The sequence below is a fragment of the Schistocerca nitens genome, chromosome 7 (genome assembly GCF_023898315.1).
Source record: "Schistocerca nitens isolate TAMUIC-IGC-003100 chromosome 7, iqSchNite1.1, whole genome shotgun sequence".
In the NCBI taxonomy this organism is placed as follows: domain Eukaryota; kingdom Metazoa; phylum Arthropoda; class Insecta; order Orthoptera; family Acrididae; genus Schistocerca; species Schistocerca nitens.
The window spans coordinates 359,604,276-359,748,454 of NC_064620.1; the positions used below are offsets into that span (position 1 = coordinate 359,604,276).

The window sequence follows — 144,179 nt, forward strand, 5'->3', positions numbered from 1 at the left end:
TAAATTATGCGTGACAGAATAAGGAAAAAGGGTTTTTGAGAAAAATATTTTGCATTGCATGTAACTGATGAAATTTGGTTATCTGCAGAGAGAACAACGTTACGAGAGATCTTAATTTTCGGGAACCAACACCCATTATGCTTGTGCGCTATATAGAAAGTCATTAGTTGTTCTGGCCATTGCGTTGCCAATAACTTTACACACCAGACAGAGATGGATACAGAAACAGTATCTGCTCAGTGGAGAGTGTCACGCGCTGAACATCTGCCAGGGATTAACCACTAACGACAGTGTCGTGCAGGAATACAGCACGCCAACTGTAATTTTAACATCTTTTATTCAAAGTACAATTTATGTGAATGTACGTATCACCTAAGTCGACCACTGGTCGATTGAATTCCGATGAAAGTACACTGAAAGAAATACGGGTCTCGGGTTATAAAGGAAAACGCAACGGTGCTGTGCGGTTCTGTTTTCTAATCCAACAAAACTCTCCGTGTGATCACAATGGATGAATTCAAAAATAATTAGTAATTTAACCATTGAAGACCAAGTGGTTTCTACCTCAAACCATTACTTTATTATTAGTATTTGTAGTGCCAGTGCCTTTCGCGTGAAATCACCCTTGCTACCGCAAGACACAGACTCCAAGTGGTGCCATGAGCCACTTCTACGAATGTAGTGCAATGGACCAGTCGCTTACAACATTCAAAGCAACAGCTAGCGCAAAGTGTTTTCTACGCAACTGTAGGAGACTGTGTTTACAAATTTTTGTTACATAATTTATTTGTCTTGTGGCTTTTACATATTGACCTTATTGGTAGATTATTGACACTGTAAGTAAGTTTGTCTAAAGTTATTGTAACGTACATTTGAGTTTGTAGTACAGCTTCTACGAGTAGTTCCGACAGGAAAGCAAAGGGGCTGTATACATTTTTATAATTACTTTTTTAATTGGATGGTAACTACATTTTAGATCAGTTTTAGCTTGTTATTTAGGATTGTAATTTGTTTTAGACATTATGTGTTCATAAAAATTTCGAGACATCAACTACTGTCTAAACGTCCTTTACGAGAAGAAATACCGAATGATTTGTATTCAAACACACCTAATTCAGAAAGTGATCCTGAGGATGCTTCTGTGAATGTTCTCCATCATTAGGGTGTACCAGGCACTTCAACTCATTTTCCAGGTCCTGAGCCACTCATTGTCGAAGACAACAGGAAAGATGAGCTTGTCATAAAAAACCGACAAATAGAATGGTTCACACCGTACAGATTAGTAGACATGCTTCACTCCTCTGAAGAGTTCAAACCAAATGGTGATGTAAGCTATGAATGTGGCATGGAAGTGTTTCTGTGATCGTTTCCACAGGAAATGGCGTGAGATTGATCACTGTATATCTCAGTTGTTCAAAAGTGAAACCATCTCCATAAATCAATCGATTGTTTACAATTTGACAATTTCGTCTTGTATTTATTGTTTATGATGACAATGTAGGTTACTTTTATGAAAAACTTTAAAATTGGATTTTTTCATATTATTTAGACTCGAAGGGTTAACAGAGAACTGATCAAATTATGACATAACTGAGAAATAAATGGGATTCAAATTTCAGATAGGAAGGTGGTTAAAATGTGAAAATAGTGTTCATTATAAAATGTAAATATAATTAGGACGTTCTTCTAAATCATTTAGGATTATTTTGTGTTATTCCCATAGAAACACTGAATCAATAAGTAAAATTAGTTGATTGATTCACCTACGATATCAGAAGTGGCCATGTAGAATATTTTTATTGTTTAGATTATAGGACTCACAACAGCTGCTCCTTTTAAGGATGCTCGTAGAATAGTACAATTAAAACTGATACGGCCATTATCCGCACTCACTGATACGTTCTCACTTTATCAGTAGTAAACTGATTCTTGTTCAGTAGAACTGTGTTTGCCAATCTCTGAATTATCATTTGAATCACGTCACATGATTTAGATGCAAGCGAGCTGCAATGTAGAAACTAGAAAGAGATAATGATGAGATAATATACTTGAAATGCTCTCGTTGATTGGGTGACTTAATACAGTCTGATATCAAGATCAAGAAGAACACACACATTTCATGTTTATATGCAACGTGAAGCTCATCAGTCATGTGGAAAGCAACATGTTACGCACTGCTATTTGTAAAAAGTGAAACACTCAGAAGCAACGGTCTCCAACACGTCACGATAAAAGAACGTGTAGAACAGTAGAACAATAACAAGTGATTTACATAACAGAGGGGTGCATAAGTCAGTGTTACGCAACGCTGTCGGTGCACAGTCGCCATACGAAGTAGAAACACGTATCCAAGTGCCAATTCGCCCCGCCAACATCCCAAGATAGAATATCGGCAGATCAATGCGTTCTAACGGGACAGAATTATTGGTCTTCGGAAGGTGGGTCTGTCGTTCCGTGACATTGCTGCCCGTACAGAGCACGCTGCTTCAACAGTGACACGTCTGCGGAACCAGTGGAGATAAGAGGGCCATACTTAGCGCTGATAGGATACTGAACGTAACAATGTGACCACAGCGTGAGATGATCACCATCTAGTACGCTTAGCCGTGACGAAGAGAACTGGTTCGTTCGCAGTATTGGCGTGACGTCAATGCAGTGTAGAGGGTGTGGACGTGTCTGCTTCGATGTTCTAAGTCAGCTCCTGGAAGCTAGACTGGTTGCCAGCATGCCATTGTGTTGGCTTCCACCAACCAGAACTCACCAACGTCGCAGATTGCAATGGACTCGCGAACACCGACACTGGCGTGCTGTGTGGGAAAGGTAGTTTTCAGATGAGTGTCGCTTCAACGCGTCCTACAGTGACGGCGACATACGCGTTCGTCGCCGACATGAAGAACGCAATCGGGCTGACTGTATTGGCGAGCGGCATAGCGGGCAAACACCAACAGTGATGGTTTGGGGAACCATTTTGTGTAACACATGATCTCGCCTCACACGCCTGGGAGCAATGTGAACAATACCGCTACGTCAGGAAGGTTTTAAAGCCCGAGTTACCGTCACTAAACAGGCTATTCCACATGCCATATCTCTTCATTACAGCGCTCGGCTACGTGTGACGAGGAGTGGGCAAGCCTTCTAGGAAAACGACAGGTACCACTGCTCCCTGGCCTGCACGTTCGCCTGACATGTCATATGTAACATGTCGGGGATTTGATCAATCCGCAGCTCGTTTGTTCAGATCCTCCTGCATTCACAGTTAATGTATTTTGGACGCGGCTGCAAACCACGTGGCAGTGTGTTCCCCAGCAAAATATTCAGGTGCTCATTGATTCCATGTCACGACATCTAGTGGCTCTGATTGCAGCACATGTTGGCGCTACACCACACTGAATTTCCACAATCACAGTGTGTGTACATTTCCGTAATCGGTAGAATAATTTCATTTTGATCACATCTCGCAGGGGCAACGGCCTTACCTCAGTGGATACACCGGTTACCGTCAGAGCTCCGAAGTTAAGCGCTGTCGGGTGTGGCCGGCACTTGGATGGGTGACCATCCGGACAGCCATGCTCGGTTTCCATTTTTCGGGGTGCGCTCAGCCTCGTGATCCCAATTGAGGAGCTACTCGACCGAACAGTAGCGGCTCCGGTCACAGAAAACCATCGTAACGACCGGGAGAGCGGCGTGCTGCCCACACGCCCCTCTTATCCGCATCCTCATCTGAGGATGACACGGCGGTGGGATGCTCCCGATGGGCCACTTGTGGCCTTAAGACTGAGTGCTGCTACATCTTGCAGCCTTGTAATTTCAGTTTTTCCAAACTGTATTGCATTTTGAAAATTTTGTACTTTAGCTATGTTTCCCCTAACATATGTTAATAGACACGAAAAATGTCGTGTTCTCGCTATGAATACGAAACTTACTATAATTTCCGGTTAACAGGTAGTTTAGACATTAGAAACCTTGTTTCTTAGAAAGGCCAAGTGACTCCGATCGCTTCTCCAAAGAAAATAGTTAAGTAAAGAATGACACAATTTGTTGCTAAGTTCGTAGGTATGTGAGGAGGAAGTCTTCAACATAGTTAAAGTAAATGTCCAAAATTTTTTACTAATTAGGTACATAATTTCTACAGAGACCGAATGTGAATATCGGCACATCATGGGCTCAGGATGCTACCTATGAGGCAAATCGATGTCTTTGCTTTTATCATAGAAGCACTAAAAGTGGAAATTGTATGGTGTCGGATGCGTAAGTGATAAAATTATCTGGTTGTTCTATGTAATCAATTTTATCAGGACACTGCACCAGTGTATAATGGCTAGAGGTATGCTTTAAATACGGTTTCATCTAACATCAAGACAAATAAACATAGTGGAATGCACTGTACTAAACAAAACAATTACACAATGTCATCGAGAGGAGGTGAGTTCATACAATGATATTTTGGTAACAGTAACAGCTAGAATGAATTAGAGTAAAAAAGAAACAAAAGACAAACTTTCATTACGTTACGTAATATTTTATTAGTTAAGGCTAAGGATGGTTGCTTCAGTAACAGTAGGGAGAAAATTAAACAGGCATTGCAGGTATTCTTTAAATGTTTGCATATTATGCAGTGTAGTTAATATAGTTAATAATGAAAATGCAATCATTCAAGACGTAATAGTAGACAATAGTGGTGGAAGTCATTCCATGTATGAAGGAAGGAAAGGCGTATGGAAATGATGGTACTTCAATAGAAAAAGGTAACACTGAAGGCAAGGCAATAGAAAAGGCACTGGAGAAATTATTTATAGAATCTCAGTGTAAGAAGAACTCAGAAACAAGAAAAATGCAGAAATTAAAAGTCACAAGAAAGGAAACATAAAAATTATACAGCTGGCCAAGTGGAGATACTTTTGCGTGAAGACAGAGTTGGTATTGGGAAGCCGTGAAGCGTCAAAGACACCTGGAAAAAAAATTATTACAATTCAGTCTTTTACTCCCAGTGGTCACAAGTCGTCCTTCTTCCGTAACAGCCTCAGCTATTATTAATTTCAGCAGTGTGTTGCATTTCAGCTGACGTCCGTCGGTTCAGGTCGGCGGCTGCACGCCCAGGAGAAGACGTCAGCGACCCTTTTCCACCATAGTGGACTGCCGACGAACAGGTGCGGCCGTTGCCCAGTGGAAAGGGTTTCTTTCTCACGCTGGCTGCTTTCAGACCCACTGCGAATTCTACGATGACTCTTGATGACCCATCCTTGATGTACCTGGTGTTTTAGTATTGTGACTGGCTGACCTCCTTCCTACTCCTGGTGGGTGTGGGCACCCAAAGGCGCCTGAGAGTTGAACAGGAATGTGAACCCAAAGAGGCCCTATTACTGGCTTCCGCATCGTAGTCCTGTTCTGGCAGTGCTCTGCGATGTGGTGTCGTTGGAAGGCAGTCAGTTCGTCCATCAGTACATGCTAGGAAGCGAGCAGTATGAGGTTCATCAGGTGAAGGCCTTGAGCTTGAGCACATCTAGTCCACAGACTGTGCTGGAGCATCTAGGACATAGACTCACTACAGTATCGTAATCATGGAATCTAGTGCTATTACTATGAATTACATCGATCACAACGATCAACTCACAACAAAAATTGGAGAGCTAGAGTATTTAAATGTTTATTTAAAAGGCTGTAACTACTGTTACATTACCTCGCTATGTGCTCTTGTGAAAAGCTCCTCGCAGTATATATTTAGAGCTAATTAATGTGCCTGTCTAGCTCCCTTCGGTTTCCTGTCACACTCTCCTTTCTGCTGAATGCGTAACCTGAGCCACTTGCGACATACTGGCTCGCTTCTTGCTTCCGCCTCGGTCGTAACTTGGGTTTCCTGTGGCAATGTGAATTATTTTAACAAAATTTTCTCATTTATACCGCTTTACTGTTCTGTGTCATAACAACTTTAAGCATAAGAGCCGCCTATCCCTAAGATAAATGATACTCTTCCAAAGTGTCAGCAATGTTGTTTGAAAGTGGTAATTGCTCGACGGATCATTTGTAAACGTCAACAAGATTCTGCAATGGACTAATGAGTGTGAATTAACCATTTTGTCTGAAACTCACAGATTTTGAGATCAGTAACAGCAGCAAAATTGCATTTAATCGGAGACAACAACATCAGTCTGAAAATAAGGAAACGAATCATGAAAGTTTTTGTTTGGAGTGTGGCCCTATACGGATGTGAAACTTGGACAGCTGGAAGAGAAGAGAGAAGACGGCTAGAGGCCCTGGAGATGTGATGCTACAGAAGGATGATGAAGATCAGCTGGAGAGACAAAGTACCAAATGAAGAGGTGCTTAGAAGAGTGCAGGAAACCAGATCTCTTTGGAGGCACATCCAAACAAGAAGAGACGAACTTGTAGCGCACATCCTACGACACAACGACACAACAACATCATTGGAACAATAGCAAGAGGAGCTATTGAGGGAAGGAATCAGTGAGGGCGACCAACACGCAACAGATCATGAATGACGTTGAATGTAACACACATGTAGAAATGAAGAGAGAGGCAGACAGAAGAGTGGAATGGCGCTCTGCTGCAAACCAACCTCAGGGTTGAACATTAAAAGAAAGAAGAAGAACAGTAGCTGAAACAAACCATTGACACATAAGTTCAAGATACGTTGAATATACAATGATGAGCGTTTCCGGACAAGTAACTTGATTCATTATACCAGGCGACACGTTTCCATTGATCCTTGACTCATTATCGCTGGTGCTGATCAACTATAAACATTATTGATGTCTTTAGGTCAACTTGGAGCACTTAGAGTCTGGCAAAGGCTTATTATCGTCTCTGGTAATGCTGAGGGAGTATATGTTACTAAGTTTCGAGGAAAAAAACTTCAGAGGACCAAATAATTTTCATACATAACACAAGACAAGATGTTACGCATGCGGTGCTAATGGCGCTCGGTAGTATATCTACAGCGCCTTGCGATGTAACAAGCTATTTTCGTGAACAGAGACGGCCAGGTCACTCCACTGTGAGGAGAGAAACACCCCCAGCAGCATAGTTAGCAAAGAGCCGCGCCATTAGATTTCATCTTACATATGTGCCTTTACACAAAATATTTTTACAACTGCCTCATCATTGACATCTATCTGTCTGTCTCTCTCTATGTTCTCTCTATCCACCTCTGCCCCGTCATTCAATTCCATCTCTTAAAAGGGGACACAAAATTTTTCCACATTTGCATCATCCCTATAATATATTTCACAGGGAATTGTTCCATAACCTCCGTCTAGAAGATGTGGATTATGAAGAACTCGTTTGGAAAATCGACGAGCTTTATGAAGCTACATCATGGAGATACATGCCGTTGCATGGAAATTTAAACTTTTTCGTCTTAAGCAGCATCCTAAACAGTTATTAAAACAGTGGATTGTTGAACTTAAAGGGCTAACAAGACGTTGCAGGTTGAAGTGTTTTACGGACAAAATTGTAGCGTTGTTATTCTGCGTGATTCAGTCACAGAAAGTAACAGATGCACGCATACCCGCTGCTGCCCTAAAATGGACAGTCCCGGATTTGGCAGCAATTATTTCAGTTGTAGTGTTTCAAAGTATTCTGAACACAACTGAAGTTGATTTAGAAGCTCAGTCTGTTTCTCTCGTTCGCATTGCATAAGGCAGTCAGTCAATACTTAATGTTGCAGTGAATAATTACAGAACTCAGAGTAAACGTAAAGTTAAAAACTTTGTCAAATTGTACACAAAGCGTACATTAGAATAAAGTGAGGAAGTCATGTCCACAATGTCTTTCTAGTCACGATAAGAATGCATGTCCTCATCCGGGAGTGAAGTGCTTTCTCATGTACTGTTGTAAGCAAGTACATACCAAGAATGTCTGTCAGCAATACACCAGGCAAGGCACCAGTCTAAAGAAATAGTGCAGAGTAGCTATCAGCATGTTAAGGTTGTAGTAGCTGAGACACTGTAGGAGGCACAAGTGAACTCTGGCTTTTAAAGTTTGCAGAAACCTTCTGCGACAGTCCAAAGACAGAACAACTTTTTTGTCCAATTAAGAATAGCTCACAAGACAGTCAAATTTCAATTGAATACATGTGCGTTTCTATTCCTAATCAATAAAGACACTTATGATACGATCCGTAGTCCGTGGCTACAAAAGCCTATTTCTCTCTTGCCTGCTTATAAGGGACAAAAAATATCACTATTAGGCGTGTGAAACTTGCCACAAACTTAACGTAATATTACGAAGTTTGTTCCAAACCGGTTTGGTTTACTCTTGTTTGATTTATGCATCCTGTGCATACAAGGCAATGTGTTACAAATCAGTGTTTCAGCATCTCATTCCAAGGTTTCTGACTTGTGTGACAAGTACAGTGAACTTTCGACCAGAGTTAGGAGGGGCCAAAGATCTTGAGGCATACGTTGCTGTTAAAGGATATGTGCAACCATGATTTTATATTGCTAGACTTGTCCCCCCCCCCCCCCCCCCCCGCCACTGCTATACGTTAGCAGGATATGAACAAATAAAAAGACAGTGTGGTGATACAACCCATTTCTGCAACCAGTGGACGTCCTCCCTAGTAATCCTTAAAAAGCTATATGAGGCTTGCGTCTGTGCGCTGATTTCAGATGCACGACATACACCGTTTTCCTCTCCCACAACTGGAGGAATTAAAAGACAGATTTGGACAGGTCAGATTCTTCTCAAAGACTTATGTGAGGCATATTATCAGATTCCTCTGGACTAGCAGTCCAAGCAATATTATGTGTTCAGTGTTCACATGCCACTGCTACAGTTTCAAAGTGCTTCAGCTTCTGCTATTTTACAACATTTCCCGGAATAATTAACAGAAAAAGTTCCTTCATTTAAGAACTGTTTGGATGGCATCATCATCAGGAGTCATAATTCTGCTGAACATTTGGCAAATTTAGAATAGTTATTTCAAGTACTCACCAAGGATTGCTTCAAGTGTGACAGGAAAAAGTGGCACTTTTTCAACAAGGAACTTTAATATTTAGGACATGTCATAAATGCACATATTCCTCTTGCTCATTCACACTTGTCTGCAATGAAATATTTGTCGGCGCCCTGTTAAGGTGTTTCGCGGCATAATGACGAAATTAACCTACTGCATTAAGGTTATTACTAATGGTGTGCAAATCACTGCCCCATTGAACCAGTTGTGGCGGAAAGGTGTTGTCTTTGTGTGCTCCCAAGAAAGTCAGGATGCACTTCAGCAGTTGAAGGACGCTTTGTTAAGGCATGGTTGTCTAATCCATTTTGATCCAGCTAAGACGTGTTAGCTGTGGAAGCATCTGATTAGGTTCATGGGAACGAAGTCACATCGTTCATCGTCTTTTGCATCTTGCCTTACTTTTATTTATTTATATAGCGTAGTACTCTGATTGACAGGTCATTCTTCAGATATTTTCTAGCTTCTAATTGGGTTTTATGGTTTGGGTGTGCATGCTATCAGTGTGTGACTTCATTTAGTATTTTAAAAATCTCTTTTGGCTTCCAGCCTTTTTGTCATTGTGTTATACACTCCAGGAAATGGAAAAAAGAACACATTGACACCGGTGTGTCAGACCCACCATAGTTGCTCCGGACACTGCGAGAGGGCTGTACAAGCAATGATCACACGCACGGCACAGCGGACACACCAGGAACCGCGGCGTTGGCCGTCGAATGGCGCTAGCTGCGCAGCATTTGTGCACCGCCGCCGTCAGTGTCAGCCAGTTTGCCGTGGCGTACGGAGCTCCATCGCAGTCTTTAACACTGGTAGCATGCCGCGACAGCGTGGCCGTGAACCGTATGTGCAGTTGACGGACTTTGAGCGAGGGCGTATAGTGGGCATGCGGGAGGCCGGGTGGACGTACCGCCGAATTGCTCAACACGTGGGGCGTGAGGTCTCCACAGTACATCGATGTTGTCGCCAGTGATCGGTGGAAGGTGCACGTGCCCGTCGACCTGGGACCGGACCGCAGCGACGCACGGATGCACGCCAAGACCGTAGGATCCTACGCAGTGCCGTAGGGGACCGCACCGGCACTTCCCAGCAAATTAGGGACACTGTTGCTCCTGGGGTATCGGCGAGGACCATTCGCAACCGTCTCCACGAAGCTGGGCTACGGTCCCGCACACCGTTAGGCCGTCTTCCGCTCGGTCCCCTAGAACTTAGAACTACTTAAACCTAACTAACCTAAGGACATCACACACATCCATGCCCGAGGCAGGATTCAAACCTGCGACCGTAGCGGCCGCGCGGTTCCAGACTGAAACGCCTAGAAACGCTCGGCCACACCGGCCGGCAAAAATCGTGTGTTCAAATCAGGTTCAACAGGTCTTCAATCCCAATTCCCGGTCCAGACAAGAACGAATACACAAGTGAGAAGACAGCAAGATTCAACAAGACCGGAAGATGCATTTGGGAGATAAAAGAGCCTGGACAAGAAGAGATAATAAACCTTTTCAAATCCCTTCCCATACAAGACCATTATTGCATTTACCTACCAACAGAGAATCCATTTTTAAAATTCCATTCTACTGTCGCTATGACTGCTGGTTCATTTAATCAGGGGTGAATCTTTGAATTGTGGTTCCTTAAAAAGTTGCGCTGGCATATCAGAGTCGCAGGCAGTAAGGTAATTAGAATTTAGCGTCCTCTTCTACGACTTATGTTAGAAGAAAGATTAAGGAAAGGCAAACCTACGTTTCTAGCATTTGCAGACTTAGAGAAAGCTTTTGACAATGTTGAGTGAAATACTCTCTTTCAAATTCTAAAGGTGGAAGGGGTAAAATACAGGGAGCGAAAGGCTATTTACAATTTTACAGAAACCAGATGGCTGTTATAAGAGTCGAGGTAAATGAAAGGGAAGCAGTGGTTGGGACGGGAGTGAGACAAGGTAGTAGCCTCTCCCCGATGTTATTCAATCTGTATATTGAGCAAGCAGTAAAGGAAACAAAAGAAAAATTCGAAGTAGGTATTAAAATCCATGGAGAAGAAATAAAAACTTTGAGGTTCGCCGATGACATTGTAATTCTGTCAGAGACAGCAAAGGACTTGGAAGAGCAGTTGAACGGAATGGACAGTATCTTGAAAGGAGGATATAAGATGAACATCAACAAAAGCAAAACGAGGATAATGGAATGTAGTCGAATTAAGGCGGGTGATGATGAGGGAATTAGATTAGGAAATGAACAGTTAAAGTAGTAAAGAAGTTTTGCTATTTGGGGAGCAAAATAACTGATGATGGTCGACGTAGAGAGGATATCAAATGTTGACTGGCATTGGCAAGGAAAGCGTTTCTAAAGAAGAGAAATTTGTGAACATCGAGTATAGATTTAATTGTTAGGAAGTCGTTTCTGAAAGTATTTGTATGGAGTGGAGCCACGTATGGAAGTGAAACATGGACGATAAAGAGTTTGGACAAGAAGAGAATAGAAGCTTTTGAAATTTGGTGCTACAGGAGAATGCTGAAGATTAGATGGGTAGATCACATAACTAATGAAGAGGTATTGAATAGAATTGGGGAGAAGAGGAGTTTGTGGCATAACTTGACAAGAAGAAGGGACCAGTTGGTAGGACATGTTCTGAGGCATCAAGGGATCGCAAATTTAGCATTGGAGGGCAGAGTGGAGGGTAAAAATCGTGGAGAGAGACCAAGAGATGAATACACTCAGCAGTTTCAGAAGGATGTAGGTTGCAGTAAGTACTGGGAGATGAAGAAGCTTGCACAAGATAGAGTTGCATGGAGAGCTGCATCAAACCAGTCTCAGGACTGAAGACCACAACAACAACAACTTGTGGCTTGTATGCTTGGTGCCACACATCGAAGAACAACAAGCGATGAAAGAGCGACCTTGACCACGGCGTGCTAGCAGGAGCTTAAAATACGCCTTCTCCAGGATAGCTGTAAACGAAATGCCTGGCGGCGTGTGCGGTAGACGAAAGTGCTCTCGGTACAGCATTTAGCATAGTATTCGTTAGGTGGAACACAGGCTCTTTAACACATCCGTAAATTAAATTTACGAAATCGTAAAACTAAGGGTTTTCAACTATCCAATGTACATCCCAAAAGTACATTGTGTTTTGGAATGCCTAAGCGATCGTAAGTACACCTCGTAGCCATATGATTAAGGCACCAAATTTTTTGAACCCACGTATGTACAAATCAATAATCTGTTCAATAGCAATCATGCCAATGGAAACAATGGAAACAGGAAACTTCTCAAAATCCTTTTTCTCTGGATACAACACAGTTAACAGCGATGTTCTGTGTGTTGGTTTGAAAAGGTGGCATCTCATGTAATTTGGAGATGTTCTTAATGATACTGTTTTTAAATACTTTAAGGATGTACATACTAGTTTTACATATACATAAGTCGGAGAGTTTTATGGAATCAGCGTAAACCCACTAGCTTTGTAGCATCAGCCCACTAATACCGAGTAGTTACTTGGAGGATACCTTCTCTAGATGCTTATGACGTAGCAACAGGTTAAAAGGTTTCACACAAAAAATATCAAACAAATGCAGCTGAACGAGGAAATAACAAATTAATTTGATCAACAAGGGTATAATTTCTAATAGTTTTGCTTATTAATCCAGTGAGGCCGCTTACGATGTGTCTGGAAAACAAATTTGACATTTGTATACAAATACCTCATTTTTACACTTTGTCTTCGAACATATTGCTACACAGATTTCTAAAATACGTGTATGATCATCGTGATGTTATTTTTATCTTACGTCCTGTGAAACGATCCACACTTACGAGGCCAAGTTCTAGCTCTTGTTTTGTTGGTATTTATTTTTGTTTCCTATAAGTTTAGATTTCTGTGCTACCAGACGTCCTCGAGTTTATTCCGAACGGAAGTTCGCCTAAGTTTTTAAGTGAGCTGCTTCCATTGGCTTTTATCTTTGACATTTTACAATAGATATCCAATTTCATTTGCAAGTGAACCCACTTTTCTGGATGATTCTGAACATTTACTGTGTTAATGTAGGTATCGTATCACATTCACCTACAATAATGGACGTACAATGAATTCGGAGCAGCATTGTTCAGAGTTTTTCTTTCTGAAACTATTTGATATTGAAACAGGTAGTTTAATGGCGTAGAAGTAGTTACTGCGAGAACCTTATGTATATGTGTATGTTTTCCAATTGTAATATCAATTAAGCGTTATCTATCTGTCGTGAAGTTGTCATTGAAATAAATTGTTTAAGACAACTTGTTTGCTATATAGTTTAAATCAACTTAAGAAGTGCTATGTGCGGAATAATAGACGTACACTCATTACATAATATCGACTAATTGCTCTGAGTGAACTCAGAATTTCAGAAGGAAGATATATTAGCACTTAAGTGTATACTATTCGATATATCTCCAAGTAATCTAAGTTCTCGAAACAAATAATAGAAAAATTGGGCATGCAGGTCATGTGAGACAGTGCTAAACGAGTTGTGTGTAGCAAGACCTCTTCGTTCGGCTTAATGACAAACTCGCACAACCAGATCGATTTCTCATTGTCCTCTCGATTATTTCCACAGCAGCAGATATCGCTTAATGGAAATGAACCCTTCTTGTCCACGCGACGCTGTTCAAAACGTTTTATTTCAGATTAATTCCTAAATATACACGTTAAATTTATGTAACCAGAAATACATGAAACAGAAAAGGAAACTGTAGACTATTGATACCTTCAGGAAACATAGAAAGCTAAATACGCTTCACGTACGACCTTATTCATCACTTACACAGTCTGCTGTACATATAGTTCAATATAATACGTTACAGAGAAGCTTCTCAAGCTCCATGCGCTGTGGACGTATCCCAGAAATCTCCCTCCACGTAACTTTCAATGCATGTTGAATAAAAACCGCTATAACTGTGATAACTTCTTTATTTAATACACGATATCATTCCTAATGAAAATTTCCGTTTTAATCGTCAAGCTGCCCTTATAATCCGATCCCAACGGTTTCTTTAAAATTTTGTCATTCCCATTATCTATGATTCCTATCTCCATAAATACGTCCAAATCAGGAATCTACTACTGTTTGTTGAACAATCTGTAGCGTACGGGGTACCTTCGTCATCTCAAAATAACTGTAGAAGGATGCAGGATAACTCGGATAAAATTTCCATTTGGTGTAATGACGGACAGTTTGCTGTATACGTAGAAAAATTTAAACTAACGAAGATGTGCAGAAAAAATAGTCCTGTAATATTCGATCACTGTATTAGTAGTGTGTTGCTTGAAACCACCATAACGATTAAGTACTTAGGTATAATTTTGAAAAGCGACATTGCATTGAACGAGTACTTGAGGTCCTTTGAAGGGAAGCTTTGTGGTCGACCTTTGTTGATTTGGAGAATTGTAGCTCCTTCATGACGGAGGTAGCAATTCGGTATCATGCTGGTAGATTAATTGCCAGTAGGCCGGATCAGAAGGCGAGTATTACCGATGTATTATCTGATCTCAAATGAGTATCCCCAGAGGGCAGCTAACGTTCTTTATGCGAAACATTATTGAGCAATTTTAGAGAAATAACGTTTACGGCATACTACAGAACGATCGTACTGACATTAACATACATCATGCGCAATGACGATAAATAAAATATCAGATAAATCTAGTCCATTTACAAGCGAAACAGGAAAGGGAATAACTGACAGTGGTTCGGGGTACCATCTAGCATGCACCACATGTTGGTTTGCGGAGTATGTATGTAAATGTAGGTGTAGATGTAGAAACTGCAGGTGGCGCGAAAATACTGTCGTTGCACATTGATCAACACGGCGTATGTATTTTGAAAATGTTTTGTCCTGTACTACACATATATGTTGAGCGGTACTATGGCGTTGGCATCAGATACACGTAAATTCGTCAGAGCAGTGTGACGGTTTGCTACAGTACTGGTTACAATCTCTGTCATGCTGTAGACAATGGTTTGAACAGTATAACTGTAGATGTAGATGTTAGCTTGATAGCTACGTAATGAGAGCAGTTTATATTGCAACTACTACATCAGAGAGAGTTTAGTGCGCTTTACTTTATAAAATTCTCGAAGCAACAACTGACAACTTGCTGACGGGCGGTGTTAGACAATGTGAAACATAGCCAACTAGACTCTCATTCCATTTCACGTCCTGTAGAGGCACTGAAGCACACAGTGTACTATATTCATATAGTAAGGGCTCACGTAAATTTCTGCAATTTTACCTGTTTTTTTATTGTCGTGTACCTGTTCACTGGTATGACGTTCACTCGAGTGTCATGTTCCGTCCACAGAATAGCAATTTTTTCAAACGTTAGTGGATTATAATTCGATTTGTTTTCAAACATCGCCACCAAGGACGGGCGTTGTATGTTTTAAGTCATACAAACATTGCAGATCGCTACTAGTTATGTATGTTGGTAATAATATTACCTGGAATGTATCAGAAATCAGGATCCAAAAATATACGTTATTTGTTGAAACAATGCATTTGGTAAAAAAAAACTAAGTAATAAAGGCCATGTTCCGATTAAAGGATGTTACATGAACTGTGTAGATATTTTTATGGCTGTATTTGCTTAGACTGCCTTTGATTTTTGGGTACATTGTTCTGAGGTCTGTTTAATGAAGTATTATTTTAGTACTATACTAATTTATGGTACTACATTACGTAAGTGGTGCTTTCAGGAAGATAATATATAGTTGTTTACAATAAAAATAAAACTTTCTCACTTATTCCGAATGCCAAATTCCTCTTTAACAGAATAAAGCGTGAGAATTGCGTTACAAACAGAAACGCGCTACTCCTCTTCATCCTTGAAATTTCGTAGAATTGCGAAGAATGAGTAAGACACGTTGACGACCTGTAAAAGAAGAAAATCGTGAATAACAGCTATTTCGTGAGAAATACCACAGGTTGAATTTTTATGCATCGCATGTCTGCAGTAGAATACCTGAAATAACCTCTTGTAACACATTAACAATTCTTAAGGCATTACGAAAATCCTAATCTAATGTTCCATTTCCGAATTGTTGCTGATATTAACATTTCAACAAACATAATAGATCTTGGCAATATGTTACTAAATTTATTGCATTTTCAGTCCGTGGGTTCAAAAACTAAATTGTTCAAGAAATTTAAAAAATCAGAAATGTAAGTTACTGAGGAATGAAATTATAAGAATCTAAGGCGAAATGACTGCAGAAAAAATGTGAAGAAATCTAAATAGAGCTTGTCGTTAGAAGGACACAACTGGCGTTTGCAAAACTCAAAACAACTTTCTGCCATATTTAAAACAAGTTCGCCAATCTTAAGAGTGCAGTGGGACTTCCACTTAAGCACAGACGAGAGAGAGAGAGAGAGAGAGGGAGGGAGGGAGAGAGAGAGAGAGAGAGAGAGAGAGAGAGAGAACAGGAAGGACACTTAAGGTCTCTATGAGGGGAAGTACTTGTCTTAAGACGTCACTGAGGAAGAAATGGGAGTCGATACGCAACACATATGAAATCCGTTATTGGAGTCAGCATGTAGCGGAGCTTTGGAGTCAAATAGTAGTAACTTTATTCATCCATAGATCTGTTTTTTCAAGGATAGCAGACATGTCAAAGTATTTACAAGTTTAGACCAATTTAGAATATACTAATTCATATACAGATACATTTAAAGACTTCTAGTTTCGAGATAATCATTAGATTTACTTCTGGTATACAATAACTTTTTTACAAATAACTTACTAAATAATGTAATGCCACACTGTCACACATATCTCTCTATCAGTCAGTGCACTCAGTATACACACATTGTTCCATAACACTTCACTCGCTACACATACAAACACGCACACATACACACACACACACACACACACACACACACACACACACACTGGTGATCTCTGGGCCATTTTCTGTACCGCAACATCCCATTTGCTATCCCGTAAAGCTGAGCCAGCATCCCTCTATAATGACTAAGATGTTGAGTTCAGAAAGAGGAAGAGGTGTTAGTATTGTGCAATGCATAGCTTGGGGGCAAGTTTTTCTAGAAAAGGAAAAAAAGAATGAAAAAATAGTATGAAGGTGTTATGTGGAATGCTGGATGTTGTATAATCATTACAATTATTTATTTTCATAACTTTTTTTTGCCAAAGCCCTACTCTGTTTTAGCTATGTAATCCTTCAATGTATAAAATGTATTATGTAACAGGTACTTTTTAGCTACCTTTTTAAATAAGTGTATTTTTGCAATTTCTTTTGCCTTTCATGGTAATTTATTGTACAATTTTATTCCTTGGTAGAAAACGCTGTTTTGAGTTTTATGTTTATTTTTTCTTGTCCAATGTAAGTTGAGTCTAACTCATGCTCCATGGCTATGGACAGAACTGTTTGTGCAGTACCAATTTTTGATGTGTACAGCTGACTGGTAAATGTGTTCACACAGAGCAGTTAAAAATCCACATTGTTTTCAACAGATCTTTACAATGAGCTCGAGTACCATTTTTGGTTATGATTCTTATGGCTCTTTTCTGGAGTTTGACAATTGTGTTACTGTTTTGTGCATTTGTTTCCCAAAACAGAATGCCATAGCTAAGAATTCAGTACACATATGAATAGTAGATAACTAAGAGACAATGCATGTTACACATTGATGATAGCATTCTAAGGACTTGACATGCTGATGATATTCCGTTTGCATGTACTTTTGTGTGTTCACACCACTTCAACTGAGAATCAATAATCATTCCTAGAAATGTTGCATTTGTTACACAATCTATAGAGGTGCCATCTACATTTATTTAACATTGTCATTTTCCTTCTTCAAACTGAAATTCATGATATTAGTTTTCTTTATATTCAATGTCACTTTATTGCTTATTGACGAATCGTTGATTTCTCTGCAAGGAGTTCTCTTGTTTTTTTCTGCGATTATAATATTGCTGCCATCAGCGAAGAGAATTTTTTCACCATGAGTAACACTACTTGGAAAGCCATTGATGTATATCAGGAATAGCGTTGGTCCTAATACGCTACCTGTCAGAACCTCTGTATTAATGTATTTAGGTTATGATAAGTATTTTACTAAATGTTTAGATATATTTGAGGCATGTGTTATCTCTATTCTTTGTACCCTATCTGCTAGGTATGATCGAAACCAGCCATTAGCTACCTCCCCTTATTCCTAATGCTTCTAATTTATTTAATAGAATCTTGTGGTCAACTGTGTCAAAGGCCTTAGAAAGATCAAAAAATAGGCATGTGACACACTCATCTTTGTCAATAGCATAAAGTACAACCTTTGTGAATTCCATTACGCCTGACTGTGTATTTTTGCCACTTTGGAAACCAAACTGTGATTTGCTTATAAGATTGTAATTATTCAAGTAATTAATTAATCTGTCTTTCATAATTGCTTCTATTATTTTTTAGAATCGTGACAGTAGGGAAATGGGCCAGTAATTTTCTATGTCTTCTGCATTACCTTTCCTAGCCAAAAGTACAACTATTGCCTGTTTTAACTGCTCTAGAAATGTCCCTGATGTGAAGGATTCATTTATTATATTTGCATTGTTTCAGTACACACATTGGTACTTCATTTAAGCCCATTGACTTTTTATTTTTTAATTTCTGAACAGTTTTATTAACTTCATTCTCTGTGGTTGGAAGTAACATCATTGTATGTAGTGCTACATTATTTACAGGTTATATATTTGTTTTGGGGAATTTTTGCTGTAACTTCTCTGCAGTACTTGATAATTGCTCATTTATGTAGTTTTCCAAGTATTGTGGATCATTTATTACCTTATCCCCCTCCGTTAGCAGTACGTTATTCTGCATTTCTTTGCCTCTCCCTGTTTTCTTTTTTATAGCTTCCAGTCTGCTTTGCTTCAATTCTCTGCATTATGTATTATTTTGTCATTAAACGACTTTTTTTGCAGCAATCAGCACCTTCATATAGATATATTTGTATCTATGATAGAAATTTAAGATTTCTGGATCATTGCGACTCTTTTTCATGAACCTGAGGTATTTAAGTATTTGGTAGGACTTCTTAATACCTGCTCCTATCCATCTGTTTTAGTGAGGTGTTGATACAGATATGGCATACTTTTGGAAATGCTCTTCCAAAGTTCAATTTAAATAATGTGGAGACTTTATTGAATTTCATATTCACATTGGTTTCCTTATACACTTCATCCCAGCTCTGTTTTGCTAGTTTCTGATAGATATCATTTTTAGGCTTGTAGTTTAGGGAATGATTCGATGCCTTATTGTACTGTCGTTATTTGACAGAGATGGTCTGATAGTCCGAGGTTTTTTTACAGCTACATCACATTTTTCCCTGTTCATATTTGTGGACACATGATTAATTAATGATGTAGTCATTGTAGTAACCCTTGTTACACTATTGACCATTAAGGGCATGCCAAAACCTTGAATGATATTTGTGAGGGTTCTGCTGGATTCATTTATGATATTAGTGTTGATGTTAATGTAGCCATACAGAATTATGTTGACCTTTGTACTGGAGACTTTCTCTAAAACTTGTGTTAATTTATTGAAAAAAGTGCCCACACTACCACTGGGAAATCTATATAGACATAAAATGATTAATATATCAAGCCTTTTTAATTCATTAGCTAATATTGCAAAGTGTTTGTCTTCACTTGCTGTACTGAGGTCATGTCTTGATTTGAACTGTGTTCCTTTTATGTTATAAATGCATGATCCTCCACCCCTTGAAGCAGTCCTGCAGTGAGAGTTTGCCCTTTCATACAATGATAGCACTACATGTTAAATTTCTGTCTGTCTTCACCAGTGCTCAGTACTACAGGCTACTGTTCAGATCAAAGATTTGAGTTCGACTTCTATTAGTTGTATTCTATTTTTTGTTGATTCCATGTTTTGATGGAGGATTGTTAAGTCTGTGAAATACCCCATGTTACAATTCCAATTGTTTGTTTTTCTTTGTGACATCTGGTATGTGTCACACTTGGAGAGTTAAAATATGTCTTGTGAATGATTGTTTCAGTATTTTTTTTAAAAAACGTTCAAATGTGTGTGAAATCTTATGGGACTTAACTGCTGAGCTCATCAGTCCCTAAGCTTACACACTACTTAACCTAAATTATCCTAGGGACAAACACACACATACCCATGCCCGAGGGAGGACTCGAACCTCTGCCTGGACCAGCCGCTCAGTCGATGACTGCAGCGCCTTAGACCGCTCGGCTAATCCCGCGAGGCATTTTTTAAAGTGCTGGAGATATTCTTTAGCCTGGGGAACCTGTTGTCTGGATTTATCCTAAGTAAGACTTACTTTTCCTACCCATGACAACAGGTATTTGAACCATATGTGACCCAAGATCCATCCCCTATACTTTCATGAATCAGATGTATCAATCTTCCCTTCCCAGTCCTGTTTTGGAGCAGGTCATGCCTAGTGAAACCCCATCTGTTGATCGTCCCTACTGGCACCTGAGAGACATGAGCCATTCCTAACCCCACAGCTCCATCAAGGTGCGGTCAACCATGATGCTGGAACAGCTCAACAAAGTGTACATTGGTGCCATGAGTCAGGGATGCAATCTTGTCCAGGCCGCCAACTATGTTATATTCCCCATCCCTATCCAAACTGTTTCCTGCCCAACCCACTATCACTACATGGTCCTCTTTTGTAAGGTCCTTACATACAGACCCTAAGTCCTCTATCACATGACTTAGCCCTACATTTGGCTTGAAGATACTGGTGGCCTGGTATGTTGCCCCTAACCTTTCCTGTAACTGAGAGCCTATACTTCGCCCATGGCTACTACCTAGCAGCAGCACTTCCTTCTTCCTAACACTGTGCATATTCCTAGGATTCTTGGCGTCGGTTGAAGTGTGCTGCACATTTCCTGCTCCTCGTTCTACCTGAGGCTCTTCTCCACTTATCTCTGGCAGTGGTAGATACCTGTTTTTGGTGCTGATGAAAACTGACAGATCCCGTTCTCTTTCGTCCTATCCTCCTACCAGCTGCCAGTTCCCAACCAACCGCCTCCCTACCTCCCTTGATCCTTATCGGTTCATTCTTTGCTTCCTCCAACTGTGCCTGAAGGGAGCAGACTTTCCTTTCCTGTTACCTAATCAAAATGTTCCTGCTGCATACTCTGCAGTTCCAGGAGAGCGCCTCTTCTGTTCTCCCACGATTCTGCCCACTGCATCGCCCACCCTCCCCCCTCCCCACCAGTGAAAATATTTCCTACAAGATTTTCAACAGATCCCTCTACTCACTACCCTATAACTGCTCCCACATTTCTCACTCCTGGTCAGTTTCGAAAGAATAATTAAGTTTAAAGAATGTTTTAAATCTGTCGAGGGCGCGAGATTAACTGTATGTAAACAAAAAACGATACGAAGGTTTTACGTACAGTTTTTGTTGTTTTGGTACTGATTTAGAGAGACAACGACAGAAGAATGAATTAGTAATTACTTTGCGTGTAGAGAATTTACGTATCAAGCGTGTTTGGTCAGGTTTTTAAATATTTATAACTTGGAAAATTTAGGCCTAGACCGTGTGTATCTAACTAGTAAACAATACGAAATGTGTTACTTAAATACGATTTAGAAATGTTTAATTACACTTCTATTGCGACAATAGACACTGATGAAACTAGTAACCGTCTTTTTTTAAAACGAATGTTGCACTATCAAGGAAACTAGAATTTTCTGTGTTTATGTCATGCAGAATTACGTGTTATGTCGCGATTATCGGTACTTCTGATAACACTAAGTTTTTTCAAGAACAAGCTAATACTCAGTTGTACGACAAGAACGGACCCTTCAGCAAGTATACGAAACAAAGAAGATTTAAATTTGACACTATTTCCTCTTCAATAAGTTCTTTTAGCGGACGAAGAAAATACCAGTGATCTCACTCGGCGGCCATCTTGAACTGCAGAACGCATAGATAACATATCTTCTGAACTTCTGAAACCATTTGGGGAAGAGGCAAAACGAGTGATTCTTCAAGCTGATGTGTAGGATCTATGAGACATAGCATCACACTTTCGTACTTTCGGAAAAACATCAGCCTCACTATCCCAAAGGCATTAACGGCATGTTGGGGCAAGAACTATCACACAATCAGTTTAACAGCTCATGCACCCAAGCTGGTGACATGAAGAGTATACAAAAAAAAAAAGGAGAAATAAAAGTGTGTACCTTTTAGATGACTGTCAGATTAAGTTGCGGAAAGCTTTAATGAGACAGTTCTGGTGCTATGATTGATAATGGATGAATGACTTAAGAAAATCAAGACACGTTCATACAATGTGTTCACCTGGAAAAAGCATTCGACAGTGTAAATGATGCAAGATGTTCGAAATTCTGCAAAAATAGAAGGAAAGACGGATAGCTGTAATCTGTACAAGAATAATGGGCGAATAGAAAGCAGACCATGAACGATGTCCTCGGATTGGTTCAAATGGCTCTGAGCACTATGGGACTCAACATCTTAGGTCATAAGTCCCCTAGAACTTAGAACTACTTAAACCTAACTAACCTAAGGACATCACACACACCCATGCCCGAGGCAGGATTCGAACCTGCGACCGTAGCAGTCCCGCGGTTCCGGACTGCAGCGCCAGAACCGCTAGACCACCGCGGCCGGCTGTCCTCGGATTGAAAAGGGTGTAAGACATGGATGTGGTCTATCGCCCCTAGTGTTAAATCTATACACTGAAGAAGCAATGACAGAAAGAAAAGTTCAAGCGTGGGATTAAAATTCAGAGTGCAAAGACATCAGAGATAAGATTCACTTTTGATATTGTTATCCTCAGTGAAAGTGAAGAAGAGTTACAGGACGTGTTGAAAGGGGTTACTAGTCTAATGAGTACAGAGTATGAATAGAGAGTAAAACAAAGACAGCCGAGAGAAAGCGGAACAAACACTGGTAGCAGTTACTTCTGTAAAATATCTGGGAGTATGCGTGCGGAACGATTTGAAGTGGAATGATCATATAAAATTAATTGTTGGTAAGGCGGGTACCAGGTTGAGATTCATTGGGAGAGTCCTTAGAAAATATAGTCCATCAACAAAGGAGGTGGCTTACGAAACACTCGTTCGACCTATACTTGAGTATTGCTCATCAGTGTGGGATCCGTACCAGATCGGGTTGACAGAGGAGATAGAGAAGATCCAAAGAAGAGCGGCGCATTTCGTCACAGGGTTATTTGGTAAACGTGATAGCGTTACGGAGATGTTTAGCAAACTCAAGTGGCAGACTCTGCAAGAGAGGAGCTCTGCATCGCGGTGTAGCTTGCACGCCAGGTTTCGAGAGGGTGCGTTTCTAGATGAGGTATCGAATATATTGCTTCCCTCTACTTATACCTCCTGAGGAGATCACGAATGTAAAATTAGAGAGATTCGAGCGCGCACGGAGGCTTTCAGACAGCCGTTCTTCGCGCGAACCATACGCGACTGGAACAGAAAAGGGAGGTAATGACAGTGGCACGTAAAGTGCCCTCCGCCACACACCGTTGGGTGGCTTGCGGAGTATAAATGGAGATGTAGATGAAAGAGGAAGTAGCATTAATGAGATTAGCGATAAAGTTAGCCGGCCAGGGTGGCCGAGCGGTTCTAGGCGCTACAGTCTGGAACCGCGCGACCGCTACGGTCGCAGGTTCGACTCCTGCTTCGGGCATGGATGTGTGTGATGTCCTTAGGTTAGTTAGGTTTAAGTAGTTCTAAGTTCTAGGGGACTGATGACCTCAGAAGTTAAGTCCCATAGTGCTCAGAGCCATTTTGATAAAGTTAACATGAAAATGGGGGCAACGAATTACATGAAGCTAAGGAATTCCGATACTTTGCAAGGACGGACGAAGCAAGGAGAACATAAAAAGCAGATTTGCACATGCAGAGAGGGCATTCGTGGGGAAGAGGAGTCTGTGAGTGTCAAACAGCGGCCATATTCTGAGGAAAAAAATTTCTGAAAACGTTCGTTTGTAGGAGAGCATTTTATGGTAGTGGGTCATGTGGTGTCGGGAAATAAGAAAAGAGAAGGATCGAAGTGTTTGAGATGTGGTGCTACGGGAGGATGTTGAAGGGATGAGTTAAGGAATGGCAAAGTTCTTATCAGAATCGATGAAGAAGAGTACATCTGAAAACAAGAAGGAATAAGATAATAAGCCGTGTCTTAAGACATCAGAGAATTATACTCATGGTACCAGACGAAGGTGTAGAGGGTGAAGACTGTAGAGAAGGCAGATACTGGACTACATTCAGCAAGTAATTGCAGACGTCGTAGGCAACAGCTACTCTGCAATGAGGTTGCCAGAACAGAGAAATTCGTGGCATGCTGAATCAAACCAGTCACCGTTGGGAGTCCCCCCCCCCCGACAAGAAAAGGTTATTTGTAAACCTGTAAAAATCTGAAAACGGGAGTTTAGGATTACAGATATGAGTGACCTGGGTGTCTCTGCGAAATGCAGGGTAGAAAGTGTTTTAGTTTATTCTACTGCTTATTACTGTAGAGGTTATGCTCATATTTGCCCTTTATATGGGGCATTTAGGGGCGTTATGAAGCTCTCAAGAATTTAACATTTTCGGATTTTGGTAAGACATATACTTAACAGACATATGAGTTTTGTTTCATTCGTCCTGATATGAGTACCACTAACTTGAGTGGCATTTGGGAATACGCAGTGCGAAGATTTTGTGCGTTGATTTTTTCGAAAAAGTACGATAAGCGAATTCATGTACCACACAGGGACACGAAACTTGGCGTATTGTTGCAACCTGCAGGCTCATACACTGTGGCTGTTTGCAGCATGGACAGGTAGGAAAAACTTCAAGGTTCGGTTTACGAAGATAATTATTATTTACTGCAGGTGTATTACCTTCTGGACAACACTTTCAACCAAAAAGTCGTGCTGCAACCTGTTTGGTGATGAAAGAAAAGTTATAGTTTTGGGTGAGTACATTACCATCAGAACTATACATAAGATGTACAAAAGGCAATGTACAGAAGTAATACCTATGAAAGTATGAGTTATGTCTACGCACTTGCTGCTGAGCGTTGATTACCAGAGGGTTCAGAAACACATGATAGCCTTCCTTACCGAGACAAATGACTCCCTGGAGAGGGGGAAGAACCCCCCGGCGGTGATTCGCAGCGGTCGCTGCGCGCGGTGCATCAGAAGCAGCAGCGATCTTTTCATGGACAGGGGGCACTCCTGCAGTGACGTCACCGCGTCATACGCTGCCAGGGCCACGTTTTCGCTCTGCAACAGTGTACCACTTTCAGAACGCAATTCACTGCGACTTTTTACGATAGTGTGGTTCATAATAGTCTAAACATAAAAATGTCATGTATTTTGTGAGTTAAAATAAAAAACTGTGCTAAATTAGGGTAAAAGCTTTAGAAGCTACTAAATCCTCTGTTCAGTACTGTAAGTATCGTGCTGGAAGCACGGCATTTTAGATATCTTACTGTTGTGTCCCTTCAGCCAGAAGACTTGTTTCATACAGCTCTTCATGCTATTCTAACCATTTTTATCTCCGAATAACTACTGTAATCTACATCCATTTGAACCTAGTTACGGTATTCATTTCTTGGTCTCCTTTTACAACTTTTGTCTCCCACATTTCTCTCCAATACTAAATTAACGATTCCTGTATGTCTCACAACGGGCCACATTAGTTGATCTCTACGTTTAGTTAAGTTTTGCCACAAATTTATTTTTTCCCTAATTCTGCTCAGTACCTTCTACTTAGTTACACGATCTATCCATCTAATCTTCAGCATAACTCTGCAGTACCACATTTACTTATTAGTCCATGATTATTACTCACAGCAGTGCAGCTCGTGATATAAAATGGGACATGCCGGTGGATTACAAATGACGGACGCAGGGTACAGTTATATGTATCTTATGAGACCCTGAGATGTATTTAGTTTTATGCGAAGCAAGGAATGAAAGGAGTTTAATTTTGAAATGTCACGAGTACTTCAGTATGCAACATTTACCCTCGAGCAGAGTGTAAACTAATATTACACTTCTAGAGCAAAAATGATTCTTAGCTGGGGGCTTGAATCTGCGCAATTCTTATTTCAGAGAGTACTCTAACGAATGAGTCGTCTGAACGTGTTTCACGGATTCAGTCTGTCAATATGGGACCACAGGAAATTGTGGATCTTAAACTATCTCCGGCTCAGTGTCGTAGTCGCTCAGGAAAATGACTGAATAAGGCAGTTAAATGATAACGAGTTGAAATAATAGACACCATTGAAACATAATCACAACATTTTGAGATGAGAACTCTTTCACGAAAAAAGGAATCAACTTTCAACCTAACTAAGAGTTAGTTCTAGAATGACACCAAGAAATTAGAATCATATGTGAGTTGTATGTAAGTAAACATTGTAATGAAAAGAGTAACCTTAGTTGGTAGCGACAGTTACACAAAAAAAATTGTATTTCGATAAAACTGTAGTGGGTAATACATTCTAGTGTGAGAAAAACAGCGAAATTCACAAATAGAATTCCAGAAGGGAAACATTTTTCTGTATGTAGTACTGAAGTAAATATAGTTGGGATAAGGATCAAACAACACAGCTAAGAGTTATTCGAAAATTAGCAAGGAAAATGAATATCCTGTCAAGTGATAGTTTTATCTCTATGGATCTCCTATTTTATTCCGTAAACATCTTTTTTGTAATTTATGAGACCTTCAAGAAACATATTATGTATACCGTTTCACACCTATAGTAGGTAATAAAAAATTAAAAATGAACGCTGTAAATGTGAACAATTGTTGCAAACCAATGTGTATATCATCAGATTGTTTCTCTTAATTATATATTTAAGAGGATAAGATTAACATAGGCCCAACTTCACTACCATTCTAAGGAGTGTGACATTTATTTATTTACCGATTTACTGCTTATTTAGCCTCACTGGATTAGGGCCTTAAGACCCTCTCTTATATGTGACCAGGAAAAATACATTCAGAAAAATATTACAAAACAATCACAGTAATAACACTTGGCATTCTTAATGAAAGTAATAACTGGCAATAATAATAATATTAATAATAATAATAATAGCACAACTGTAAGTAGTCACTATGATCTTGCCTCATCACTTTCTGAGTACTATTGAATAACCAGTGGAATAATGATCCTATTGGAAGACAATATATATATGCTTCCGTTTAAAGGACTCTGATTGAAAACTGGGGTACCTGCAGCTTATTCTACCTTCCACAGCATCCTCAAAAATTGTACCAAACATTGTGGCCTGTGGACATATTCCCGTTCTTTTTAACTCGCAACTCACCTCTCGCTACCACAAGCTACCCTACCTGATGAAGGCGTCAAGAAACGTCTCGATGTTGTTCAAGATCGGCATCTTTGATATACGTAATAAAAATAACAGCCATCTGGTGTGCATAGCTGTCTTGGAATCCGGTTTTGGTACCCAAAAACCAATTTTTTTGAAGTGTTTCTCCATTACGGATAAAGATTTTTGAAAACGGGAAGATGAAACTTCTGGATAAAAAGCTAGAGAAAGAATCTGAATAATTTTCTGCTATTATTTATTTAGATATCCGCCGCTAACGGAGAAAAAATGATGAGAAACCTGTTTTCGAGTTTTTTCAGGAACCGCCCATGAACTAAATGGTGCCTCCAAAAGCCCCTTAAGGGCACCGTAGACCACATCTAAGGGAAAAAGAAGCAACCTATTTGCTCCATTTCCTGAGCTGGAGGATGTTTGTAATATTCAAAACTTGACCCTGTACAGTTAAAGTAAAATGGATCTTCTGTTAATTACACAAATGGTGCCTAGCACAAGGGCTATCCAAATCACTTTCCCAGATAAAATACGGTTTTTTCCGAGGCATGTTTGGAACACACTGGTAGCGCATGCAGTCGCATGTGTACCGATACAACTCATGAAACTGATGTTCTCTCTCAGGAAACCACTGAGTGCCCTTCTTCGTGCATCGAATTTTTCTACACCTTTCCTGTATTCTTGGTAGTAAGATATACATATATAAATATACTTCTTTTTTCATCTGTCGTAGCAACAAAATGATTTTTATATATGAAACTTACATAAGATTTCCTTTATCGAATAGGGCGAAATTTTTGTGGTTTAGTGTTGTTGTTGTTGTTGTGGTCTTCAGTCCTGAGACTGGTTTGATGCAGCTCTCCATGCTACTCTATCCTGTGCAAGCTTCTTCATCTCCCAGTACCTACTGCAACCTACATTCTTCTGAATCTGCTTAGTGTATTGATCTCTTGGTCTCCCTCTACGATTTTTATCCTCCACGCTGCCCTCCAATGCTAAATTTGTGATCCCTTGATGCCTCAAAACATGTCCTACCAACCGATCCCTTCTTCTAGTCAAGTTGTGCCACAAACTTCTCTTCTCCCCAATCCTATTCAATACCTCCTCATTAGTTACGTGATCTACCCACCTTATCTTCAGCATTCTTCTGTAGCACCACATTTAGAAATCTTCTATTCTCTTCTTGTCCAAACTGGTTATCGTCCATGTTTGACTTCCATACATGGCTACACTCCATACAAATACTTTCAGAAACGACTTCCTGACACTTAAATCTATACTCGATGTTAACAAATTTCTCTTCTTCAGAAACGATTTCCTTGCCATTGCCAGTCTACATTTTATATCCTCTCTACTTCGACCATCATCAGTTATTTTACTCCCTAAATAGCAAAACTCCTTTACGACTTTAAGTCTCTCATTTCCTAATCTAATCCCCTCAGCATCACCCGATTTAATTTGACTACATTCCATTATCCTCGTTTTGCTTTTGTTGATGTTCATCTTATATCCTCCTTTCAAGACACTGTCCATTCCGTTCAACTGCTCTTCCAAGTCCTTTGCTGTCTCTGACAGAATTACAATGTCATCGGCGAACCTCAAAGTTTTTACTTCTTCTCCATGAATTTTAATACCTACTCCGAATTTTTCTTTTGTTTCCTTTACTGCTTGCTCAATATACAGATTGAATAACATCGGGGAGAGGCTACAACCCTGTCTCACTCCTTTCCCAACCGCTGCTTTCCTTTCATGCCCCTCGACTCTTATAACTGCCATCTGGTTTCTGTACAAATTGTAAATAGCCTTTCGCTCCCTGTATTTTACCCCTGCCACCTTCAGAATTTGAAAGAGAGTATTCCAGTTAACGTTGTCAAAAGCTTTCTCTAAGTCTACAAATGCTAGAAACGTAGGTTTGCCTTTTCTTAATCATTCTTCTAAGATAAGTCGTAAGGTTAGTATTGCCTCACGTGTTCCAACATTTCTACGGAATCCAAACTGATCTTCCCCGAGGTCCGCTTCTACCAGTTTTTCCATTCGTCTGTAAAGAATTCGTGTTAGTATTTTGCAGCTGTGACTTATTAAACTGATAGTTCGGTAATTTTCACATCTGTCAACACCTGCTTTCTTTGGTATTGGAATTATTATATTCTTCTTGAAGTCTGAGGGTATTTCGCCTTTCTCATACATCTTGCTCACCAGATGGTAGAGTTTTGTCATGACTGGCTCTCCCAAGGCCATCAGTAGTTCTAATGGAATGTTGTCTACTCCCGGGGCCTTGTTTCGACTCAGGTCTTTCAATGCTCTGTCAAACTCTTCACGCAGTATCGTATCTCCCATTTCATCTTCATCTACATCCTCTTCCATTTCCATAATATTGTCCTCAAGTACATCGCCCTTGTATAGACCCTCTATATACTCCTTCCACCTTTCTGCCTTCCCTTCTTTGCTTAGAACTGGGTTGCCATCTGAGCTCTTGATATTCATACAAGTTGTTCTCTTCTCTCCAAAGGTCTCTTTAATTTTCCTGTAGGCAGTATCTATCTTACCCCTAGTGAGACAAGCCTCTACATCCTTACATTTGTCCTCTAGCCATCCCTGCTTAGCCATTTTGCACTTTCTGTCGATCTCATTTTTGAGACGTTTGTATTCCCTTTTGCCTGCTTCATTCACTGCATTTTTATATTTTCTCCTTTCATCAATTAAATTCAATATTTCTTCTGTTACCCAAGGATTTCTTTTAGCCCTCGTCTTTTTACCTACTTGATCCTCTGCTGCCTTCACTACTTCATCCCTCAGAGCTACCCATTCTTCTTCTACTGTATTTCTTTCCCCCATTCCTGTCAATTGTTCCCTAATGCTCTCCCTGAAACTCTGTACAACCTCTGGTGCTTTCAGTTTATCCAGGTCCCATCTCCTTAAATTCCTACCTTTTTGCAGTTTCTTCAGTTTCAATCTGCAGTTCATAACCAATAGATTGTGGTCAGAATCCACATCTGCCCCTGGAAATGTCTTACAATTTAAAACCTGGTTCCTAAATCTCTGTCTTACCATTATATAATCTATCTGATACCTATTAGTATCTCCAGGATTCTTCCAGGTATACAACCTTCTTTTATGGTTCTTGAACCAAGTGTTAGCTATGATTAAGTTATGCTCTGTGCAAAATTCTACAAGGCGACTTCCTCTTTCATTTCTTCCCCCCAATCCATATTCACCTACTATGTTTCCTTCTCTCCCTTTTCCTACTGACGAATTCCAGTCACCCATGACTATGAAATTTTCGTCTCCCTTCACAACCTGAATAATTGATTTTATCTTGTCATACATTTCATCAATTTCTTCATCATGTGCAGAGCTAGTTGGCATATAAACTTGTACTACTGTAGTAGGCATGGACTTTGTGTCTATCTTGGCCACAATAATGCGTTCACTATGCTGTTTGTAGTAGCTAACCCGCACTCCTATTTTTTTATTCATTATTAAACCTACTGCTGCATTACCCTTATTTGATTTTGTATTCATAACCCTGTAATCACCTGACCAAAAGTCTTGTTCCTCCTGCCAGCGAACTTCACTAACTCCCACTATATCTAACTTTAACCTATCCATTTCCCTTTTTAAATTTTCTAACCTACCTGCCCGATTAAGGGATCTGACATTCCACCCTCCGATCCGTAGAATGCCAGTGTTCTTTCTCCTGATAACGACGTCCTCTTGAGTAGTCCCCGCCCGGAGATCCGAATGGGGGACTATTTTACCTCCGGAATATTTTACCCAAGAGGACGCCATCATCATTTAATTATACAGTAAAGCTGCATGTCTTCGGGAAACATTACGGCTGTAGTTTCCCCTTGGTTTCAGCCGTTCGCAGTACCAGCACAGCAGGGCCGTTTTGGTTAATGTTACAAGGCCAGATCAGTCAATCATCCAGACTGTTGCCCCTGCAACTACTGAAAAGGCTGCTGCCCCTCTTCAGGAACCACCTGTTTGTCTGGCCTCTCAACAGATGCCCCTCCGTTGTGGTTGCACCTACGGTACGGCCATCTGTATCGCTGAGGCACGCAAGCCTCCCCACCAACGGCAAGGTCCATGGTTCATGGAGGAAGTGTTATAAACAAAATATTTAAGGTGTAATCTGTATTTTAAGAAATCAAATACATTCAGATACTAGATGTGAAACATGGTCGTTGAAACTACAAGGCGTGCATTTTCATGCATTGCAGTATATATCTGTCACTACACAATGAAATATGTGCTGAATGGTGTCTTGGTGGTGAAGCAACCACGTGCTACTGTACCTCGCATGTTCCCCAATGAAAAACTCACTTCTGTAATGAGGTTATCTCCAAAATAGCAGTAAACAAAGAGCTCCGCAAGCATTGCAAACAAGTAGCAGCCAAACTTCCCGGTCTGTTGCAGTCCGTTTGCACTCTGTAAAACAGCTAGTATTAAACATAAGAAGTGCAATTACCACATAGACCACCAATTATATATTATCAACGTTCTAGAAGTTGCTTTAGCCCTTAGAGCAGAGTTAACAGTGTACAGGATCGATACATAAGAATGAAACCGCTAATTTGAAAACATCAAATTACATCTTTAAATACGTTACTATTCATGTCATTGTTTCATCTGATCTTTTATTGTATCTGACCAGGCTACCATCTTGAACTTCCGTCTACGAATCATTTCGAACTGAACACAGAATCTGACGCACTGTGGCAGAAAAACGTACAGGGTGAAGCGAAATTCGCGCACTCGGGCTTCGCAGCGCGGCTCCTCACATGCCAGCGGTAAAAAAATGTCTGTCGCAAAATTTCGTCTAGCGAGGGCATCCGGCAGAAAAATGGACGTTAAAGAGTGGCAATCTGGCAACACTATAACCACATTAATGGTACCTATCTCTGACAGAGCAAATTCGTTGTGCTTCACAGTTGGTGCAGTGGATAGAGTTTTGGGTTAGCATACAGGAGGTCGTGGGTTCGATCCTGGCTTGGGGCGCATTCGTTTTGTTTGCTAATTTCATTCTGACGTTTCATACTATAATAGACGCCGTTTCTTAGGTTACATGTATCCTAAATTTACTCTGAACGTAACAAGTATGTGGTTAGACAAATAAGAAATAGACAGTTGAAGCAAATGATCTGTCATAGGACAGAATAACTACAAAAAATATCAATTTCGAGATGCTAAAGATGCGCCTGTTCCATGTAATGCTCATTACCCCTCTGACAGATATTGTTCTCCATGATTCATACCAACATCGCTAATTGTGATCTCTTCTGTTTCACTGTTACCTGTGTCCCTAACGGTAATAGACGTGATGTTCCCGTAGTCCCATCGATAGAATAATAATAATAATAGCAATCCATTAAAAAACGTACTAAACAGCATGCTGTTACCAGACTCAGTGCTGAAAGGCATGGGACTATGGTGATAATACATACAAATAGTAACCAAATTTGGACATTATTCGCAAAGCACATTGGTAGTCCGAATGGTAACGTAAGGCCCTAACGAAATGTGTGGATCTGAACGAGGCGAGAATAATGGCTGTTACTAATCTTTGGGACCATTGGAGGAGGGTACATAGAAAACAGGTTTCGCATCTAGTGGATGAGGTAATTGTGAAACCCCATGACATGAAAAGGCTTCTTTCAAAGCTGACCAATCTCCCATTTCTACGATTATAGTATGTAAGTGCAAGTGTTTTCTAGAGGAGCTGCTGCAATCTCTGTTAACGATTAAGCTGCCAGATACCATACCACCTGACAACATTTACGAAATAAAAAACATAGACTTCAATGGAGGATTGAACCATCGACCTGCTGCATGCTAACCCAAAACGTTATCCTGTGCACCAACTAAACAGGACAAGGACTGTGTGCTGACATGAGGTTACAGTGTTGCCAGATTGCCATTCTTTCATGTCCATGTTCTGCCGGATGTTCTCGCCGCACGAAATTTTGTGAGAGACATGTTTTTATCGCTTGCATGTGAGGAGTTGCGCTGCGAAGACTGAGTGCGCGAATTTCGCTTCACCCTGTATAGTTACAGTTGTAATAATAACGGTGATGATAATAATAATAACAGTAATACAGTATAATATAATGGAGATTATGAAAGTGGATGGATGGATGGATGGATGGAAGAAAACTAGTGGTATGGACATACGAGTATAAGAAGAATACACGAAACAAGAATACTGAAACTGTTACTAGGCTGAGTGTGGGAAATGTAGAGAATAAAAAGAAGAAGAGGATGATCGATGATTACCTGATTACAAAATTTGTAAATGAGAAGATGTGATGCAGATGAACTACCTGGAGGAACAACTTGAAGAGGTAGTTTTTGGTATTTGTGTAATACTCATTGTAATGACTTCCGAAGGTATCACTGTATTGGACAGACACCAGAGTTTCAACTGTGAACCATTTACTTCAACAAATATAAATGGCAATCTGACATTAAGGGTCACAATAGTATTGCTGAAATTAAAATTCGAACCAGATGGCTCTGAGTACTATAGGACTTAACATCTATGGTCATCAGTCCCCTAGAACTTAGAACTACTTAAACCTAACTAACCTAAGGACATCACACAACACCCAGTCATCACGAGGCAGAGAAAATCCCTGACCCCGCCGGGAATCGAACCCGGGAACCCGGGCGTGGTAAGCGAGAACGCTACCGCACGACCACGAGCTGCAGACTTCGAACCAGATACATGGTCTGGAAAAAAGAGGACTGCAGATACAAAAAGTCAAGAAGAGAACGGATGGTTTAGCTAATGGAGAGACATTGGTGGATAAACTCTGATAGTGAGACAGAACTGTTTATTTTTTTATATATATAATGAACTAACAGAAGTGAGATATACCGAGAGGGAAGAAAGTAGTAATCAGAACGAACTTAGTCTTCTTTTGAGCACAAACTGATTATAGAACATAAATAATTTGCCTGGAATTTGAAACTTCCTGGCAGATTAAAGCCCTATGCCGGACCGGGAAGCGAACTCGAGACCTTTGCCTTTTGCAGAAAAGTGCTCCACCATCTGATCCATCCACGCGCGACTCAAGACCCTTTCTCAGAGCTTTACTTCCGCCAGTACCTCGTCTCCTACCTTCCGAACTCCACAGAAGCTCTCCTGTGAATCTTGCAAGACAACCACTTCCGGAAGAAACGAGCGTGAGTCGTGGTAGGGTAGCTCTGAAGCAAAGCAATTGCCTGCGAAAGGCAAAGGTCCCGAGGTCGAGTCTGTGTGCGGAACACAGTTCTAATATGTCAGGAAGTTTCATATCAGCGCACACTCCGCTGCAGAGTGAAATTTTCATTTTGCAAACATCCCCCAGCCCGTGGCTAAGCCGTGTTCCACAATATCCTTTCTTCCAGAAGTGCTAGTCTTGGAAGGTTCGCTGGAGAGTTTTTGTGAGGGTTGAAAGGTAGGAGACGACGTACTGCAGGAAGTACAGCTGTGAGGACGGGTCGTGAGTCATGCGTAGGTAGCTCAGATGGTAGAGCACTTGCCCGCGAAAGGCAAGAATTCCGAGATCGAGTTTCGGTCCGGCACAGAGTTTTAATCTGCCTGGAAGTTTCATATGGGGGCACACTCCTCTGCAGAGTGAAAATTTCGTTCTCGAATTTGTTTGAGTTAAGTTATCTGAGAATTTATCCGCCTTGGGCCGTTTCTTTACGTTACTAAATAACGTAAATGAAGGGTTGACTTAATATGTGGTCTACTACTGTGTACATGAGATTGGAAACGATTCGTATTATTCATGTTTCGTTCAAATCGGTAAAATGGATGCCATGTAAATTCTTACTTTTGGGTGATTTTTTGCCAACTAGAATCATCTACAATGATGGAACTTATGGGAAGACCTCTTTGTTTTCAAATGTTAATAAATGAATAGTGGAATAGTAAAGTTGCTTTTCTTCTGTTCAAGGTGACCTGTGTAGTGGATGATAGAAAATTAAACCACAAAAGAAACTCAGAAAATGCTCAGTATGCTAACAGACTTTCAGATTTATGAAATACTTGATACCACGATTCGATCTTAGTAGTAAGGTATTTTATTTACTAAGAAAAAATAATCAGTGGGTCCTGATAAGATGCATGCCACGTTTTTTGTAGAATGCAAGATAAATGCAAAAGATCGAAACAAATGTTCAATCGTTTTAATAAGAATTCAATATATTTAATGTTCTAATTTGTTACTGATGAGTCGATCGCGCTCCTGCGTGCCACAAACGAAACAGACAAAGCATTTGATGGGACCCTGTGCAGTTACCCAAGAAAGACGAAGTCTGTAAGATTATGATCGCTGTTTCCTGAAAGCAAAAATATTCTGTGGACTGTTTTTCTTGCAAAGCTCTTCAAGGCCAACTGGATGCAAAAACGAGTGAAAAGAGGAAATATCATGAAACATAAATTTTTATCCCACGTCCTTTCACGGCGGGAAATACGAAGGATTGGAAGCACAAATTGATATAATACCATTTTACAAGATATAGCGCCACCTGATTCCTATCTATTACCTCGCCTAAAGTAATTTGTCTCTGGAAATTGTGTCCAGATTTTTGTTTAACGGTTACCAACATGTGTAGTATAGAGCTCTTAACATATTTACTCAGCCGGCCGGAGTGGCCGCGCGGTTAAAGGCGCTTCAGTCTGGAACCGCACGACCGCTACGGTCGCAGGTTCGAATCCTGCCTCGGGCATGGATGTGTGTGATGTCCTTAGGTTATTTAGGTTTAAGTAGTTCTAAGTTCTAGGGGACTTATGACCACAGCAGTTGAGTCCCATAGTGCTCAGAGCCATTTGAACGATATTTACTCTTATCGCTTAATTTCACTACATTTCAGAATTTATTCACACTGTAGCAGACCAACATGCTCACTTTAATTATTAAATTTGTATTTCCTGTCAGCATTTAGCAATCCCTTAAATAACCAACCTAACATCGTGTGCCCTAATGAGCAGCAGTAGCCTGAAATCATTTAAGATAAATATGCAGATGACCTATGGAATATCCAATTAGAAAAGTAGCTAGTCTAGAAAGTAGAATAAAAAATCAGCAGTTCATGGATAACAATACAGGAGAGCCAGTGTGTAGTAGCCAGTCTCAGTTAGTACAGTTGTACTATACTTTCACTCACCGTGGCAATTTGAAACATCTGGAAGCAAATGGCCGCACCGATAGCTAGACTCTGTGCCAGCAGCATCGCACCTAGGCTCCTCTCCAACAAGTCAGCGTTCCTGTCAAAACACACATCAGAGGAGACATTGTCAAAAGTCGATCAAGGAGTATAATAGAATTCCACAGTACTTAACAAAATCCGCTCGAGGAAAATCTAATATCCTTATGTCTTTCACATATTTCATTTACACGATCCGTTTTAAAAATTTGTAACACCAAGGTAGGTGCTGCGAGGTGAAAAGTATTTCACACCACAGGTTAGCTTCACTGAGAAACACAAATGATGTATGACTTTAAGATTGCAGCGCTGGGTGAGGTTCCCCGTTCTGTAATCAGAGTTTCGACTCGTAAATGTTTTGACGTTAGTCGGTGATGTGCAAATTATGGAAGGACAACGAATAGAGAGGAAATCAAGTATCTATCCCAAAGATATAAAAAAAAAGTTAAAAACAAAATTCTCACTGCCGGCCGCGGTGGTCTCGCGGTTCTAGGCGCGCAGTCCGGCACCGTGCGACCGCTACGGTCGCAGGTTCGAATCCTGCCTCGGGCATGGATGTGTGTGATGTCCTTAGGTTAGTTAGGTTTAAGTAGTTCTAAGTTCTAGGGGACTGATGACCTCAGATGTTAAGTCCCATAGTGCTCAGAGCCATTTGAACCATTTTGAAAATTCTCACTGACGATATCAGTAAATGTATTATTACGAGCAGGTACACGGGACGGTTTCTGGCGCAAAGTAGGTCACTGATGAAGTCATCGACGAATCATTGGATTTTCCCCATTCCTTGCATGACAAAGGCCAATTCTCCTATGTAGAAAATGTCGGGATATTCAAAATCTGGCGGAAAGTTTGAATTTTATTTAGTTGTAGCACTTTTCAACTATTTATTTATTTCATAATTTCATTCTAAGATTTAAAGGGTTTGACAGACACTTTGGTTGAAATTTTGGCTTAAAGGAAGTGGTGCACTACAGCATTTGAGACTTCAGTGAGCCATGCCGAAAGTTTATGGCAGGTATTAGTCCATTAGAATTGTAGTTAACTTCACCCGGGACAGAATTTTGTGGCACAAACATGACGATGCTTGGCCATTTCATTTTGCCTGATACCCTTTTTCTATACATGACGGTCGAAGTCTCAAGTTAATGTTTAGGACAGGGATGCAATAGCTACATCCGATTTTTGGAAAAGGACGTTACTCATACCTTGTGGCCACACAACAACCACCTCACACCTGATTGTCGTTTTCCTGAAGAAGAGAGAATTATCCAGTAAATTGTAGTGCTGTGCAATATGCCCGAAGACTACTGTGTTGTGTAAAAGTAAGTTTTTCCTTCCTGTTGACGAATTATGGAGACTTAACGTTCCTTGAAACAGCGTCGTTGCCTCCTACTGGCTGAACAAAACACGAGCGTATATGGTAGCGTCGATATCCTGGACTGCGACTGGTTAAAACTCTCGAGGCAGAAGCTCTGTTGTTAGTGTGCGGAGTCGGCTGATGTCCACAGCCGAGCGTGGTCGCAACGTTGGCGGTCTGGGCAGAAATCTGTTCACTGCTCGGTTTATGTATTAAGAGCACCCTTTGTTGAGAAAGTGATTCATAACAATAAAGAAGCGTCGGGCCGCCCATAACTGACCGAGGTCGTGAGTGTTAAGTCACTGTATAATACTGTGAAAGTGAATTAATCTTCCTGCTTATTTATGTTAAAATTTGTGTTTAGGATACTCTGTTATAAGCTATGGTTGATACCATTGTGATTCACGAATGTCCAGTACTAATCTATACATGACTGATATGTTTTGCGATACTTGGTGTGTAACGTTAACAGTGATGTGTCAAAAAGTACAGAACTGAATAGAAAGGCATCCGTAGAAAGGAAATTTTTTGTCCCTCTCTTCAAAGGGTAGTTCCATACATTCCTTCGGTCATCAGTTGTAGCACCACTTTATGAACGTAGCAACGACCAAACAAAATTTCCGGCAGCGAGAGTGACTTCCTTAAAAGACGCTATTTTAGTCCTATAGAAAAACTCTATAGATGTTTCTCCAGCTACAGCCCTCACGTTTACAATTAGGCTGTTACAAGCAGTTGCCGGGGTATGGCTTATACATAGATGGTATTTAATACATGGCATCTATTGCATGGATGATTTTGCGTGATTGTGATGGCGAACAATATTGTAGAAAAAGTGAACAGTGAACTTGCAGCAACAGTGCCTTTATTGCCAGAACAGTGATAGTAACGGACAGTTACTTTCGACAGATGCAGTAAGAGCACGCGTTTCTGACATTGGCAGTTGTTTGCCGTGGCTTAAATTGAGCAATATTTCAGTGACAGTTGTTTCATTGACAGCCAACGATGTCGTAACTCTACGTCAGGCATTTGGAGTGTTGTAGATGGTAATGTGGGGTGTTAAGTAAGAGGCACGCTAAGAAGGGAAGACCCAAAAACTCCCGTTATGAGTCATGAATGCCATCGAAACGGACGACATGGCCGTGTGTGGCATGTGGCAGCAGGAATTTTAGTACGCTATTCACTTTATAGCAGGCAGACAATTCTTCTCACCACTAGGAGCAGCTGGCAACATGAGCAGAAGTCCACAAATAACATGGTGGAGCGAAGTCAGCCTATGTGGCTGACACCAGGCAGCCGAGACATCGTACATAGCATGGCAGGCTGATCTGATTTTATCTGTATTAAGAACCTGGGAGCATAGCACGGCACGGCGCCATACCACGGAGTTGCGAACATCAGTGCGTGACCTTAGGGCCCTACCACACTGCTGGCCGCTCTGCTGGCAGCACTCAGGGGTGGCAGTACGAGAAGCCAACGGAGGTCCTAGAGGAATGCCTTCAGGGTTCGCTCAGCAGAAGAGGTAGAAACTTTGTGTGTAGTTCGAAGTAGAAAGAAATTGCTGCTAAGAAATTCTAGGTACTTCATTTCACTGCTGACTTTGACATAAACTGGTTATTTGACCCGATTTATAATGATTTAAGAAATTACAATGTTATATTTTACACTATCCTGAGAACGTCATTGCGTTCATTTGGCGAGTTGTTGTAGATCACCCGATATCAACTGACAAAAAAGAACACTTTTTTAAGGAAAGTAATCTAACCAGAGAAAAGAGTTTCGCTGTTTGTGTAATCGGTAGATTATTATTCATTTTCTGCAGTGTTATTTATAGTTTTAATTGTATCTGTGAAGTATACATGGAGGTGATTTTCAATTTGTATTTTAAAAGTTTGTTACTACGAGGTGCATTCAAGTTCTAAGGCCTCCGATTTTTTTTCTAATTAACTACTCACCCGAAATCGATGAAACCGGCGTTACTTCTCGACGTAATCGCCCTGCAGACGTACACATTTTTCACAACGCTGACGCCATGATTCCATGTCAGCGGCGAAGGCTTCTTTAGGAGTCTGTTTTGACCACTGGAAAATCGCTGAGGCAATAGCAGCACGGCTGGTGAATGTGCGGCCACGGAGAGTGTCTTTCATTGTTGGAAAAAGCCAAAAGTCACTAGGAGCCAGGTCAGGTGAGTAGGGAGCATGAGGAATCACTTCAAAGTTGTTATCACGAAGAAACTGTTGCGTAACGTTAGCTCGATGTACAGGTGCGTTGTCTTGTTGAAACAGCACACGCGCAGCCCTTCCCTACCGTTTTTGTTTCAGTGCAGGAAGGAATTTGTTCTTCAAAACATTTTCGTAGGATGCACCTGTTACCGTAGTGCCCTTTGGAACGCAATGGGTAAGGATTACGCCCTCGCTGTCCCAGAACATGGACACCATCATTTTTTCAGCACTGGTGGTTACCCGAAATTTTTTTGGTGGCGGTGAATCTGTGTGCTTCCATTGAGCTGACTGACGCTTTGTTTCTGGATTGAAAAATGGCATCCACGTCTCATCCATTGTCACAACCGACGAAAAGAAAGTCCCATTCATGCTGTCGTTGCGCGTCAACATTGCTTGGCAACATGCCACACGGGCAGCCATGTGGTCGTCTGTCAGCATTCGTGGCACCCACCTGGATGACACTTTTCGCATTTTCAGGTCGTCATGCAGGATTGTGTGCACAGAACCCACAGAAATGCCAACTCTGGAGGCGATCTGTTCAACAGTCATTCGGCGATCCCACAAAACAACTCTCTCCACTTTCTCGATCATGTCGTCAGACCGGCTTGTGCGAGTCCGAGATTGTTTCAGTTTGTTGTCACACGATGTTCTGCCTTCATTAGACTGTCGCACCCACGAACGCACTTTCGACACATCCATAACTCCATCACCACATGTCTCCTTCAACTGTCGATGAATTTCAATTGGTTTCACACCACGCAAATTCAGAAAACGAATGATCGCACGCTGTTCAAGTAAGGAAAACGGCGCCATTTTAACTATTTAAAACAGTTCTCATTCTCGCCACTGGCGGTAAAATTCCATCTGCCGTACGGTGCTGCCATCTCTGCGACGTATTGACAATGAACGCAGCCTCATTTTAAAACAATGTGCATGTTTCTATCTCTTTCCAGTCCGGAGAAAAATAATCGGAGGCCTTAGAACTTGAATGGACCTCGTATAAACTGAAATTCGGTTTACAAATGTCTTAGAGAAGAAGTCAGATACCTGTTTCATTTGTTTACGTGTTTTTCAGTCTGGAAGTATGTATGCAACACCGAAAATACAGGTAAAATACCTTCTGCACCATCCAAAATTTTTTGACGTGTAATATCCGTTGGTGACTTGCACTGTACTGCTGATTCTGAATATGTAAGCTTTATTGCAGACTGTAGTTAAGGTGTAATGTATGTCACAGTGTATTTATTTTTGAATGTATATAACTGATTGTAATTATAATGTAAATATTGTAGATTGCTGGGTAATAGCCGAGGGAGCCATATTTTAATGTATCGATAGCAACGACGAAATGGCAGTAGCTGTGCCGTTGTTTATCTTTGTTTATGGAGAGTCTCTTTTGCGCTGCGAGCAGAGAGGAAGCAAAACAGCTTGAGTCATGAAAGAATGCGGAAGTGTTTGCTGGGCGCTCCAGCAGGGTCTGTGTGCAGCTACAGGGTGTTTCAAAAATGACCGGTATATTTGAAACGGCAATAAAAACTAAACGAGCAGCGATAGAAATACACCGTTTGTTGCAATATGCGTGGGACAACAGTACATTTTCAGGCGGACAAACTTTCAAAATTACAGTAGTTACAATTTTCAACAACAGATGGCGCTGCAAGTGATGTGATCGATATAGAAGACAACGCAGTCTGTGGGTGCGCCATTCTGTACGTCGTCTTTCTGCTGTAAGCGTGTGCTGTTCACAACGTGCAAGTGTGCTGTAGACAACATGGTTTATTCCTTAGAACAGAGGATTTTTCTGGTGTTGGAATTCCACCGCCTAGAACACAGTGTTGTTGCAACACGACGAAGTTTTCAACGGAGGTTTAACGTAACCAAAGGACCGAAAAGCGATACAATAAAGGATCTGTTTGAAAAATTTCAACGGACTGGGAACGTGACGGATGAATGTGCTGGAAAGGTAGGGCGACCGCGTACGGCAACCACAGAGGGCAACGCGCAGCTAGCGCAGCAGGTGATCCAACAGTGGCCTCGGGTTTCAGTTCGCCGTGTTGCAGCTGCGGTCCAAATGACGCCAACGTCCACGTATCGTCTCATGCGCCAGAGTTTACACCTCTATCCATACAAAATTCAAACGCGGCAACCCCTCAGCGCCGCTACCATTGCTGCACGAGAGACATTCGCTAACGATATAGTGCACAGGATTGATGACGGCGATATGCATGTGGGAAGCATTTGCTTTACTGACGAAGCTTATTTTTACCTGGACGGCTTCGTCAATAAACAGAACTGGCGCATATGGGGAACCGAAAAGCCCCATGTTGCAGTCCCATCGTCCCTGCATCCTCAAAAAATACTGGTCTGAGCCGCCATTTCTTCCAAAGGAATCATTGGCCCATTTTTCAGATCCGAAACGATTACTGCATCACGCTATCTGGACATTCTTCGTGAATTTGTGGCGGTACAAACTGCCTTAGACGACACTGCGAACACCTCGTGGTTTATGCAAGATGGTGCCCAGCCACATCGCACGGCCGACGTCTTTAATGTCCTGAATGAATATTTCGATGATCGTGTGATTGCTTTGGGCTATCCGAAACATACAGGATTGGCCTCCCTATTCGCCAGACATGAACCCCTGTGACTTCTTTCTGTGGCGACACTTGAAAGACCGGGTGTACCACCAGAATCCAGAAACAATTGAACAGCTGAAGCAGTACATCTCATCTGCATGTGAAGCCATTCCGCCAGACACGTTGTCAAAGGTTTCGGGTAATTTCATTCAGAGACTACGCCATATTATTGCTACGCATGGTGGATATGTGGAAAATATCGTACTATAGAGTTTCCCAGACCGCAGCGCCATCTGTTGTTGAAAATTGTAACTACTGTAATTTCGAAAGTTTGTCTGCCTGAAAATGTACTGTTGTCCCAAGCATATTGCAACAAACGGTGTATTTCTATCGCTGCTCGTTTAGTTTTTATTGCCGTTTCAAATATACCGGTCATTTTTGAAACACCCTGTATGATCCCGCCCGTATAGGCGGACCTACTTCATTAATCCGCGAATATTGAGAGCACGGAAGGAGTGAACGGCCGGAAGAAGCTGCAATATGAACTGTCGCCTGTCCTGTAATTATAGGTGACTATGGCGACGACTCGGGGTTCTCACCCAGCAGCATCTCAGCATTGTTGTCGGCTACGTTCTTCGTCGTCCGCACAGCTACAGCGTCATACGACTGTTCACTAACAGACATTAATTACCCAGTGGCATTTGTTTCACAAAGTTTAATATTCTCGAATAATAACCTGCAATAGTTAAAACGTATAGGGTACCGGTGTTGTCATTGTCAGACATTATTACAATGCAGGTCCCTTTCCTTTCTATGCAATCGCCAAGTGTCCTAAAAATATGAATATTGATTAACAGTTTACTGCCAGTTTTGTTTGTTTGCTAATGACTAGTTGCAGTCTAAAAGCCGGCCGGAGTGGCCGTGCGGTTCTAGGCGCTATAGTTTGGAACTGCGTGACCGCTACGGTCGCAGGTTCGAATCCTGCCTCGGGCATGGATGTGTGTGATGTCCTTAGGTTAGTTAGGTTTAAGTAGTTCTAAGTACTAGGGGACTGATGACCTCAGATGTTGAGTCCCATAGTGCTCAGAGCCATTTGCAGTCTAAATTTTGCGGCCTCAGTAACTGTTCAGTCTTGTACTGCACAACAGAAGCTTCACTAATTTTCAGGTTTGAGTATTTACTGCACTCATTTAAAATAATGTAACACTTCACAGGAAAATCGAATTACTAAAGATACAGCACAAATTAAGAGTGCACAATTTAATTTTTTTTATATTTAGTTTAGCGAGAGCCTTCTGCTGGCTCGGTACGTACCTTATTGTTATTTTAAAAGGAAATAAGTCTTTCATTTCCTTAAAGTAAATTCAGTTCAGTCTTAGAATAATTAAAAGTAAATTACTTGCCATTTTCGTAATTTTGCATTACGTTATGCTGATGTTACTGATTGTCCATTTTTATGAAACTCAGTTTCAGTTACAGTCAGTCATTTATTTCACCAGCAACTTCTTTTAACTTTACGTTCAAACTTTAGTATTTCAGAACCAGTCACTGAAAACTCAGTGCTTTCTGATTAATTTGTTTTCTCGTTAGCTGCCAGCTGCTGCGGCCGAGCGGATCTAGGCGCTTCAGTCCGTAACCGTGCGGCTGCTATGGTCGCAGGTTCGTATCCTGCCTCGGGCATGGCTGTGTGTGATGCCCTTAGGTTAGTTAGGTTTAAGTTGTTCTAAGTCTAGGGGACTGATGACCTCAGATGTTGAGTCCCATAGCGCTCAGAATCATTTTACCACTTTCATTTCTTGTGAGCTGTTGTGTTTGGAAAAGCGTAACAACTTTCTGTTGCCACGCCAGTGAGTATTTGCTTAATTTTTTTAATTAACTTTCTTAAGCTTCTGGAGATTCGTTGCCCCCCCCCCCCCGTGTTACTCTATTCCTTCAGAAGGGCCTGTTGTACACTTTCCTCCTACTAACCGGTATTATTTTCCTTCGGTAACGATAGTCTTATTCACTGTAAAATGGCATAAGGAAACGCGATCACGGTCAATTATATCCTATTCGGAAGGGGGAGATATCAGGCTTTGAGGACAACTTTCCTAGCACACATAGTGATGTGGTTTATCTGTGTTGTAAAATTCTTGTGATTGCAGTAGAGCATCAGGAACAGGCAACGAGGGAATTAAAGATAGATAATTTCCACTATCATCAGCCGGCCAGAAACCAGAAGACGTATTATTGTAAGTAGTTTGAAAGTGACTTTAACGTGAACAAGCTTATTCTTCGAACTGTGATTCATTGATGACGCTCATAAATCCAAAACCTTTTTTTCCGGTTCATGTTTTGAGTAGCGACGAATGAAGTGTCCCAAAATTGTTAAGGCTTTCGTGGCCACACGTTGACAAACTGCTTATTAGATTCTGTCTCGGGTTCTTCGGCCCACGTCCGTCTGATGATTTTACTGACGTTTAGCCAGCGCTAGTAGCTGGCATTGTCAAAGCTACAGCTTCCATGTTTGGTGGTGAACTAGAAGCGAGCTCGCGGTCGCAGACTGTAAGTATCTGGCTCGCCCTAGGACTTTTCCGCCGTCATTTCCGGTGCGGTTGGTCCTCCTCCTGCTACTTGCAACGGTCATTCGCTGCAGCACGGGGAGCCAGGATCCGTTTACCTTAAGGCTTTCTTCTTGTTGAAGTTATTCCTGTGTTGTTGTATTTCTATAGCTTCTCTGAACAAGCGGGTGCGATAGCGCTTCTCTTCAGCCAGAACTTCCAATTTTACTATGTAGTCGGTCTCAGACAGTGTGTGTTCTGTCACTGCCGATTTCTCCACCTGCCCCAATCTACAATGTCGCTTATGTTCTTTGATCCTGGTGTTGATTGATCGTCCACTCACTCCGACATAAACTTGTGGAGTACCCATTGCTCCTCAGAACACTTTCCAGGAGTTGCATTTCGCGTCTGAGGGACTGCGGCTCATATATTCGTCCTGGTCTCGTTGCGAGCGTATCAATCATGCCTCTTTTCTGACTTGGTTGGTGGTTTCATAGTTTGTGCAGGTATCGGTCCGTGGGTGTCGGCTATGGTGAAGAACAGCTCGGTGACTTCCTAAGTCACTTGAACAGCCTCCATGTCAACATAAAATTTACCATGGAAGTAGAAAAGGACCCAAAACAACGACTTCTAGATGTGCTGTTTACAAGGGATGGTGAAAACCTGGGACACAGCGTGTAACGATAACCGACACACTCGGATCGATACCTCCACAAACTATCAAACTACCACCCTCGAGCAGGACGAATATATGAGCCGCAGCACTTCAGACGCGAAATGAAACACCTGGAAAGTGTTCTGAGGAGCAATGGGCACTCCAAATGTTATATTAGAAGTGTAACAGAGCCGAAGACTCGGCGAAGTTTATGTCGGAGTGAGTGGACGATCAATCAATACCAGGATCAAAGAACATAAGCGATATTGCAGGTTAGGGTATTTAGAGAAATCGACCGTGGGAGGAGACGCACTCTATAAGATCGACCACGTCGTAAAATTCGCCGACACGGAAGTTCTGGCTGAAGAGAAGCAATATCACACCCGCTTGTTCCGAGAAGATATAGAATAAAAAAACACGGAAATAGCTTCAAGAAGAAAGAGGAAAGCCTGAAGGTAAACTGATCCTGGCTTCCCGTGCTGCAGCGAACGACCCTCGTAGGTAGCAAGAGGAGAACCGCAAAGAGACTGACCACGGAGGAGCCCTCGGACGTTGGCGCATCAGGTGCATATAGTCTGCGGCCGCGAGCTCGGCTCCAGCTCACAACCAGCAATGAAGGGTGATGCTTTGACAATGCAAACAAAACGTCAGTAAAATCATCACACGAACGTCGGCCGAAGAACCGGAGACAGAAGCCAGTAGGCAGTTTGTCGAAGTGTCCCAAGTCGCTGATCACATCTGAATAGCCCTGATAAAAGATTCGGTGTCGAAACTATCCACAGCGCCCCAGAGAGCGAAGAAAGCTAGGTACGGCTGAGGGGGAGGTATCGCGTGGCAGCTCTGCTGACGTCCGGATGCGGGATCGGCCGTAAGCCGCAGCGTGCTCCGTTGGCAGCGTCACCATGCCGGCAAAAACTTGCGGCGGCCACTCTGCCGCCACGCTCAGGTAGATGCCAGGTGCGGGAGGCTCCAGTGCGCCCCATGCTTTTGTCTGCTGTCTCTGCCAGCAGACCTGCCGCGACATCCCAGTGTGGTAGGGTCTCAGGTTAAACTCTTTGTACGAACAGCGTCGGAAGTTCCATCGAGACCGACCGATCGCCGTGTCGTCCTCTGCTGGTAGACGTCACAGGGTTCGGATGCGTAGGGGCATGTGGTCAGCACACCGTTCTAACGGTAGTTGTCAGCTTTCATGACCGGAGCCACTACTTTTCAGCCAATTAGCTTTCAAGGGCTGAGTGCATCTCAGTTGCCATCAGCGCTTAGGAGACGCACGCGGTGATCGATTCAATTATTAGCCAAGTCCTACAGCTCGTAACTTAAGTGATCTGATGGGCAACGGTGTTACCGCTGTAGTAAAGCCGTGGAGTCCCTTTGGTTAGGAAAGTGTAAGTAGATTTCCTTAGTTAGAAGTATCTGTAACATTAGAACCATGAGTGATAATGCCAAAATTTATGATATTAAGGAATGGGTAGTACATTGCTCTTGTGTTGCGAGAAACCACTATGATGAAACTTTGTAAGAATAACATGACGAATTGTCAGCGGAAAGTTCATCAACTAGACATTTCAGATACCACAGAAGATCTGCTGTGGTTAAATCAGATGAGCATGGTTCAGAAGTGAGTGTACAGAGTGAAAGTCGCCGCACTAAATCGCCACAGACTGTACCTATTTAGAGTGAAGCTGAATTGTCTATGAGGTGAAGAGGTTCCTCTTGGAATTATGGTTAATCAGAGAAGAGTCAAGAAGAAATTAAAAAACTTGTTTCAAGAAAATGAAACTTCTGTTGAAGAAAAACTTGAAAAAAAAAAGACAAACAAGGAATAATAGAATATAAGACGAGGTCCGCTTAGAAACCTTAATCAGACATCAGGAGTATGAAGAGAAAGATCAATTAATAACTCATGCTCTATCGGGAGAAGTACCTACAACTAAATATTTATTTGAAGTCTCAGAGGACTTGTTTAGAATCTACTGTTGTGTAATTAATGAATAATAAAAACTAAAATAATGGGAGTTGTTAAATTGGTCGTAATAGTGGGATATGAAAATAGAAAATGTTAGTATGGATTTGAATAGGACGGTAGAAGTAGTCAGAAATAGACGTGACATGAATGCAGGTGAACTTGGTTCAGAACTGAAAGATATTTACGAAATAATTACAAACATAGTCGAGGTTGACTTAGGGTCAGTGGCTTAGTACGGTACTCCGGTGGAATCCAAAATAAAGAAAAGGCTTGAAGCTTGAAGCAGGAAAAACTCAAAGCTAACAATTGAAATTGTATAATGACCGATGAGAAATATTTTTGTGTGTGTAAGTATCAAACTTGTTCTGCTGGCTGTGCACAAACAAAAGTTTGCGAGAACGTTTACGGAACAGTGGGATGATAACAGGAAGAATGTGTAATCAGTAGTTTATAAGGAGAATTGTTACCTTGGGGAATGTCAACAGGATCACACTACAATGCAAAAGACTTAATGAAGTTGCATGTATTTCGCATAAAAATGTGAACGAAAATTTAACATCTGACAGGAGTGATATCTGGGCAGATTCCGTAGAACTTTATCGTTTTGTTGCGAAAGGTTATATATATGATTCAATGATTTACTTAATATGAATATATTACAAAACAATGATTAAGAATTGAAAGCAGTTATTAAGTTGAAAGTCAAGAAAGAACTAACAAAGAGAACACGGTAACTCAAGGTGATGATGGTTATGACATAAAGTCCTTAGACGGAAGTATGGAATCCTTTTAGGATTACAATTAAGTATTGCAATTAAGTAAAGAGTAAAGTGATATCAGTGAAGAGAAAGCGGAACAGGAAATGATGTTGCTGGAAAAATATGATGAGTAAAATACACTCCTGGAAATGGAAAAAAGAACACATTGACACCGGTGTGTCAGACCCACCATACTTGCTCCGGACACTGCGAGAGGGCTGTACAAGCAATGATCACACGCACGGCACAGCGGACACACCAGGAACCGCGGTGTTGGACGTCGAATGGCGCTAGCTGCGCAGCATTTGTGCACCGCCGCCGTCAGTGTCAGCCAGTTTGCCGTGGCATACGGAGCTCCATCGCAGTCTTTAACACTGGTAGCATGCCGCGACAGCGTGGACGTGAACCGTATGTGCAGTTGACGGACTTTGAGCGAGGGCGTATAGTGGGCATGCGGGAGGCCGGGTGGACGTACCGCCGAATTGCTCAACACGTGGGGCGTGAGGTCTCCACAGTACATCGATGTTGTCGCCAGTGGTCGGCGGAAGGTGCACGTGCCCGTCGACCTGGGACCGGACCGCAGCGACGCACGGATGCACGCCAAGACCGTAGGATCCTACGCAGTGCCGTAGGGGACCGCACCGCCACTTCCCAGCAAATTAGGGACACTGTTGCTCCTGGGGTATCGGCGAGGACCATTCGCAACCGTCTCCATGAAGCTGGGCTACGGTCCCGCACACCGTTAGGCCGTCTTCCGCTCACGCCCCAACATCGTGCAGCCCGCCTCCAGTGGTGTCGCGACAGGCGTGAATGGAGGGACGAATGGAGACGTGTCGTCTTCAGCGATGAGAGTCGCTTCTGCCTTGGTGCCAATGATGGTCGTATGCGTGATTGGCGCCGTGCAGGTGAGCGCCACAATCAGGACTGCATACGACCGAGGCACACAGGGCCAACACCCGGCATCATGGTGTGGGGAGCGATCTCCTACACTGGCCGTACACCACTGGTGATCGTCGAGGGGACACTGAATAGTGCACAGTACATCCAAACCGTCATCGAACCCATCGTTCTACCATTCCTAGACCGGCAAGGGAACTTGCTGTACCAACAGGACAATGCACGTCCGCATGTATCCCGTGCCACCCAACGTGCTCTAGAAGGTGTAAGTCAACTACCCTGGCCAGCAAGATCTCCGGATCTGTCCCCCATTGAGCATGTTTGGGACTGGATGAAGCGTCGTCTCACGCGGTCTGCACGTCCAGCACGAACGCTGGTCCAACTGAGGCGCCAGGTGGAAATGGCATGGCAAGCCGTTCCACAGGACTACATCCAGCATCTCTACGATCGTCTCCATGGGAGAATAGCAGCCTGCATTGCTGCGAAAGGTGGATATACACTGTACTAGTGCCGACATTGTGCATGCTCTGTTGCCTGTGTCTATGTGCCTGTGGTTCTGTCAGTGTGATCATGTGATGTATCTGACCCCAGGAATGTGTCAATAAAGTTTCCCCTTCCTGGGACAATGAATTCACGGTGTTCTTATTTCAATTTCCAGGAGTGTATATAGTTTGGTGGTGGTCTTCTGTCCAAAAGCTAGTTAGATGCAGCTCTCCATTCTACTCTATCCTGTGCAAGCCTCTTCATCACCGAATAACTACTGGAACCTACATCCTGCATCTGCTTACTGTATTCATCTCTTGGTTTCCTTCTATAACTTTTAGACCCCCCCCCCCCCACACACACACACTGCCCTTCAATACTACAATAGTGAGCCCTTGATGTCTCAGACTGTGTCCTACTAACCAATTCCCTCTTTTAGTCAACTTGTGCCACAAATTTCTTGTCCCCTCAATTCTTTTCAGAACCTCCTCATTATTTAGCGATGTACCCATCTAATCTTCAGTGTTATTCTCTAGCACCACAATTCGAAAGCGTCAATTCTCTTCTTGTCTAAACTGTCTACCGTCAACGTTTCACTTCCATACATAACTATAGTAAAGACAAATACCTTCACAAAAGTCTTTCTATCACTGAAGTCTACTTCCCATCTTAACAAATTTCTCTTCTTCATACCGCTTTTCTTTCCATTTCCAATTTACATTACATATCCTCTCTACTTAGGCCATCACTACTTAATTTGACGCCAAAATAAAAAAAAACTCGTCAACTATATTAAGATTCTCCAGAATGAGAGGTTCGCAGGAGTGGTTCGCAGGAGAGCTTCTGTAAAGTTTGCAAGGTAGGAGACGAGGTACTGCCGGAAGTAAAGCTGTGAGGACGAGGCGTGAGTCGTGTTTGGGTAGCTCAGTTGGTAGAGCACTTGCCCGCGAAAGGCAAAGGTCCCGAGTTCGAGTCTCGGTCCAGCACACAGTTTTAATCTGCCAGGAAGTTTGATATTAAGGTTCTAGTTTCCTAATCTAATTCAATCTGCGTCACATGATTTTGTTCGACAACATTCCATTATCAGTGTTTTGCTTTTATTGGTATTCATCTTAAGTCCTCCTTTCAAGACGCTGTCCATTTGGTTCAACTGTCCTTCCAAGTCCTTTCCTTTCTCTGAGAGAGTTACAATATTATCAGATAACCTCAAAGCATTTATTTTTTTCCCCCTGAACTTTAATTCATACTTCAGGTCTTCCTTTGGTTTCCTCTACAGTTTGTTCACTGTACAGATCGAGTAACATCGAGGATTGGCTACAACCCTGTCTGATTCCCTTCTCAGCCACTGCATACCTTTCATGCACCTCAACTGCCATCTGTTTCTGTACAAGTTGTAAATAACCTTTCGTTCCTCGTATTTCACACCTGATACATCCAGAATTTCAAAGTGAGCATTCCAGTCAATAGTGTCGAAAGGTTTTAGTCTACAAAGGTTATAAACGTAGATTTGCATTTACTTAACATATCTTCTAAGTGAAGTCAGTGCTATCTCGCGTATTCCTACACTCCTCAAAAATCGAAACTGATCTTCCTCGAGGTCGGCATTGACCTGTTTTTCCATTCTACTGTAAAGAATTCTCGTTAGTATTTTGCAACCATGACTTATTAAACTGATAGTTTGGTAATTTTCACGCCTGTCAGCAAATGATTTCTTTGAAATTGGAATTATTACATTCTTCTTGACGTCTGAGGGAATTTTGCCTGTCTCATATATCTTGCACATCAGAAGGAGTAATCATGGCTACCTCTCCAAGGCTATCAGTAGTTCTGAGGGAATGTCGTCTCCTCCCGGGGTCTTGTTTCAACATAGGGTTCTCAGCACTCTGCCAAATTCTTCTCACAGTATCACATTGCCCATCTCACATTCATCAATGTCCTCTTCTATTTCTATGATGTTGCCTTCAAGTTCATCTCCCACGTGTAGACCTTCTATACTGTGTTTTTTGTATTGAACAGGGGACCTAGAAAAGACGGAGAGGCTTCGTCCCGCCGCAGCTCTCAGTCGTTCGCAACCCCACAACAGGCCACAGCAGTCCACCCGCCCCACCGCTGCCCCACACCGAACCCAGGGTTATTGTGCGGTTCGGCTCCCAGTGGACCCCCCACCCCCATCTTTCGCCCCTCCCTCACCCAGGAACGTTTCATACCAGACGAGTCTAACGCCAGATGGTTGCGTGGCAGAGTAATTATGATGAACACATACTTGGCGACCGCTTGCACAGCAATCACCGACATAGTGTAACTGAGGCGGAATAAGGGGAACCAGCCCTCATTCGCCGAGGCAGATGGAAAACCGACTTATAAACAATCTATAGGCTGGCCAGTACACCGGACCTCGACACTAATCAGCCAGGCGGATTCGTGCCGGGGCCCGGCACGCTTTCCGGCTGGGGAAGCAGCGCGTTAGACCTCGCGGCTAGCTGGGCAGGCAAACCTTCTACATACTCCTTCCACTTTTCAGCTTTCTCTTCTTTGCTTAGAATTGGTTTTCCATCTGAGCTCTTGATATTCATACAGGTGCTTCTATTTTTTCCAAAGTACTCTTCAGTTTTCCTGTGGGCATACCTACCTTTACACTACTGACATATGCTTCTAAATTCTTGCATTTGTGCTCTAGCCGTTCTTGCTACGCCATTTTGTACTTACTGGCAGTCTGATTTTTTAAACGTTTGTATTCCCTTTCGCTTGCTTCATTTACTGCACTATTAAATTTTCTCCTTTCATTAATTAAATTAAATATCTCTTTTGTTATCCAAGGATTTGTATTAGGACTTGTCTTTTTATCTATTTGGTTCTATTTCGTCTCTTAAAGCTACCCATTCTTCTTCTACTGTATTCTTTTCTCCTGCTCCAGTCAACCGTTGCCTTATGCTCCCCTGAGACTCACAACAACCTTTGATTCTTTCGACCAGGACCTTTTTGCAGTTTCTTCGGTTTTAATCTACAGTCCATAACCAATGAAGTGTGTCAGAATCCACATCTACCCCTGGAAATGCCTGATTCTGAAATCTCTGTTCTATCGTTAAATAATCAGTCTGAAACCTTCTGGTGTCTCCAGCTCTATTCCACGAAAAAACCTTCTTTCTTGATTCTCAGAGCAAGTATTAGCTATGGTTAAATTATGATCTATGTAAAATTCTACAAAGCGGATTCCTTTTTCATTCCTTTCCCTCCATTATTTTTCTTCCTCTTTCTTTTCCTACTACCGAATACCAGTCCCCCATGACAATTAAATTTTTGTTTCCCGTAACCTATTCAATAATTTATTTTATCTCATCACACAGTTCTTTAATCTCTTTGCCATCTATGGAGCTAGTTGGCATATAAACTTGTACAATATGGTAAGTGTGCGCTTTGTGACTGTTTTGGCTACGATAATGCACTAGCTATGCCATTCATAGTAGCTTACCCACATATTGTTTTTTTTATTCATTATTAAGCCCATTCCAACATTACCCCTATTTGACTTTGTATTTATAGCCCTGTGTTCACCTGCCACCGAACTTCACTAATTCATATCTAACTTTAACCTATTTTCTTTTCTGAATTTTCTAGCGTACCCGCACTATTAAGGGATTTAACATTGCACACTCCGTTCTGTGGAATGCCAGTTTCGTTTCTACTGATTACGACATTCTGAGTAGTCTCCTCCCGGAGTTCCGAATGGAGGACTATTTTACCTCCGGAGTATTTTATCCAAGAGGACGCTATCATAATACTACCATGCAGTACAGCTACATGTACCCGGAAAAAGTTACGGCTTTAGTGTCCCCTTGCTTTCTGCCATTCACAGAATCAGCACAGTAAGACATTTTTGGTTGATGGTACTAGGCCAGATCAGTAAATCACCGACACTCGTGCCCCTGTAACTACTTAAAAGGCTGCTGCCACTCTTCAGCAACCATACGTTTGTCTGACATCTCAACGGATACCCCTCCGTTGTGGTTGCACCTAAGGTACGGCTATCTGTATGGCTGAGACATGTAAGCCACCCCACCAACAGCAAAGTCAATGATTTATGGACGGGAGGGGGAAGAGGGGGGGGGGGCAGTCGCGGGGGCGGGGGGTGGGGTGGGGGGGAGCGGCAGCTCTTAAAGACATCCTTCCAAAATTTGGAATACAAGTGGCTTCCGGAAAATGCAACAGAATGAGAAGCAAGTGGAAAATTACAAATTTGTGTTAATAAAGTTAATTCTAATAGGAAACCTGCTGGAGCTGACAGCCAGGTTGTGAAAGGATGTGATGGAGATGATGCAAAAGAACACTGAATAATGTCTGCAACCGGTAATAGGCCCGATTTATTGGGTACGTGACCAGTAAGAAGCCCCCATGTAATAAAGAAGTTACTGAGTATGAGAGATAATTCCACCATAATTTATGTACAGAAGTAATGAGCAATACTTAAGTTGGTAAGTGCTGACGTAGAATTGTACTAATGGGCTTTTTGTATGTTAACACAAAGATAAACACAGAAATGTATAATGAGGAGAGTAAGGTATTATCGTTAGTTAAAGCAATCATATTCCATATAATCAGATTAAAAAGAAAGCTACATACCTGGCAGAAACATATACAGCGTCGATCCGAACCGTTGTTTTGGCCTTAAAATTGCAAGTTCCCGAGGATCAAAATTTTCGATAACATATCGGAACACCATTGCTAGTGAATCCGCCACCTTTGATCAATTGCGCGCTTTGGATTCCAGCACTGAGGGACTTAGTTACGCTAATAATCAGCGGGTTCAATCATCTTTTGGTTGTTTAGGAGCTAGTGGCTGCTCAATGCAACCCAAATTCGAACGTGTTCCGCAGCAACGATCTAAGGTCTGTTTGCTTTCCCGGTAGGTGGGATATTTTGTTCGTGAGTGTCCGGTTCAGCAAAAGGAGAGATAGACAGTTCTTGGGTCGAATACCAAATTCCTCTGTCAGAGCATTCCAAGCTCATTAGCGTGTTCTATAGTGTTTGGAATCTCTTCGAATTTAACAGATTTCCGTTTGGCCTGTCGACAGGAGAAGCTGTTTATCTAGGTTACTGGACCGGGTGCTCGGTGACTTAAAATTTAAGTGTCTATATAACGATCTGGGCGACGTTGTTATCTAGGGCCCCATCACTATGCGGCATTTAGATGCAGTGTTAGAGAGGCTTAGCAAAGCAGGATTGACCATGATATCTTCTAAGGTCACCTTGGCGCGTCGGCTGATTTCCTTTCTAGGCCATTTACTCTCTGCAGAAGGGGTTAGTATAGATCACGGGTGTACGAAAGATCTCCGAAAATTTTGCACTTCTGGAAATGAAAAGGGGGTTGCCAGATTCTTTGGGAAGCCCAACTATTTCCGCATATATATGCCTAAAATTGGCCGCCCCTCTTAAGGAATTACGCGGGAAAGGAGTTAATTTCCATCGGTATCAAACTCACCAGGCACCCTTCGAAGCCATTAAGAAGGCTCTTAGTAACCCTACTGTTCTGGCTACACAAAACTTCTAGTTGCCGTTCGTGGTCAAACTTTCGCCTCTACTTGTGAGTTAGCGGCAGTCCTCCTCCAAGAGCAGCAAGGGTAACGTAGACTGGAAGCCTGTGCGTCTAGAAGGTTGTCCACGGCAAAGCTAAAGTATTCTGTCTACGAACGGCAGATGCTAGGGGTGCTTTTAGCTTTAAAAAAATTTAGGTTTTACTTTCAACACCGTGAATTCTTGCTTGAAACTGATAATCAATCCATCAGTTATGTGCTGGCCTGCCCACGTAAGACAGATAGTATAGCTCGCTGTGTTGTCCGAATTTCGGCTTCCAATTCAAGGTTAAGCATATCCTGGTAACCGACAATCAGATGACAGACGCCTTGAGTCGGAGGTTCGAGGTTTAAGGTTCAGCAGTCTGAAAAGTATTCCGTCTAATGTAGACGGGATACTACCCGAACTCCCACAACTTCTCAGTGAGCTCAGGCCAAGACAGGACATTGATCCCAGGATGAAGGCCATTAACGATAAGCTGTTGAATGGGGAACAGGTGGCCGGCTATCTCATCCGCAATGGCCTAGTTTATTGTTGTGGCATGGGGTCAGGTGGTTTCCGGATCTGTTTGCCCAGTCACCTCGATGAGGCTGTGTTCTGATACTTCCATCATAAAATGGAGGTTACCTAGGTGTCCATAAAACTATAGCTAATATTAGGCGCCATGTGTTTTGGCCCTCTGTAAACAATGATGTTCGGCCGATGGTAAGTGAGTGTCTGCAAAAGAGGAAAACTTACGAGGTGCGACAATAAAGTAATGAGACATGTGAGAAAAAATGTTTCTTATCGTTTTAGTCAAGTTTAGTGTTGTCTTCTCCAAAGTAGTTCCCTTCTGATTGCACATTCTTTTTCCAGCCCTTCTGCCATTGATGGTGACATATCTGGAAACTCAGCTTCTGTAATATCTTCCAAGACCCTCGTCACAGCTTTTTTGACATCTTGTGTTGTTTGAAAATGGTGTCTCTTGACCACGGTTTTGACTCTTGGAAATAGAAGAAAGTCGCACGGAGCGATATCTGGTAAATAAGGTGGCTGTGGTAGTACTGAAATTTGTTTTGAGGTTAAAAATTGCTGTACTGACAGAGCAGTATGGAATGGCGCGTTATCGTGATGCAGAATCCAGTTATCAGCAATGTTGCCACGGACAAGAAGAACTCTTTTACGAGGTCTTTCTAAAATTTCTTTGTAGTAATAGTGGTTAACTGTTTGTTCAGGAGCCACCCACTCTTTATGAACAATTCCCTTGGAATCAAAGACGCACATAAGCATGCATTTCACTTTTGACTTGGACATGCGAGCTTTTTTGGTCTGATTGATCCCTTTGAGTACCATTGCGAGGACTGGCGTTTTGTCTGTGGATCGTATTGAAAAATCCAACTTTCATCACCAGTGCTAACACGGCTCAACAATTCTGGATTGATTTCCGTTTGCTCTCACAGATCAGTTGCCACATTTTTCCGTGATTCTCGCTGTTGTGGAGTGAGATTCTTGGGGACCCTTTTTGCTCAAATCTTTCTCATACTAAGATCTTCAATTATTATTAGATGAACTGTTTGTCGATTGATGTTCAGTTCTTCTGCAATCATTTTCACGGATAATCTTCGATCAGATCCTACGACTTCACGCACCCTGGACAAGTTGACATCCGTCCGTGACGTTAATGGTCGCCCACTGCGGTCTTCATCTTCAACATTCGTTCTGCCTTCACTAAACATCTCCTGGCAACGAAAACTTGAGCTCGTGACATAAATTCCTCTCCCAAAGCCTTCTGAGGCTTACCGTAAGTTGTCTTCGCTTTTTCACCCAGTTTAACGCAAAAAGAAATGGCATACCATTGCGTAATATTATGCGGTTCCATTTCCGTGACGAGAGATACAAACACGTGTTAACTTATTACAGCACAACCCACGACTGAGCAGTTGCATCGATGTGCAGCTTGGACTAGAAGCAGCTTTTACACCAAGGTCGAAGATATTGTGCCTAGGCAAGCCTGCAGGGTTGCCGCATCTTGCAAAGAAAATCAGTCTCATTATTATTATTATTATTATTATACAAATTTGGCCGTTAAAGACCGTGAAAACATATCTTGCGCTTCTGGGAAGTCTTCTTTCTCTCAGTCCACACTTCTTTCATTCTTGCGCTGAAGGCGGCTTTTCTCTCTTCAGACCATTTAGTTCCACAAGTCTTCTTAATTTTCACACCGAAACCCGTGAATGAATTCAGTTTTTTTCTAAAAAGGTTTCTGTTAAATATTGTTTCCTGATCTATGTCCATTTCTTTTAGATCTCTTTCTGTGTTGATAAACCATAAATTTTTATTTTTTAGATTTGCGTTGTACGAAAATATTTGTTTTGTAAACCTATTCGGGTTCATCCTCATGATGTGAGCATAAAAGGAGCATCTTCTTTTTCTAATTTCGTCTGTAATTTTGCTGCACTTCGTATACACTTCTTTGTTGCTTTTTAGTCTGTATACAGACTTGCCTTGATCATCAGTTATTTTCCTGTGTCCAAGAATTGTCCTCACAATTCTTCTTTCACGATTTTCTATCTGTTCTGCGTATGTAAAATTTGCCAGTGTTTCTGATGCATATTGGACTTTCTCAACTCCATGTTTTTGCGTGAGTTTTCTCCATTCTGCTATGACTTTATCCAGAACACAGTTGAAGAGTACCGGGGACAGCGCATCTCCTTGTCTGACGCCGGTTTTGACCTCGAAATGCCGTGAAATTTCTCCTTGGAATTTTACTTTTGATGTTGTATTTGTTAATGTTTCTTTGATTATGGTGATTGTTGTTTCATCTATTTCATATTCTCGAAGTGTTTTGATGAGTGTGTCCCTATCGATTGAATCATAAGCTTTTTTGAAATCAATGAATGTTATGAAATATTTCTTGCTTCTTGTAGATAAATAGTTCATTGTTGTTTTGAGGTTAAAAATTTGTTCGGCGCAGGAGGATCTTCCTGGTCTGAAGCCAGCTTGATATTCTCCAAGTTTTCCCTCTGTAATTGGTGATACACGACTGAGCAGGGCCTTTGACAGAATTTTGTATGGGACTGGGAGAAGCGATATTCCACGATAGTTGTTAACATCCTTTTTGTCACCTTTTTTAAACAAAGGGTGAATTAGGGCAGTTTTCCAGTGACTTGGGATTTTCTTGGTTTCCCATACTTGTTCAAGTTCTTTGTGTAGTGCTTCTACTGATGTTTCTCCCCCAAGCTTGAGCATTTCTGCTGTAATTGTGTCTTCTCCACATGCTTTCCTGTTTTTGAGATTTTTGATTATGTTTGTGATTTCCTCTCGTGTCGGAGGTGTTGAATGTGTTGGTAATGTTTCTGGTTGCGTAAAACTGAGAGTATGGATGGGTGTTTGGCAGTTTAGGAGTGTCTCAAAATATTCAGCCAGGATTTCACAGTTTTCAGTATTGTTGGTGGCGAGAGTCTTATTATTTTTCATAAGGTTTAGGCAAGGGGACTGGTATCCTCGGAGTTTCTGGTTGAATGTTTTGTACCAAGCTGCCGTGTTGCATTTCTTGAAATTCTCTTCGATTGAGTCCAGTTGTTGTTTTTCATATTGTCTCTTGGTGTTGCGAATAGTTTTCGAGGCATTCTTTCTGGCTTGCTTAAATTCATCAAAGTTGTTTTCAGTTTTATGTCTCATTACTTTATTGTCGCACCTCGTAATTCTAGCCCTACCTAGTAAGGGTCTTCTTCAATAATCATATCGATTATATTGGTCCTTTGCCACGCAATCAAGATAGTAGTCGGTATGTGCTCGTGGTAGCGGACGCTTTCTCACGCTTATAGCCCCTATAACTATTCGAGCCCTCTCAGGGATAATTTCCATTCATGGCCCGTCAAGGTGTTTGGTTAGCGATAATACCCTGGCTTTTAAAACTAAGGGATTTAGGAGATTTTGTTTTGAGCAGGCTATCCACCACTTTACAACTATCCCCCATCATCTTCAAACATCTTTTGCGGGACGTGTTAACCGCAGTTTGAAATGGGCTCTAGTTGCCTTCCATAGTAATTCGGAGAGTAAATTGTACCGATCCGTGAAATGCCTTAATTTTGCTTTTAATACGGCGCAACAAGAGTCATGCAGGCCTGAGGCTGATTCACTTGTCTCTGGCCAGCTTGCGGTCAATTAATGATTTGTCCCCGGAGTGTATTGATGCTGGGCCTATCAGAGGTTAGTCGATCGTTATAATAAGGGGTGTAGAGAGTTTAGAGTCAAGTTGGGTGATCGGGTTTTTGTAAAACGTTAATTTTCAAGGCCGGATCTCTTACAACTAATAAAATATTGAGGGCAATTATGATGTGGTCAAACGGATTTCATTTTATAACCTGACGTTTCGTCCCCATCTGCAGAGGATATTTTCAGGGAGGATCGTAGCTTTGTTGAATGTCCGATTCCTATCAGTAGCGAAGCGAGCCAGGGTGTGAATCGGAAGTCAACAAAGCTACGATCCTCCTTGAAAATATCATCCGCAGATGGGGACGGAACGTCGCATTTTAAAATCCGTTCGACAACAGGATAACAGTTCGGAATATTTTATTAATTGTGTTCGGGTTTTTGTCCGCAACCACAACGTTAACCAGAAAGGGGGAGAAGGGCTATTACGGTAAGACAGAACCCCATTTATTGGGTCCCTTTGACATCGCCCGGGTATTGGGGCCGGTGAGCTTGCTTGTGGACAGTGTTGAATCGGGTAAGCTGCCCAGGGTTCACGTCTCCCAGATTAAGGAGACTAGCCTGCTCCCTTCCTGAACACATCAGGGGGGGGGGGGGGATCTGTTCATTTGGCGTGGCAGGTTGAGCCGCGCAACCCTGCTTCCTTGGTATTGCCGGGGCTATCTGTCTTTTGTTTTTTATTCTTCTGAGATATTCATGTGCTGGTGGAGACTTTCGCCTCGCGGCAGCAGCTCTATTTCTCAGACGGTGGCCGTGAGAGGGCACTTTAGGCAGTATGGCGATCGATGCGATCGATGCAGCATAATTGGGTGGAGCAGCTCTGGCCGGCAGTGGTTGAAGAGGAGCTGGAACGTGACCGACATTACAGACAGGAGATGGCCCCATAGTTTTTCAAAACGAGAGGGCCACAGGTGTCGGCGTCTAGTGTAAGGGGATCACCGCCCGCACTGGTAGTTTTTCCACTATTTAATTTTATTTTGTGGAGTAGCTGTAGTGCTGTGATCCAGGACACGAATTTTGATCCTTATTACTTACTTGATTTATGGCTTAGTTGTTTGCTTACGTGTATTCCTAGGAGAATGACCCTTGATAGTGTCGGAGGACTACACGGTGTTCCACTGTGAATACTTCCAGACTTCTTGACGGTAATGGCCGTGTATCATTAACTCCAACAGTGGGGTATATAAGTCTCTGCCTCCTCCAAGTTGACCTTAGTCGGGGGACTGTTAAGCTTTGCATCCGTTAGCCACGTCTTGAGTCTTTCTGGGTTTCGGTAACATCTCTGTGCTGTGGGTCTTGGTTTCTGCCAGTCGCCTTTGAGCCTCTGGTAGCCTGGGCATTTCCATATTGACCTCAGTTTTACAGAGTCGCTGCGCTATTTCGCACTGGACTTGTGTTTTTCTCCTGTGTGTTTTACCTGTAACTACTTCTCAACCAGTGATGTGGAACCTGCCGTCAACACACGCCTTAGTGTGTTGTAGTTTTGCCGGCGTGAGGGCCTCGGCTTGTAGAAGACGACGTCAGTCTGCCGGGGAGGAAAGACGCCCGCACCTGCGACAGCCTACGGATGGCGACTCGGCAGACGTCTCACCGAATCAACAGTTACGTAGTCACAGGCTTGGTTTCTGTACGCTGGATGGGGCTCTCGAGTGTTTCTTGCCCTGCTTTTCTCAAATCATTAAGATTTTAACAGATTTCCTGCTTAACTGTAAGAAGTTGTAAGATTTTACTAAGTATGGTGGCAAGTGGAAATGATCGTATGGCATTTTCGGCGGGGAGGCCCCATCCGTTAAGTGCAAGTCTTATTTCAGTCGACGCCACACTGGGCGACTTGCGTGTCGGTGATGAGCATGAAATGATGATGAAGAGAACACAGCACCCAGTTCCCAGCCGGGACTCGAACCCGGCCGCACAGTATGGTGGTAACCGTACATTACTGAAGCTTCCCTTGAATGTGTAAGTGGCCGGTACCTATAAAGGCTGTTTTCTCTTAAATGCTTGGAACCTCATTTTTTATTAAAAGTTGTGGCTTTTAAATTTCAGAAAGGCGTAAATTTGATGATTTACTTTTCTCTTAAGAATTCGGCAACTGTGAACATTGCTCAAGACCTTGAGTCAGGGTGTGGGTTGGGTTACTTGTTTTTATTTAATTTATATCTCTTAAAAGTCTAGGAAATTTTTAATTGAAAAATCTTTGTTTGTTTAAATGGTGCGTGTTCCTAAGAGGTGAAAGGTGTTTTCCCTGAACTTTGCCTAGCCATTGCACGTTCCCTTGGCCTTGTTTTTTTTTTTTTAAATGCTACAGCATTATTTTTTGTTTCGTCATATCAAGATATTCATAATACTAAACAATATATGTCGTGGAGTGAATCCATGGAGAAATGTGAAAACGATCATGGAAACTGAAACAAAGTTTCAGCTGCAACCGTAGCTGGTACGTAAATGCCTGACACAGCTGTCCACATCACACAGAAATACAAAATTTCACAAAAGTTTAAAGCAAGCATGAAACAGTAATAACTTGAGTAGGTGCTAATGGTCTTACTTGATAATTGCTTGATGGTGACGGACACACTTCTCCAGTCGATAATGAAGATCAGGAGAGATGGAAGTTTCTGAATGGTGCACAGCTTTCGCGGACATCTCTTTCGCGAGGCTGACGATTTTCTTGTTGAGCAGTATGAGTTGTACACGTAGCTGCGAGATGAGGCTGACGTTCAAGGAGTCGAGCACCATGGTCATGACCACGACGTGAAGGCACGTTATCGTGCAGAACAGCCACGTAGCGGCAAAACTTAATGGCTGCGTCACATCGTAGGGCAGAACCATTATGAAGGGCAGGCCCTCGGCGCTCGCAGGGGACACCAGGTAACAGGCGCAGGCGCCAATGCCAAACCAGATGTAGGTCAGCGTGAAGCGCCGTACCAGGCGGCACTGTGATCGTAGCAAAGGAATGTCGTCCCACGTCATGAACTCAGCGAAGTCGTGACCCACCTGCAGGCAGAAAATATGTGATGCTGAGTATGGTATAAAGCACTTTATCACAACCGATATTACACAGGGTGATTCTGTGACGATGTTACATATTTACAGCTATGGTGGAGAAGGAAAATGTGTCAGTTTGAGGCAAGGGTTCCTAGTACAGAAATGACCGAGTGAAAAGGTATGAGCGAAAATCTACGCAAGTTTCACCTTAGCGTAATGTACTGCTCAAACTAAGAGCCCCGACTTCCTAATCCTGATAATGACCTACAGAATTCCCGCTGAATACTGCCCGATACACTCAGATAATTTCCCCTGTTGGCAGACTAGTAACATTTCATGTAACTTGTTGGCAGGGTGACCTAAAATCCTAAGTCTACGGTACAGTAATAATGAATTCCATTTACCTACACAAGCTACACAAGTTTCTACGTTTAGACATCAGTTGTTCAAAACGACATCCCCCAGCGTCAATGTATCTACATCTACATCTACAGCCATACTCCGCAAGCCAACTGACGGTGTGTGGTGGAGGGTACCTAGAGTACCTCTATCGGTTCTTCCTTCTATTCCAGTCTCGTATTTTTCACGGAAAGAAAGATTGTCGTTATGCCTCTGCGTGGGCTCTAATCTCTCTGATTTTATCCTCATGGTCTCTTCGGGAGACAGGAGGGAGAAATATAGTGCTTGACTCCTCGGTGATGGTATGTTCTCGAAACTTCAACGAAAGCCCGTACTGAGTTATTGAGCTTCTCTCTTGAAGAGTCTTCCGCTGGAGTTTATCTATCATCTCCGTAACGCTTTCGCGATTACTAAATGATCCTGTAACGAAGCGCGTGGCTTTCCGTTGGATCTTCTCTATCTCTTGTATCAACTCTATCTAGAATGGATCCCACTCCAGTGAGTAGTACTCAAGCAGTCGGCGAACAAGTATACTGTAACCTGCTTCCTTTGTTTTCGGACTGCAATTCCTTAGGATTCTTATAAGGAATCTCAGTCTGGCATCTACTTTACCGACGATTAATTTTATATGGTCATTTCATTTTAAATCGCTCCTACTGCACAATCCCAGATAATTTATGGAATTAACTGCTTCCAGCTGCTGACCTGCAATATTGTAGCTAAATGATAAGGGATCTACCTTTCTTTGTATTCGCAGCACATTACACTCGTCTACATTGAGATTCAGTTGCCATTCCCAGCACCATGCGTCAATTCGTTGCAGATCCTCCTGCATTTCACTACAATTTTCCATTGTTACAACTTCTCGATATACTACAGCATCATCCGCAAAAAGCCTCAGAGAACTTCCGATGTTATCCACAAGGTCATTTATGTATATTGTGAATAGCAACGGTCCTACGACACTCCCCTTAAATCACTCTTACTTCGGAAGACCTCTCTCTATTGAGAATGACATGATAAGTTCTGTTATCTAGAAACTCTTCAATCCAATCACACAATTGCTCTGATAGTCCATATTCTCTTACTTTGTTCATTAAACGACTGTGGGGAACTGTATCAAAAGCCTTGCGGAAGTCAAGAAACACGGCATCTAGCTTTTATGCAAGCAGTTATTCGTCTTAGCATTGATTAATAGAGTTGTTGGTTGAGGGATGTCGTGCAAAATTCTGTCCAATTGGTGCGTTAGCTCATCAAAATCTCTTCATGTTTGGTAGACCCTACCTGTAACGCTCCAGGCGTTCTGAATTGGTGAGAGATGCGGTGACTTTGGTCGCCAAGATAGAATTTAGCAGGCACGAAGACAAGCAGTAGAAACTCTCAACAAAATGGGGCATAGAACCTCTGTACCGTAAGGGTGGCGCGGATGACAATCGAAGCGGTCTTGATGTGAAAACAAATGGCACACCACAACGCCCCTCCCGGTTCTTGGGTCAAATGGAGGTTGACAACCAAGTTGGTATCCCACTGCTGTCTGCGAATCTCCATACTTACATTCGCTGGTTATCGGGCCTCAGTTCGAAGCAAGAATTATCATTGAAGAAGAGTATACTTCAGTTAATGAGATTCCAGGTCGAAGATTGATCTGGAGACGCCCTAGACAGTGATGGGAGACAAATCTGACTGTCGTCTGCCATGCAGCTCGACAGCCAGGTGTCACTGTCTGGGCTGCCACTTCCTTACAGAGCAGGACACATTTGTCATCCACGGTACCTTTACAGTACAGCAGTATTTTGTACGACGCAGGTTTCTTCCTTCTTTTTTTTACCTTAGAGTGTGTTTTCAGCAGTTCTACGTTGAAACACTAGCTATTCTCCAACTATGTAAGAAACCTCCGACTCCCTTCTGATTGCTGGGGAATGTAACTCATCCTATCACTACTATAACGAAGCACATCACGGCCTCCCCCCCCCCCCCCTTTTCCTCGCCTTCCTTGCCGGCCTTTCCACTGCCAACATCGTCAAGAAATAGTACCTCGCCCTGCTACTGCTGCTTTCCCAGCGCAATCCTATTTTATAATTACCTGATATTGCTACATACAACTCTTCTTCTTGGCAAGTCAAATAGTGGTCATGGAACTGTAACAGCACATCAGTAACTACTCGATTGTTGGAAATTGCCAAGTTCAATTGTTAGCAATGATTCTTAAAACTGCCTACAATAATTTGAGAATAACATTGAAACCAAATATCAAGATCCATGAACCAAATTAAGTCCTCTGTCTTCATATCTGTGGCTCCTCAGAGAAATATCCCTGAATTCTGTAATGGATGCTATACCACTGCACCAGGTATTTCCTCTAGATACATATAAGTCTCGGAGATCACGTCAACAGCATTGTTTAGTGGCAAGTGTTGAACTCCAGGACGTGTATGTTGGAAGTGAGCCCTTACAAATAACACGAATGCAATATCTGGTTATTCATAAGAGCCGACCTAACCTTTAGAATAATATTTGAATCACTAGTGTCGAATGTGTCCACTTCCTCTTCGACTTTGTTGTAGTGTTAGATATAATATAAAGCTGCCAAGAACCAAGCGCAATAACGTGTAAGTATAGGTTCGGGTGGGAGGTGATTGTCTGGCGCTATTTCCATGAAGGACTGTAAACGGGACTTTCACAAATATTTTCTTAACAGAGAAAATGGTACTATTGACTTCAGGAAAATTATTTCTCACTTCCTTTACTAGACGGCTTAGACCAAGGGCAGCAGATGCAGTGCATCGTACTGGGTAGAACTTCTTCAGTGTCGCTCTTGCTGTTAACAGTGTGTCACCAGCAGCAAAATTCCTCACACTTATCTTCTCCTACCAATGGGATGCGCAGGGCATCCTTGATAGTGCAGCTATAGTACTGAGATTTGGCTTCTCCAGCTCTTCGCACTGGTGTAGGCGGAGTTGACCTGGTGCAGTGGAATCTGATTCCCCTACCAAGACATTCCATGCCTCAGCTGTCAGTGGTCTCGTCGACTGGAGGCCAGATGGCTTGTTTAATATCAGCAGCTGCTTTTTCATACACCTGTTTGAAATAATTTTTGCACAATGTCGACTCTCCTGGTACTCTCCATGACGCCCTTAAAAGTAGGATTCTTTAGCACCGTCTATGGCACATCAGCTGACACTAAAGATTCACACAAAGCCGTCCACTGCACTACATGTAGGGAAAGAATCGTTGAATTTGATGATTTATGCTCCATAGTAGCGCTCGTAATATGAACCTGAGAATTTTTGTACTGGAGGAAATGTGACTTTTTATCATTGCTCACCTAAAATTAAAACAAACGATTAGCAACAAGACGGCAGCAAGTAAAACGCAAGAAGGTTATCACGTAAAATGTCAACGCCAATACAATCGCATATGCACGTCAGTAAATAATTTTAAATTTCGAATTGAAAATCCGAGGGGAGAAGACAAGCAAGATGACTGTTACATAAACTAAATGATAAAAATAGCCTATGTTTACTCACTTGTTTTAACAGGCTTGACAAAAGATTACTCGACCGTTCTTTGTGAGATTGGAGTCCTCTCCAACCCACTGCTGGTAAAGACCAGTGTTTAGGTCAACCTACCACGTGACTTGACCTCGTAACTATAAAGAGAAACGGACTCAAGTGGCACCGATATCTTCCATTACTATACCTCTGATTTTCGGACGGCATTTAAGTAAAGGCTGGCTGGGTTTATCCCAACGCAGCTGCATGTGGACACATTCTCAGAGCGACAAAGCGTCGTACACAATGTCGATTTCAGTGCGGGCTGTACTTCTTACATCTTCCGAATTACCAAAATAAGAAGACTCAAGTGACATCGATGCATCAGCATGCTGACATATTATCTAGTTACAAAGACAAGAGTCGTTGCATCGTACAGCCGGCCGAGGTGGCCGAGCGGTTCTAGGTGCTTGAGCCCGGAACCGCGCGACTGCTACCGTCGCAGGTTCGAATCCTGCCTCGGGCCTGGATGTGTGTGATGTCCTTAGGTTAGTTAGGTTTAAATAGATCTAAGTTCGAGAGAACTGATGACCTCAGATGTTAAGTCCTATAGTGCTCAAAGCCATTTGAACCATTTTTTTCCATCGTACGCATTCTTGATATTAGTGCAGGGTATAAATTTGTTTTTACGTCTTTCCTTAACCTTACAAATCCAAATTATTGATTGATTCAGTATTAATTCAAAAAATCTATATAAAAACCGTGTTGGTCTGCAGAAGTCCTCTTTAGCCCCAACTTTTTTGTGAAAGTTCTATTTCGCCCCTTTTGCCCCATTAAAAACGATTTAGCCCTTTTTGGAGTCTATAAGGTTTCTACGTTCAAATCCGGGAACTAGTGCTTACTTATCACTGACTGACTTCCACTACAGCGAAACCCGTTTGAAAAGGAAGGCACTAAGGAAACGAGCAAATTTTGTAATATCTCTTTACATGCACGTCGTTTCTCTGTGTTCACCACTTTTTTTTTTATTCATCAGGCTCCTGACTGGTTTGATGCGGCCCTCTACTAATTCCTTTCCTGTGCGAACCTTTCCATCTCAGAGTAGCACTTGCAACCTACGTCCTCAATTATTTGCAGGGTATATGCTCTACAGCCCCCTCTAGTACCATGGAAATCACTAACAGATCTCCTGTCATCCTGTCCCTTCTCCTTGTCAGTGCTTTCCACATATTCCTCTTCTCTCCGATTCTGCATAGAATCTCCTCTTTCCTTACCTCATCAGTGCATTAATTTTCAAAATTCGTCTGTAACATCATATCTCAAACGTTTTGATTCTCTTCTGTTCCGAGTTTCCCACAGTCCATGTTGCACAACCATACAATGCTGTGCTCCAAACGTACACTCCCAGAAATTACTTCGTCAAATTAAGGTCTATGTTTCATAGTAGTATGTTTCTCTTGACCACGAATGCCGTTTTTGCCAGTGCTAGTCTGCTGATGATGTCGGCCTTGTTCCGTCCGTCACTGGTTAATTTGCTGCTTAGGTGGTAGAATTACTTAGCCGCGAGGGATTAGCCAAGCGGTCTAGGCGCTGCAGTCATGGACTGTGCGGCTGGTCCCGGCGGAGGTTCGAATCCTCCCTCGGGCATGGGTTTGTCTGTTTGTCCATAGCATAAGTTAGGTTAAGTAGTGTGTGAGCTTAGGGACTGATGACCTTAGCAGTTAAGTCCCATAAGATTTCACACACTTTTGAACATTTGAATTACTTAACTTCATCACTTTACTTTAAAGAAAATACACATTGTCAATAACAAATTTCACGAGACATCAGATGCTACGTTTTAAACACGAAATGCATTTCAGAACTTAATGTATTTGCGATGTCAGGTCTCAAAATTTAAACAATCTTTCCCTTCGTGTGTAAGCATACCAGTGAGGAGTAGGTAAGGACAATATGAAAGAATATACCAAAATATCAGATCTTGAGCTTCAACGGCCAATCTCAATTTGAATAAAACTGTTTTGGGAGTTTGCGTGCAATACCATAAAACAATTATGAAACCGTCTTTTCAGCTGCCTTTGCCTCGCTGCTTATCAGAGCGACTACAGCAGAAATCAGTTTAGCAGCCCTGAAAGAGCACCGCTGCAAAAGCAATCCAAACTTCGGTTGTTCAGTGGTCTTAGTGTTTAATAGTGATTCAGTGTAACGACTACGATTATGCTATTTCAATACATTGCCATTTCTCTCTGTGTAGAAAGTTTAACGCGTTACGAAAGTCCATTCTTTTATTTCTGTCAGAATGCATTGTAAAGCTTTCATCCTCTTACTAGTGTGGAAATGTGAACGATAGATTAAAATATTTTGTCATGTAATGTTGTCGTTCAACACTGATTCCTTTTAGTTGTCCCTCTTTAGTGGAATGTAAGATTTCTTATTTGCGATATAATCCAGATTTCCCAAATACCTTCTGTGTTGATACCCCCATGTTCAAACATTATCTCTGTTCTTCTGTTTACTGTTACAAAAGAGTGGTCTATTAAAAATCGAACCAAAACTAACAGTTTTTAGCAGGATTCCGTATGATATTAATCGCATGCGCTCTAAATCGTGTTTAATCCTGGTTAAAATTATACTGTTCGAAGTAAATGGTGTCTCTATCATGGTTAAAGTGTCTTGCGATCTCCAGCCCCTCAAAAAAATTGTTCAAATGGCTCTGAGCACTATGGGACTTAACATCGGAGGTCATCAGTCCCCTAGAACGTAGAACTACCTAAACCTAACTAACCTAAGGACATCACATACATCCATGCCTGAGGCAGGATTCGAACCTGCGACCGTAGCAGTCGCACGGTTCCGGACTGAAGCGCCTAGAACCGCTCGGGCACCGCGGCCGGCCCAGCCCCTCATTTTATGCAAGACGACGTCCCACTAGGTTCTCAGTCACAGACTGCGTCCCCATCACCTCCCCCTAGAATATTAGTACTCAAATCGGAGCAGATACTTTCTCGGCGCCACTGTTCTTTAGACAACGCACCCATAGCAGCACATCTGAAACGTTGCTCCCACCAAATAAAGAGGATACTGGCTGATAAATAGAACAATGGAGAACTTTTAAATTTCTGTTTAATAAGAACGCAACTGATGTTTAAATACATCTGGCCGTAAGCATGAGCCCCAATAGAAAGCAGTCAATAATTCTCTCTGAAGACCGACGGCTGTAATAGGTTTATATTTTTTTCCTGGGCATTCTCTGGCGATCTGCAGTGGTCAGTTTAGTACCGAACCCCAACATATCTCTCTCCTGGGCGCTGCTAATCAAAATTACCCTCCACATAGTACCTACGGCCAATAGCTAGCCGTTAGGAAGCCAGTGCTCACGAAACCCCAAGTGAGGTGACTCCTTACTTTGTAGGACACTTTCACATGAGACAGCCACACGTAGAGAGAGAGCGAGAGACCGTCGAGACCTACCCACTATCGATCTCAGGCCTCCCACCACCACGCCAGGAACGAAAGCAGGGCTTTCACCTCCGGACCCAGAAACACTACAGCACAGTTTCTTCGCAGCCTATTATGTGCCTGAACATCAGGGCTCTGCCCTTACAATCTCCTGCGGTCAAGAGTGGTGCTGATGTTCACGCCTTTTGTCTCTGCGTGTCCTTTGGACGACCATAATCTATATCTGATATTACGCTTTATAAACTTGTGTGTTAACTGATCACCTATTGCCCCTTAGCCTAAATATGTACCCCTTCCTTCTGTGCCTACCGCCCAAAATAGCTGGCAACATCTTTCCTCCATTTTCTCCATGCTCTGTCGTCACATCCATGCCCAAATACCAAATAGATATCATGATGGATTTACTTGTGTCGTGTCACTACTACAACGGATCACTTCGCGGTAGCTAATAATAGGTAAAAAGGCCGATTAAAATTTTCTGCCTCTTTATTATCTTACTTAATCGACTGAAACACCTATCAAATTGCAACTTAACTTCACTTTAAGTGTGACTCATATGCCTAAGACTGATAAATCTACACGGACACCATACGTTACCTTTATGAGCACAGTCATCGTCTCAAATGTTTCGGCTGTTAAGAAATAGATGTGTAACATTGAACATGAGATATTTACATAAACACGCAAAGGGAGTGAAAAGTTAATCATAAAGGTAAATAAACACGATTTTAAGGGACTGGAAAATAACTGACATGAAATTTTGATGCTCAGTGAATTGAGACGGAACGCCTTTTAGGTCAATCAGTTGGCACAATTAGTGTGTGGGGTTCATAGACGACGAAGTGGTGTGGCGACAATTAGTCGGAAAACGCACCAGCGGTTTACCATAGGTGTGTGGGTCATGAGTGTCCTAGTTATTTATCTGTACTGTATGAGTAAGACAGTGCACTGCATGAAAAAGTGCGCAAAACAATCATGTCCATCCGCGGCTGAGACAAGGGGATCTCCGCCTTTCTCTGCCCTCGAAAGATCCAAGCACGCTCATTCCGTGAGAATCAGCGTCGAATACTATTAAAGTTTGAACGCCCACACAGAATTAGGCTGGACCTTGGTCAGAACAACTTTAAATGGTTCAAATGGCTCTAAGCAGTATGGGACTTAACCTCTGAGGTCATCAGTCCCCTAGACTTAGAACTACTTAAATCTAACTAACCTAAGGTCATCACACACATCCATGCTCGAAGCAGGATTCGAACATGCGACCGTAGCAGCAGCTCGCAGTTCCGGACTGTAGCGTCTAGAACCGCTCGGCCACAACGGCCGGCAGAACAACTTTAAGCGACCTGGGAACGGTCATTGTGTCCCACGCTCTCTCCCTTCGTGAAGAGCCGGCCAAACAGGCCGTTTGCGTGTAGTCATGTATGGTGTATAATGTAAGTGGTAAGACATAGATCAGGATTGTTACACAGTGTGTAAGGTGGGCAGGTCATTTTGCTTTTTGAATATTATCGATGTGCATGCCAGAGAGAGAGAGAGAGAGAGAGAGAGAGAGAGAGAGAGAGTTATGTAACTGTTAAACAACATTTCGTCTTGTCGTGGCACAGTCTTTTCCTCTGTGCAGTCCGACACATTCTTAGTTGAAGTGTGGCAGATGATGGACGTATTCAGTTGAGCTGTGTTGACTTGTGACTGTATCTGTTAGATGAAGAAAGATAAATGTAAAGGACGGCAAGGACTAACAGGAGTTGTATATTGGAAGGCGAAGACAGTATAAATTTTTAATAATATTACGATTTCTGAAAATAAGAAGTGTGGGTAAGACTGCAGCACTGTGCAACTAGAAATGTTCATCGTCAACTAGCTGCTCGCACATAACTGAAGGAATGACAACCGCGTTTCCCTGAGTCAAGCATTAAGATATTAGTTGACGATGATGTTTCGTTTTTATAGAAATTCTCTATTAAGATTGCACCGTTTTCAAATCATTGTTCACTTTATTAACCAAATTATTGTTCAGACTAACGTTATGTGTGAAAATCACCCGAAATTTTACTGTGTCTTTTCGAATACACACTTCATTATAAAATCGTTGTCGAGGAATATCATTTCACTGGGATTGTTACTCTTCCCATCCCCTGTTAGGTTTGTCATTACGCAGTATATTTATTTAGAAATACAAATCTAGCTTAGCACCTGCCTGCTTGCTGTGTGCTGTTATGCTTTCGAGAAACCTGCAATAATGTTGTCAAGACGCGAGATAAGTGGAAATTTTGATCAGGGCCAGTTAATTATTTTACGTCAGTTGCACGTTTAATATAGAGACAAGTTGTATTCAGACCAGTTACAGTTCAATTCAGACCACGTTCCGTTTAGTCAAATATTAGCATACGAGTTAAATAAAAGTTTATGGTGACATAGGTTTGGTAATGCGTAGACCTTTTAAGGAATGGGAGGTAAATTTGGGCTAAATTCCATACATTTTATTTAGCGTATGGCTCATAACATCACAGTAAAAATTACAGAAACAACACGATTAAAAAAAATCTCATATGTATAAACAGAAGAATAAATAACAGTTTGTATGCAAGGACACTACCAATTGTAGATTTACACCCACAGAGGAGCAATCACAAACAAACGTCCAGTTTAGATAATATATAGTCGATTGCCTCTTGGGTCGCCATTAGGAAATCCTGTGGGTCACCCTCATATGTCCTTAGTGGGGATTCCTGCACGATGTGCTAAATCCTGTGTCTCCCTCATATGCCCTTAGAGGCCATTCCTGCACGATGTGTTTGACCGTCTGTCTCTCAGCGCCACAGTCGCAAGCGGCAGAAGGAAGTTTACCCCATCTGTGTAAGGAGTCGGCGCATCTCCCACAGTTGGTTCTGATGCGATTAAGAGTTGACCAAACTTTGTGAGGGCAATCAAATCCTTTTGGTTTACTAAAGATGCGTGGCATACTGTGGCAGTTTACTGCTGTTCTGCTCTCCCATCCCTCTTTCCATCGGTCATTTATTTTAAAGTTGGTTTGGTGCAGCGCCTGTGCGGGCTTTAGTGGAGGATGCCTAGAAAGGAGTCGGTTTCCTCGGATGTCGTGGATTTGTAATTGGGGGTTGGTCATGATTTTTTGAAATTCTCTAACCAGAGCGTGTTCTCGGCGCAGGTTAGGAGGGGCTATGTTACTGAGAACGGGCAGCCGCACTGTAGGAGTTGGCCTGATTGTGCCTGATATAATACGCATTGTTGCATTAAGTTGGCTATCTACCATGTGTGTGTGTTTGCTATAGGGGCCACACTGGGACACAGTATTCTACCACTGGATACACCAAGCCAAGTGCGGATGTTCTTAACGTAGATGCTGAGGAGCCCCAAGTGATGCAACAGAGCAATTGCATACAGAAACATATAGGAGGCAGGTTACATATGTCGAGCTTTTCTGCCAGGATAGTTCGTTGGTTCTTTTGGTAATACGTAGTCAGTGTTGGATTCCTTGAAAGCAAAAACTACCGCTGCGCTCATTTAACTAACGCTGTACTTCATTTTTAGGCAATTCGTTTGAAATTTTGGGTTCAGTTTTCGAAATTTTGTATCGTGTGATGGTTATCGGTTACTGTATTACATAAGTTGTTGATATAAATGTCCAGGTTCAGTGTGGGTTTCATTCATTGCTGAGTATTTGCATGCACAATGGTAATTTTTTTTTGTTTGGTCATTGTAGCATTTTTGTTTTGTGCAAGAAATAGTGTCTTATAACGCTTGGTACGATAGAAAACAATATGAAAATTCATCGCAGCATGAGACAACAGAGGGTGCTACAAAATAAAGAGTAGGTGCAGGGCAAGAAAAACCACATTTAGGACTTAGCAACTACCAGTAGTTTACATGAGATTGCAGGAAATTTCACGGATCCGTAATTATTAACGAATTTAGCTCACAATAATGGAAGAGAAAAACGATGGGTAGTGAACACACAAATTTTGAAGTTGAGTAGGACGGCGATGAGGCACCACAGTCTAGCGAAAACTTACAAAAGTCACAACAGTCCTGCTAAGTTTTACAACAACTGGTAACAGACTCATCAGAATAATGTTTTGCGTGAATTTTTTTTTTGAACGAACATAACCACATCACGTTCAGTGAACAGTTATATAGAACTACATTCTGCGAATCCGACTAATTTTCTAGAATCAATTCTTCAGATGCTTAAAGAGACACCAGACGGAAAAACAGAAAATTGCACTACAGAATAGGAAATTACGGGAAGAAACTAGTACTCACTTAGGGAATAAATAAGAAAATCAGAGGAACAGAATAGAAAATCACAGGAAGAAACGAAATTGAAAATATCATTTGAGAACAGGGAAAAAATAATGAACTACAATTAATAATTAGCAGATTTGCAACTAGATTACGTGACCTAAACAGAACACGAAAACATGAAAACGACCAGCCCAATGAAAAGGACTAATTCTTAACTAAAATCAACGCTGTAGTCCGAGTGCGATAGTCACACAAAAAAAAAAGAACAGAACGCACAGCTTAACACCACGGTAAAAGAAATGATAGAAAAAGGGGAAACTTTGACATTAAATTCTGGAGAACAAAAAGAACAGTTAAACACATTTAAAGAAAAAGTTGGTGACCTGACAATGAAAACTGCAAATTTGTCAACCGGTGCAGATAAAGATTCAAATGACACAATGCTAGTACAGTTTTTACATGCAAAAGAAATACCAGTATTTATCAGTTTTAAAGTCAACCGGGAGAAAATTAATCGGAGAAAAAAATCGTTGCAGGAACACCATGAATGAAAAAGTCGAGCCTTTTGAGAGAAAGCGTAACCGCGAGGACGAAAAGAACAAATTTGAGCATTTACGTTCATATTCAGGAAACGTTGGTGGTTATATAAACGTATGACGTGTAGCTGAATTTCCACGGGTATAGTGCCACACATCCAGATAAGACAATGAGTCGCCGACGTGGTGCAATAGAGAACAATCTGGTTCCCAAAAAATGGTAGGTTAGATTAAAAACACTTTTCGACAGAACGTAAATTCGAAGTTTTCAGCAATTACAGTAACAAAATTCACCCCCAAGCTAGGACTGATCAGTTCCTATATTCTTTACCATCCAATTGGCCACTTGAAGACGATTTAGAATTTCTCTGACGTTATTTGGAAAATGAACCTGCAGCTAGAATGCGCTCAGTTGTGAGGGATTTGCCAAAGTGTAAATGACTTCTACTCAGCATTTTTGTCAGCCTACTGGTCGCAAGCCACACAATATCGGGTAAAGCATAGCATTATAATATTAAGAGACTTTGACCAGTCTGACTTCTCAGGCACAGCAAAATACTTTGAACACATGGCACGCAGAAATCAGTAGTTATCAAACCCACACAGTACGTCGGGGCTAATTCGCATTTGTTTAACAAAGTTAACTACACATCTGAGATACGTAATTTTGGCCGGCAGATGTAAAGATGATTTAGAAGCATTTCAAACATTATTTCAGGAATTGAAATGGGACAGTGTCAGCCGTTTAAAGAAGAAACACAATAACAATCACAACAGAAACTATGCCATGCGAGAAGCTTTTGCAAAGAGCGAAAACAAAATTATGGGAACTCTCATAGCAAACACAACCACAGAAACAATTACAGACGGGATAACGGACATTGTCCGTACGATTCAAAATTCTCGTAGGTGAATAATGATTATTGTGATACAAGTAATTTCCGGACATGTGACTATGGACCTAATTAGTGACTGGCCTAATGAGAACAGGTATAGTCACAGTTAACATAACTATCAAAATAATCATAGACAAAAATGTAACTCAAATTGTAATCATGCAAGTTCTCATGGTCACAGTCCAGCTAGATCAAATCCATAAACAAATGGCACAACAAGAAGTAAGCTAGTACGCTAGCAGCAACCGACACAGTCAAAACCAACTTAGTCACAGTGATCAACACCATAGTTCACTGTCACAAAAGTCTTGAACGGCAAGCCCAGCACGACAGATAGAAGTGCCTTAAGTCATTTCACCAAATCCAAGAGAGAATGAACGACGAGGAAGCAGTACAAGACAATGACTAGCGACTCCGACAGCGAACAATACGGTGGATCACACAAACGCCTCGCTACCGAAACTTTGAACTTTGTGCGTTTTGAAGACATTAGAGACATTTTACTGTAAGAGACTGGTGACAAACAAAACTCTGTAGTACAACCAATAGTAAACATTTCAGTAGAAAACACTACTTCTTCCGCGTTCCCTGATTATGGTAGCCCTATTTCAACGGCCAGTGGACTGCATTCCACTAATGTATGACAACAGATTGTCCGACTTCACGTAAGATTAAAATACAACGAACGATTTCAGGAAAAAGTGTTGAAGTGAAGCACCAAATCTATTTTGACTTTTTGTGTCAAGGCTATAAGTTGTTCCTCTCTTGTCCATTGAAATAATATTCGGAGGAAATATAAAGCCCTTTTGAATTTCAATGGCACCTAAGTAGGAATGGAAGTGGACGGTAAGTCACTTTCATTAAAACTTCAAGACTGGGTCTCGAAACAAGAAAAAGGAGTTGTTTTTTTGACAGTTAATCTACCCCAAATTCCATCACAATACTTTCGCAATGACACAGATTGTGCATATACCCTTTACGACGTAATGTATCAGGAAATCGATATATACAGTCTCATTCAGGAACAAGTGGATAGAGTAGAGCTATGTATAGAAACTAAAAGAAACGATCTTCTTGACTTTTACGCACACATTCCATTGTTTTTACACATCGAGTAGGAAATATTAAGCGTTTTCAATACAAATTCCAGGTCAAGGAGCACAATAAGTTTTGTGTTAAGCCATACATCATCCTAGCCCGTTCCAGAGAAAAATTGAAGGCAGAAATTCAGTCCATGCAGGACAGGGAATCGTAGAACCTACAGTCAGTTAATGTGACAGCTCATTACGCATTGTTAAAAAGAAAGATGGCTCGATTAGACCTGTACTGGATTCTAGACAGATCAACACTATTATCACATCAGAAACTAATAGACTACAAACATTAGAACAACTATTGCAAAATCTCTATGGCATGCAAATTTCTTGTTCTGTGGACTTACGTGTAAGTTTTCGGGAAGTAGAGATACACCCAGATTGTAGAAAGAATATTACTTTCTTAAGTTTTGGTGCGTGCTACCAGATTTGTAAAATACATTTGGCCTCAATATCTCAACAGCCTTTATTCGAGGATTGAACACTATTTTAGCTGACTACTTGAAAAGACACAAAACATTCTGTGTTGACGAGATACTTATAGCGGAAGAATCTTGGTCACAGAATAATCGTATTTTGAGAACCTTATTGCGCAATTTTGAGGATTACAAAATCAGTATCAACTTGCAAAATGAGAGTGTACAAAAAAAAAAGAGTAAAACTTTTTGGTCATATAATTTCATCCGGAGGTATTGAACCAGACCCAGAGAAACCTGAAGAAATGTGGGCAGTTCCCCTTCTTCCACAAAACATAATATTTGAAGATTCCAAGATTTAGCAAATTTTTAACGCTGCTATCTAAATGTGCCACTAGTAAATTATGTTCAGTTACTGGAGAACACACCACTTGCAACTGGAATGAATAAACACAGTTAGAGTTTCAAAGTTTGAAAGATGTAATTCTTAATGCTCGAGTACTTGCTCATTATGATTTATCAAGAGACTTCTGCTTATCAACGGACTCATCGAAAATAGGGCTTGGCGCTCATCTATTCCACGAAATTCTTTCTTGTATATGAGGGACATTATAGGATTCGTAGAACTGTACATGACAACGTTGTGGAAATTGAAACTATCCAGACACACAAGAGCAAGAGACTTAATCATGTTTCGCAATCATGTTTCCAAGAAATGGAAGAGAATGGTGTAACTGTCCAGAGAAGTATAGACTTTACCAGTCGTGTCGTGACTAAATCTGAAAGAAATTATTCTGTAACCATACATAGAATAATTCTATTTACTAAAATTGTACCCAAAAGGTACAACTAAATGTCAACTATTTCGAAAATATTTATTACAATACAGCGCACAGCAACAGTTAGCGATGAACAATGCTATTGCACCGCACGCCAGAGCGAGTTTCGCGAGCAACAAACTTCATTTATAACGCAACAAATGGGGCGCGTTGCAACCATGACCTGTACGCTAAACAAACTGCAACGAACTTCGAAAATTCACCTAGAACCCGAATAAGAGCAAATAATTTCTAATAAAATGAATATTGTCAGCATTTTTTAAAAGCCAGTTGTGAGAGGAGGCACAGATTATCAGCAATGTGTTGTTCACTTGAGAAACATTTTTTGGCTATACACAGTGATGATAAGACAGATATATATAACATTTTCTGCTACTTCTGATGAGATATATAACCTGCTTGTATTGTCTGGAAAGAAGAGTAATAGGTATTTTTGTAAGGAGTTTTTTCTGTATATATTGTGAGGTAGTGAAGTACTGTTTACTGTTCTGTAATATTTACAGTTATAGCTGTGAGGTGTTGTTTATGTGGAAATAAGTGGATGAAAACAAAGCTGGAAATTGTTATTTGATGTATATATTGAGATGAAGACAGCAAATATGATTAATGCTGTAATAGGATAATGAGATTTATGTTGGTTGGGTACACGAGATGATAATTTTGAGATTTATGGTGCATACTAGAATAAACCTAGGCAATGATTAAATGTAGAGAAACAATGAGTGAGTAATGTTTAGGGCTTAGGTACTCTGTTTCTTGTTATAGTCAATTTTTGTGCCATGTGGTTCCATTCCGTGTTTACAAGTGTTAGAGGTAACTTTTTGAAACGATGTGGTTAGATAACAAGAGTGAATGAAGGTAATGTGATTGGAGACAACCCAGTTATGGCTTTGATGTGGAGTTTATGATTATTTTATGAAAAATTATGCAACATTTTTGTAACACACTCTTTTAGCATATGGTACCTCACTGAAGTTTTTGTGAGTTGCCTTTGAGGGAATGTCTATATTCTTGTTTATAGTGATGAATGAATTCTACTGAGTTCTGTAGAACTAATCAGCCTTTTCTTCTTTTAACAGATAAACTTTACATGTATACAAAACTATGTTATAACAGTATTGTCTATGACCTTAGGTGCTTCGAAAATTTGAAAATCAAGATGACATGGATAGTCAATCCACTGCAATAAGTGGAAGGACATTCAGGTACTGTGTAGGGTACTAACGATGATTTTTTTTACTTTTCTGCTTTTATTCTTTTTTCTACTTCATAGGATAATGTCTTTTTATGTATGTTTTTCTGCCAACATGTGTGGCACTGTGAATTGTCTTCTTGTATTTACATATAATGTAATATAATAACATGTATTGCTTTAGCTTCAGGAATTTTCAGGTTGTGTTTGCCTCTTACACTTACGTTATTTACTGAGTTTCTTTATAATGCTCATTCGCTGTATAAATTGTTACTATAAGATGCCATTAGTATAATAATTTTGTTAAGTATAGTACTGTAGTGAGCTCTCATAATTCATGTAATATGTGTAAGAGGTCATGAATGATGAGTAAGGAGGAAGCAAGGAGAAAAATGTAAGAATGGAGATTGTAAATCATATATGTGACGAATGAAATAGTCAAAAAGATGAATTTTGGATACAATGATTAGGTAGGATAAATATTGGATGAAATATCATTAAGTAGGGCAAATGTGAGAGGTCGTTAGGTAGGGAAAAGATGTCAAATGCTTAGGTAGGGCAACTGAACTAAATAACGTTCACTTATAAGAATGTATAAAACTTATGACAGAAAGAAGCAAAGAAATAAAGTAAACAGTAGAATTTGTTGGAAGTCTGATGAAAAGTTTGGGCAAAATGATTAAGAAATGAACAAGGATGAAACATAATGAGATACTATGCTACTTACTGACCATTTTAGGTATAATAACAGACTGACGTTTGACTGCGTAAAGTATTCTTTGATGTAAATCTTCGTTATTCCCTAATTCATAGTTTTCCTAATTATATCTTTGTGATATTTGTGTTCTCCTTATCTGTGCGTGCGATCACTATCCTCATGTGCTTATTTCTTGTATGTGATCACTATCCCTATGTGTCTCTATCTACCATACTCTCTGTACTATTGCATATTTCACTGATGTCCACACAAACATATTTATATGAAGAGATTTAGAATTTTCTGTAGGTCATTCTGTACATATATAACAAATATTCCTTATCCTGTGTATTACGGTACACAGTTTCACCTGATTTACTTGTCTGATATATTTGTAATTCATTATAGTAAAACCATGATGACATTTTTAATTACTTTTTTTATAGACATGGAAACCCGTTGTTACCATTACACTACATGTGTAGACCATATGTACAACTATGCAGTATCTGATTACTCCTGCCTGAATATAGATAATTGTATATTGTAAATGTAACAAATTGTAACTGATCGACCATTCATCACAAACTCAGTGTCTTGTCAGGACAGAAGAAATATGTCTACTGATTGTATACTGAAATATAATTCCAAGTCTTGGCATACTTCACCGATACAAGATGCAACAAACTTTCATAAGGAACTCATCGATACTACTATCGTTTTGGAGACATCAATGGATCTGATCTGCTTCAAGTAGATACTAAAATGTGTTTCACTGTTTGTGCATGTGTGGGGTTGCAGGCTGAGAACCGTGTCACTGAGTCTGCTTCTACATGATTTCCCACAACAGTGACATAATTGCAAAGAGCTAAATAAAGTATCACAAACTGCAACATCGTCACGAAAAAACACAATGGCCCGTATATGTAATAATTTTCTTTAATTTACGTCCATGGTCACAATCTTTTTTGTTTTCAGATTACCGGTTTCGGTCTTTAATGACCATCATCAGATCTGTTTCATAAAACAAAGTCCTAATCTACTGCAGCCATAGTGGCATCGTCAACATTTGACGATGCCACTATGGCTGCAGTACATTATGACTTTGTTTTTATGAAACAGGTCTGATGATGGTCATTAAAGACCGAAACCGGTAATCTGTTAAACAAAAAAGATTGTGACCATAGACGTAAATTAAACAAAATTATAGCTCAATAAAGTTTGGTCGTTTGTGACAAGGACACTCCTCTACTTACTTTCGTCGTGTAAATTATTATTTCCGTATGTGATTGCGCTTCAGAAATGTAGGTCTTGTGTAGCGTAGACACTGTAATCTATTTCCTGTACAGAGGGGGGTGGGGGGGCGGTTCAGGAGGTGGCCAATTGTAGCAAAGAGAAATGTTCCCTTTTGTAACATTAACGTTTCACGCAGATAATTTTTTCTTCTTCGTACGATGCTTCGTTTTCGGAATACTTACATGTCTCGAGCTAAAACGAAAATCTTGCATATGTGAAATATACAAGTTCTGGAGTTGGAGTAACGTGTGCCAGTGTAATGCTCGTATAGTTCCGACACTGACCTGACCGGTGAGTCTGTGGTAGGCACGCTCGCACATAACAATGTGTGCCATGCGGAAGAGCCAGATAGTGTTTGTGTCCACAACGCTAAGGGTCAGTGTGAAGACGTCCAGGTCAGCCGTGCCGTCGCGGAACAGCACGGTGACCTCGGAGCAGGTGGACGAGAAGGCGAAGGATGCCATGGCGATGCTGCAGAGTCTGAAGCAGAGAGGCGAGGCGGAGGCGCGGCGTGGGTGCCGCAGGACGGCCGCCCAGTGCAGGGGGCGCAGCAGGTGGTCGAGGTCGCTGGCCGCCTCTGCTGCCGCCGCCGCCGAAGGAGACGGTGCCGCGCTGCCCATACTCCAGTACTCCCTGCACATCGAAACAGGCCTGTAGGAGTACAGTTTCGCGGTTCTGCGACTAATACCGTCAAAAGGCTCGGTTAGAGTTGTTGTTGAGGTCTTCAGTCCTGAGACTGGTTAGATGCAACTCTCCATGCCACTCTATCCTGTGCAAGCTTCTTCATCTCCCAGTACCTACTGCAGCCTACATCCTTTTGAATCTGCATAGTGTATTCATCTCTTGGTCTCCCTCTACGATTTTTACCCTCCACGCTGCCCTCCAGTACTAAATTTGCGATCCCTTGATGCCTCAGAACATGTCCTACCAACCGATCCCTTCTTCTAGTCAAGTTGTGCCACAAACCCCTCTTCTCCCCAGTTCTATTCAATACCTCCTCATTAGTTATGTGATCTACCCATCTAATCTTCAGCATTCTTCTGTAGCACCACATTTCGAAAGCTTCTATTCTCTTCTTGTCTAAACTATTTATCGTCCACGTTTCACTTCCATACATGGCTACACTCCATACAAATACTTTCAGAAACGGCTTCCTGACGCTTAAATCAATACTCGATGTTAACCAATTTTTCTTCTTCAGAAACGCTTTCCTTGCCATTGCCAGTCTACATTTTATATCCTCTCTCCTTCGACCATCATCAGTTATTTTGCTCCCCTAATATCAAGACTTCTTTACTACTTTAAGTGTCTCATTTCCTAATCTAATTCCCTCAGCATCACCCGAGTTAATTTGACTACATTCCATTAACCTCGTTTTACTTTTGTTGGTGTTCATCTTATACCCTCCTTTCAAGACACTGTCCATTCCGTTCAGCTGCTCTTCCAAGTCCTTTGCTGTATCTGACAGAATTACAATGTCATCGGCGAACCTCAAAGTTTTTATTTCTTCTCCATGAATTTTAATACCTACTCCGACCTTTTCTTTTGTTGCCGTTACTGCTTGCTCAGTATACAGATTGAATAGCATCGGGGAGAGGCTACAACCCTGTCTCACTCCCTTCCCTACCACTGCTTCCCTTTCATGTCCCTCGACTCTTATAACTGCCATCTGCTTTCTGTACAAATGTTAAATAGCCTTTCGCTCTCTGTATTTTAGCCGTGACACCTTCAGAATTTGAAAGAGAGTATACCAGTCAACATTGTCAGAACCTTTCTCTAAGTCTACAAATGTTAGAAACGTAGGTTTGCCTTTCCTTAATCTTTCTTCTAAGATAAGTCGTAGGGTCAGTATTGCCTCACGTGTCCCAACAATTCTACGCAATCCAAACTGATCTTCCCGGAGGTCGGCTTCTATCAGTTTTTCCATTCGTCTGTAAAGAATTCGCGATAGTATTTTGCAGCTGTTACTTATTAAACTGATAGTTCGGTAATTTTCACATCTGTCAACACCTGCTCGGTAAGTACAGCAAATAAAATCAGCCTGTGCAAGAAGCCAGTAGAGCTCGCGCAGAATAACGTGGCCCCTGTGTGGTAAGACTTTCTCGTCCTGAGAGCTGGGCCGTTCCATGCCGTTGCGACGAAGTTGCAGCCACGTAATTTCGTGGTCGCCTGCCGATGTGCGCATCTACACTATGTGATCAAAAGTATCCGTACACCCCCCAAAATATACGTTTCATATTAGGTACATTGTGCTGCCACCTACTGCCAGGTACTCCATATCGTGTTTTTCATGGAGGGGGCCTCCACCCCTGGTTGTTTTGAGTCTCACAGCACAGGCCTACATTGATGTTTTAAGCAATTTCTTGCTTCCCACTGATGAAGAGCAATTCTGGGATGGCGACTGCATCTTTCAAAATGACCGACCACCTGTTCACAATGCACGGCCTGTGGCGGAGTGGTTACACGACAGTAACATCCCTGTAATGGACTGGCCTGCAAAGAATCCTGACGTGTATCCTATAGTACACCTTTGGGATGTTTTGGAACGCTGATTTCGTGCCAGACCGCACTGACCGACATTGACACCTCTCCTCAAGGCAGCACTCCGTGAAGTATGGGCTGCCATTCCCCAAGAAACCGTCCAGCATCTGATTGAACGTATGCCTGCGAGAGTGGTAGCTGTCATCAAGGCTAAGGGTGGGCCAACGCCATACTAACTTCCAGCATTACCGATGGAGAGCCCCACGAACGTATAAGTCATTTTCAGCCAGGTGTCCGCATATTTTTGATCACATAGAGTATAAAACATGTCGTCGCGGTCTCGCGTACTATGGGTATTGAGAATGTTCTTCATAACCAGGCACGTGTGATCATATGCGTTGCCATTAAATTTTAGACGGGAGACGCAAAAGAGGCTGAAAAATCGCATTAAGTGTGCTTGAGAGGGTTGCTGGAGCTACTAGATATTCCAATAAAGAGAATAAGAGAGGAAAAAGGAGCATAGCTACAACTGTGATACATAAGATCGTAGCATTTTCCGATATATTTAATAAACACGGCATATATAGATAACAGACGCTTTAGTCATTAATAATATATTCTCCTTCACTATTTATAGCAATCTGCCAACACAGTAGTAACTTCCAGATTCTGCGGCTGAAGAAATCACTTGGTTTCGAGGCGAATAATTCGTCGAGCCGTATTTGGAGCGAATTTTCATCCAGGAGGGAAGTTTCTTGAAGGTTATCCGACAGCGTGCGGAAAAGATACGCAAGATCAGATGAATAAGGTGGGGGTGGAATGACTTCCCAACTCCTGTGCATTATTTTTTGTCAGTCTAGCATAATGAGGGCGGGCTTTATCGTGGAGTAGCATCACTTCAAGCAGTCTGGTGGTTGTTCTTGCACTGCGCCTGCAAGACGATTCAGTTGTTGACATTAATGTCGGCAGTGATGATTTCACCTCGAAGAAGCAATTCGTAGTACAGCACACTGCCGTTTTTCCACTAGTCGCATAACATTATAGTTTGTGAATGCATGCAGATATAGTACAGCTAATTGCTGCCTTGCTGATGTTAGCATAAAGACACCATTTCTCGATACCAGCAATAATACGGGATAGGAATTATCGGTGATGTTCACGACCTGTTGAAAAGCAAGCAGAGACGGCCAGCCGCTGATTTTGTGACTTTGGCTTAGAGAATGCGGTACCCATGTACCGGATTTTTGAACGTTCCTTATTGCATGCAAATGTCACACGATTTTGGCATGATCACACTTCATCTCACTTGCCAGATCTCGAGTACGCTGACGTGATTCATTGTGTATTAAGGGTTTAAACGATCTTCATCAAACTCTGAATGTCTTCCTGAACGTGGAGAGTCACTAATGACAAAACGATCCTCCTTAAACCGAGAAAACCGTTTTCTTGCCATGCTCCATTTTCTAGTGACCACAGCTCCACGTCCCATCTCCATATGACAATATGTAAATTCAAACAGCGAAAGTCAACTAACAGATATTTTGTGCCTACTCTAACTCTCGATATGCCTGCTGTGGACGTAGTGCGAGGTCATAGAAGCCAACCTCCGAGATCATCTAATGGGTTTCCAAAAACTCGATGCTGTCGACAGCAGCTTCACACTAGGTCTTCTAGAACAGTTTTTACATCACTGGTTTCCAACCTTTCTGAGACTACTAGCCCTTCGGATGATCATATAGGAAACAATGCCCCCCCCTCCCCCAAAAAAGGGCATCGAACTGAACTTTAGAAAGTAAAAGAAAACACAATGAATAAAAAAGTCTAACACTCGCATTTTTAAAACTGCAGGAAAATATATATTTCGTAACTTTAAACAAATTAAGCTCACAGGTTTTTGTAGGTGTTATATTAATCCAAGAAACAATGAAAATAAACGGGATAGTTGGTACTGCGTTTTTCTAATAATTGTTATCTATATTTGGTCTACATTCAGCCAAATCACATGGTAAATCATGTTCGGAGTTCAGTCGATTCCTTGATGATGTTTCCATTGCCACCACAGTAACAAATCCACTTATACATCTACATGTTATGGCGAATACATCAATATCATTAAGGCTTTATGATGGTACTGATACTCGCTACGAGCTTGTCTCCAAAATGTTGCTAGCTCCGTTATAAAGAAATTCATTTTCAGCCTGTCCAAGAAATTTTGCTTTAGCTTGAGTTTTGGTTTCTGAAAATATTCCCTCATTTACCGAGAACAATCTTGAAAACAAGGGATTTACTTAACGATAAGTGCTGACTTACTTCACGTGTGAGTGAGCGTTTCTCACTGTTGGTATCGAACATTAGTGTCAGTTCTAGAATCATACGAGTAGAAATGTCTTGAACTTTACCGCTGTGCCGATAAGGCTCCTATCTCAGAAGAAAAGTACTAACTTTTCATTCTGCTTTCAAAATATACACTACTGGTCATTAAAAAATTGCTACACCAAGAAGAAATGCAGATGATAAACGGGTATTCATTGGACAAATATACTAGAACTGACATGTGATTACATTTTCACGCAATTTGGGTGCATAGATCCTGAGAAATCAGTACGCAGAACAACCACCTCTGGCCGTAATAACGGCCTTGATACGCCGGGTCATTGAGTCAAACAGAGCTTAGGTGGCGTGTACAGGTACAGCTGCCCATGCAGCTTCAACTCGATACCACAGTTCATCAAGAGTAGTGACTGGCGTACTGTGACGAGCCAGTTGCTCGGCCACCATTGACCAGACGTTTTCAATTCGCGAGAGATCTGGAGAATGTGGTGGACAGGGCAGCAATCGAACATTTTCTGTATAGCGAAAAGCCCTTACAGGACATACAACATGCGGTCGTGCATTATCCTGCTGAAATGTAGGGTTTCGCAGGGATCGAATGAAGGGTAGAGCCAGGGTCGTAACACATCTGAAATGTAACGTCCACTGTTAAAAGTGCCGTCAATGCGAACAAGAGGTGACCGAGACGTGTAACCAATGGCACCCCATACCATCACGCCGGCTGATACGCCAGTATGGAGATGTCGAATACACGCTTCCAATGAGAGTTCACCGCGATGTCGCCAAACACGGATGCGACCATCATGATGCTGTAAACAGACCCTGCATTCATCCTAAAAAATGACGTTTTGCAATTCGTGCACCCAGGTTCGTCGTTGAGTACACCATCGCAGGCGCTCCTGTCTGTGATTCATCGTTAAGGGTAACCGCAGCCATGGTCTCCGAGCTGATAGTCCATGCTGCTGCAAATGTCGTCGAACTGTTCGTGCAGATGGTTGTTGTCTTGCAAACGTCCCCATCTGTTGACTAAGGGATCGAGACGAGGCTGCACGATCCGTTACAGCCATGCGGATAAGATTCCTGTCATCTCGACTGCTAGTGATACGAGGCCTTTGGGATCCAGCACGGCGTTCCGTATTACCCTCCTGAAACCAGCGATTCCATGTTCTGCTAACAGTCATCGCATCTCGACCAACGCGAGCAGCAATGTCGTGATACGATAAACAGCAATCGCAATAGGCTACAATCCGACCTCTATCAAAGTCGGAAACGTGATGGTACGCATTTCTCCTCCTTACACGAGGCATCACAACAACGTTTCAGCAGGTAACGCCGGTCAACTGCTGTTTGTGTACGAGAAGTCGGTTGGAAACGTTCCTGATGTCAGCAATCTTGTGTGAATGCTCTGAGAAGCTAATCATTTGAATATCACAGCAGCTTCTTCCTGTCGGTTAAATTTCGGATCTGTAGCGCGTCATCTTCGTGGTGTGGCAATTTTAATGGCCAGTAGTGTACATCTTATCTCGTTACAAGTCAAGTTTAAGTGTGCTAATTTCTGCAAAGAAATCCGCGAGATATGTCACTAAGGCAATAAATGTATTATTTCTTATTATGACATGTAATTATTTTTGCTTCGGTGTCCTCGCTCTACACAGAAAAATAAATAATTCTTCTCGATTCTCGAGCACTCTAAACAACGTCTGGCTACGTGAACACCTCCGAATTTCTAGGTGGTAGACGGACACATCGAATTTGTCTACAACCTCTTTGCACAACTGTTTGAGACTTCTTCTGCTTACGCACCACATTGCGTGTGGTTTACAATCTTCTCTAGCTGAGTGAGTACATCCTACAAATCAGATGGATGCGTTTTAACTACCAAATAAGTATAATGCAGTGGCTGATTATTGCATTTGGAGGAACTTCTGTCACCAATATGTGGAATCCAGAACAAAAATCCCACGTGGAAGGTGCGCCCCAATATGGAAGGTGCTCCATTCGTACTTACACATAGCAACTTCGACCAATGCATGTCATATTCCTTGACAAAATTCTTTGCTGATCGTTAAACTTCTTCCCTTCACGTAACAGTGTCCAATAATTCCGAGAACAAGAATTCTTTATTCAGGTCGTCGTCTTTTATGAACGACAAGCAGCTTGGAACAAGTTTCAACTTCGTTTAACTCTTTGGAGCACGGTGGTATACATAGTATACCACCTTTTGAAAATTTTCTTGGCTCTTTGCACAGTGGTTTAACTGCACGACCACCACTCTAATATGCTCACCTAGTTCTCTACTTATCAGACAGATGGCACTCACTGCCTATAAGGAATCAGTTCCCGCCAAGAATTGCATAGATTACAACTGTGAAAGCTGCGTGCTGAGTTGTGCATGGTTTTTGCGTGTGAATAGTGGTTTATAACGAATTTCTTGTTGCGCCTGTGTTTTTTCCATATCTTGGACGTCACAGCTACGGTATGAACCCATGTATACATTCATATGCACAATCTTCCGTTATTTATATACAATTTATTTTGGTGGTATATTATTTGTACCACCGTGCATGTAGCAGTATTCTATTGCATTTCGTTTCCTAGTATAAAATTCGAAATCCTCCGCTACAAAGTTTAGTTTTTAATTGTGTTGTGACTTATTTTAGCTCTTTCTCCATTTTGTTTTGCTTACGTATTCTTTACTTGGATTCAGGCTGTTGTTTGAAAATGAAAATGTCAAGAAGAGGCTTACGAGATGAAGAAATCGAACGATTATTGTGTGAAATTCCATCAGACGAGGATTCCACTGTTGACACCACAGATGACGAATCTGATTATGAAGCAAGCATTGTTGCGGAGGCTATTGTGTCGTCTGAAGGCGAAGTTTCAGAGAGCGAGGAAGAAAGTGAGTCCACTCCGCCAAAACGCGCTGCTGACACAGCGCCAACTTGGGGACAACAATTCAATGCTACCTCAGGAATGCAGTTCGACAGTGAATCAGGACCAAGTGCTTTTATTAGGGACATTGATGATCCAGAACCTATCGATATATTCGAAAAAATATTTCCAAAAGAGCTAGTTGAGCTAATCGTTTTCCAAACAAATTTATATGCGACGCAATCTGGCAAGTCTTTCACTCCAACAACTGACAATGAAATACGAACTTTCCTGGGAATCAACATTTTGATGGGTATAAAGCGTATGCCAGCATACAGAGACTACTGGTCTAGTGCCCCAGAACTTCATGATCGTTATATTGCATCTCTGATGGCAGTAAATCGGTTTGGATGGTTACTGAGGAACATTCATCTGAATGATAACACATTGCATCCAGAAAAAGGACACCCAGGTTATGACAAACTGTACAAGCTGCGACCAGTGATCAAGATACTATCTGAATCTTTTTCCAAGTGTTACCAACCCAGCAAACACCTAGCAATTGATGAGTCAATGATCAAATTCAAAGGCCGCAACAGTATGAAACAATACATGAGAGATAAACCCATAAAGCGTGGTTACAAAGTGTGGATGCTGTGTGACAAGACCTCTTACAACTTGAAATTTGATATTTACACCGGAAAAGTAGGTGACACAGTGCAAACAGGCCTTGGGGAGCATGTAGTGCTGAGTTTGTCCTCTGAACTCGTAAATAAAGGCCATTATCTTTATTTCGACAACTATTTCAATAGCTATAACTTGTTGGCTGGTTTACAGCAGAGAAACATATATGCCTGTGGGACAGTTCAACCAACAAGGAAACATTTACCCAAATTAAAAACAGACAAAGAATTAAGCAGAGGTGAATTTGACTGGAGGGTCAGCAACTGTGGCATCCTCTACTTGAAGTGGAAAGATAAGAGAGCTGTTCATCTCCTTTCAAATTTTCACAGTCCTGAAGTTACTACAGTGACTCGCCGTGAAAGAGATGGTTCACGCATAGAGCTACCTTGTCCTCAAGCAGTGATGGATTACAATGCACACATGAACAATGTCGACAAGTTCGACCAACTGAAAAAATCATATGAAATAAGCCGGAGAAGTAAAAAGTGGTGGCACCGAATATTCTTTCACCTGCTTGATGTCAGTATCGTCAACAGCTATATAATTTGGAAGGAACTAGGCGATAGAGAAAAAATGACTGCCAAAGTCTTCAGGATGAGTATCCTGCAAAGCTTAGTAACCCAGAAAACACCATTGAGGCCATCTAGACTTCATGAGAGTCAAGTCCACGTAAAGAAAAACAAGCCATATGTTTCCTCACGCCAGCGTCTCGACAATTCATCCCACCAGCCAGAGCGTACTACCGCCAGACGTTGTGCGAAATGCAGTACAAAAAAGAAGCAAGTGCGCACTTTCTGGATGTGCGCTGAATGCAAAGTGCCTTTGTGCCTTAGCAAAACAAAAAGGTGCTTTCAAGATTTTCACAAAAAGGAATAAGAAACATATTTTATTTGTAAGGTTTGTAATTTGATTTTGTATTGTAAATGACCAATTGCCAGAAATAAAATTATTTTACATTAATTATACTAATTATTACTGCTTAGAGTAGAATTTAAAGGTGAGTTACAAGCACAAACCAAGATATCTCAAAAACTTTAGGTACGGCCCTAAGTGGCATGGTGGTATATTATATATACCACCATCTAAAACCAAAATCAATACAATAAAAAATTTTAATTCATGTTTTCCTTTATTAGCAACCCCACCAGACATAGAAAATGCATGTTTTATTAAAAAATTAATTAAACATAAAATCTGTGCATCAAAGAGTTAAATGGTCTAATTGCAGTCAGTGAAATGACGTGATCTTACTCGGTTGTTTAAAATGTCCGATCTCATGTCCTCGATACTTCTAACAAAGTTGTTCGAAGAAGTTTTCTTGAGACATCACGTTTATGTGTTCTGCATTTTGTTCTTCTACAGCAAGCTTCACAACTTCCAGTAAGTGAAGGCTGATGAGAGCCTCTCCTCCTGTATGAGGTTTATTGGTTTCAGTGAATCTACACCGATGAGCCAAAACATTATGACCGCTGCCCGCCGCTAGGTTGGACAACGCCTGGTGCCCAGGGAGAACATGACATGCTGAGGTTATTATATAAGCGGATCAAATACGGATGAGGAATCATTCTAGCAATGACACATGCCGCAAATAGAAAAATCCAGTGACATAAGTGTCTTTGACAATGTTGAGATTATTAGCCAGAATGTGTGAACGACTTTCGCGAAATCGGCGTAGCTAGTCGAATGTTCACTGTAGTGAGCATCAATGGAAAGGGGTAGAACGACAGTGAAACTACCACTGGACAATAAGTGGTTGGACGACCACGACTCTTCACAGAACGTGGGATTTTGAGGTTTGCCTACTTTGTAAAGCAGGACAGCTGGCGAACTGTAGCATCTCTGCCGAAAGAGCACAGTACTGGTCCACACATAAGTGTTTCTGAGCACACCTCCACCGTACATTGTTGAACAAGGGGGTCCGCAGCAGATGACCCTACGTGTTCATACGATGGACCAACACCATCGTTAATTACGATTACAGCGGCCACGGATTCGTCGAGATTGGACCGTGGATCAATGGAAGCGTGTTACCTCGTCGGATGAATCACGTTTTTCTTACACCGGGTCGATGGTCGTCTCCATAAATGCCGTCATCTACGACAGAAATGTTCTTTGATGGCAACGACTGCTACAAGCCATAAAACAAAGTGGACGCCCAAAATTTGCCGCGAGAAGAACACACCAATTTACAGAATGTTTTAAATGGTTAGGTCAGCAGCTAGTGATCTTTTGGTCAGCAGTGCTGACTTCCGATTACGAGGCCCCAGGTTCAATTGCGCTGCGCGTGTCGGCGATTTTCTCCCCTCGGGACCGGACTGTACGAGTGTGTACTTGATCCTCTTCGTCATTTCCTCACTAGTAACGCTCAAGTCGCTGAAGTCCCGTCAAATAAAAGGGCGAAACTCGTGAGACTGGGTCTCCTGGCCTAATGTGCCACACGGGCTTCTCATTTCATCTTTTGAATGGAAACGCAGAGGTACTCTCTGAGATATTAGGACCCATTCAGAATATCATAAACAAATTTCGCTTAAAGGAGCATTGTACATCATTTCTTCGACCATTCCCTATCTTGCTGGCACTTAATGAGAAGGCGGATAGCCGGCCGCGGTGGTCTAGCGGTTCTAGGCGCTCAGTCCGGAACCGGGCGACTGCTACGGTCGCAGGTTCCAATCCTGCCTTGGGCATGGATGTGTGTGATGTCCTTAGGTTAGTTAGGTTTAAGTAGTTCTAAGTTCTATGGGACTGATGACCTCAGAAGTTAAGTCCCATAGTGCTCAGAGCCATTTGAACCATTTGAAGGCGGATAAGGAAATACGTGACCTTATCAGCAGGGAGTAATCGAGGACTCGGTAAGGTGGTAGAATGGCCTGTAACATGCGTTTCCAAAGCAAGATGGGTCGATTGGCTTATGCCCGACTTCATGCAAATAAATGCTGTTGACGTGACGAGACAGACAGACGAACAATGTATGGAAGAGGTACTCAAAAAGTATCGCGGGGCCATAGTGCTGTCTTTGGTGCATTTGCGGTCTAGAAATTGGCAAATGAATGATGACGATGATGTTTCGTTTGTGGGGCGCTCAACTGCGTGGTTATCAGCGCCCGTACAAATTCCCAACCTTTGCTCAGTCCAATCTCGCCACTTTCATGAATGATGATGAAATAATGAGGACAACACAAACATCCATTCATCTCGAGGCAGGTGGAATGGCAAATGGAGCTCCACCCGTACTGCCGAGAGCACATGGCATTCCTGTGCTTCGGCAATCAATTGACGAAACTTTCGGTTGATTCTACGTTTTAAAGGTTTATGGCATCTTTTCTTGTTTTTATATGTATTGCTGCCTGTAAAAATTGTCTCCCGTCTCTTGCTATTTTCAGTACGGCACCTGAAGACAGGAAGAGCCCGAAACCGGGTGTGTTCTAAATAAAAGAATCTTACAACAGTAGTGGTATTTTCAACCTGTGGCATCTGATAGTGAATATCTCTCCGCCTCAAATACCGAATGCAACTTCCATAGAGATATTACTCTCTCCAGTCGAGGTTGAAGCCCACATCCTCCAACAGCCTCGCCTGTTTTCGACCATTCAGCAAACCTGAAAAGGTCACCTGAACAATGTGGTGGTTCTTTCTTCCACTGCTCCTTACCTCCTACGGCATCCTAACTTGAAACTGATATTCGTGAAGAATTACGGTGTACACCTTACCTTAGCAACGAGTAACTCCACCACTAGCGATCAATGAAATTATTCAAAAAAGAGACTTTTGCAAAAAGCTACTGAGAGACGGGGCAACGTCTGAACTAGCAAGACAGTACCATTACTGTGAGGAATGTATGGTGGCACTAGAAGTTTACAAAGTCTGTTATAAAGACGAATTTACGAAGTTATGACCTACTGTCTCTGATTTCGCCTGCTCTACCATAGTTCAAAGTGATGTCTGCAATATTGCCTTTTCTATGTATATTTCAACAAAACATTTCAAATCTTATCTTAGAAATTTCGCTAATCTTAAATGCTGAAATAACTCGTCCACATGATGAGTTTTTAATTTCAGAGTTTTAAAATGTAACTAAATTCAGAAGAGGAAGAATCTTCGTTCAACCACTAAAATTATTCGAAACGACACTCCTTTATTGCGCGTAATGCCAGCTCTTACGGAAAGTAAGCCATACCTATTATCAACACAAGTACTTAACACTAGATTATCTACGTTAATAGATACTTTAAGATATACAGGAAACAGCCGATGTTTGTATAGTTTTATTGATACCAAAACGTGTTTCAAACATTCCTCCGTCTACAGATGGCATAACACATTTACTTCTTCGTCGTTGAAGCCGTCGTAATGGCAACGATATAATTGTTTTACGCCAGTTTAAGATGGCAGCAAGTGCAAAACGTGGCTGGGCATACATAAAGCCATACAAAAAGTGGCTGGTAACTATATTTTTTAAAGTAAAGTAATTTTGAGAAATCACACGCCCAATTTCCAACGACTTACAAATCTAATTACTTTCGATTGAGGTATGGCAGCAACAATATACAATGGGGAGCATTACAAATGAGGCATTTTACACCCCGAGCAACTTTATTTTCGAAGTTCAGAAATCCCTCGTTCGAATACCAGAGAAGAATCTACTATTTACTCCTACGTACGTCTGTTTTTACGACAACGGAGAAGTTAGAGGAACTGGAATTTATGCGAAGGGGAACCGAAAACTGTGAATCCCACGCACAATCCTCGAATGGAAAAGCGGTTAAATACTGGTAAATGACGACGTAGCTTCTACGTATTCTAAACATCTCATAGAAAGTAATACACTCACTTCCAAAGGAATAGTTAGTAAGGGGTAGAAAGCTCTGCATTGTGATAATATGATACACAAAAAACTACATTACATAAAATGTTCTCGATGACTATGGACTCCTAACTTGTTTTATGGTATGTCCATATAGCTATTATACAGAGCTTCTAGCAAACCGGGGGTGTTGGTTCAAATGGCTCTGAGCAATATGGGACTTAACTGCTGAGGTCATCAGTCCCCTAGAACTTAGAACTACTTAAACCTAACTAACCTAAGGACATCACACACATCCATGCCCGAGGCAGGATTCGAACCTGCGACCGTAGCGGTCGCGCGGTTCCAGACTGGAGCGGGGGTATTCGGTAATAATTTTGTGTTAGAGGTAACAGTGTTTAACGAGCACGAAATGTTTGTGCAAAGAACAGGAAATAAATTTTTCTTCGGGTTTTCTCACTCAAAACGCTAATGCCGACAAGAAGGTGGAGCGTTCTTACCTGGCCTTTTGTTCAGCACAGAAAACGTCGAGGACCTCTTGGGCTCTGCAACTGGGACACACCGTGCTCCCACCCCGTGATCACCTTTTTAAGAGCTCTGGTGCGTGAGAATGCTTGCTTCCCTTCCGTGATTTAATTACTTTTTAATCAAGTCAGCCAATAAAGACTGTTCACCCAACTATTATTCCCACATTGATGCATTTTCTGATGATCTCCGAAAAAAGCCAGAGCTACACCTCTGCTTCTCTGCATAAGTAAAGACTCCTCAGTACCATCTCTATCCCGTAATTAACAACCACATAAAACTTTAAAAATTGTCACTGTCCTCCTTTTGTCCGCTGGCCACTGGAGACCATCACAGTAAATTTTTCATTTCTTAGCCTCCAGTGACCGTGAGAAGTTTACTCCGGTATTTAACCTCTGCCTGAAATCTGTTACTTAATCGAACTTCGGAAAATCAGTCGGAGGCAATCCGTTTACGACGACAGTTAATATCATAATTCTAATGTATCACTAACCTAAATCACTACCTTCAGTTTGAAGCACGAGAGGTAGAGCTAAGAGACGCGTATTTCCAGCTGGGGAAACCCATCTGTAAAAGTGCCACGTGCGTTCCAGTCTCGTGCAAGCTTTTCGGCTAGACACCATTTCGGAGAGTTAAATAAGAAATCATCTGTTGAACTCATACCTCTTGAAACTATATTTGCAGTCAGAGACTTGACGTATAGAAGAAGACGCAAGTATTTGTGGATGTTGCAAGCATTCTCCTGATATAAATACTGAAATGTTTGTAGTTCGTCGCTCTTGTCGTGTAACAGATAATCTTCTGAGGTGCAGAAATGTCCGGCAGAGCACGCCCTAATGTTGACGAGATGACACCGTAGGAACGATATGTCAAGGACCACGACGGTTTTCCACTTACATAACCACCAATATTGCACGACAACCAGAGGAAACAGATGATTTGTACAAAACCACAACAAAAAGTGAGACGTTTTCACATATGCAGCAAGATCATCTTTATAGTTTTACAAAATTAGCTGCAAATAGTTTATTTCTTTTTATTTTTACATAGATACATCTTTTTACATAGGTACACTGAGGCGGTACGCCACATAACTTGATAAAAATGATACTGAATAACTTCGCAAGTAGACCAAAACTGATGTCGTATCGAAATAAATATCATGGCAGAAAAATAACGAAGACTGTTATTAATTAATATGATTTGCGAATGTAATTGCAATCTCTGTTCTTTTGCAAAAGGATCGCTCTCTCTTCCCTTTTGTTTCTTCGTAGTGTAAGAAGCCATTTTGTCACGAAGTACGAAAACGTGTAAGTTCCATGTAATATTTAGCCTAAATATAATCAAATATTACTTAAAATGTTGTAAAAATTTATATGTACCAACTCTTATGTTTGTGAAGTGGCAAAATCAATGTTTTTACGCAAATTTTATACGGAAATATTGGTGCAGAAGTCAGCGCCATTGTTGTAAACGATAACAACCCAGAGTTGAAATACGTATCTTGATATTTGCGGCTCTTCCTTTGAAACAGCAACAGTAATCGGTTTTTCCAATATTGAACCACATTTGAGTAGAGTGAAATGAAATGTCGTGTGACGAGGGCCTCCCGTCGGGTAGACCGTTCGCCTGGTGCAAGTCTTTAGATTTGACGCCACTTCGGCGACCTGCGCGTCGACGGGGATGAAATGATGATGATTAGGACAACACAACACCCAGTCCCTGAGCGGAGAAAATCTCCGACGCAGCCGGGAATCGAACCCGGGCCCTTTGGATTGACAGTCTGTCGCTCTGACCACTCAGCTACCGGGGGCGGACTTGAGTAGAGTGACTTAAGTAAATGTTCTTCGTCCCCGCTTAACGAACTAGCAAGTATCGCAACAGCATCTATGTTCCTTGAACAGCAATGCATTAACTCAAAGTTAAAAGCAATTAAAAATTAATTAAAACCTTTAAAGCATACCCGCTTAACGATCTAGCAAGTATATAGAAATGCCAACGGGTTGGTGGTGTATTTTAACATAAAAACATTGTCTCGGGTAAACTAACTGCGAGAAGTAACACAACTGTGTCACTGACGTAAATAATTATTCAGTTGTGTAGCAGCCAGAATAACACTAACACCAGCTTTTCATAACATAAATACCAATACGTAAAAGAACCACCACAACACGATAAGCTTATTTGGACTCTTGTGCCGTATTCAAATACTATGTAAAAACCGGAAGAAATGAACTATTTACAGCTAATTTTGTGAAAATACCAAACTATGTTATATTATTATCTGCGGGCCCAACAGAGAAAAAGTTATGTAATGCAGCGAGATGTTATTCCACCAACAGGTTATTTCTTATTTAACTCTTTGCTTCGTTCAGTCTTCCAAATCACTTGTTGAGAGCTTAATACATGCTCTTCTAGGCGTTCTTTTATTAAAAATTTTAACGTATTTCTTTTCTCACTGATTTTGCATAGGCCCTCCTAATTTCTTGTTTTATCAGTTCACTTGCGTTTAAAACTAAACTGTAAGAACGTATCTACAACTCGACCATTCTTTTCTTTCAGGAATTATATAGTCAATTAATCACTATTTCCTGGCCAGACGTGGTGGCCGAGCGGTTCTAGGCGCTACAGTCTGGAACCGCGCGACCGCTACAGTCGCAGGTTCGAATCCTGCCTCGGGCATGGGTGTATGTGATGTCCTTAGGTTAGTTATGTTTAAGTAGTTCTAAGTTCTTGGGGACTGATGACCTCAGATGTTAAGTCCCATAGTTCTCAGAGCCATTTGAACCATTTGAACTATTTCCTGATTTCCGCGTACATTCTCAGAGATTAATTTTTCAATTATTTCATCAATATATTTGATACTAACGAACTTTTTTCAGCAAGAGTAGCGCCCTCATTGCCTGTGTTTGTCCGTATCTTACAGCCTCCCAAGATTCGTCCTTCACGCATTATATCGCTTTTAAGAAGGAAAAATACCTTTACTTCGTGTCATATGCAGTCGCCAATTTTGATATAAAATTTATCGCTTGCCTCATTCCTGATGTACCTAATTACTTTCGTATCAATCCACATGCAGTGCTCAGTAGAAAACCTATTCCAGTTCTTCCTCACGTTTGTTCACGACAGCACTGTCAACAACGAATCTGTTCATCGCTATCCATTCAGTCTAAATTATAATATCAACGCTAAAAGTATCTTTTACTCAACATTGTTCTTCAATGCACAGATTCATTATTAGGGAAGAAATTTTGCATCCACACTTTCAACTCGAGCACTTATTTCTTTGTCTTGCACTCTTATTGTTCCATTTGGGTTTTTGTGGCTCTTGTACATATTTTAAATTCCTGTCATTCTCTACAGCTTATACAAATTTTTCTGGTAATTTCAAATACCTTGCAGCATCTTACGTTGTCGAATGATCTTCTAGAACTCTTAAGATACGAGAGAGTGCGTTGTAATTTCTTACGTCTTGCTTGCATTATCAAGCACAGCGTCTGAACTATGTCTCTGATGCAACTACAACAGAAATATACTGTCATATAGTCCAGCCACCTGGCCGAATGGTCAGCACGTCTCACTGCCATGCAATGTACCCGATTTCAATCCCTGGCCAGGACGGGGATTTTATCCACTCGGCGACGGTGTGGTGTGTGGTTCTCATAATAATTTCATCATTATCGATCCACAGCCAATTGTGGCGTTATCTGAAAAAGCTTGCTACTCAGCATCCGAACTTCTCCAGGTAGTGACTCCTGGTTATCTAAGCCGTAAGATCATTTCATTTCATCGTCAGTTTACAATTTATCAAATTATTTTTCATCCGTTTGTAGATTGGCCTTGTGAGCAACTTTGATGCATCAGATATTGACCTGATTGTGATATAATTCTCAGATTTATCTGCCTTTGTTATTTTCCTGGTGTTGGGTAATATTCTTCCGAAAATCCGATGGTACGTCTTTAGTTTCATAGTTTCTACATACTATCATGAATAACTGCTTCATTCTCACCAGGTCTATTGATTTTAGAAAGCAGTTGTATCAATCTTTTTGTTTTAATTGACTGAAAGTCTTCCAGAGCTCTGTGAAACTCTTTCTTTAAAATGGATTTCCTATTTTTTCGACATCTAGGTTTGTTTTTTCTTGTTTTATGTCAACAGACAGGTTCTCCCTCTCATACAGGCCCTTGCTGTAATCTTTGCACCTAACTGTTCTCTCTATGTGCTTAACAGTAGAATTACACATGCACTCGTAATGTCCACCGAAAGTTACTCCGGGTTTTCTGTGTGTCGAACCTGTTTGTACGACGAATACTTCATTTTAAATGTCGTCTAATTTTTCCTGTAACCCTTTCCAGTTTGTTATCTCGGCACTCTCTATTAATTTCATTCTTAAGTCACTCACTTTGTTGTGACAGCGCAGTCATTAGAAATGGAGCACTAGCTCAGATTATAAAAGCATGGTTAAGGAAACCACCCACGCCCTTTCAAAGGAACCATCCTGGTATTTGCGTGAAGCGGTATGGAGAAAACCACCGGGAAACCTCTACCCGTATAGCCGGAAGTGTATCTCAACAGTTGTCTTTTCGAATGCGATCTTTCGTACTCCAGTCGACAACAGAGAGAGTGGTTAGATAGTCCTGTGAACATAACCCATGGAAACACATTGAATATGTAATAGGTAGTATAACAGTGTTTCACTGTAATCTAAAGGATTCCCTTTCTGTCAATTCCTTGTTGTCAACTGAAGTGCAATTTCAAAGTAGCTCACAAGATATTAATCTGTTATTTATTTAATCTAACAACCGATTTGGAGTGTACGGCAAATCTGCTTTGGCTATGCTTCTTTGTGTTTAATTTTTTTGCTCCCAAATTTCCTTCATCTTTCGAGATTATCGTTCATTGTCTGACTGGGTGCTGACCTTTTATTTCCTGAAATTGTGTCTTTTGTATTGTTTGTGTAAAAACAATTCTCTTCTCTATTACGTCCGTTCTAATTCGAGTGTTTTTCACGCATTTGTCGGTTTCAGTCAACTATGTGAGTTTGGGTTTCTACCTATTAAGTACGTGGAATGTATATTCCTTAGTCTGTTACTGTCCATTCCATTTTCAAATTGAGTACCTGCTTGATATCAAGTGATGTTGACCATTATTATTACTTTTAGGTCCCAATGTTTTCCTTAAATCTCTCAGAGCCAAGCCCGCAGGTTCTATGGGCCACGCTGCCATCCAAAAACGGCAATGTTGGTTGGTTGGTGGATTTGGGGGAGGGGACCAAACAGCGAGGTCATTGGTCTCATGGGATTAAGGAAGGATGTGGAAGGATACTGGCCATGCCCTTTCAAAGGAACCATCGGGCATTTGTCTGAAGCGATTCATGGAAAGCTCGAAAAACCAAAATCAGGATGACTGGACGCGAGTTTGAACCGGCATCATCACGAATGCTCGTGAGCGCCTAGGATGTACATTCTTCGAGCCAGAGTATTTGATTAAAACGCGCAGCGCAGAGCTTTGTTTTCGATATACGATGTTTATACTGTTACTTGTTAGAGCAAATTATTTTATTCTTTGTACGAGAAAATGCGCACCGTTTATCTGACGAAGAAATTGCCGATTTGCTGAATTTTGGAGACAGTGTTGATGCTCTAGACGGTGGAGATGATTTGGACGACACAATACAACGTGTTTAGGCACAGAACTGTAAAATGTTGGTCGGAACTGTTTTTTCGTTTGCTCTTACTAGGAATATAGAATGAATACTGGTCACACAACCTATTTCAGACCAAGAAAATGACTATCATTGACTTCATTACCAATCTTGCCAATAGCTCCAAATAACTAAAATAGACCTGTAGGCTGAGTGTCACTGAGAAATTTCTTGCAACCTTTATCACCCTCGCCGTCAAGCGAAACGTGTGCTGCCCCCTCCGCCTCCCCGTCTCCGTGTATGTTTGCTGTTCATAACAAAAGAAAGAATGTGGGAAAGTATCTCGCAAGGAGACACGTTATCAGTGCGAACAGTGCTGTGTAGTGTTCTGTATGGGACCCTGTATCAAAATATCTCATTCGAAAATGTATAAATCCATGCAGAAAGTGCTACTTTATTTAAATAGGTTATTCAGCACTGATCATTATGTATTTATGAACTCATTAATGTACCTATGTGAATTTGAGAGTATTTTTCTAATTTTATGCAAATAATGTCAAATATAATAATATAATTTGTCCATGTTATAGCAGACAGGATTTTGTTCATATATGAATATCAAAGATGATAAAATGGGCACAAAATAGTGTTAATTTCATATTTATATGTTCGATATTTTCCAGGATATAAAGTTTTGAACACAGCTAAAATTGCTTGGTTTCTGCGGATGTGAACGAGTATTGGTCCGGTGCTGAAAGTGTTAAAATCCGTCTTTGAAACATTTCTAGTGTTCCATATTTGTTATTATGTTTAATCACTTTAACTCATGTTATATGTTATATTTAAATAAAATATATTTGTTTTAGTTTATTTACACCTTTGATACTCTTGTCCATGACAGCAAAGAAATACAATTTTCGTAATGTAACATATAATTAAATCTTCACACTCCGCTGTGTATTAATTGATAGTAGATATTGTTCAATACAAAGGAGAGTGTGGGGACTTGAAATTTTTTGATAATTTTTAGAGTCAACCAGTATCTTCCACACTAGATTTACAGACGACGTACAATGCACATTTAACTACCGTAGTTCTGTGGCTCAATACTTTTATGGCTGGAAAACATGTATGCTACCTGTCTGCCACACATTTTGGTGATTTTGTACTTCCCTATAGGCTCTGAACCCAGTTCAGTCGATCTTGACGATGACTTAACAGAGTCTAATCATACCCAATGTTGTTGTTCTTCATAATGACTTAAGGCCGAAATTAGTAAACAGTATTATAAAATAAAGAAGGCTGTATAGTCAAATGGCGAAAATGTCGAACGAATGTGTGACACTACTTTCGGACGGCAGTGATTCCGCAATAGCAGCTGTAGCCGTTATGTACACCGGACAATGAGACAAATTTTCCGATGAAAATTAATTTTTAACGTTTATAGCTGTCAGTTATGAAACCAGTGTATTATTAATGAAATATATGACTACTCACAGAGGTCCAGTATGGGATGTAATTACAGTCCGGCAGTGAAACTTGGTAGGTATGCTAATGCGTTAATGCGGAACCGGTTTGCAATGAAATGTAACTATAAATAACCGTAATATTAGTAAAATTGGAATGGTAAAGCGTTCTGGAACATGGTTATAGGGAGTGAATTATAACTTATCTCACAGAAGCTTTGTGTAGTAATGGAATCGATTATTGTCCATGCTATACATCCCCCAGCAGCTTTGAACTGGACTGCGTTAGCAGATTGTATGAGTTGCCTCTGATGTCCTATTCCCACGTCCCAAAGCAGTTGTTAACTGATGATGCGAAACTTTGCAGCACAAGTCTAAATATCTTGACAATAGTTCTGTGCTGGGTATAAGATGGTTTTTTGGCCTTGTGGAAGACTGTATATGTCAAGAAATGGTGGTACTGCGCACATAGCCAATACTACACTGACGAAACAAAACATTATGATGACTTACTTTATATCTTGCTTGTCCATCTTTCGAAAGAAATACATCAATGATTTTGCGTATCAGGGACCCGAGAACACATCCGACAGTTGGGAGGTTGTGGCATTAGATGTCTACGCATACGTCATGTAATCCGTGCAGATAAGGGGACACTGATTTGCGTACGCGATGATGGGGCCCGAGACGTCAACGTGACTACACTATAATGATCCTCGAGCCACTGTTCCATGGTTCTGGCTCCGACACACGGACAATTACACTGCTGAAAGATGACATCGCCCTCGGTGAAGACATCAAGCATGAAAGGTTGCAGATGGTTCCCAGCTAACAGTATGTCTTCGATTACTACCACAGGTAGCATGCAAGCACAGGAGAATGTCTCTCTCTCTCTCTCTCTTTTTTTTTTTTTGTCGTCTGTCTACTGACTGGTTTTATGCAGCCCGCCACGAATTCCTTTCCTGTGCTAACCTCTTCATCTCAGAGTAGCACTTGCAACCTACGTCCTCAATTATTTGCTTGACATATTCCAATCTCTGTCTTCCTCTAAAGTTTTTGCCCTCTACAGCTCCCTCTAGTACCATGGAAGTCGTTCCCTCATGTCTTAGCAGATGTCCTATCATCCTGTCCCTTCTCCTTATCAGTGTTTTCCACCTATTCCTTTCCTCTCCGATTCTGCGTAGAACCTCCTCATTCCTTACCTTATCAGTCCACCTAATTTTCAACATTCGTCTATAGCACCACATCTCAAATGCTTCGATTCTCTTCTGTTCCGGTTTTCCCACAGTCCATGTTTCACTACCATAGAATGCTGTACTCCAGACGTACATCCTCAGAGATTTCTTCCTCAAATTAAGGCCGGTATTTGATATTAGTAGACTTCTCATGGCCAGAAATGCCTTTTTTGCCATAGCGAGTCTGCTTTTGATGTCCTCCTTGCACCGTCCGTCATTGGTTATTTTACTGCCTAGGTAGCAGAATTCCTTAATTTCATTGACTTCGTGACCATCAATCCTGATGTTAAGTTTCTCGCTGTTCTCATTTCTACTACTTCTCATTACTTTCGTCTTTCTCCGATTTACTCTCAAACCATACTGTGTACTCATTAGACTGTTCATTCCGTTCAGCAGATCATTTAATTCTTCTTCACTTTCACTCAGGATAGCAATGTCATCAGCGAATCGTATCATTGATATCCTTTCACCTTGTATTTTAATTCCACTCCTGAACCTTTCTTTTATTTCCATCATTGCTTCCTCGATGTACAGATTGAAGAGTAGGGGCGAAAGGCTACAGCCTTGTCTTACACCCTTCTTAATACGAGCACTTCGTTCTTGCTCGTCCACTCTTATTATTCCCTCTTGGTTGTTGTACATATTGTATATGACCCGTCTCTCCCTATAGCTTACCCCTACTTTTTTCAGAATCTCGAACAGCTTGCACCATTTTATATTGTCGAACGCTTTTTCCAGGTCGACAAATCCTATGAAAGTGTCTTGATTTTTCTTTAGCCTTGCTTCCATTATTAGCCGTAACGTCAGAATTGCCTCTCTCGTCCTTTTACTTTTCCTAAAACCAAACTGATCGTCACCTAGCGCATTCTCAATTTTCTTTTCCATTCTTCTGTATATTATTCTTGTAAGCAGCTTCGATGCATGAGCTGTTAAGCTGATTGTGCGATAATTCTCGCACTTGTCAGCTCTTGCCGTCATCGGAATTGTGTGGATGATGCTTTTCCGAAAGTCAGATGGTATATCGCCAGACTCATATATTCTACACACCAACGTGAATAGTCGTTTTGTTGCCACTTCCCCCAATGACTTTAGAAATTCTGATGGAATGTTGTCTATCCCTTCTGCCTTATTTGACCGTAAGTCCTCCAAAGCTCTTTTAAATTCCGATTCTAATACTGGATCCCCTATCTCTTCTAAATCTACTCCTGTTTCTTCTTCTATCACATCCGACAAATCTTCACCCTCATAGAGGCTTTCAATGTATTCTTTCCACCTATCTGCTCTCTCCTCTGCATTTAACAGTGGAATTCCCGTTGCACTCTTAATGTTACCACCGTTGCTTTTAATGTCACCAAAGTTTGTTTTGACTTTCTTGTATGCTGAGTCTGTCCTTCCGACAATCATATCTTTTTCGATGTCTTCACATTTTTCCTGCAGCCATTTCGTCTTAGCTTCCCCTCAGCGACTTGTATTTCTGTATTCCTGATTTTCCCGGAACATGTTTGTACTTCCTCCTTTCATCAATCAACTGAAGTATTTCTTCTGTTACCCATGGTTTCTTCGCAACTACCTTCTTTGTACCTATGTTTTCCTTCCCAACTTCTGTGATGGCCCTTTTTAGAGATGTCCATTCCTCTTCAACTGTACTGCCTACTGCGCTATTCCTTATTGCTGTATCTATAGCGTTAGAGAACTTCAAACGTATCTCGTCATTCCTTAGTACTTCCGTATCCCACTTCCTGACTAATGTCTTGACCTTCAGCCTACTCTTCATCACTACTATATTGTGATCTGAGTCTATATTTGCTCCTGGGTACGCCTTACAATCCAGTATCTGATTTCGGAATCTCTGTCTGACCATGATGTAATCTAATTGAAATCTTCCCGTATCTCCCGGCCTTTTCCAAGTATACCTCCTCCTCTTGTGATTCTTGAACAGGGTATTCGCTATTACTAGCTGAAACTTGTTACAGAACTCAGTTAGTCTTTCTCCTCTTTCATTCCTTGTCCCAAGCCCATATTCTCCTGTAACCTTTTCTTCTACTCCTTCCCCTACAACTGCATTCCAGTCGCCCATGACTATTAGATTTTCGTCCCCCTTTACATACTGCATTACCCTTTCAATATCCTCATACACTTTCTCTATCTGTTCATCTTCAGCTTGCGACGTCGGCATGTATACCTGAACTATCGTTGTCGGTGTTGGTCTGCTGTCGATTCTGATTAGAACAACCCGGTCACTGAACTGTTCACAGTAACACACCCTCTGCCCTACCTTCCTATTCATAACGAATCCTACACCTGTTATACCATTTTCTGCTGCTGTTGATATTACCCGATACTCATCTGACCAGAAATCCTTGTCTTCCTTCCACTTCACTTCACTGACTCCTACTATATCTAGATTGAGCCTTTGCATTTCCCTTTTCAGATTTTCTAGTTTTCCTACCACGTTCAAGCTTCTGACATTCCGCGCCCCGACTCGTAGAACGTTATCCTTTCGTTGATTATTCAATCTTTTTCTCATGGTAACCTCCCCCTTGGCAGTCCCCTCCCGGAGATCCGAATGGGGGACTATTTCGGAATCATTTGCCAATGGAGAGATCATCATGACACTTCTTCAATTACAGGCCACATGTCCTGTGGATACACGTTACGTGTCTTTAATGCAGTGGTTTACATTGCCTCCTGCATCCTCATGTCGTTGATCAATGCTGATTCTTCCGCCTTTAGGGGCAATTTCCCACCCCTAGGACAAGAGAGTGCCCTGAACCTCTATCCGCTCCTCCGCCCTCTTTGACAAGGCCGTTGGCAGAATGAGGCTGACTTCTTATGCCGGAAGTCTTCGGCCGCCAATGCTGATTATTTATGTCTCTCATAGCATAACACAATTCCCAACAGAATACGTCAGTGACGCGCTGCGAGCATTCATCTCGAAGACGGCCTATGTGGGGTGGACAATGAACCGATTGTAGCAAAAACGTTTTTCACCCGAAGAGCCGACACGTTTTCATTGATCGACAGTCGAACCACTATGGTCACGTGCCACTGCAATCGTAACTGACGATGTCATTGGGTCAACACGATGACACGTAGGGGTGGTCTGCTACTGAGATCCATGTTCAACAATGTACAATGAACGGTGTGCTCCGAAAGATTTGTACATGCACCAGCACTATGCTCTTTCGGCAGAGATGCCAGAGATCTCTATCTAGCCTACTTTATAGAGCAGAAAAACCTCCGAACCCCACGTTCTGTAAAGAGTCATGGACATCCAACCACTTAGCGCCTTGCGGTATTTCATAGTCCTTCTATCACTTTACATAGATGCTCATGACAGTAGCACGTGGGCATTCGATCAGCTTCACCGTTTTCGATAAATTGGTTCACAGATTCTGCGTAATAATAATGTGTTCTTTGTCAAAGTCGCTTATCTCTGTGGATTTCCCCATCTGCATCTTATCTCTTCGCTAGGGTGATCCCCGACCGTGTCTGTTCCGGTTACATACATTGTTACAGCGTCACGTGCCTCCAACGCCTCCTGGCGCCATCCAGCGTCACAGTGGGCAGTGGTCATAACGTTTTAGCTTATCGGTGTATGTGCTTTAGTTAACAGACATTATAAAATTAGTAAATTGTTTACCAAATCGTCGCTAAATAATTAAAACTATAGACAGACAGAATCCACATAATCTTGGGTACGTGTTAGCGTCTCTTAGACGCCATCTTTTCTGTGTAGATTTAAAATTTTAAGTAATTTCTCAACAAACAACTGTTTAATGTCCCACATTACAGAATACAACAAAAAAAACAGCCACATTTTGTGGGTGTATATACACTCCTGGGAATTGAAATAAGAACACCGTGAATTCATTGTCCCAGGAAGGGGAAACTTTATTGACACATTCCTGGGGTCAGATACATCACATGATCACACTGACAGAACCACAGGCACATAGACACAGGCAACAGAGCATGCACAATGTCGGCACTAGTACAGTGTATATCCACCTTTCGCAGCAATGCAGGCTGCTATTCTCCCATGGAGACGATCGTAGAGATGCTGGATGTAGTCCTGTGGAACGGCTTGCCATGCCATTTCGACCTGGCGCCTCAGTTGGACCAGCGTTCGTGCTGGACGTGCAGACCGCGTGAGACGACGCTTCATCCAGTCCCAAACATGCTCAATGGGGGACAGATCCGGAGATATTGCTGGCCAGGGTAGTTGACTTACACCTTCTAGAGCACGTTGGGTGGCACGGGATACATGCGGACGTGCATTGTCCTGTTGGAACAGCAAGTTCCCTTGCCGGTCTAGGAATGGTAGAACGATGGGTTCGATGACGGTTTGGATGTACCGTGCACTATTCAGTGTCCCCTCGACGATCACCAGTGGTGTACGGCCAGTGTAGGAGATCGCTCCCCACACCATGATGCCGGGTGTTGGCCCTGTGTGCCTCGGTCGTATGCAGTCCTGATTGTGGCGCTCACCTGCACGGCGCCAAACACGCATACGACCATCATTGGCACCAAGGCAGAAGCGACTCTCATCGCTGAAGACGACACGTCTCCATTCGTCCCTCCATTCACGCCTGTCGCGACACCACTGGAGGCGGGCTGCACGATGTTGGGGCGTGAGCGGAAGACGGCCTAACGGTGTGCGGGACCGTAGCCCAGCTTCATGGAGACGGTTGCGAATGGTCCTCGCCGATACCCCAGGAGCAACAGTGTCCCTAATTTGCTGGGAAGTGGCGGTGCGGTCCCCTACGCACTGCGTAGGATCCTACGGTCTTGGCGTGCATCCGTGCGTCGCTGCGGTCCGGTCCCAGGTCGACGGGCGCGTGCACCTTCCGCCGACCACTGGCGACAACATCGATGTACTGTGGAGACCTCACGCCCCACGTGTTGAGCAATTCGGCGGCACGTCCACCCGGCCTCCCGCATGCCCACTATACGCCCTCGCTCAAAGTCCGTCAACTGCACATACGGTTCCCGTCCACGCTGTCGCGGCATGCTACCAGTGTTAAAGACTGCGATGGAGCTCCGTATGCCACGGCAAACTGGCTGACACTGACGGCGGCGGTGCACAAATGCTGCGCAGCTAGCGCCATTCGACGGCCAACACCGCGGTTCCTGGTGTGTCCGCTGTGCCGTGCGTGTGATCATTGCTTGTACAGCCCTCTCACAGTGTCCGGAGCAAGTATGGTGGGTCTGACACACCGGTGTCATTGTGTTCTTTTTTCCATTTCCAGGAGTGTAGTTATACAACATTTTGCTAAATCTACCATAGTACCTGTGCTATGTGTGTCTAATGCAATGAAAGCCAAGCAAAATATCCAAAACGGTTACTTATCTTCTATGTCTCTCATGTTCTAATGCGTGTTAAAATATGTCACAGTCGTACTGTGTTTTATTACTAGAACACTTAGAAGATGTAATACATCTATTAAAGAAACTCCAGGCTTTATGTCTGCTGGTAACTAAATGTTTTTGGGGATTTTAATTTTGCCTGTTATTTCCTGCACTTCTTAAGCAAATCAAACAGAGTATGGACGTTTCTGAATAGAACGCTATCTGTAACTCAGTAATCCATGCAGTTAGAAAACCAGTATCTCCCCTGATGCTCGTCATTGACTGTTTGGCAGTTCTACAATCATCAATTGCTTTTCTACCAAAATCTTGGTTCCAATATCTTAGGAGTTTGTATTAGAATATTAAAACCTTTGTAGACTGAAAATGTCTTACTATATGCTGCATAGAGACTAACATTGTAGTAGTAAATGCACGATATATTTAAAAAATACGCCGTAATTATCCTTTTACAAATGAAGTCACTACCGCTTTTACAAGCAAAGGGATCAGTGTATAGGTGCCAATACTCCATAAGTAATAAATTGGGCCTTTTCACTTCGGTGCTTATAAGGATAGAACGTCACCAGTCTTCTCACTGGTTTGATGTGATCTGACACGAATACGTGATGAATCCCTTTTTTCCGTCTATTCCTTTCTTCGCCGATTCTGTGGAGAACCTGCTCATTTCTTACCTCACCACTCCACCTAATTTTCAACAGTCCATGTCTCATTTCCATATAATACTGTTCTCCAGACGTATATTCTCAAATATTTCTTCCTCAAATAAGGACAGTATTTGATACAAGTAGATTTTCCCTTATCCAGGAATGCCCTTTTTGTCACTGCTCGACTGCTTTTTCTGTCGTCCTTGCTTCGTCTATCGTATGTCATTTTGCTCTCTTGCTGCCTAGTTAACAGAAACCTTACTCCATGATCCCCAAATCTGATGGTAGGTATCTGGCCGTGCTCATTTCTGCTACTTCACATTACTTTCATTTCTCTTCGATTTAGTCTCAATCCATATTCTGTGCTCATTTGGCTGTTCATCCCATTCACAAGGCCTTGTAATCCGTCTTCAATTTCACTGAGGATAGCAACGTCATCAGTAAATCGTATTATTGACATCCTTTCGACTTATATTTTAATCCTCATCTATAACCTTGTAACGTTCTTTTAAAAATGTAATCAGAAACTTTACGATTACGTTAAATGAATGCCTCATGTGTGGAATGGATACTAAGCTCGACTTGCCGTGTGGCGTGTTGAATTCGCAAATGGTGTGCTTACCCTGTGTTGTTGTTAGCAATACTTTATACGAATCGATTGGGCACTGCAACTCCCAATACCAATAAAGAAATGCAGTTACTGCACAATACATTCAACCCCTTAAGCACTGAATCCTAAGGCCCTGTTCACATAACAAATAAATTAAATTGTCTTACCTCTAAAGCAGCAACGGAGTAATGCGATATGTTCTGGTCTTTCATAAAAAACTATGAATTTCCTAATTACACGCTCAGCAGCGTGCAATGCTGGCCGTAATACTTGAAATTCACATGACATGCATTTGGCTGATAAACGAGAACATTTAAGAAAATTCAACACCTTTAAAATATGTATGACCTGGACTGGGAATCGGTTTTGATTATGGTGAATTACCAACACTCGCGATTTTTAGCAAAATTATATTGCAAGTTAAGTTCGTCTTTTCAAAAACATCTGACAATTGAAGCTACATTACTCACAATTGATTCACAAAGAATGAGATTTTAACAGCAAGTATTATCTAACTTGATTAATGCAACGTAAATGCGAATTATCAAATTACACATAACTTTGTTAACAAATCTTAAAAACACTCCAAAGTGAGATATCTAACCAGCCTCTTTATCAAAATCATTTACGTACATTCTAGGGTTACTCAACAATTACAAATTATCACCCAACTCGTCTATATTAACACGCTGACAAAAACAGAAGTCATAATTATTGAACATCTCTACCTTATTTGCCTGAAGACTTCTGCTTCAGTGTTCAACAATATTGACATGCCTGCATCAATCTAACTATAGGTGGCTTCACACAGCACACCAAAGAAACTGCGTGCTCCATCGTCTTTCCCTCGCAGACAGCCACCTACAACTGTGCGCCAAGCGCTCTCTTACTCCAACACTAGCAGTACAGTTCTTTGGTTCAGCGATCCGCATTATCGAGCCTATCAGACATATTCATCGTTTATAGTATAATAGTTTCATTTTAATTTAATAATATACTTTCTTATTCTAGTGCCACATACAACTGTCCCCCGTAGACGACTTTCAACCTTCGTTCCTTTCATTTATTTTCGTCACTGATTCTTCGACGAATGGATTGTACAACACAGCTGAAAGATTACAATCCTGTCATACACACTTTTTAATCCGTGCACGTCGTTCTTAGTCTTCCACTCTCATTGTTTCCTCTAGGTCCTTGTACGTATTGTATACTACCCGTCTCTCCATACAACTTGTCCCTATTTTTTTCAGAACTTTGAATATCGTGCACTACTTTACATTGTCCAACGCTTTTTCCAGATCGAAAATACCATGTACATGTCTTGATTTTTCTTCAGTTTAGCTTCCGTTATCAAACGGAACGTCAGAACTGCCTCTCTGGTGCAATTACCTTACCTAGAGCCAAATTGATCTTCAGTTTACTTTTCCATTTTTCTGTATATTATTCTTGTCGGTAACTTGGACACATGAGCTGTTTCCCCGGTAGTCCGGCAGTTCTCGTACTTCTCGGCTCTCGCGATCTTGGGAATTGGGTAGATGGTGTTTTTCCTAAAGTTGAATGGTAGGGCACAAGTCTCATATATTCTACACAGCAACGTGAATGATCGTTATGTTGCCACTTCCACCAGTGATTTTAGATATTCCGATGAAATGTTACCTGTCCCTTCTGCCTTATTTGATCTTGAGTGATCCAAAACTGTTTTAAATTCTAATATTGGATCCCTATCTTTTCCCTATCGATTCCTGTTTCTTCTATTATCACGTCATCAGGTAAGTTCTCTCACTCATAGAGGCCCTCAATGTAATCTTACCACTTGTCCGTTCTCTCCTCTGGATTTAACAGTGGAATTCCCATTGCACTCTTAGTGATACCGCCCATGCTTTTTAATTTCACCTGAGGTATTTTGATCTATCTGTATGACGCATCAGTCCTTCCGATGATCATTTCTTTCTCGATTTCTTCGCAATCTTCATGTAGCCATTTCGCCTTAGCTTCCCTACACTTTCTATTTATTTCATTCCTCAGTGACGTATTGCTTTATTTCTGAACTTGAACAATTTTGTATTTCCTTCTTGCACTGTTCAGCTGAAATATTCCTCATGTTAGACATGATTTCTTCACAGCCACTTTTCTTGTACCTACATTTTCATCTCCAACTTCCGTGATTGGCCTTTTTAGAGATGTCCATTCCCCTTGAACTGAAATGCCTACTGAGCTATTCCTTATCGTAGTACCAATAGCCTCAGAGAAATTCAAGCGTATGTCTTCGTTCGTTAGTACTTGCGTATCTCACTTCTTTGTGCACCGATTCTTCCTGACTAGCCTCTTAAGCTTCAGCCACTCTTCGGCATTACTAATTTGTTATATGAGTCTATATTTGCCACTGGGTACACCTTACAATCTGTACCTTACCATGCTGTAATTAAATTGAAACTTCCTGCATTTCCCTAATTTTCCCAAGTACACATCATGCTCATGTGATTCTTCAATAGAGTATTCGCAATTACCATCTGTTACTTATTGCGGAACTCAATATTTCTCTTCTGTCATTCCTAGTATTAATCCTATAATCTCTAACGCTTTCTTATACTCCTTCTCCTGTAACCGCATTCCAATTCTCCACGACTATAAGATTTCCATCTCTTTACACGGACAGAATTACCAGTTCAGTATCCTCTTATAGCCCGCCCGATTCGCCGTGTCATCTAATGCACTGTTTTCCGGGCGGGAAGGCTTGCCGGTCCCCGGTACGAATACGCACGGCGGATTAGTGTCGAGGTTCGGTGAGCCGGCCAGTCTGTGGATGGTTTTTAAGGCTGTTTTACATGTGCTTCGGCGAATGCGGGCTGGTTCCCCATATCCCGCCTCAGTTACATAATGTCGGCGATTGCTGCGCAAATACTTTCTCCACGTATGCGTACACCATAATTACTCTATCACGCAAACATTGGGGTTACACTCGTCTCTTGTGAGACGTTCCCGGGGTAGGGGGGTTCTACTGGGGACCAAACCGCTGAATAATCTCGGGTTTCGTGTGGGACGGCGGTGTGGTGAGTGGACTGCTGTAGCCTGGTGTGGGGTTGTGTACCACTGAGGCTACGGCGAGGAGGAAGCCTCTCCGTCGTTTCTCGGTCCCCAGTTCAATACAATACAATCCTCTTATACTTTCTCTATCTGTTCATCTTTCGCCTGCGACTTCGGTATGTGTACCTGAACTGATGTCGTCTTGGAACGCTTCGCTAAATCCTTCCGTGTATCTGAACTGATATGTGTTGCTGAATTTAACCTCTAGATGATTACTGCCCGGCTCGCGTAAGGGTGGATGGTTCCTATTGGAAGGCCATGGCGACCAACTGTTCTATCTTTGTCACACTAGAGTTACATGTGTGTAAGCGCCTCTATGCTTGATTTAATTTATTTTTGTTGTTTGTAAATTGTAACTCCACTTAGCGACCAATATCGATTTAAAAGAGCTCTAAGGATAACAAAAACTACCAGACTACTGCCGCAGTACTACTACTACTACTACTGCTACTGCTACACTGAAGCGTCAAAGAAACTGGTATAGGTGTGCGTATTCAAATGAAGAGCTGTTTAAACAGACAGAATATGGCGCTGCGGTCGGCAACACAAGTGTCTGGCGCAGTTGTTAGAACGGTTACTGCTGCTGCAATGGCAGGTTATCGAGATTTAAGTGAGTTTGACAGTGGTGTTATAGCGAGTGCACGAGCAATGGGACACAGGATCTCCGCGGCAGAGATGAAATGGGGATTTTTCCATATGACCACTTCACGTGTGTACCGTGAATATCAGGAATCCGGTAAAACATCAAATCTCCTCTGAGGCCGGAAAAATATCCTGAAAGAAAGAGCCCAACGACGACTGAAGAGAATCGTTCAACGTGACCTAAGTGCAATCGTTTCGCAAAATGCTGCAGATTTCGATGCTGGGCCATCAACAAGTGTCAGCCTGCGAAGCATTCAACGAAACATTTCAATATGGGCTTTCGGAGCTGAAGTCCCACTCGTGTACCCTTGATAACTGCACAACATAAAGCTTTACACCTCGTCTGGGCTCGTCAATACAGACCTTGTACTGTTGATGATGGAAACATGTTGCCTGGTCGGACGAGTCTCGTATCAAATTGTATCGAGCTGATGGACGTGTACGGGTATGGAGACAACCTCATGAATCCATGGACACTACATGTCAGCAGGGGACTGTTTAAACTGTTGGAAGTTCTGTAATTGTGTGGAGCGTGTGCAGTTGGAGTGATATGGGGCCCCTCATACGTCTAGGTATGACTCTGAAAGGTGACACATACAAAACATCCTGTCTGATCACCTGCATCCGTTCATATCTATTGTGCATTTCGACGGACTTGGGCAATTCCAACAGGACAATGCGACACCCCAAACGTCCAGAATTGCTACAGAGTGGTTCCAGGAACACCCTTCTGAGTTTAAACACTTCCATTGACCACCAAACTACCCAGACATGAACGTTATTGAGCATATCTGGGATGCCATCCAACGTGCTCTTCAGAAGAGATCTCTAGCCTCTCGTTCTCCTAAGGATTTATGGACAGTCCTGCAAGATTCATGGATTCATACTGCTGACATTATCCAAATCCATGCCACGTCTTGTTGCGGCACTTTTTTGGCGTGCTTGCGTGGGCCCTACACGATATTAGGCAGGTATACGATTTTATTTGGCTCTTCAGTGTACTATTAATATCATATTAGTGAGAATCTCTAGCCTGCTGCAAACTGAGCTACCGTCTTTCATACCTTTTCAGTGTCTTCCGTCAGTCAGTTCTAGTAAGTGTGCTGTACTGCACAGCATTACTATAGTAGAGGACAGAAAAGCGCAATGTAGTTAATCTCTATAGTAGATCTATTGCATCTTCGAAGTGTTCTGCCAGTAAAACGCTTCCTTCTAGTATTCGTGTGGAGGTCTACACACTTTTCATTATTTAAAGATACTTTGTCTAAATCAGTTTGCAAGTTTGATCTTCTGATGACTTAACTAATTGACAGCGTAATCAGCAAACAATGTAGGAGGGCTGCTTCGATTGTCTCCTTAATCGTCTGAATATATAAGGAAAAGCAGCGGGCCAATATCACTTCCTTGGTGACGCAATATATCTGTTTTGTTGGACGATTCTCCGTCAATTATCTCTCTGACAGAAAATCACGAACCTAGACGCATACCTGAGAAGATACTACATAGGCAAGCAGTTTTATCATAAGAAGCTTGCAAGGAACAGTGCCAAACGCCTTCTGGAAATCTAAAAATTTGTAATCCACTTGAACTCCTCTGTCGGTAGCACTTATGATTTCGTATGAATAAAGAGGTGATTGTGTTTCGCAAGAATAATATTTTCTGAAGCTGCCCTGTGTCAACAGATCTTCTTGTTCGAGGTGATTCATACCGCTCAAACGCAGTATATGTTCCAAAATCCTACTGGAATTCGAAGACTGTGATATGATTTGTAATATCCTATGTTGTGCAATGGTGTAACATGTGCATATTTCCGGGCATTAGGTATGGGTCTTTCATAGAGTGAGTTGTATATGACTGCGAAGTGTGGAGCTATTATTTCAGGATACTATGAATGGAACGTAAGTGGATCGGAAATACGTGATATAAGTTGCTTCTCTACAATGAGGGTATCTACTTGTAAAGTGCTCATTTTGGCACTTGTTCTTGATTCAAATTCTGAAGTACTTACTTCGTCATATTTGGTGAAGGAATTTCGGAAAACTATGTTTAATAACACCGCTCTAGTGAAATTGTCATCGGCAAAGTGGTACTGCTCTACACATTGTAGGTATTGATTGTATCTCACTAGTGGATTACTTGATACAGGATGTCTGAAAACTACTTTTACAACATTTTGGGACAGGTTTCTCACCCAAAACAATGAAAACAGTTCATACAAACATATTCTGTCTGATAATGCTTCGTTTTGTAGTTATTAATGGACGTTAACGTTCAGCAGCTTTCCAGATACAGCCCAACAACTTCACCTATCCATGCACCCGTTTGACTCATTGTGTCCTTTTGACGATGTTGTGACAGGGAGAATTATTTACATCCATCATTCGTCTGTCTTCAACGTGTCCATTGTGTATGTGTACTACAGGTAGTGAGTGGACGGAAACCACTCAGTTCAAACATGGCAGGATATTCATTTCGTGAGCAGCCAGATATGACTTTTATGTGCGGTCCCGTGAGTGGTAACGCACAGGAGGCTGCACGGCTGTATCAAAGGGTGTTTCCAGGTAGAAGACAGCCGAGTCATCCAACGTTTGTTGCTGTGTATCATCGCACTGCCGAGTGTATCGTCGCACTGCCGAGACAGGATCCGTTGACAGAGGAAGACCACATGTTGCTTCAAATTATGGCATGGAACAGTACGTCCTACAGTCTGTTGAAGAAGAGCCAGGTATAAGAGGAAGACAAGTGGACCTAGAATGTGATACATCTCCAATTTCATCATGTATGATACTTTAGGAGTGACTCACGTATCAGTATCTCCTTAAACGTGTATTGGACATTACACGTGGTGATCACCCACCATCGAAGTACTTTTGACGATGGGATGTTGTAAAAACTGCCAGTCCTTTGTTTACTCCTGAGTTCTGTTTACAGACGAGGCTACATTTGGAAGAGGTGGAATAACAAATTTCCAGAACCAACTCATATGGACCTCTGATTTCTCAAGCTACAACACATGCTTGGCATCAGCGTCAGTTCAACATTGTGTGTGGTGGAATAGTGGTTGACTGTCTGGTAGGGTCACACGTTCTTCCAGTCTTACAGGTACTATCTGCAGAGATTTTTCTGGGGATACCGACCAAGGTCTACTAGAAGATGTGGCTCTGCAAATGGGGAGAAATATATGGCATACGCATGATGGAGTATCAGAACACTTTGCACCAGTGTCCGAGATGCTAGTATTTATCGTGACCGATAGATAGGTGTAGGAATACCTGTTCCGCTATCCTTAATCGTCTGGGTTATCCTAAATGAGGCTACTTCAAAAGATTGGTCTACACAGCAGACCACCTTGGTGCTGAAACTTTACATCGACGTGAGATGGAAGCCACCGAAATCGTTTGAAGGTGCCAAGTAGTACCTGAAAGGATGCGACATTCCGCAATTCAACGAGTGCGTGAATGTTTAAAAGCAAGAAACGAGATTCGAACATTTATTATGAGTTTATGTGCTCATAAGCTCCAATCAGACAAATTGTACACTTTCAATAATGACTTGAAAATGTAGGATACAGGGTCATATGTTTATATGAAATTTTTTCTTGTTATGATGTAAGATGCCTGTTCCCATAGTTTGTAGAATTATTTGTGAAACATCCTGTATGTGACCAAAATCTTTTCTGATTTTGTGCCGGATTTCAACATAGAGTTTCTTTGTGAAAACTATTAAAACCATCTCGCATTAAAGTACGCTGTACATTTAGAGTTCTGTGAAACATCGCAGGTGTTTGAGGTACTGCATTCATTTAAACTTGGTGTGCTGTCTTTTTTTGATTCTGCAACAGGGCTCTGGCCTGTTTAATGTATCATTTGCGATCTGTTCCGTTTCTTATTAATTTGCCGTCGACACTATGTCTCTGAAATTTAGTCACAGCTGTTCTGCTGTTACATAATTTGGAAAGAGAGAAAACTGTCTCTTAAGAAGGTTTTGATCAAATTTTTATCTGTTTTTTTTTCAGATTTTGCGTTCATTTAGGTGGATTTGGATATTACGGATTTCAGTCTTGCTTAAACTATCTAATGGTCACTATTCCCTGTATCCGTTATGATGTTCGTAATTTGGTCAGGATCATCAGGAGTATTTGTTGCTAACAGGTAAAGTATATTTCCGCAATCATTTATACTTCCAGTGCTCTGATGAACTAATTGCTCAGATCGCTTTCCGGAGAAAGCATTTGGTACAACGTCGAGCGATGTTTCATGCATACCGCAGACCTTAAACGTGTATTTTCGACAACATATCGAGGGCGCATTGCTAGCCATACTAACTCATAGGGAGTGTCAAATTTCAGCACGAAATAAACTACTTCTTTCTGAACCGTGTTAGGTCATTATTAAAAATTTCAGTTGAACTTGTCTTCAGCTTACGCAACTTTCAGTACCTATAACGAGTAATTTAGTTCTTTCTATTAGCGCTTCCAGCTCTGGTTCTTTTCCTAACACAACTACGACAATAGACATACGTCCGTTTATTCTTAAGTCTACCTTCGTCATGGGTTGGCCCTGCAGTTTATGAGATTGATGCCCTTTTTGCGCTTTCCTCAGACCCTTTAACCTATGAAAACGCCCAACCGACTCCACACATCACCCGCTGTCTGTGTTGCGACATACTGTGTGAAACGGAGAAACCACCACCCTATGGTTCAAATCAAGGATTCTGCAGCCCACATAGTCGCAGAACCTTCTGAGATCTTGTTTCAGGTCCTGTACCAGAAATCCACAGTCAGTACTGTCGATACTGCAACAGATAGTAAGCTCCACCTTCGTCTTCCAGGCAAGACTGGCATTCAGTACAACTTGAGATAGCCACCGGAAATGGGAGAGTGTCTCTTCTAATCCACAGCGACACACATTAATAGCACAAATATGAGGCATCACCGACAGCTGGCTGTCTCCTGTCCATATGGCATCCAGAAGAACCCATTTAACATCTGGTGTGACCATTTCAGTATGCACACAAAATCCACAATAGATTACTTCCCCTTCTTGGCAACAATATCTCTTACAGGATGCATTATGTACTTGACACTGGAACTCCCAGCTATCAGCAGTTCCACCTTTTTTGAATACTTACGTCTTGCATCCTGAGAGGCTTCTTCTGCCTTAATATCTTTATCATCCACAGACGAACTGGAGAGGCCTTTCGTTTGTCCCCCCCCTCCCCACTCCCCCAAAAATATTTAGCTGTCTGCCACACCTTGAAACGATCTCCCATTTGATAATGGGTTAAGGGTAAACCTCAATGTCTTTTGGATCCATATGTCTGAGACTAGTTTCCAGCTATGTTAACAAGTGAGCATCAACTGAATCTGTGAGAGGAGGGTCACAAACTAAGCTCGATCCAAACAGAGCAATCATACTCTTTATATACTAAGACACTGGAAGTCCACATTATAAAATTATAAAAATACATAAACATTCAAAAAATTTAAGAATTTGAACTACTTTAAATTCGTCTTTATTTTTTGCATTTAAAATACTTGATACAATATTATAAATGGCTAATTAATAAACTTACATTTTGTTTCCTGTTTTGTTTGTAAATCTCGTTCCTTATGCAATAGGTACTATGGCAAACAGAGTCTTCTAATTTAGTTGTCACAGTATTATTTAGGTATTAATATGTTAACTGATGCAAATTGTTTTTTAACGTTTTGTTATCATATGAAGCCATTGTGACAACATTCAACACTACAGTACTGGTACAGAATAAGAATTTCATTTAAAAACAGAATTAATAAATGAAACTGATGAGTATTAATAATCTTCATGTATATAACTTATTGATATGTAGTATTATTGAAGATTATGTGTTAGAGTATACAACCTTCGCAAATTTAAATATTTTTTTTTCTATTTCTTGTGTAAATAAATGTGTTTAGTCTTACATAAATACTGTCTACAGTAGCTATATCATCCTTGCTGTTTCCTTGTAGTTGAGAGTTGATCCTTAATTTATCATGAGTCACAGATTGTGCCAGTCCGTTTCAATCTCACTGACCTGTTGTTGGCAGTGAGTAAGAGTTCTGGTCCTCACCACCACTGGGCGAGGATGAACCTATTGAAATTTGCTTGATACGCTGAATTTGGATTTCGTGAGTGTAGTGTGGATCTATCTCGATCTTAGTGACACAGTTTGGTGTTAGGTACTGAGTTGTTGTCATCATGTAACAGTTATAATCTTTTTCATTTAACATTGCTATTTAATAGTTCATAATGTGACCATAGTTTTGATTAAATGCATTTTACTTTATTTCTAGAAAGTAGTTCTTAAATTAACACATATTTCTTCTTGAAACCTTGAAAGACCCTTCCTTTCGGATCTGGGGCGACGACAACATATGAAATAGTGCTTTGGCCCTCGTCATTTGTCAGTAACCCTACCACAAGGGAACTTAATCAATAGAAGTTTATTATCAGTTTGTCATATGAAACTGATAACTCCATCATCTTTAACAATCACATACAGTTACTTTGTTTCAGTTCCTTGAGAACATTTACCTGAGTTGATGGGCTTCCACCAGAGTGTGGAGGTAATCGTAGTTAACAGAACAAGCACATACCCTTGATCTCATGTAATGAAATTTATTCGTCGGGCATAGAATATTATTGTCATTACTGGACCTATTTAACAGAACATATTCACACATTTCAAGATCAAGATGACTCTCATAAACTCAGTGGCATGTAATTTCATACAAATGTGTATTCTGGTTAAAGTTCCTTATATAACCTGCATAGAAAGTTGGGCCTCCCATAATTACTAAGAGTTAACACCCCCTTTCACATTTTCGAAGTGTGGATAATGTAACTGGGGCAGGACGTGAATACCAGCTCCATATTTACCCACTTGGATGTGGAAAACTGCTTAAAAATCACATTCAGCCTGGATGGAACACCGATTTTAGACTTTAATGCCCTGGTCAGCACCCTTCTCCAAATGAATTTGATTATATGGGTGGGCCATGGTTCATATGTCTACTGTATAACGATAACATTTCTCACACACGTGGGGGATTTGTAATGACAGGTATACGGTTTTTGAAAAAGTGCAAAGTTCACATCAGTCTGTAGTTTAAGTTACAATCCATCAGTTTTGTGACATCCATCACATTAGGAAACTCACTGTCTGGCAAATAACTTTCAGGTTCAGAAAACTGCTTGGTTGTTTTATAACGTCTGTTGATGTTCTAACATATGTGGCAACTTTGTGAGTTGCAAGTGAAGGTCAATGAAAAGTTTCAAAAAACTGGTACAGATATACAGTAGAGAACAACATAGTGAGTGAAAATTTCTCAAAGTTTTGCTTACTGTCTGCATCAGTGTTTTATTTGTCCACCATTCTGCACCCAGAAATCTTCTAGTGAGTAGTCCCCTCATGCTCATACCCGACGTATCATATCTAGATGGGAAACAGAGCTGCTGCGATTTGGTACTGTAAGTCTCAAAGAATCTGTGATAGAAGTACTGAAACTCAACAAGAAAAATCTGCATTAAGGCAGGAGACCACGCAGGCCACTTGAGTAGCATATGTCATCTGTCACAACATGCCCTATCCAGTGCGCTGTGCAGTGTCACACTTGTGATGGCCAGCGTCTTTGACTCTTGAAGGTGGCGCCATCCTGGATTGGAAACTGGAGCTAGATGCGCAGAGCGGTAGTTAGTGTGAGATGGCACAAGAAGCAGGTTGGTTCCTTTTGGGCACGCTCAGTTCGGACTGCGTGCGAAGTTGTCTGCATAAAGGAACTCAGTGGACCTTGGGAGAGATCAGTGTCCATCGAGACTTCACGGTCGGGTATGGACTGTCGTGAAACCGTGGCCTGAGGTGAAGATTGTTGGATTTTGTACTATGGATAATAAATGATTAAGGTTGAATATACACTCCTGGAAATGGAAAAAAGAACACATTGACACCGGTGTGTCAGACCCACCATACTTGCTCCGGACACTGCGAGAGGGCTGTACAAGCAATGATCACACGCACGGCACAGCGGGCACACCAGGAACCGCGGTGTTGGCCGTCGAATGGCGCTAGCTGCGCAGCATTTGTGCACCTCCGCCGTCAGTGTCAGCCAGTTTGTCGTGGCATACGGAGCTCCATCGCAGTCTTTAACACTGGTAGCATGCCGCGACAGCGTGGACGTGAACCGTATGTGCAGTTGACGGACTTTGAGCGAGGGCGTATAGTGGGCATGCGGGAGGCCGGGTGGACGTACCGCCGAATTGCTCAACACGTGGGGCGTGAGGTCTCCACAGTACATCGATGTTGTCGCCAGTGGTCGGCGGAAGGTGCACGTGCCCGTCGACCTGGGACCGGACAGCAGCGACGCACGGATGCACGCCAAGACCGTAGGATCCTACGCAGTGCCGTAGGGGACCGCACCGCCACTTCCCAGCAAATTAGGGACACTGTTGCTCCTGGGGTATCGGCGAGGACCATTCGCAACCGTCTCCATGAAGCTGGGCTACGGTCCCGCACACCGTTAGGCCGTCTTCCGCTCACGCCCCAACATTGTGCAGCCCGCCTCCAGTGGTGTCGCGACAGGCGTGAATGGAGGGACGAATGGAGCCGTGTCGTCTTCAGCGATGAGAGTCGCTTCTGCCTTGGTGCCAATGATGGTCGTATGCGTGTTTGGCGCCGTGCAGGTGAGCGCCACAATCAGGACTGCATATGACCGAGGCACACAGGGCCAACACCCGGCATCATGGTGTGGGGAGCGATCTCCTACACTGGCCGTACACCACTGGTGATCGTCGAGGGGACACTGAATAGTGCACGGTACATCCAAACCGTCATCGAACCCATCGTTCTACCATTCCTAGACCGGCAAGGGAACTTGCTGTTCCAACAGGACAATGCACGTCCGCATGTATCCCGTGCCACCCAACGTGCTCTAGAAGGTGTAAGTCAACTACCCTGGCCAGCAAGATCTCCGGATCTGTCCCCCATTGAGCATGTTGGGGACTGGATGAAGCGTCGTCTCACGCGGTCTGCACGTCCAGCACGAACGCTGGTCCAACTGAGGCGCCAGGTGGAAATGGCATGGCAAGCCGTTCCACAGGACTACATCCAGCATCTCTACGATCGTCTTCTTGGGAGAATAGCAGCCTGCATTGCTGCGAAAGGTGGATATACACTGTACTAGTGCCGACATTGTGCATGCTCTGTTGCCTGTGTCTATGTGCCTGTGGTTCTGTCAGTGTGATCATGTGATGTATCTGACCCCAGGAATGTGTCAATAAAGTTTCCCCTTCGTGGGACAATGAATTCACGGTGTTCTTATTTCAATTTCCAGGAGTGTATAATCGTGTGTTGTTTGTTTATATTTATGCTGTAAAACGAGTGCCTACATTTATAGCTACGCAGTCTGTTGTGTATACTGGTGATGACAAATAAGTTTTCTGCTAATATTTTATTGCTAACAGTTGTGATTACACCATACAAGTGTTTCTCTTAGAAGCAGTTGTAAATCATATGTTACAACGAGCTGTTTTTAACTTCGTCATAGCCGCTCTTGTTATATGTATCTCATACGCCATCCTGTGCAGATGAATGTGGAATGAGCTATTTTTTGTGTGATATAAGCAGAGTAGTTTGAAAGATTTGCATTACAATGACATACATTGAAATCTAGATGTATGAATTAACTGCTATTTATGTATCCCATTTAAGAACAAAGTAAAAGAAGTGGGGTTGGTTGATTTTCCTCATGCTTTTAGCACACAATGCTTGACAAATTTTGTGTGCAGCGGTATCCGAGACTTATGTGAAGTTCTAGTGCCACATTATTGACTAAGTTATAATATGCGATCACTTTGATGTTCTTTAAAAAAATATCACGAGAAGACTAGTCTCTCAGTGCTATTACTGTAATTTTTTCGCTACGTCATAAAAATCCTGCGCATACTTACTCTTAGTGCCCTTAATAATATTGGTTTCCTATAACTAATTATGGTGGTTTTCGGATTATCTGATGAAATGTCTGATGTAACGTTCGTGGATCTGCAGTGAGTGTTGTCAGTAGTACTAGTTCAGCGACATTTGCAGCTGCATGCTGATTGCGGTTGTCTAAGTAGCGGGTCTGAAGCTACTGCGGCACCTGGGTTGTCAACCGAGCAGCGGTCAAAAGAAATTTACTAATAGTTGCCAAGTGTTGCTAATTTAGTGTAATCTTAAAGGTTGCTGTGGCCGAGCGGTTCTAGACGCTTGAGTCCGGAACCGCGCTGCTGCTACGGTCGCCGGTTCGAATCCTGCCTCGTGCGTGGATGTGTGTGATGTCCTTAGGTTAGTTATGTTTAAGTAGTTCTAAGTTCTAAGGGACTGATGACCTCGGATGTTACGTCTCACAGTGCTTAGAGCAATTTGAACCGTTCTTTAGATGATTTCATTTCCTGATGTTTGAGGCATGGACATAAATTGTAAGAAATTGTTTAACAACTATTTCATGAGTAGTAGAGAATTGTTCCTGTTATACTGAGTTGAGTGAATAATTTAACGTTTTTCTGCTCAGGCACTTTCATGTAAGTGTATATATGGCCCTGATGTTTTTACGACATTTTGGTTAAGTAATTTCGAGATAATACGGTGTTTCGTAGACTTCATCAGTTCATGTCTATGTGAGTGTGCATACTGGCATATTTCCCACAAATCTGTAACTCCGAAATTTAAGAAAGTTTGCATAACATGTTAAAAAGTAGCATCCGGAAGACAATAGAAAGGGACACTTGTAATAGCTGCTAATGTCCATCTTAACACAAGAATTACAATTTGATAGTGTGGCATAAATAAAGAAATGGCGATTTCCAGCACTAATACTTTGTTTCTTTTCCTACTAATACAACGAGTTACATTATGTGCATGAAGCGCGAGCCACGCATATACTTCAGTCAGTACTTCCCCAAATCATTTGGCACCCTCTAGTAAGGTATGTCTGGTATTCCTTGATATCTTGGTGCATGTGCTATATTCCATGCCCCCCTCTCCCCTACCCCCCCCCCCCCATTGACCATGGACTTGTGTACCTCAGCAATAAAGTTAGCCACACCATAGGTGCAACCACAACGGAGGGGGGTATCTGTTGAGAGGCCAGACGAACGTGTGAGAAACTACAGCCGTAATTTTTCCCGAAGGTATGTATTGTTAAATGACGATCATGGTATACTCTCGCGTAAAATCTTCCGGAAATAAAATATTCCCCCATTCCGATCTCCGGGCTTGGACTACTCAGGATGATGTCGTTATCAGGAGAAAGAAAACTGACGTTCTACGGATCGGAGTGTGGAATGTCAGATCCCTTAAATGGGAAGGCAAGTTAGAAAATTTGAAACGGAAAATTGATAGATTAAAGTTGACTATAGAGGGAATTAGTGAAGTTAAAAGTGTAAGACATTTCCAGGTGCAGATGTGGACTCTGATGAAAATTTATTGGTAGTGAACTGTAGATTAAAATTGGAGAGACTGCAAAAAGGTAGGAAATTAAGGAGGTCAGACCAGCATAAACTGAAAGAACCAGAGGTTGTCGAAAGGTTCACAGGGAGCATTAGGGAACAATTGACAAGAACAAGGGAAAAGAATACAGTAAAAGAAGAATGGGTAGCTTTGAAAAATGAAATAGTGAAGGTAGTTGAGGACCAAGTAGGTAAACGGATGATTGCTAGTAGAAATCCTTGGGTAACGGAAGATAGGTCGAATTTAAATGAAGAGAGGAGAAAATTAAAAAAAATAAAATACGTGAGGGTAAACAAACGTCTAAAAATGAGATTGAAAGAAAGTAGAAAACGGCTAAGCAGGGGTGGCTAGAGAACAAATGTAAGGAATTAGAAGCATATAGCACCACAGAAAAAATAGATACCACGTACAGGAAAATTAAAGAGCGCTTTGGGGAAAAGAGAACTACATGTATGAATATCAGGAAATCAGATGGAAAACCAGTCCTATACAAAGAAGGGAAGGTTAAGAGGAGGAAGGAGTATATACAGACTCTATAAATATACTTGAGGGCAATGTTATAAAAATGGAACAGAACGGATGAAGATGAGATGGAAGGTATGAAGCTGCGGGAGGAATTTAACAAACCTCTGAAAGTCGTAATTCGAAGCAAGGAAGTAGACGACATTCCGTTGAAATTACTGATAGCCTTGGAAGACCAGCCATAACAGAACTCTTCCATCTGGGGAACAAGATGAATGGGTCACGCGAAATACACATAGATCTCAAGAAGAATACAAGAATTACAATTTCAAAGAATGCAGATCTAAGAGTTGTGAATATTACTGAACTACCAGTTTAATAATTCATGACTGCAAAAAATTAGCATGCTATGCGGACGACTGGGCAATAGCTACCCAACACAAAACATTTGAAAGAACTGAAGAAATCCTAAATTCTGATCTACATATCTTAACCCATTATATCCGCAATTGGAGGTTACAACGAAACTCAAATACTACAGAAGTTTCATGTTTTCATCTGTCCAGTAGTTGGCACACAGAACCCTCGACATCTATTTTGAAGGAAGCAAACATCATCATAATATGCACCGAAAATATCTTGGGATCACATTAGATAGGACACTTTCTTATAAGGAGCACCTGTCACGAACATCTGCAAGCTCAAAACCAGAAACAATATTCTCCATTAAACTCTGCTTCTGTCCTTGGGAATCGTCAGCAGGCACTCTCGGGATATCAGCACTCAGTTTGGTTTACTCAGCAGCAGAGTACTGTGCGCCTACCTGGCTTAATAACCCACACGTAAAGAAAGATAGACGTACAACTTAACGGGACCATGCGCATACAGTTGATCATGTTGTATCGACATGTCCCGCACATGCCTATAAGGGTCCTTTAGAAAATTTCCTCACAGCGACAAGCGATGTGTACATACACAGGGTAAAATTTTGTAAGAAAATTTTATATTGAACCAGTTTTGGTCAAATGTAGTATCCATTGAGTAGTAGCATCGCTGCTCAACAGCGATCGCTAGTCAAGGCGTTATGGGTAATGTGATTAGAGTAACACTCTCAAGTGTAAAGACGTGTTGTATCTCATGTGTGCGGAATATATACTTATTCACTACGGGCAGTAATGATTTTTTTATTTTCAAGATACCATACTGGAAATAATTAAGGTAAAGGCCGCACCGAAGAACGTTCAGTTTTGATGCAGTTTTTATCTCGCATCAAAACTGAACGTTCTTCGGTGTGGCCTTGATTGCGATATATCGTTGCCAGCAGTGTTTCACTAAGGGCGGCGCCACCTCCCTGTTTTGGAAGCCAGAAACCGTGATGGGCGGCGCATGTGCCGTGTACTGAACGGTGGCCTATATAGGACGTCGAATTGCAATCTTGCGTCAGTTCTCAGCGGGACTCATCAGCAGAAGCAGCATTTCCTGAAGATGGCGAACAGTTGGATCGCCGAAATATCGAGTCAAGTTGATTTTAGGATCCGGCAGCAAACCCGAAGAGACTTTCAAGACTTATTACGCCGGGAAAGCCTACGTAGTCACATTGATGAAGTTTTGTTTCATTACCAGGGCCCATTTCAATTCAGTAGAATTGCATCAGATTCAGTTTTTTGTGATGCAGTTTTGGTTTGGTTTAAAGTTATCGACAGTTTACATTCTCGCAGTCAGAAAAGTTCAGTACATGGCAAAACGCATAAGCGACGAGATAAAATACACTTCCACATATGCTTCTAACAGAAGTGTTGCAGGGTACTGAGATACATAATTACAGTCACATTGCAAAAATAAAATGTTTCAGTTGACGATAACTTTGTGCAGATCGAAATTCTTTTTGGAATCTTTTGAAAAAGTACAGTCACTCATACGCTCTGCTCTGTCACTTAGTAAGTGCCCGCATCTCGTGGTCGTGCGGTAGCGCTCTCGCTTCCCACGCCCGGGTTCCCGGGTTCGATTCCCGGCGGGGTCAGGGATTTTCTCTGCTTCGTGATGGCTGGGTGTTGTGTGCTGTCCTTAGGTTAGTAGGTTTAAGTAGTTCTAAGTTCTAGGGGACTTATGACCACAGCAGTTGAGTCCCATAGTGCTCAGAGCCATTTGAACTTAGTAAGTGTAGTTAGCAATTTTGCGCTGCGCATTTATAGATCTGTGTCTGTTATTCCTAACAGGTCAACGGCAAATTTCTCTTTATGTCTTGTCGACTTGTTAGTTCTTTAATTGTTTATGTGTATCGTGCCGCGTAAAAAAAATGGCTCTGAGCACTATGCGACTTAACTTCTGAGGTCATCAGTCGCCTAGAACTTGAACTAATTAAACCTAACTAACCTAAGGACATCACACACATCCATGCCCGAGGCAGGATTCGAACCTGTGACCGTAGCGGTCGCTTGCTTCCAGACTGTAGCGCCCAGAACCGCACGGCCACTCCGGCCGGCGTGCAGCGTAAAACGATTAATGGAACTACGAATAGCTCACTCATGGACATTCCAAAAATACTCAATTGCCAAATAACTCTATTGCAATGAATACCAGCTCTGACAATATTGCATTGACGACAGTGCATCACATTACAGTCAATGAAAGTGCATCTTCAATGCCAGACAGTCAAACTACATTGAAATTTGCTTTACCTACCGATCTCGCAATTAATCAGAAGCCACTTTCTACAAAAGCGGAAGCCGCTGGTATACATACTTTTCGCGCACACAATTTGCACTCTGATCATTTACCTTTAAAATCCAATTAATATGACAATACCCAAACCTCACAGACATGTCAAATGCTGACACATTTGAACAGCTTACGTAAAATACTTGAAACACTGATGGTCAATTAGCGGATAATAACATTATGATTATGTTTCAACAAATCATGGATAGCAATAAAAAGTAGCAGCAGGAATAAGAGGAACATTTCACTCAAATTAGTGGCGCGATGAACCAACAGACACAAAAACTCAGTGACGAAGTTAATAAAGTCTCACAAAAACAAGAAGAACTGGCACACATTACAGAACAGCAAATTAACGAAGTTTTGAACAACAGGAATCGTTACTTGATGAACGCCTTAATCATCGCATAGAAGCATGTAAACGACTTCAAGAGCAAGTTACTCTTCAACTCCAAGCGCAAAATGAGACCATTCATCAACAAAACAGGAAGATGGAACAGATAAAATTACGTTCACGAGCACATAAAATCGGCAAAAATATGATAGCTCACGTTGAAAATACATAGACAATTGCTACAGTAAAGTTTTCGGTGATCTGGAAAGCCTACAAGACACGAACACAGAACCTCAAACCGATTTTACAGAGCATAAAACACAATTAGAAACGCGTTTGAGTTAACACCACATAAAACACCAATAAGACGTACAAACTGTCACCTGTAGACTTAGAGTCTTAGTAGTAGAATTAGAACTTGATACTGATTCTACTGTAGTCAAATCTGACATACACAAACTTAATAACTGTACAAAGAAGCTGCAGAATCAAATCGATAAAAATGACACCAACAATACTGCTAAAATTTCATCATTTACAGAAACACTTGATAACCTCTCGTACAGGGTAGGAATTTTGGAAAGTAATACCGATACTAAATCTGAAGACATATTTCCTTCTCCTTTCATTCAGTCTGAACAATTTCAATCTATGAATCGAAATATTAATGAGCTGATGACACAGCAAGGCACTGAATCGTAAAGTTAACAGTTTGCACAATGAAATTGCCACGTTAAAAGATAGACATCATAAATCAAGTATATGGTAACCTCCAATATAACCAGGCAAAACAATTTGACACTACAGCACTAGAGCGCAATCTTGGCAGACTACGAGGTGTGAGAGAATTAGAAGTTGAACAACGTCCGCAAACACATCTTTTAACGATAGTGAACTGACACAAAATTTCTAACAAGGTGGTTTCGATTACAAGCATTCCTTGTCAGTACGTAAGTTCAAAGTATTCCGCAATAAGAAAACAGATCTCCATCCCTTAGACTGGGTACAATAGTTTTCATTCTCGTTATCACCTAATTGTCGTATTAGCCATAAATTAGAATTCATTTGCAGTTTCTGGTGGCCGAGCCTGGCACCATGATACGCCCTGTTGCAAGATAATGCTCCTCATTACAAGAATAACAAAATGCCTTTTTGTCAGCTTGTTGATCGGAAACTACGCAATGAGGAATTAAAGATCAGTTAGTCAGTTTGCCTTCCTTTGACAATTTTAACTTCCCAACCATTACCCAATTTTTTAACACATTGTTCAACAAAATGAGCACCTTACCGAGCCATATAAAACTATATTACATACCACGCCTTACGTAAGCATCGCGTTTTGCTATTGTTATACACTGTTATTATTTCAGTACACTATCAAACTAATTAAGTATCACTCATTACATTTGCATCCTGTTTTCTGTCTATCAGCATTAATACAGCTATGTATCTCTAAATTTCTGCGTTCATTATGAGTCTCCCTTTTAACGGTATAACAAAAAGAAAGCATTACTGCATTTCGCCATATTTTATAACTTTTGGAAGTACAACCTGACTATTCCTTTGTCAATCAAAGTTTCTCCCAAAACAGCAACAGTAATGACACGTATGCATATCAAAACTCATCTAGAAATTTTAATGACGGGCATAATAAGATAGTTAGGAATGGCAACAACTTTCAGAATAATTTTCACAGATGTCAAAATTTTAATAATCAGTATTTACAAAACCAGCAAGAGAATCAATAGTTGTTAACAATAACCAGAATTTTCAACAAGAAAACGAACAAGTGGGAAATTCCGGACAACAACATTTTCCGCAATATGAAACAACTTCAATGGTTCGCCGCAAATTTCGTGAACACGCAACAGCATAGTAATACTTTCGTGTTTAGAAACCAGACATCGCATTTCAGCCGAAATGTTCCGTATCACACGAATTGCAACAACAAACGAAGAGATCATAATCGGAATTCTCAGCGTGATTATGGCAATAACAATTTTTTTCAAAATCGCGGACAATTTCAACAACAACCTCCAGTTATTCTGAATGAACCTGACGTACGTTTACACCAAACTCAAAATCATAATGACCACAATAGCAGAACTGTACAATTAGATGTCACAAGAAGATTCGACACGTTATCAAATTCCGAATACTACATGACTATAGGGCAATCCCGCTGCTTTAGCCTGCAACGACGATCAGGAAATAGAACCTCACGAAAGAGTAACTAAAAATGTAATCACTTTCGCCGACATTAGAGAAACGCTTTTACAAGAAAAGAATCAGACTAAGAAGACATCTTCACCCCCATAATTGAAATACATGTAGGAACACATTAATTTATTGCTGTGATAGATTAAGATTCGCCTGTTACTTGATAAGTGATGCTACATTAAACAAATGTAACCAAGGTAATGCCTGTCCGACTTTTCCACTGAGCAAAGCACAAGTACGTGGCGCAGTTTCTAGCAAAGGCCTAGACGCAAAACTTCAAACGCATTTACCTTTCTCTGTACATGGTCAAACATTTTATTCTAATTTTTGGATTGTTCTCTTACTCACCACCGACGTAATGTTAGGTATGGGCTTTCTGATCGAACATAAAGCTATTTTGGATTTAAAAAACTCGTACCTCATGTTAAATGAAAATGATCACCAGGTTGTTTTGGAATTTCACCAAACTTTATCATCTATGAAACAAAACGTCAATAAAATTGAACTTATTTTTGTTACCAAAAATATGCATTTGCGTACATCCTTTTACACTGACACTTATTTTCATTACGCTCATGTACCAGACGATATGGAATACGACGTTGAACAGTTACCAACAAGGTCAGCGAAAGCCAATTAACAACTATGCCGAACGGTGAGATTTACATGACGTTTTACTACAGCTTTCACGAGTCTTTGGTAACATTCCAGGTACTATGAGAGGTTTCATACATGAATTTAAGGTTCAGTTTCGCTGTTCTTTCAAACCTAAACATTATTCCATACCATTTTTTATAGAGATCAGGTCAAATAGGAACTTCAAGCCATGCTTCACCAAGGATTACAGAATAAGGTGTTGGACACTATACACTGTTATTAAAAGGGTTGGATCATTACGCTTTGTTCTCGATTCACGCCAGGTCAATGATATTATAATAACGGAAACTGATTGACCACTGACTTTAGACGAACTTTTACAGAAACTTCAACGTACATCTGTTTATTCAACACGAGATCTAAAATCGGGTTTTTGGCAGATTAAACGTCACCCTAAATGTAGAAGGTGCACAACATTTCTCCGTTTTGGCAATTGCTATCAATTTTGTAAACTACCATTTGGCTTGATAACATATTCTGCTGCATTCATACAAGGTATGAACACTGTAACACCGGTTAAATTGAAAGACAAAATAACCATGTATGTTGATGACATTTTAATTGCGGAATCCATTGGGACTGACCATAACAATATTCTTCAAGCTTTACTTCATAAATTTCTTCACCAAGGCCTCACAGTTAATCTGAGTAAATCCCACTTTGTAAAGCTTCTGTTAGAGTTCTAGGCCATGTCATTCCTGCCGACAACATAGCACCCGATCCAGAAAAACCTCAATCAATTCAAGTAAAATTCCTACTTCAACAAATCAGCTTCGTAGCTTCCTAGGACCGATCAAATTTCTCGTCTCTTTAGCCATTATTCTTCTCTCAATATCCCGAGATTATGTCACTTCACAGACAAAATACTATCTGGACATGAGCTGAACAAGCTCCTTCAGAATTATTGAACCCTAAACATGCACTCTTAAATAAACCGATAGTATCACACCTTGATCCAACAAGAACTTTTCGATCGCCACTGACAGTGCCAAAACAGTCCTCGGCCTATACATTTTTCAAGAGATAGAAGATGATGGCATCATTGTTATTAAAAGCATTGCATTTACGAACCGCGAACTGCAGAACGCAGCTATTCGAGTACAGAGTTGGAAACCTTATCTGTCGTTTGGGCCTTTACTAAATTTAGACACTTCTTGTATGGAGGCATACCACTGTTTATACTGACCACCGTGCTATTCAATTTCTGCTTTCTGCAAAATTTTCTGTAATCCATATTCCCAGTTCTCAAAACGTCGTAGCTGATGCTTTATCCCATTCTATTACTACCAGACAACAAGACATTGCCCCACATTTTCTCAAAAGTAATTACAGTATTTTTGTATATATAAGTTGCTTTTGAAGACTTTATTTCCTTATCTCCTTAAGACATTTCCAGAGAACAGATCAAGGAAAGTATTTGCTTAAAATATTAAGCACCTTTGTCATGACAAGACCAATTCAACAATCAGACATAACTACTTAGTATGTAACAATACTCTCTTTCGACGTACGCATCCACGCAGTTACAATTGGGTCTTATGTATACTTGAAGATATACTCAGAAAAATAATTTGGAACACACACTTAAGTTATGCACGTTATGATTCACGAATGTGTTTTCTCATTCTCAGACAGAATTGTTACTCTGCAAATATGGAAACACGTATGCGACGTGTACTAACAACATGCAAACTTTGTCAGCAAGAGACATCATCGACGACTACTTATCTCGGCCCATTATATCCCATTATACCAATTTAATTACGTCATATGGCTACCGTAGATATCTATGGACCAATTTCCAGGAGCAAAACAGGACTTTCTTACATTTTAGTAGCAGTAGATTTAACTACTAAATTTGTAGCATTCACACCGTTAGGTAAAGCTATAGCCAAAACTGTTTCAGCAGTTTTTACAAAACATTTCTTAAAGATTGTTGGTCATGTACAAAAAGTTTTCTAATAATGGATCACAATTCAGATCAGTTATGTGAACATGTACTCTGAAAGCTAGGAAGATTACACCTATATACATATCCAGTTACCACGCTTCCTCAAATCCATCTTCACGCATTATGAAAGATATTTGTAAGCTTTGTCGTCTATTCTGTCATACGAAACTCTCTGATTGGGATAAATTTATCTACACATTTCAAGAAATTATTAACTCCATTCCAAATTATTCTGCATTGTTGGCTCCGTACGTGATATTAAACAATGTTGAACTGCCGAACAAAATTAAGCAATTAGTAACATTTCGTGCTTCACGACGACTACGTCACCATGAAGTCATCCATATTGCAGTCAACAACATTGAGTGTGCAGTTGAACGAAGAAAGAAACAACAGAGACAGGTAAATCATATGCACGAATTTAAAATTGGTGAAAAAGTATTAGTACGTACTCATCATTTTTCAACAAAATGAAAAATAGGTGCCACATGCTAGAGTTGCTGTGAAGTAGTCCGTACAGAATAAGACATATTCCGCATCGATACGTTGTTCATGCAGAAACTTCGCATGCAGGAAAGACACGAGGGAACCATCATAATAGTAATGTAAAACATTTCAATGAATGAAAACATTTTTTTCCTGATCGAGACTATATTTGATACTACACTGTCACAGCGAAAGTTAATAATCCCTTTTGCATTTTTCTGTAGTTTTAACATTTTAATTTCCACTATTTCCACTAAGCACAATGCATTTGTTATTTGTCTTGTAACTTAGTATCATTTTATGCGCTACTATATTTTACATATAGTAACCTTTAGGCAGAGACAAGCTTCCACTTGCTTACTGTATATTGTCATAACTATTTACTCATCGTGCTCATTCACTATTTCAGGACAAGTACTTGCCATGTAAAGTAAAATAAAAAGAAGTAACAAATATACATTTTGAAGTATCGAGGATATGCAACAAGTTAGTGCAAAATTAACGAAACAAATGTAACAAAGGTCATCCTTCGTCATATAACAACAAGTTTTGTCCTTGCAGGTTTTACAGGAAACAACAAAGTATAATATTAAGGGTAACATATGTATGCCACAAACTTATTTATATACTCTCGCTAATCAAGTCCTTATAGCAATACCAAGAATTACATGTGCTAACATTTTTCTTTGTATGCTAGATGTAAATTTCAATTTGGTTATGGTAATATTCTATGAAGTGATAATAAAGAAGAGACAATTATGTTCTGCCAATGATAATAATGATTATATGTGAATGATAAGCTAAAGAAAAGTGATACACAGTGGTCACACTGTTACAATGAGAAAAGTTTTATGATAATTTGAAGTTAATGAAAACACCATTATGGATTAGCATAGGTAAAAATAAATTTTTTTAAGTATTGTAGAAGTACATGACATTAATTGATACACAGATATATTACTCCTTGCATTATAAAGAAAATCTTTACTTCTGAATGATCGAGTAGTTATGCATGTTTCCCTTGAAACACTGCATTTTTCTGGACTAATGATGCTTTTACATAATACATACACTAACACTTAACTTGTGCTGATATTACTCTTTTTGGCATTAACTATGCTATCAACAATTACAGCATAATAATTTCCTCCTGCTTTACAGTTACAACGAACAATTTTCCATCACCGATTTCTTTTTCAGATGCTTTACAGCCTATGCTTATAATATATGCTTCTAGTTGTTAAGTCATTCTGATGTCTTTAACATTTGCATGTCTATGCTTAGAATAGTCGTGTGACCACACATTTTTATCTTGCTTTATATTGAGTGACCAATTTGACGAATATGCACGATGTTGTTGTTGTTGTGGTCTCCATACAAATACTTTCAGAAAAGGCGTCCTGACACATAAATCTATACTTGATGTTAACAAATTTCTCTTCTTCAGAAACGCTTTCTTTGCCATTGGCAGTCTACATTTTGTATCCTCTCTACTTCGATCATCGTCAGTTATTTTGGTCCCCAAATAGCCAAACAAATTTCCTAATCTAATACCCTTATCATCAGCCGATTTAATTCGACTAAATTCCATTATTCTCGTTTTGCTTTTGTTGATGTTCATCTTATATCCTCCTTTCAAGACACTGCCCATTCCGTTCAGCTGCTCTTCCAGGTACTTTGCTGTCTCTGACAGAATTACAATGTCATCGTGGAACCTCAAAATTTTAATTTATTCTCCATGTATTTTAATTATTACTTTGAATTATTCTTTTGTTTCCTTTACTGCTTGCGCAATATACAGATTGAATAACATCGGGAATAGGCTACAACACTGTCTCACTCCCTTCCCAACCCCTGCTTTCCTTTCATGTCCCTCGACTCTTATAACTACCATCTGTTTTCTGTACAAATTGTAAATGGCCTTTCGCTCCCTGTATTTTACCCCTGCCACCTTCAGAATTTGAAAGAGGTTATTCCAGTGAACATTGTCAAAAGTTTTCTGTAAGTCTACAAATGCTAGAAACGTAGGTTTGCCTTTCCTTAATCTATTTTCTAAGATAAGTCGTAGGGTCAGTATTGCCTCATGGGTTCCAATATTTCTACGGAATCCAAACTGATGTTCTCCGAGACCAGCTTCTACCAGTTTTTCCATTCGTCTGTAAAGAATTTGTGTTAGTATTTTGCATCCGTGACTCATTAAACTGATAGATCGATAATTTCCACATCTGTCAACACCTGCTTTCTTTGGGATTGGAATTATTATAATCTTCTTGAAGTCTGAGGATATCTCACCTGTCTCAGACATCTTGCTCACAAGATGGTAGAGTTTTGTCAGGGCTGTCTCTCCTAAGACTATCAGTAGTTCTAATGGAATGTTGCCTACTCCCAGGCCTTATTTCGACTTAGGTCTTTCAGTGCTCTGTCAAACTTTTCACACAGTATCATATCTCCCATTTCATCTTCATCTACATCCTCTTCCATTTCCATAATAGTGTCCTCAAGAACATCGCCCTTGTGTAGACCCTCTACATATATCTTCCACCTTTCTGGTTTCCCTTCTTTGTTTAGAACTGGGTTTCCATCTGAGCTCTTGATATTCATGCAAGTGGTTCTCTTTTCTCCAAAGGTCTCTTTAATTTTCCTGTAGGCAGTATCTATCTTACCCCTAGTGAGTTAAACCTCTACATCGTTACATTTGTCCTGTAGCCATCCCTGCTTAGCCATTTTGCACTTCCTGACGATCTCATTTTTGAGACGTTTCTATTCCTTTTTGCCTGCTTCATTTACTGCAATTTTGTATTTTCTCCTTTCATCAATTAAATTCAGTATCTCTTCTGTTACCCAAGAATTTCTACTAGCCCTCGTCTTTTTACCTACTTGATCCTCTGCTGCCTTCACTATTTCATCTCTCAAAGCTACCCATTATTTTTCTACTGTATTTGTTTCCCCCATTCTTGTCAATCGTTTCCTAATGCTCTCTCTGAAACTCTGTACAACCTCTGGTTTAGTCAGTTTATCCAGGTCCCATCTCCTTAAATTCCTACCTTTTTGCAGTTTCTTTAGTTTTAATCTACAGTTCATAACCAATAGATTGTGGTCAGAGTACACTTACTACTAGAATAGCCCTACCATGAGTCTAAAACTTATTCTACATACCATATTGTTAGATACTGTGTGGGGCGGCGGGTAGAATTATTGTTAATAAATGTTCCTAGAAAGTTATTTATGCTGTCTTTCGCCGTTCTCAACACTCGCTCTCTAACTACAATATTGGCAACTAGAAAGTGATTAGCAAAACGTGAAGCCTGTAATTAGAATTCCTAGTGCCCACTTCGTCTGAGAATACACTTATAGTTACAGCTTATAGCTCTGAGGAACTTAGGAGATTGTCCAGGATTTATAATCAAAAACGATTTTCTAAAATAGTTGAGTATATTCTGAAAGTCACAGATGAAATACAAAAGTATCCACACAACCTAACTAACAGAGCAGTTCAGATTCTAATGCGCTGATGCAACTATAACTGTCCAACTTAAAAGTTCAAATGAATGCTCGCCATAATTTGATGATTAGGTTCATCAAACGCCACGCTAAATAATGGTAGAATGTTTGTCCCGCGGCGGCACGTGAAAATACGACAATACGCAAACTGAAGACCGATAATTAAAGTCAAACCAAATTAACTCTTCACTCGAAAATGATTTCATGGTTACGCGTATCTCGAGTATCTTAATACGGCATCCGAGGCTGTTTGTAGCAGTGATACCGACGCGACGCGACTCCCGACACAAATGGCGTGCTATTTAGCGTCTGGAGAGAACAGGGGCCTTTTTTCCTCGCGCAGCGTTCTTATATATAAAGCCGCAGTGCGGACGGCTAAGGGAACGCCTGATCAAATCGGCTCTCCCGACTAGCCACTGGGTTAGTAATGCACCACTTTAAGTTATTGAATAAATCATAGCTTCTTTTGCTGATGGCCGATGAAGCTCTGAATTTAAATGTGCATTCAGCACGCAGGTAAGTATTGATAATAAAATTTTGACGTGGCTAAGTTAAATATTTTGGGCGAGAGAATTAATTTAATTACTCTGCACGCAGTAGACGAGCTCTGAACTGGCCCTTTGGAGATACGCTATCGCTATAGTTTTATTGGTATTCAAATGAAACTTCTCACATCTTCATAGTTATAGCGGATCTCCAACCTACTTAAATATAAACATCCTAGCCTTATTTATTAGCCTACTTAATGTATCTTCCTTCCTTAAGTTTTAAGACAAAAACCAGAAAATATTGAATTTCAACTAAAATCTTAAATTGTGAGATCCAGAAGACTGTTTCTTTTAAATATTTATGAAAAAGGAATCTTATTATAAATTTTGAAGTCTCTAGCTCTTTTCTGTTGCGCCAATGATTTTTACAGAAAAACGTGCAAATTTCGAAAATGGCTAAAGTTATCGAACTGATATTCAACACATATTAATTTAGTATTACTCCTGACATGCTAGAAACATTTTAGGTTATTTATTTGATTTTTAAAGTATTACGCAACATTTATGACGTCAGAGCTAGTTACAGCGGACTGGCTGGCACACAATGGAAAGACTGATGTGAATTTACTACGGCATGAGTAGGCTGCTTCCCTACAACTGGACTATGAACATATATTCTCGTTTATATATTGATGGCACTGCCATAAATAATGCAGTTGTTACCTGCATAGCTTTAGGATTTTGTGTTTATATCCACCACTGTTATACTTTACAATCTTAAATCGTGTAATTACTCTTTAAATCTCATTTTCTCTTGATGATATTGTCCTTCTCTGTCTTATCCACAGAGATTGTCACGAAACATACACTTGTTTTCTCATCTGCAACAGCATAAATATATGCAAGCTTACCGATGTCGACGATAGTACACTACAAATGGAGAGCTGTAATGACACGATTCACTGCGCTCATGTCGTACTATCAGCATTTAATATATAATTGCCTGAGTTATCCTTGGGTAACACATCTACCACTGCCACAGGTGAGTCTCCTCAATGCCAAATCTCACTACCTTGACTTATATAGAGATGTTAAAAAATATTCAAGACAACATTACTTGAAAATATTATCCTCTGATGAAGAAATATGAACCATTGTCTATGGATCCTCGATTTGCAGACCATCCAGACCGTAACTTTACCTCAGACATGACATTATCCTCACCTTTTTCACTCTTTACTTTATATTTTATACTCATGATATACTTGCATTATGACTTGTGTAACAGTGTGTATAGTTAGTGATAACTGTGAAAATGAGCGTTATAGCTGGGTACTTGATCTTACATACTAGTGCACATAACCACTACATTTCTTAACAAGTTTGTGAATACGTAGTAATGTTTTTTTATTACTCTGTATTATAAAACTCAGGTTGTTTTAATTCCCATGTACTTTGTAAAGAGCGAGTTCTTAGATGTTAGGCTACATTTTAAAGTTCCACGGTGCACCTGAACACTATCGTACCTCACTATTTGTACATTGATCATTCCTAACCACAGACGTTAGAAGGTTAAAGAAAATACTTCACCAGTTAACCATGATACCTTTACGTTATTCACACAGTCAGATGCTCACAAAGATTTGTGTTTGTTTATTAATTAACTCTTTATGCTAAGTTTCTGAACTTTTATCATCCTATACTTACGTAATGTTAAGAATTTGTTGTGTTATTATGGCTAATTGCCATAGTAACCCTTCCAAATTATTGAGGAGGAGGCAACACGGTTATGAGAGGTATGTACAAAAGGAAAAATTTTGTAAGAAAATTTTATATTTAATCAGGATGATCAGATGTAATATCGATTGTGTTGTAGCATCGCTGCTCAACAGCGTGCTACAGGTAATTTTTTGAGTAACTTTAGATAGAGTGTTGTTTGGAGGACTCTCAAACGTATATAAGTATTGTATCTGATGTGTGCTGAATATACAACTATTCACTACTGGCAGTAATGATATTTTTATTTGCAAGATACCATACTGGAAATAATTAAGGTATGGTAAGGAAGGTTGTTTTATTACCAATGCAATGCGTGTATTCGTAAGTGATGATTGAGAGAATGTATAGCACTCACATTCAATGATTCTGTAAAGCTAATTGTTATTGTATAAACAGTTTACTCTGTGTTAATTGTGAGCAATATTAATTTTCAAAGAGTCAGAATACAAGTTTTATAGTTATTGCCATATTGTTACTTACCACGAGTCAGTACCAGATCCCAGATCCAGATCGTTTTTGATTAACTATTTTGCTCAAGAAGTTATTATCATAGTCATATTCGATATAATATCCTAAGCAACAGTCATGCACAATGGCTGTACGCCGACTATACAATTTAAAGTACTAACAGAGAACAGTGTGAAGAGAGTTACCATTGAGCAGATAAAGGTAATAATTTTATGATTTGAAGGATAGCATTCATTAAGCACAGGGACCATCATTTTCAAATTGATCAAGTTTTCTTTTATTACCAAGAAAATTTCAAATCAATAGAGTTGCATCAGATTCATTTTTTGTGATGTACTTTTTTGGTTTGAAGTTATTGACAGCTTACATTCTCACAGTCAGAAAAGTTCAGTACAGGGCAAATGGCATAAGCGACGAGATAAAATACACATTCGCATGTCATTCTCATTGTAACAGATGCATTTCAGACTATTGTAAGTTACGTTATTTTAAAACTTCTTTCCATGTTATGAAATACATAAAAATCCTTGATATCCATTTATAGCTGTTGTTATATCTGTTATATTATGCTGGAGAGCTGTACTTAAATGTTTACGTAGTAGTTTGGTAATTTTGCATATGTATTCCCATACGATAAATAAAATAAACACTAACATAAATTCTTTACAGAAGAATGCAAAATCTGGTATAAGTGCACGTTGGGAAAGATCGGTTTGGAGTCTGGAGAAATGTAGAAACATGTGAGGCGACACTGACGCTATAATTTCTTTTAGAATGCCAATCCTCTGCCAGGAACTTTATTGTGAATAGTTATCACGTAGATGTAGATGAAGATAGGCTGAGGAAAGGCAGACCTACGTTTGTAGCATTTGTAACTTTAGAGAAAGCTTCTGACGATATTGACTGGAATACTCTCGTTGAAATTCTGTAGATGGAAGGCGTAAAATATTGAGAGCGAAATGTTATTTACGACTTGTATAGAAATCACAAATCAGATGGTAGTTATAAGGGTCCGGGTGGGGGGTTCGCATGGGAAGCAAAGGAAATGAGAAATTGTTGTAACATGTCCCCGATGTTATTCAATCTGAACAATGAGCTACCGGTACAGAAAACTAAAAAGAAATTGGAGTAGGAATTAAAGTTCAGAAATAAAAACTGGAAGATTTGCCGATGACATTATAATTATGTCAGAGACAAGAAAGTACTTGAAAGGGCAGTTGAACGGAATGGACAGCGTCTTCAAAGGAACATATAAGATGAACATCAACAATAGTTTTATTTTACCATCAAAAGTAATGATTCTCAATTGGTGCTACTCTGGATGCAAATTGAAATTCATAAGATGAGGAAAAGTTACCTTTCATACAGTAAGTACAACCTTGATCTAATTATACTTACTACACCGGTGAAAGGAGCTTAATGTGTTGATAAAGACTTGGCAGTGTGGTACACTACAGGACAATACCGAAAGAGCATTGCTTGCTATCTCCTCTCTTCTTAAACGGAAAACAGAGGCATCACAAACAAGCAGAATGCCTATGACACACATATGAAAAATCGTGTTATTTTGAACCGATATTTATCTGTACTAGCGATGTATTCTGAACAGTGCTTGTGGGGAAAAACCATAAAGCACACAACACGCACATAAGCGTTCGTAGTAAGGTATACTGATTACAGGATTTCTGTCTGGCCCATCTGAATCAATCCATCCATAGATATTAGTCATGTTCTACGGTTTCATCCATAGCTGTACAAGTAACATCTGTGAAAGTAAGAAAAAAAATTCACAAGGAAAATCAGTTTATAATAACGGGAATTTAAGAAATTAGGTTTGAGTTTCAGGATCTAGACCATGAAAAAAATGCGGTAGGGAACATTCCAAGCGAATTGAAACGATTATGTGCGGCTCGCGACTACGCAAGGACGCTGTTGAATCAACACTTTCTACGACAGAAGAACACTATAAAAATTTATGACCAGTCGAATGTATTTTGAAGGGAGTGATATGATCTAAATTCTTGTGTGAATAAACCCACTGCACTGAATACACATATCACTTAGTGCTAACGTAATTTCAGTAACTGCAGTGTGCACAGTTTAGTCAGTTATAACCTAACAACACTATAGCCCACACAATTTTTATATCGAGACAATAAGTATTACTTCAGGAGAAAATTAAATATGAATTGAGTTCTGCCATTACAAAAAATATTTACACTCCAACATAGCCGTCCACCGCGTTGCAAGACCATTTTGTTAACAGCCGTCGTATAGAGCAATTACTTCATCGGTCGGGCGCATTAGTTCTGTGGTCAGCGCGCCTGACTGCTATGTAGTAGGCACGGGTTCGATTCCCGGCCGGCTTCGAGATTTTCTCCCCTCGGGAACTGGGTGTTGTGTTGTTCTCATCGTCATTTCGTCATCATCGACACGGAAGTCTCCCAAGGCGACATCAGTCGGAAAGACTTGCACCTCAGCGGCCGCAGTTGCCCAGGTGGGGACTCCCGGTTATCAATGCCATACTATCATTTCGTAATACTAGCGGAGTCAACTGAAGACGCAGCCAAACAGACAGAAGTACGACTCAGTTAAATGTTAGAAAAAGAAAATGCGTAATAGTTGCAGATCATCTTATTTTTCAGTTTTGTGCAGTCATTATTGTGGTAAAGGAGGATATACATTACTCAGTGACATCACTTTTCACAACTATATAGTCTTACTTATAAACTCTAAAACAGGGTAACGAAAAGTACTTTGATGACAAATTAACTTACGTAACGCTATCGCTAAATTTTGAGCGTTAGTAATTTAAAGCAGTGCCATGGCAGCCATGTGTGAGGTAAGCAGACAGGTACAGAGTCACTGGTATGTAATTTCACAAGCGAGTCGGTACACCGTGAGATGGCCAGATTGAGGTGAGCAATCTTCGTGACATCGCACAAAGGGTTTGCAACGACAAACATGCCTGTGTTGTGAACCGTGTGCCGGGCCGGGAGTTCAACTCGGGACATCGCGAAAGACAAAGGTCTCGATTTCGACTCTCAGTCCGTCACACAGTTTTAATCTGCCAGGAAGTTTCATATGAGCGCACACTCAGCTACAGAGTGAGAATTTCATTCTAAACCCAGGCGTGTGGTGTATTTCTACAGCGCTGGGGCTCCAAGACGTTGTTTACCTGTACGTGCTTGGAAGCAGTGCTACTAATCGCTATAAATACATTCTAATTCTAACAGAGTTATGTGCAGTCCGGGAGCAACCTCCATGACTTGGGTCCACGTCGGTTTCCAGCTTGCTATGGGCCAACCAACAGCCAATCCCAGTGTGAGCAGCCAGCCCCACCAGACCAGCTCACGATCACAAGTCCACCGCCGCGGATTTAGGCAATATCAGAGAATCATCCGTTATGGGCTACAGCAGCATCCAATTTCTACATTGAGGGCAGTGGTCCCAGTCACAGCGCTACTGCCGCCACCCATCCACAGCAGAACGAGCTCCTAAGTCAGAAGCTGTGGCCCCCTACGAGAATCCAGCAGATGTACATGTTGCTGGTACCTCTCACTCAGACTAGCGTAGTGTTGACTGTCGCACGCACTGCTGAATAAGGTAAAACGTGTCAGCAAAGCACCATGTGGATGCCAATCGACTCTCACACAGCAGCGTCTTTCCGACGTCATCGGCGTCGCCAATGGACCACGCACCTCGCACCAGCAGAGGGCAGGCATATACAGGGCTGCCACAGCGCTCAGAAGTTGTAATCCAAGACGAATGAAATATGTTGTATGTAGCAGCGGAGTCTCCTTAACAACCCCCGACCAGCACTTCCGCATCCACATCCCGCCAATCCAGCACCTCTGCACTGTAATGCTCCATTCGCACCTGGATCGCCATACTTAGCAGTGGTTGTCACACA

General features: G+C 41.3%; 1 protein-coding gene across 1 annotated transcript; it reads right to left on the bottom strand.

Moving 5' to 3' along the window:
* Positions 1-15,805: 15,805 nt before the first annotated feature.
* LOC126195626 (odorant receptor Or2-like) lies at positions 15,806-81,925 on the bottom strand. Its single transcript, XM_049934252.1, has 6 exons — positions 81,590-81,925; positions 62,288-62,736; positions 36,491-36,590; positions 31,658-31,762; positions 25,097-25,258; positions 15,806-15,868 (listed from the first exon to the last, which is right to left on the bottom strand). The coding sequence occupies exons 1-6, from the start codon at positions 81,923-81,925 to the stop codon at positions 15,806-15,808; spliced, it is 1,215 nt and encodes a 404-aa protein (XP_049790209.1).
* Positions 81,926-144,179: the final 62,254 nt, after the last annotated feature.

Bases quoted from the DNA above. Each gene is read 5' to 3' on its own strand.
- LOC126195626 (XM_049934252.1), bottom strand. From the start codon at position 81,925: ATGGGCAGCGCGGCACCGTCTCCTTCGGCGGCGGCGGCAGCAGAGGCG. The intron at 36,591-62,287 runs GTAAGACCATTA...GTGTTTTGACAG, and splicing joins CACCATCAAGCAATTATCAA to GAACGCTGACTTGTTGGAGA. The intron at 25,259-31,657 runs GTGAGTTTTTCA...ACACTGTTGCAG, and splicing joins GAGATAACCTCATTACAGAA to AGCGAAAACGTGGCCCTGGC.